General features: G+C 38.7%; 1 protein-coding gene and 1 long non-coding RNA gene across 4 annotated transcripts; both read left to right on the top strand.

Moving 5' to 3' along the window:
* Window positions 1-35,676: 35,676 nt before the first annotated feature.
* LOC142040916 (uncharacterized) lies at window positions 35,677-45,035 on the top strand. The gene is made up of 4 exons (XR_012653324.1): window positions 35,677-35,725; window positions 37,330-37,417; window positions 40,457-40,592; window positions 42,112-45,035. It is a non-coding gene; the product is annotated as an uncharacterized LOC142040916 (long non-coding RNA).
* Window positions 45,036-49,725: 4,690 nt separating this feature from the next.
* BMP5 (bone morphogenetic protein 5) lies at window positions 49,726-112,898 on the top strand. Of its 3 annotated transcripts, XM_075049322.1 has the most exons (8): window positions 49,726-49,962; window positions 50,562-50,929; window positions 77,611-77,803; window positions 83,593-83,741; window positions 94,115-94,312; window positions 104,438-104,514; window positions 106,355-106,465; window positions 110,083-112,898. In XM_075049322.1, the coding sequence occupies exons 2-8, from the start codon at window positions 50,680-50,682 to the stop codon at window positions 110,230-110,232; spliced, it is 1,128 nt and encodes a 375-aa protein (XP_074905423.1). In that variant the 5' UTR covers window positions 49,726-49,962; window positions 50,562-50,679; the 3' UTR covers window positions 110,233-112,898. The 3 variants fall into 3 exon arrangements, 2 of the variants coding, with proteins under 2 accessions (XP_074905423.1, XP_074905422.1); XM_075049321.1 differs by having other exon boundaries at window positions 49,765-50,929; XR_012653323.1 differs by lacking the exon at window positions 104,438-104,514 and having other exon boundaries at window positions 49,765-50,929; window positions 110,083-110,221.
* Window positions 112,899-114,509: the final 1,611 nt, after the last annotated feature.

The raw sequence follows: 114,509 nt of genomic DNA, 5'->3' as shown, positions 1-114,509 counted from the left end.
AGGATGCTGAATATACACTGAGCTTGTTACATTTTTCTGTAGCTGCATTTTGATTTTTGACATATTAATTACTCAGGAAATTCTATAGTTACTTTTTATGGATTTTCTGCCTAGATTTTTGCAGTCACATAGTCAGATCTTGTTTTGCTTGAAATTTCATATTTTTTCTATTTCATCCAAAAAACATGCTTTAAGTTATATAAACTTGTTGAAAGCATGAAAATAGTAAACCAGGTTTTCTCCATGGAGTACTTTGAGACTTCTGTGTTACACAGTCCACATGTATTATAAAGTATTAATGTTATCATCCAAGTCAAATGCATTGTGAGTGTCTCAGAGAACATCTTTAAACAATAAACCCTTCATATTTCTTCTGTATTTCAATGTGCAGCATAAAATACCTTAAATGATGTATGTAAGACATGTCAGTTTTATCTCTAAATATAAGAAGTTTTCTCTGTGCTTTGAAGGTATGCCTAATTATATTGTGATGCAGAGGAAAACAGGAAATATAGTAAAATACAAGAAATATAAAGCATTATTCAATGAGTGGAAAATTTAAGAAATTCCACTGAAAGCAGGAGTAGGCATATTTCTATGCTCTAAAAAAGGGCATAAGTGTGAGGCATAAGTGTGCAGTTGTAAAATCAGAAAGGTGAAGATTCAAATAGACTTAAAATTATCTCAAGAGACAAAAAAGAAAACTCAGGTTAATAGAAAGTTTGGCTAAAGCTATATGTTTTATTACAATTCTTATTACCATTAATGTTAATATGACACACAAAAGGAGAAAGGTCACTTAGTGAATATTTATATAAATTAATATAGCATGATATGAGACTATAGAGTTTACTTAGGGGAGAAGATGAAGCAATTTCTGAATCATTGTCCTCTTCTTGGGGAACTCATGGAGGGCTAGGAAATCCTTGAGAACTGGCAAAAGGCAAAGAAATTACATTTAACATAGAAGGAAAAGTAAGTTTGAGTGGGGCCTATTTCCTGAGAAAATAGTAAATAGATAAAACTGTAATCATTGCTTCTCAATAAAACACCTCCTCAAACAAATTTAATATCCTTCCTTGATAGAGCAAGTAGTCTAATGGACAAAGAGAAAAGGCATTTATGATACAACTTATGCAGACTTTTGGTTTGCCCCATATGGGACTGTCATGAACAAATTAGGAAGTATGGTTGACTGTGAGGTGGATACAAAACTGTACAGAGACCTATAGTCAAAAAAGTGTTTCTGGTAGCTGGGTCTTAAGGTGGCATATCAGTGAGGTGAAACCAGCCTCCTCTGGGGCTAGTGCCCTTCTAAATTTTCATGTGTGACCTGTACTTGGCACTGGAGGAGAACAAGATGTTTGCAGAAGACAGCTAACTGGCAGGGGTTACAGAAAACATGACTGCAATTCATGGTGGCTTTGCTAATTTGCAGGAATAGTCTGAAATCAACACAATGAGTGACGACCTGGTAACTTCATGGTCACCCTAACAAGAATTGCTTTCTAGCTTCTCATCCTTAACTCACTTCTGCCTGTTTTAGGAATCCAATATAAGAGAACAGTTATTTTCTTTTGTATCCAGGAATTGCTCATTACACTTTGATTGTTTCTCCTCTGTGTGAAATTCATCTGCCCATATGTAGACATAAACATTGCAGACATTGTATCTGAACTTGTATTCCATAGCCAGGAAAGAGAAATAGGCTGTGATTAATTTTTTTTTTTTTTTTTTTCATTTTAAAGTACATGTCCAAGTTAGACTAGATTAAATCCTTTCTAAAAGTGCCTGGGTTTATTTACTGAATGCTAAGGATTACTATGTTGGGAGTAGCATCTACATTGGAGGTATATTAAAAACAGACAAGATGAATCCTTCTCTCTGGCTGAATCTGTACTAGAAAGTGAAGCACTGCCAGTGAACGTTTCTGTGTCAGTGAATTGCTGGAAGACTCCTTGGCATGGTTAATGATGTTCTTCCAAACAATTGCCAGGTACAGTTCAGAAGTGAAAACTTTCCAGAGACCTTCTCACTAAGCTGTGCGTGTGTGGGCACAAAGAGAGTTCATCAGATTAGACATAGCCAGCTCCATTAGCGATTGACCTTGCTGTCTGGGGAAGTCAGTAACTCATTTGCCTGGGAAAGTTAATAAATCATTAGTTTACTAGTATGGAAGTGTTAATTTCACCTTTCTGTTTTAGAGCTCCCATTAGTACCAGCTCTTGTGCTTTGGATATTTACACTGGTTGCCCCCACAAAAGCATTTGTCCACTTCTCACTGTTTTAGGTATCTATGGACAACCAGTTGTCCTTATGAGGAGTGTGGGCACTATTGCTCTCTACCCTAAATTGTACATGAATATGTATAGCCATGATTTCCAGGTAACAGCTAAATCATCTTCCTACTGTATTTTCATTCTGAACAAGTGAAATCTTTGTGAAAGCTATATCCAATAAATTTCTGTTATTCTAATCAGGTCATAATTTTGATGATATGAAGGCTTCCAGATTTTGTTTGCACTCTTTGCTTTAGGATGAAGCCAAGTAAGGTATTCAGCAACTTGACAAGTGACCTTTTTTATTTCTGATTCTCATGCCACCTTTATCAATAATTCTCAATGACTGAAATTTCTTCAAGAGTTTCGGATGACTGTATCCAAAAAGTTTCTTTCCTTTCTTTTTGGCTGTCACACCATCTCTACACAGCAGTCTCTTTGCAGCATAGAGAAGGAAGCAAAAGTACTACCAGAATAGGTATGCACATAAACAGGGTATATTTTCTCTTCCCCCTGCTAAATGCTTGTATTTTGTCCTTCTATCCCTGAAAGCATGTGTATACATCATATTAACCAAAAGAGGTCAGTAATCGTCTAGCTTTTTCATGCATATGACGGAGTTGAGGAGACTATAATCTGAGCCTCTGGCCCTAGTAATTTCTGATCTGCTCACTTTTAGTCCCAGAGGAAGCATCAGTGCATATGTGGATTAGTAATGTGGTAGAGTTGTCTGTGATTCAGATGAGTCCTGGCAGCTTTTCTGTAGTGGATTTGGGGCTCTTCGCTGTGGCACTTTCTGATACTTCACAACTCAGGTCCATTCCTCCAGCTTCCTCAGGGCCGAGTCCCAGAAGCACTGCTCTTTGAAATGTATAAGCACCACTACAAAGAAGAAACAGAGTCCTTAGGGCATTTTTTTTTTTTTTTTTAATCAGTAGGGTAGATTCCTTGTTGATCACCAAGATAGCAATCAGTTACTGGCCTGGGCTGCTGAGCCTAGGCACGGAGCTTTTCCTGCCCCAGGAGAAGCCACATTCCTTCTCTCGTGGTGGAGTTGCTTCAGATTCCCTAGATAACCTAGAGCCTTCGCAGTTCCAGATCTTATTCTGCTTCATCCAAATACATATTTCTCATGTTTCGGTCTGCCCACTTCCTTCTCAATCTTTCCTGCTGTTCTTGAGAGGGTCTATTAACAACAGCTCTTGTAATGGACTTTTTTATTTTCTTTTCCTTCCTGACTTTCAGTGGATGTAAGATCCAGTCTTCAAAAAAAATCCTTATCAGTACATGCTTATATTTATTGGAATTTGTGATTGCACACAGCTTTCACAGAAACAGTAGAAGATCTGGCAAGGAGATGCCTGCAATGAAACATTGAGGCTGCAGCAGTTTTGTCCTTGCATATTATTGTAATCTTCATTTTCCTGTTCTGTAACTCTGACAGGAAACTCCTCTGCAGCTAACTCTTCACTTTCCTTTTTTCCATGGTTTTCTTTAGGTGGTTACAGAGAAGGAAATGCTCCTTGGAGTAATGATTATGGAAATGCATACAAATAAGTGGTTATTATAAATGGATCTCTCATTTGGGAGTTTTAGTGAATGTTAGTAGCCAGGATCTCTTTGCAGGACAAAGAAACATAGAATAATGTAGATTAAAAAGGACCTCTGGAAGTCATCTGGTCTCTCTGCTCAAAGAAGGGCCAACTTTGAAGTTAAATCCAACTTTGAAGTTAGATCAAGTTGCTGATCCATAAGATCAGCAGTTTTATTAGGGCCCTTTAGTTATGGACGATCTTCCTATTTCATGTGATGGCAGAAACTATTATTTTCTATTAATCTTCTGTACCCAAAAAATATATTTTTATAGATGTTTTATAGATTCCTGTCATCTGATGAAGAGGCTGCAACATTGGATAGGTTAAAGGCATGATGTAGAAGGGACCAGAAGCCAAAGCAGAAAAGAGGCCCAGGAGCAAAAGACAAGGGTCAGAACAGAAAACCTGAGTTATTGTTATAAAACCATTCATCACCAGTGCACCAATCAAGGCAGAAGTAACAGAGATGATTGACTGGGAAAGCTTCCCTTTATTGACCTTTTGCATTGTTGGAGGGCACAGTTCCCTCACACAAATCTAATTTTCTAGCTGTGGTATTCTTGAGGGAGAGGAGAGAAGAGGAAAATAGAAAGGGCTAGGCTGAGCCTAGCCCTGGGCAAGTAATAAATAAACTAGAAGGGTTCCATACGCACCACGCATTCCTGTACAAAATGTGCATCAAAACAGCCTTGAGGTATGTGATCTGCTACAAACATCTGTATTTTCTGAGCTTGTACAAACTCATTTGAAGCATGCTCGTGTTTGAAGCTGGTTAAACCAGTTATGCTTTTGGTTGCATTGAAACGTATACAGTTAGTTCCCTTTTACTTTAGCTTTGCTGTTGTCAGATCAGGTCATCAAATGAAAATATAGTGGATACTCAGATCTACTTCTGAAGCTAATAGCTACCGTTGTCCAAAGCAATAGCTAGTATCCTAATAGTAAAACTATTTGCTGGTGACATGGCAGCAAAAAGCTTTGGTTTTCTTTTGATTAATTATTAACCAAAGTGAATCCTACCTAATTTGCAGGAATTTACAGCATAGTGTAGTTCCATCATAGAATATTCCAAATTAACCATGAAGTCACAAGACAATGTTGTAAGTCTATCAAAATCAAAATGTGATCTCAGAACACCATTATAGTGATCCAAGTACTCAGAACTTGTAAATAACCTTACTCATCTGGATTGGTTATTAGCTATTACACTGAAGATTATTTTATTGTAATGTATTCTAATCTTTGCTACTTTTCCTCCCCCCCCTTTTTTTTTTTTTTTAATTCTTTGATTGTTCAAATACATTGAGGGCAAAACAAACTACAAAGTTACTTAGCATATGTTCTTCCAAGCACTTAAAATTGCCAGGAACCATCTAATTTCTAGCCAAATTATTTGCACAGTTTGCTGAGTTGGAAAAAAGTACATGCAGTTGACACAAAATTAAGCAGCTCCTGTGTGCAGCTGATCTTTGGGGATTCTTACTTGAAGACCCCGAGCTAATAGAACTACCACATGTGTTGGCTAACAAAATGCATCTTGTTACTTATTGCTATGGTCATTGCCTATGGAAACTTACTTTTCTGCCTAACATTAAAACATCACACTTCTTTCTGTAAACATGGTAAGGAGAACTGGAAATTTCCTTACAAAGTCACATTATTATAGCCTTGGGCTGTATTCTAACATGATGTGCTCTAAGTTCATGTCTTTTTTAAACATGTAATTATAAATATACTGCTTTGCAGTTGAAACACTCCCTGCAATAATGGCAATATGCAGCAAAGTCTGTTTCTTCGATTTTTTAGCACTCTCCAACATGGGTCAGTATTTCATGAATGTCATCATGATCTTTAAGGAAAACTTGCTTTTAAAGAAAATTATTTGGATGATGCAATCCATAGTGATACAGATAATTCATTAAATCCTTACTACTAGAGTGAAAAATACATACAATACTTTTGGAAGCTGATTATGTGGAATTAGGCAGAGAAATATATAGGTGACTCAAAATGTGCTGCTTTTGAGGAGCATAAAAGGAACATAGCATTTTCTTCTTGAATTCTTAACGAACAGGAAAACTATAACCAAGAGGAAAACTGGAACTCTTCACTCTTCTAGTCATGGTGCTCCAAGGAGCATCTGATCATTACTGCGCACCTTGTATTGCCTTTTATCCAATTGATTTATTTTTAAGATTCTACCAAGTCAAAATGGCAATCACTCGGTATTTATTTTTCATTCATATAAATAACAAGCAGAAAAGAACATAAATAATGCCATATTAAATCAGATCATCTGTCCATCATGCCTTGGTTTTTGTGCCTTGCAGTGACCAGTAAAAGACACTTCATATAAATTTGATAGAAATAGAGTATGCTTAACCTGCTCACTTCCCCAGAATGAGTTCTTCGTTTATGACAATCAGCAGTTGTAAGCATTTCCTGAATTGTGGGTCTCGTCGGGACTCTCATGCTGTGTACTCTTTGATGGATCTATTCTCCATGAGAATTTTTCAATGCCTTTTGGAACCTTTTGGACTTTTGACCTCCACAACATCCTGTAATAATGAGTTCCACGATTTAATTTTGCATGAGATTTAATTATGTGTGAAAAATGACTTCCTTTGTTTGTTTTAAACTTTCTGCCTGATAAATAAATTGGGTACCCCGTGATTATTATACTAAGAAAAACTGAATAGTGCGTCTCTATTCAATTTCTCCACATATTTCATGTTTTTTTAGATCTCTAGCACATCTCCCTTTTGTTATCTCTGTCCAAACTGAAGAGACTATGTCATCTCTTCTTGCATTAAAATGACCTCATATCTTTGTTCAAAGATGTGCAAGGATACATAATGATGGAATGGTGAAGGTGATGATGCTTTTTATGATAACAACTCACACTAAAATGACTGTGACTCCAATCCTTTTCCAAATTAGTGGGACTTCTGGCCAGCCAATCCTTCTGACTACTGGGCTATTTTAAAGTGAGTCTCTGCATATATGAATACTCTGCTTATATGCATGACTTTAACTTCAGAGATTCTGCCTAAATTTCCACTCTGGAATTGCTCTGTCACCTTTACTTTCCTCTCTTCATCTAAAATTGGTGTACTTATCTATGATTTTTTTCAAATCTAAGAATTAAAAGGTGCCATTTAATTGATAGATACTCTAGAGGTTGTCTGACCCAGTCACCACTAAAGCTACATGATATCTTCGTGACCTGCTTAGATATTAATAGGTCAGTAATGCAAGTACCTGATTAACAGAATTCACACCTACAGAAAATTAGATTTCTACATCCAGCTGCTTTGTGTCACACAGCAAAGATGTCCGAGTCACCTGATTTGCATCAGGCAGCTGCTCTGGGCATCGCTGTCAGTCAGAGGCATGTGCAGAAGGAGTTGTGGGAACCGATGGAACAAGAACTTCTATTAAAAGTGCTGCCACAGAGAAGTAACTCAGATCCCAGATGTGCTGTGTTTTCTTGTATTTCCAAACATGGCACTGTCATTTGTAACCAAAATAATGATAACTGCAACAAACCCTATTTTTATCATATGAATGCTTTTACCCTGTTTTGATTAAACATTATATTTTATGATAACATTCAGCAATCCTTTTCCATTAACGTTTTTCAGGTGTATACAAGTTACAGTCTGTTAAAGAAAGGAGGTATGTGGGAGGGCAGTCACTGTCTCAGTGACATTAAAATGCACTGATACCTTGTCAGTGTGAACCTCTCTGGGCTTTGGCTTTTGTTATATTCTCAGGCCAGGTTCCCTAGGTTTTTCCAACCTTTTGGTGATTCTTGGTCATGTTCCATCAAGTTGGGGCCAAGTTTTAAGTACTCTGGAAACTGGACTTCATTCAAACCTTAGAATAATTTATAGTTTGGGACAATATTTATATAAAACTTACTTTGATTCAGCCAGAATTTGGTGGATTTATGTAAGTTTTATTTCTAGTTTTATATCCTATTTGGATGGATCTATGTAACTGGAATCTGAAGCTGATGAATGCATGTACTTATGGAAAAAAAAAAGAAAAAATGTTTAGCTTAACTAAAAGTACTAGTTGGTTTTGCCTATTTCCCTGAAGCAAAGAGTGAGATGAGTAATTTTCTTCCATTCTATGTTGTAAAATTAACAAGGTTCAGGGATCCATTGCAATATAATAGTTTTCTGGCAAACAGAGATAATGTTCTAGTAAGATCACACTGTCACCTTAAATAGATCTGTGCCTATAGGGGCAAACATACGTATTGTACACCTACCCTGTAGGTATGAATCCCTCCATGATCCTCCTTCATTATCTAGAAATAATGTAGCACACATGCTAGAAAACATCTGAGATCTATTTTGGAGTGGAACATGTAGTTCACGCACATTTGGAATGGTTTACCTCTTGCATGTTAAAATGTTTCTTGCTCAGAGGGAGGTCACATCATAGACCAGTAAAAGACAATTTGACTGAGGGAAAATTGCAGTGTGGTGCAAATTGCAGGAGGGTGTGCAATTGCAGAATTCTACAATATTGTCACCTATGTGCAAGTTGCTGGGTGACTTCTCACTGGAGGTTTTCAGTTCAGCCTGAAAACAGATCCTGAAATAACAAATAGACCCCAGAAGTCGAAAATGTCATCTGTGTAAAAGTCCATGATGTGCCTAGTGTAAGTGAGCTGGAGAGGCTTGGATGTGAGTGGGCACAAGGACCTGTGGAGCTGGGGCCAGAACACACTCGAGGTGCTGCTAGTGTAGAAGGAAGACATCAGCTGGTCCAAAGGATGCATAAAGGATTATGAAGGTAGTATAGACGTAAGTGATAATTTAATTCTTGTCTGCCAGTTTAAGTCAGTTTGCAAGATCAGGCTGCTTTGACTTAGCACAGTTTAATTCAGGAACAGACTTAAGACAATACAAGTTTCTCAATATTTTTTTTTAACGCAAATTTTATCTCTCAGTTTGCTTTGTAAGTTGCCTGTGAAAAATTGTTTTCTCACATGTAGATGCAATATTTATTTAGCAATTTTGTAAAATTCATGTTGATCAGTAGCTTTTGTAAGAATGATTACAGTGTGTGATATTAACAGCTGCTTCAGTTGAAATGAGAGGGTGACAGGTCTGTTTCTTTGAAACTATCCTATATAACTGGATTTTTAGGCTTTGGGATTCTAATTAATAAATGCTTTCAATCAATATTCTATAATATTTATTTAAAGTCAATTTTGGGGATGCAAAATGAAAAAAAAATGAATGCAAGCACAGTTGAAATTAACTATTACAATATTTTAAAATAACCTTTTCTTTATAAAAGGGACACAAACTTTTAAAAGCCTAAAATTCAATGGCATTTAATCTTCTTAGGACACATTTTGAAAGAGGTTTGCAGACGCATACAGGGATACATATAGGCTTGAATATTCGTATGTAGTTCTGTCAGGCTGAAAAATTTCATAATTTACATTTTCTCCATTAGTAGAGATGACTTTACCTTGTTATTCACATATTCACATCCAAACTGTATATTAGATGACTTTGTCTCAACTGGGCCCTCAGTAATTAACTGAAGATTTCTTGAGGGTGCAATTAAAACGTATTATAATTATTGAAGGCGTTATCTAATCTGCTGTTTTATGCAAACACAGAGATTACTTGGGTAAAATTTCATACTTGGCCAGGTAAGCCCAGCAATGAGAGAAATCTTCTATTCTCTAGAACATAGTTTATGAAATCACCTCTGATGAAATTCTCTTTCAGGTTCAGCACTAATTATCTTTCAGGTTCAGCTAGAAAGTACAGGTGGCCAGTACTTTAGTTTTTCTCACCATATGTCTCAGGAATGTCAGTATTAAATTAATGGTACTTAGGATGAGATGACCTACTTATGATAACGTTACTTAAACTTTACTCTGACCTTTGTTCTTTGTAATTCAGAATTTGATTATCTTAAATGCATTATTAATTCCAAAAGACCACACAATGACTTCTTGTCGTGGTTTAAGCCCAGCCAGCAACAAAGAACCACGAAGCTGCTCACTCACTCCTCCCCCCTGGCCCCGGTGGGATGAGGAGAAAATATGAAGAAAGGCTCGTGAGTTAAGACAAGAACAGGGAGGGATCACTCACTACTTATGGTCACGGGCAAAAGACAGGCTCAACTTGGGGAAGAAACAAAATCAATTTAATTTACTACCAATCAAATCAAAACAGGGATACTGAGAAGTAAAACCCAGCCTTAGAACACCTTCCCCCCACTCCTCCCTCCTTCCCGGGCTCAACCCCACTCCCGGTTTTCTCTCCCTCCTCCCCCCAGCGGCGCAGGGGGACGGGGAATGGGGGTTGGGGTCAGTTCCTCACCCCTTGTCTCTGCCGCTCCTTCCTCCTCAGGGAAAGGACTCCTCACTTGTCTCCTGCTCCACAGGGGGGTCCCTCCCACGGGAGACAGTCCTCCACAAACTTCTCCACCGTGGGTCCCTTCCACGGGCTGCAGTCCTTCAGGCACAGACTGTTGCAGCTGCAGGGGCATCCCCTCCTCCCCCGCTCCTCCTCCCCTCCTTCCTCACTCCCCTCGGGATCTGCACAGGGGTTCCTCTCCCATTCCCATCCCCTCACTCCCGGCAGGTTTTTTCCCCTCCTGAACTCTGTTCTCCCAGAGGCGCTACCGCCGTCACTGACGGGCTCGGCCTGGGCCAGCGGCGGGTCCGACTCGGAGCCGGGGAAGCTTCTGGCAGCTTCTCACAGGAGCCGGCCCTGCAGCCCCTGCCCCGCTACCAAAACCCCGCCACACAAACCCAAAACACTTCTGCATATCCCAAATGGCACTAGATGCCTATGTGAGGACAAGTGAGTTGAACCATCTGTATTATTGAAATGAATGAAAATGTTTTCCTTTACTTTAGAGAGGTGCCTTATTTGAGAAGCAGAATCATCTAAAACATGTTTACTTTTTGACTTACATATTTTATTCCCATGTCTTCGTCTATACTCATAACATAATCTCCTGGAAAATAATTAAGCTGCTACCTTCAAACACTTACCAAAAGAAAGCCTTCAGCTCACAGCGTACACACAGTAGTCACAGCCTTATTGCCTTACCCAAAGTCAGTGGAGTATAGCTGTTGCTATTTCCTAATCAGAGAGCCGTCTGGGGAGAAGAGCTGTGGGAAACTGATGGGAAGCTCATCTTCCTAGGCAATCTGCCCTAGCTTTACTACCTAGTCACTTCAGTTTATATATTTCATCCCCGAACATATTAAAGCAGTTGGAAAGACTCCAGTAGACTCCAATGGGCTTACATCAGGCAATTATATGATTGCTGGAGAACTGGAAATTGATGGGATTTTACTTTAAGTAGGAATTCTTTTGAAATCAATGTAAAATGATACAGGACTATGTTAGCAGATATTCATCTTAGTGACATATGTGTGGTTTCCCCTATGTACTGCCATTGCTGAATACTAAGGAGTGAATGGACTCGAGGTTTAATAAAATATTTCCTTCTAATCGAGTTCAGCGGGGATGTGAACTGTGCAGTGTAGAAGTGTGAGGGAGCTGGTACTGGCACGAGACCGCAGTCGTCTGCCTTGTGCACACACAGTGATACACTCACTGAGCCCTCCAGGCACTGGAATGGTTATTTTCGTAAAATAGTTTCAGTATTGCATTTCTGTTAAAAGAGTTTCCTTTGTATTGACAAATTGATTATCTGACATAGACAATTGTAGATGTAATTTTCATTAATTTGTAAAAATAGTAAAAATTTACTATCATCTCAAGCAAGTCTTGGCATTGTGTATGCCCTGAACGTCAGGTTAGTATCCAGACTCCTCACCGCTCTGTGTCTGAAGCCATGAATTAGTGCAGACTTCCCTGTGGCCAGTTGGGAATAGCTCACAACATGCAAATGATATATTAGAAACAATTATCCACTTTTCATTTTCCCCAGGCTGTTCTGAGCATTTGCACTTAAACATATGAACTGTCTTATTGAACTCAGTGAGACTACAAGCAAAAGCTTTAGGATTGAGCCATTTGTAATAAGTTTGGTCTTCAGGGGCTTTCTCATTGATTTATTTCTGTTTATAAGGTACTATAAGTTGGGCGATATATAAAACACTTCTGATGCAACATTAAAAGATGAAATTGTGGTTTTGGACTATTACTGGCTAGAAATCTTCAGATTCAGAAATGAATGTGCTGAAGTCAGAGTCAATCCAAAAAACAATCCCATAGGCATGCTTGTTTCCCCACCAAGCATTGTAGTCTTTCCATACTGATGCTTTGTGTTCAGGTTTAGAGTTTCCCCAATGGGCAATAACTTCTAACAAGACAGATTTTTATTTCTATCTTTTATAGACTCTCTAGCTCTCTCAGGAATGCCGTGAAGATGTTTTACTGGATAAAAGGTTAAGTCATGAACCAACATTGACTTTTTCAAATGGTTTTGTCTGTAGTGGTCTGCCATACATATTGTACAACACACAAAGAGTTAATACAATTTCATATCATGTGTGCTGACTATAAGGAATCAGTGTTGACATTCATGCATGCTTATTTCTAAAAGGAAGTACTTCAGATATTGCCTTTGTCTCTTATTAGTTTCCTTTTTGCCAAGAAGCATGTTTTTTTCAAATGAATCACTAATTTTTTTTCCAACACTATTATTTTGTTTAGCTAAATTTTGAGGCCCTCATAATAATCTGGAAGGAAATCTTGGCAAGAAACGAAACAGATCTTGAATTAGTTGTCTGAGTCCATTTTTACACTCCTTTAAAAAGACCACGGAAACATTTCAAAGGAGTTCAAAGAGAGGGAGTAGAACATTTGGTGCAGATGTGAGTTTATAGCATGTGACTGGAAATGAATGGTAATGCAAAATGTACATTTTGACTATCAAATATAAACAACTTTGTTTCTTATTGTTTTTAAGGGTATTTTTCTCCTTGCTTTATTTCATGGCATGTATTGACTGTGGGTTTGGATTATTTTGGTTTTTTTATGTGACCTTAAATCTGTGTTGAGTGTTAAGCATTCATTATATGCTCCACCACAGCTTTCATTCAGTTGCAATTATTTTAACAGGTTATGCAGTATTTATAAATTGTAATAGCACATAGTTCTGTGAACAGAGTTTCAGTGCAGTTGGATCTCCTACATATTTGTGACTTGGGTAGATATTTAATAAAAGCTGAGCTGATGTTGCAGCTTTGAGGCATTAAAAAATCTGTCTTCTGTTGATCTGCCTATTTCCACAAACTTCATGAGGACTTTGCCAAATTTGGTTACCTTGAGATCAAAAGCTTGTGGGTAGGACTGACAGTATACCACATAACACTGATTTTTTTTTTCCATAGGTATCCAGAGGAAAGAGTTACACACTAGTACTGATCCTTATCTTGCTGTTATATGTCAGTTCCTCTCTCCTCGGCTTTTGGCAATCGATGGCTTAGGGATTTCCTGAGCTAGAGGCACCATCTGGACCATCATATTTTAATAGCCACTGGTGGACGCTTTCTCCATGAATTTGTCTAGTCTCTTCTTTAATTCCATTTATGCTTTTGGCCTTAACAACATCCTGTGGCAATGAGTTCCAAAATGTAATTATGTGTTGCGTGAAAAAGTACTTCCTTTCGTTGGTTCTTAAATACTTGTTATGGGCAAAATGCGTTCTCTGCTGAGTGATAACACTGGTTTCTGTACTGCACTGGGAAGCAATCGCACCCTGGACAATAGGTGTTCCCAGCAGTAGGCCAATGTGGTTATATGTGGACATCAGCAAGAAGAGTGACAGCAGACAAGAGAAGTGTGTAGTGGCCCCACATTTATTTGACTTTGTTCTGCCATGAGACTATATGTAAGAACATTATACCCTTAAATAGGAACTGCCTGCTGGGTCATTTATTGATGATGTTTAACAAAGTGGACAAGTGTTTATTGTAGGCTCTTCCTCTTCCCTCACTTTGGAAATGAACAGAAATATAAACTCTAATTTACCATACATGGTTAGGTGCAAGTTTCCATTGCTATGTGTTTAACAATGTACAGTTAATAGATTACGCACTAAAGAGTTGTGTTTGCAATATAGAAATGTTGTTGTCTGACCCACAAAATGTACTTAATGTGTCACAGACTCTAGGGTCATTTTTTTCTGGCCAAGAGCTCAAAACTAGCAGCTGCGTCACAGGATGTCATTATCAAACCATGCCCCTGAGTATCAGGATCAATACTTTTGTTACTAAAGATGTTTTATTTGGCAATAAAATCTTTACCAGATATGCTGATTAAATTGGAATTGCTAATTTCTTAGTACTTAGGCTTTTTACTTATGCAGCAACATAAGGATATAGGGAACTGTAAAGCAATGTTAATAAAGAAATCAGTGCCTGAAAGGTAGGAAAAATTTTGACCAGCTAGATCATCTTATTCATGTCAGCAATGTCCCAAAAGAATATTAGGAGAAATAGAGGGGTTTGGGGTGTTTTTCTGTACCACAGTGAGTAAATTTTTAATTATATCAAGTTGTTTGTTGTTTGAGCTTACATTTGGAGAGCAATCCTACACATTTTTAAGAGGAAGATTCAAGAACGAATGTTATAGCAGAAGTAGATGAAGGTCTCTCTTTTCACCTGGGTTTTGAAGACTAGAATGAAATTGTTATAGGGACATATCTGACAACAGTGTAATGTGATCTCCTTTTTCACTTTTCATTAAATTAAACATGTATTTAACAATTAATAAAGACAAAAGTTGACCAAAGGAATGCTTTATTTTACTTGTAAAGGAAAATGAGATATTGCTTTACATGGTGGTGATAAAGAATGTCATAACATTGCTAACCAGTGACTGTGTCTTGAGATGAAGCCATGAAAATGCAACAGAAAGTCTACATTATTAGAATATCTTTTGTGGAGGGACATAGGCTTAACCCATGTTGTCAAAATGCAGACATCTAACTCAAATGCCTGAATAAGAGGGCAGTATCCCTGTATTCCCATGTATAGGAAACAATAAGAGAAAGGAAGGAATTCAAAGAGAAGCTTAAATTAAATTTGATTCCTATGCCAAAGAGAGACACTACTGTAGGAGGCAATCCAGTGCTCCTGTTCAGAATTACCTTTTGGAGGGGCCTGTTTCTCTCTATTAGCTGTATACAGATGTTAGCAAAACAAAGCTATTTGTTTGAAGTTTGGTGATGTGAATTTCCTCCCTGCAGGTCTCACTTCAGGGAAGCATCGTGAATTCTTCTGCATGTGCTACGGGAATTCAGAATAGTGTAGAAATGAAAGGGAGGGAACTTACAGCATTCACATCGACTGTGGGATTCAGTTAATGAGGAATTTCACTTCATTCTAGATTTTTTCCAAGCGCTTGAACCTACTGCCATGATTTATGCAAACTTAAGAGGTCAGAGTGCAGTAACTTCAGTCTGTACCATTCAACTTAAATTTCACATGCAGAATAATTTCCAACAAAATGTTTTCTTATTTTGCTTCAAAGGAGACTAGCAATTTTCTTGTTGATAAAACATTCAGCAATGAAGTCAAGTTGTTTACAGCCTGGCTTGCACCAGGGGCTCTAGAACTGTGCTTATAAACCTTCTCCTTTAAAACACAGTGGTCAGAGGAATCAGGATAGAGGAACTACAAGTCACAGTGTGGTACAGTATGGTCCTCAAATATAATTTCCTAAAATATGCTGGGAAAGTAACAGGCTTTTTTAGTGTTAAATATATCACATCATCTTTCTTTAATATCTGATTTCTGAAATAAATAAAACCTTGTTACTTAGTTAGGAAATGTTACATTGTTTGATCTAAATGGAAATTGCTGAGTATCATTTTCCAGAATTGGCTCTGCACACATAGGTCTATTCATTTACCTCATGGTAAACAATTTTACTCTAGTATTAAAAGAATGTATTTTAATAATACAATGTTTACTCTTTTTGAAGACTGTATCTGATCACCATAAGCTCAGGTAAATTGCAGATGATGGTAATTTCTTTGGTACAAAATAATTACCTAATTACTATCTGCTATAAAATGAAGATATGGGCAGGGTCTAAAGGGGCAGGTTCCACCTCTTCTGCAGAGTCTCTGTTTGGGAGGATGTGGTACAAAAAGCCCATATTCTCAAGAGTGACTAATAACCTTCCATAACCAATTTCAGATTCTTAAGAGGATTGACTTGCAGTGGCAGGAGTGGGTAACTGCACAAAATTTCTGAAAATCAGGTTACTTTATGATACTTTGCATTGGTTATTCACAAATGGAGGTTACCTGAGCTATGACCCACTTTAAAAATGAGAGCCCACAAGTTTATTTGCCAGAGTATTTTGCTATTTTTGGCAAAGCCTAATGACTGAGAAGACCTAAATGGAGGAGGCCTGAGAATAAAGAGTAGAATTCAAAAAGGAGAAATGCTATAGCAAGTATAAACCTGTGTCCTCCTTTCAGCTGGGATAGAGTTAATTGTCTTCCTAGTAGCTGGTACAGTGCTGTGTTTTGAGTTCAGTATGAGAAGAATGTTGATAACACTGATGTTTTCAGTTGTTGCTAAGTAGTGTTTAGTCTAAAGTCAACTTCTTTTCCCGATTTTGTCCCCCATCCCACTGCGGGGGGGGGGGGGGGGTGAGTGAGCAGCTTCGTGGTGCTTAGTTGCTGGCTGGGGTTAAACCACGACAACCTGTCAGCCTTAGCTTTCTCAATTTCATTCACCAATTTCTTCAGTTATTCCCCAGTACTTTTAAAATATATGGTCAAACTACTAAAAATCCTCATGCAATTAAAATATGACCCTATCTGTGCAAGCATGGCTTAGCTTATTTAGACTAATTGGTTTGGGTACCGGTAACAGCCTTAGCCACAGCAGCAATGGCAGTATGAATCACCTGCCAACATTTTTATAGCAGGTTCCCAGCCAGGTTTTGCCATCTAAGTTAATCTCCCTGTCTTTATGGATGGACTGTAATGAGTACTGAGTGGGTTAGGTTAAGGCTCAGGAATGCCCTACCTGTAGCTGCAAAGGTAGGCATAATAAAAATATACTGTGTGTTATACAATATTTTCATCTAAATGTACAAATACACCTGTAGCACCGGCTATGCTTGTTAGGGCTAGATGAAAAAAGTTATCAGGTCAGAAATATTGGAAAATGGGAGGAAAATATCATTGGTTTGGACTCTGGCTCTTTTATGTAAGTGGTCAAATTTTATTTTGGATTACTGCAAGTATATAGAATCATAGAATAATAGAATTGTTTAGGTTGGAAAACACCTTTAAGATCATTGACTCCAACTGTCAATACAACACCACCATGCCCACTAAACCATGTCCTGAAGTGCCTCGTCTACATGTTTTTTGAACACCTCCAGGGATGGTGACTCAACCACTTCCCTGGGTAGCCTGTTCCAATGCCTGATAACCCTTTCAGTAAAGAAGTTTTTTCGAATATCCAAGCTAAACGTCCCCTGGTGCAACTTGAGGCCATTTCCTCTTGTCCTATCACTAGTTACCTGATAGAAGAGACCAGCACCCACCTCACTAAACCCTCCTTTCAGGTAGTTGTAGAGAGCGATAAGGTCTCCCCTCAGCCTCCTTTTCTCCAGTATAAACAGCCCCAGTTGTCTCAGCTGCTCCTCACAGGACTTGTGCTCCAGGCCCCTCACCAGCTTTGGTTGCCCTTCTCTGGACACGCTCCAGCAACTCAATGTCTTTCCTGTAGTGAGGGGCCCAAAACTGAACACAGGACTCGAGGTGCGGCCTCACCAGTGCTTAGTACAGGGGGCAATCACTTCCCTGCTCCTGCTGGCCACACCATTTCTGATACAAGCCAGGATGCCATTGGCCACCTGGGCACACTGCTGGCTCATATTCCGCTGGCTGTCAACCAACACCCCCAGGCCTTTTTCTTCTGGGCACCTTTCCAGCCACTCTTCCCCAAGCCTGTAGCACTGCATGGGGTTGTTGGACAAAGGAGTTAGAGCTGGGTTAAAATTAGTCACTGCTTTTATTTCTTTGACTTAGACTCTTTGTATGTCCTTCACAATCAGTGGAATTGCATTGAATTTGCACATAATGCTCACTGCATTTACTTTGGTTTTTTTTCAATTTGTGTTAATAGGTGTTTATTTCCCTGTTTGGAAAATAATCTAGATGATAAATAAATATTACAATGCATATTGTCCCATTAAAATCAAATCTATGAACAATTGAACTTGTTATTCTGTGAAAACAGAAGCTGGACTCCCCTTGAGGATTGGTAGAGTTCTGATTGCACATCTAAAGAAAAAAATGTATCCAAAGTCCCTTAAAAATATTGCAGCATAGAGGGAATGAATGGTATGTATAATTAAAACTTTAAAAATATTTACCTTTTAAATAAAAATCAAGAAATCCCTGTATTAGGAAGAGTAGGGAGGGTGAATTTATTGGATTTATTGGAAAATATTTGTAAGTGTTTAGGACAGGCTTAAAACTTCTAGCCATATGGACAACATATGTATACATTAGCTGAAAACAATATGTAGTTTCTATTGTCCAGGCACATAGAATTTATTTCCTAAATGCATTTGTAGGCCAATAATTGTAAGACATAATTCCTCATATCAATGAAACCCTAAGTTATTTGTTTATTGACTGAAGTAAGCAGGAAGAATCAGCAGTTACATTAGCAAAACTGAGATGGCATCCCATATGACTCACTTTCTAAGCCCAATCTTTTAATAATTGAGAGTGATATTTTGAGGGAGAAACAGTAAGAAAAAAATATCACGTTTGTTAATATATGCTAAAAGTGGAGGAAAATGAACATGCTTTTGAAGATAAAAAGGTTTGCTTGGGGGTGTGGCATTTTTTTTTGTTTCATTTTTAAATAGTGGATATCTTTGTGCATAGCTTTCTTACTCCTGACTGGACTACTTATGAAAGGAAGAGGAGTTTAAAGACATAATCAAACTTGACTTTTAGATTAGTCTCAAAATTATTACATTTGAATGGTACCTGATATATTTTGGAAGGTATCTTGTCATTCTCAGCAGATTTATTGACTATTATTTTATTTGTTGAAGGGTAATTTCACATGACCCAGAACTATTTCACGCAGAGATAGAAAGAACTGCTGGGGTCCCACCCATGCAATCTGTTGCAGCGTCCTTAGACTGGCTGGTACTCTACCAGTACATAAAGTCATGTCAGGAGCAACATAGTTTGTAAACAGTGTGGGCAACCTGGAGAACAGCGCCCAAATATAGCTATGACTGTCTACTTTTGGGTTATACGTATTTCTCAGGGGGGTTGGAAAAGAGATAATTATACACTCTTGCATCTAAGAACAAGCTGCAAATCTGTGGCAAGCAGGGCTATGGTCTAGCTGGGTGGAGCTGATAAAAGGTGGTTAAAGACAGGAACCTGAAGTTGCACTGAAACAGAGCTGTTGTGATAAGCAGAGTTAATCCTGGCTTCCAGCTGGGTGGCTAAAATGGGAGCTTTGGAAGAGAGGATCAGGAAGTTTCCCAGCCATCACTGCAGAAAGCTGAGATCTGACCAAGACCCTGGAAGAGAACTTGGATCCACACTGAATATCTGGTGACACATAAGTCCCTGCTACTGGGATACAAAGATCACATCAACGGTAAGGGAGTGTTTCTGTCTGGGATGGTGAAAATTCAGTTGCTGGAACAACCATTTGTTTGGATTTCTCTCCAGGGGAAGGATGTAGTTCTTATTACTATATTTGAAGACTTACTTCAGTTTTCTTCCCCACTGGAAGAACAAGGCTAAAAACAATTCACAGCATGGAGATGAAGAAGGGAATTTCTGTGAGAAACAGTATTAATTATTATGGTGGTATGCTAAATATTTATATGATTTTTAGGCTTAAGGCTCTATTTCTAGGATTTAAAACACACAATCATCATGCAAAGCTCGTGCCAGTGTGGCTTAGCTGTTAGCTATGTTACTTCTGAGAAGAAAAAACCTAAGAAATACATTCAAGATTTTTTTTCTTTTTTTACACAGAAGGAGATTTTTAGGGTTTCACATATGCCTTGATCTCTTCTTCTGTTGAACATTGCTAGACACCTTTCTTTGACAACTTTTTGGAGATGAGAAGGTTTAGTACAAGGTTGAATGTTGTCAGATGAATCCCTGTAGACTTGCTGACTTGCACCTGAACACTAATGCTGTTTTACTACAGCTTTTTGTTTTGAGCATCCTTTTTCATTAGACTATTTCAGAAATTCTCAAATAAAAAAGTGCCACCAGTACAACTACTCATATAAATCTGAAATCTCAAGCAATTGGAGTATATAATACTAAAAATTGCCCTTTAAAAAAGGAACATGAAATTCTACGCTGTTTAAAAGCAGGTCTCTGCTGAGAGTTTCAGGTGGCGAGTCAGATCTGCTCATCGGATCTGCAATTGGATCAATGTCTTCTGGGTTGGTCTCACTTCCAGTGACGAGTAAATCAATACAGTCCTATAGATAAATGCCTCGGAAATAAGCAGCAATGATCTAATCATCTCCATGAAACAGTTCATTCAGCCATTTTTAAGAATACATTGCCATCTGGTGTACAAAATTTTGAATTTCTTTGTCTACTATTTAAAATCTAGTGTCCTTGATCAGAAAATCTTCCGTCATTTGAAACAAACTTCCTGGAATCAATCTATAATACATTTAAATTGCTACAGAGACCAGTTACTTTTAGTCCCTGTGTGACTGAAATATCTCTTTTGTTTTATCTCTAAGCTAAGAGAGGAAAGTGAACATAATTCTACAAAAATAAATTGTGCTTATATTAATAAGATAGGCACTGCACTGAGGTGCAGTATCCTTACTGGTTGTACCTTATGCAAAGGGAAGTTTAAAAATAGAGGGGCAGATTTTCATCCCAGATTTTATAGCTTTTAGGGGATATTTTGCTGGTTTAAATTAAGTAAAGTTTGATTCCTAATTTCTGGTTTGATTAAATTGCATCCATGTCCAAAAAAAAGTGTGCTTAACAGCAGATTTTCAATATTTACTTTCATTTGGTCTCATAATAAGCAACTCTGAGTTTGTATTAGCTCTTTAGAATATGTCTTCAGCTCTTCTGTAAGGGTTGATCAAGGGTGATCATGGTATTATGAAAGCTAATAAAACTGGCTCCTCAAATATTAAATTCGTCACATGGTAGGCACCATACAATGATTTTCATGCTAAAAATACAGGCAATCTGGAAAAAAAAAGATGGCATGCTTAAATGCATACTTTTTCTGAAGTGTAAATAGAAATCTTAAGTGTCTTAAAAGCAAAAAAAACCCCCACACCACCCACTGCAACCCAGTCTACTCCCACACGCAATTACATTCAGTCTGATGAGAAATGGAGCAGTTCGTACTTCAAACTTAATCGTGGGATTGGTTCTGAATTTCCGTGTAAGAAAATTTTTTAATTATTCTAATGAAGTTTTAAAAACTTGCCTTTTTTTTAACAGAAGATTTCTAGTTTGAGTAAATTTTAGGTAGACTAGTAGAGTTACTTTCTGACAATGGTGGTATACTCACTGCTCTGCCCCTGCAGCGCCTAATACAATGGGGTCCTACTCTCCTTGGTCATGAAAGACTGCCATGCTAATAAACATGTTTAATACTAATCTTTCTTATCTTGGGTTTCTGAGGACCTCTTTTTCTCTTCTCATGGAATCTGAGGAACAAACACACGAGGTTACTGGGTCAGGCTCTAGTCCTTCTAACAATGAACTTTGATTTGTTTAATTCCTCTGTCAGGATTGTTTGGCTTTACATAATTACTTCCAGGCTTATCTGTGATAACTTAATGGCTTACTTTTGTTGTGACCTTTTTGGTAAGGTTGTGTATAAAAAAAAATGCACTGATTGCTTAAGAGGATGTGGGCAGTATTATAAAAGACATTTGTTTGATTAAATGGTAATTAAAAAGAGAAGGTAATTAAAAATACAGTTATGCCCAGCTCTTTTTCAGTATGACTCTTGTGGAGCTTAAAGGTCAGTCTACACTATTGCTGAGAATGGTTATTACTGTTTATTACATGTATGCTAAAGTAAGCACTGCACAAATAAAAAACCTACAAAATAGTTCTTGCAGTCTTACAAAAAATCATTGCCTGAAGTAAACTTCCAGTGAATTGCATTTTAAAACTCTTCCCATTTTTCACCCTGAAGTTGCTTGCTGCAGTCAGGTTGAAACTCGCAGTAGAAAGCTGACCCTTAAAAAGACAGTAATTTTCAACCCAGAGAAATGTTTTGGCACATGCTGCAGAAAGCTAGAGTTGCTTTGATATTTCTACATTCTGTTTTGGGATAATTAATACTTCAAGGGAAGCTCGTCCCTCCTGTGTATAAGGATATAAAGATATGGTTGCACAAGTGTGGGAAGACTGAGAATGTTTGCACCTCCTAATGAAAGAAGGAAGACTCCCTAGATCCCCATCTCACTATGACAGCTTTATCTTATCCCTGTTAAACTATGCTTTGCACCTGATTGCTGGTGAGTCAGGAAAATAAGGAAAAACCCCATGCTATAAATTAGAGAGTTGTTTAATTATAAATGTAAGAAAAAGCTAAAGCTGTCTGATTAGGCAAAAGAATAAAAAAAAAAGTCAGTTTTAAGATCAAGTATAGCCCTTTATTTCTGCTTCCTCATCAGAATGATTTGCAACATTATCTTTAATTCTATGATCAGATTATAATTTTTAAATAAGGCAGCAATCTGTGTTTTTCCAATATACCCGTGCAATCATAGCAAGTTAATAGAGGGATAAACTGATGCATTTTGTTTTCTCACTGAACTACCTTTTCATCTGGGACACAGGCTAAGGCTAGAAGCCATGAAGTCTTGATTTCTGTTTCCACCCTTATCCAGTCGGTCAATTTTAATAAATTTTAAAAGTCTTGTGTTATGAAGCTTTGCAACATGTCAGACATGGTTGCAGCACGTACATTTAACAATGGTCTCAGAGGCATAGAAAAATGGAAATGACATATATGCCATCCAGAGTCTTGTTGCATAAATTGAAAAAACTTCCAGATCTTGGAATAAACTAGTTGTTTTTATTCTTTTTAGTCTTTTGTTGTTGTTGTTATTTTGTTCCGACATAGTTTTCAGGAAAATGTTTTTTCAGGAAAAATGTTTTTAATCTACTTGCTTCATTATGTTATCTGTGAATAGTGGCTATTTGTGCTTCTCTGTCAAAGATTTGTAATCAGCCTTGAATGGCAAGGTAGTTTAGTTTGTATTTGGATTTTCAACCACATAAGTCTTAATGAGTCTGATAATATTAAAGAGAAAAGAATAGTAATTTTTCTGCAGGCTTAATGCTAAACTTGGATTCCCTTTTGTGTTTTGCTAGTAGACTTAGCTGTAAATTCATCTTGTTAATATGGCAGTGCTGTTCCTAATCTGCTGTGCTAGTGCCAGATCTAGATCTCTCCCCATCTATATTTCTTCTTCTGGAGTTAAAATCCTAATTCAGGCCAGCTGCTTAGGTAGCTAATGTCTAGGTTTTTTTCAGCCAGTGAAAAATAGCAAATAGTAGTAAACACTCACTGTGGATGTGGAAGATCAGCAGTTGAGTCTCTGCTCTAAATCAAGCGTGAGCTGTACCAGCTGTAGCAGGTATTCACACGCCAGATGAATCTCCCAAATATTTCTGTGCTGACCTTTGGCCGTAAGTATGCTCTGAACAAGTCTGTAGGTTTAAGCTCCACTAACAAATTGGGTGTTTTCTATAATGTTACATCTGAAAATGACAGTAACTCTGAATTGCTTGAGAAGCTCCTAAGTGGAAAGCGCCTTTCTATGTGACTTGAGAGGACGGCAGCTTTGAGACCTAAGCTAATGCAACTTTGGCTGTCCCTTCCTTTCTCTCATTCTCATTTTCTGTTAGGAGAAATAGATGATGTGGAGTTCAGATGTGAATACAGAACAGTTTGTTTCATGTCTTCTTTCCATTTGGCATGCACAGCAGTTGGCTAATCCTCATCCGAACATTAACTGCTAGCTTTCGATGCTAACCAAAGCCATCTTCCAGTGTGCCTCCAGTGAATCCCCTTGCCCCTCAGCCCTGCCTGGCCACGTGAAACAAGATTGCTCCTAGAAGGAAGAGCTGTGGTGTATCCAGGAATGGAAGTTTCAGGTGTTTTTCTTGTCTCTGTTTCAGGATTAGAGTTCACAAGATGGCCACAGAGGCGAGGGCTGGATACTGATTTCAGACGCAAGGCAGAGATATTTTATCACCCAGTAGAAATCAGTTCAGCGAGAGTGTTTGATTTTGTTGTTGTTTTTACATTTTTTTGCTAGGTTTAATGTAAATGCTTAGACCACAGTGTCACTTGAAAAAAGGTGGGTTTGAGCCAGAGAGGAACAGTAAATAAGTATTTCCCTGATGCTTTTAGTTACTAGGCACCCTGTGGAGGGAAAACAATGCAACAAACATGTGTGGTTAACCTTACTCTAGTATTAATTTTATTTTTACTCTAATAAATAATCTTCCAATGTAGGATTTCCTTTAGTGCTACTTCCAGTATTATAAAAAATAACTAATCGATATCTAGATTAATATTAATCAGCTCCTCTAGACCTCAAACTATACTGGGTGCAGGTGCCCAGGCGCTGGCAGCGGGGGGCTGCAGGGCGGCCTCTGTGAGGAGAGGCCGGGGCTGCCCCGAGCCGGACACAGCCGGTTCCAGCCGGTTCCAGCCGGTTCCAGCCCACCCACTGCAAGGCATGGCTCAGCCCTGCAGACAAGGCCGGGGTGCCTCGGTGTAAACATATTTAAGAATATTTAAGTGCTTTGATGTTTGCCTTTTTTGTTTCCCAATACCTGGATCAATAATTAAATGTTTATTTTAATAAATTAAGTTCTCCCTGTTGAGTCTGTTTTGCCCATGACAGTGCTTGGTAATTGATCTCCCTGTCTTCATCTCAGCCCAGGAGATTTCTCACTCCTGTTTGTCCTGTTTTCTCCCTGGTCCCACTGGTGGGGGGGGAGTGAGCGAGCAGGTGTGGGAGCTTTGCTGACGGCTTGGGGCCAACTCGCCACACAAACCCTTTCCTAATGGCCGTGACACAGGGATCTCTTACACCTTTATCCAGAATTTGGCCCAGTTCTGAGGTCAGTGAGGGATTTCAGAGGAATAACGCCTACCTAGTCAGTGGCATAATGAAGATTAAATGTCTGATTTGGATAGGTCTGAACTGTGACTTTTCATATTTGGATGTGGATCAGAACGACATCTTCTCTTGAATTCAGGGCTCCTGGATCTAGCGCTGGCCCTTCTCTGTGCACAGCCTTTGTGGATATAAGCCATAATTTCCTTTATTGATTGACTGTGGGAATGTGGAGGAACATCACAGGAGCTCTCTTGGATTCCTGTGACTTTCCTCCGACAAAAGTGCCCAGTACAGCTTTCCAAGGTATACTTCAAGGTCAGGATTGTGACTGTGTCTGTACATACAATAATATATTGCATCTTAGGACTGAGAGTTCTGATTTGTTTCTGTAAGGTATTAAATTCCTTTGAAGTCCAGCTAAGAAGAAAACTAATGATCAGCTATGGTACTCTTATGATGTATTCTGGTTTTATTTGGACTAAAAGTTGTAAGATTCTCATCTTATTATATACTGGAATAAATATTTTTTTAAGTTGGGCATCCTGAATGTAATAATCTACAAGTAACTGAAAGGATTTTTGAAAGCACTGTGCTATTATTTGGAAGAGGTTCTAACCAGTATATAGGTACACTGTCTTCTAGTCCTTTGCCTTTTGACAGCAAACCATCTCAGGTTTTTCCTTGAAACTGAAACTATTACTTTGGATTCCTCCTTCAAATTGCCTGATATTATGGCACTTTGGTCTTTGGTATGTACCTGATATGCTTAACTTTAAGTATACTCTGAAGAATTTCAAGAGATAAAGTTATGGTATTAAACACATCCAACGTTTAAAGTCTTCACTCATAAAATCCAATATTAATGAAAAAGTTTCTGGACAAATACTTTTATTAAAGAAGATTTCAGAAGTGAACCTGTTTTGTTGCTAGTTGCATAACAATTACAATTGCATTTCCAATGAGTGCAAATATTTTTTATCTTCTGCTTCTCAGGGCAGCGTGGACGAACCTTGCCCGAAGACAGCCTAGGAGGTATTTTGCCCACTAGATGGCAGGAGATGCTTTGGACCAGAATATTCAGCAATTTATACAAAAATTACAATCACTGACTTTAAATACTGGCTTTTGCCCACAACTGCAGAGATTTTATTTATTAAAAGTATATCTAGTCATACATTATCCACATTCCTTTGAGTATTTAGGCCCACTCTCTCTGCAAATAAATGTTTAAATCACAAAGGTTTGATTACAAAATTCTCTTGTACTTATGTGGTATTGTAATCACACATGGCTTATAGAAATTTCTACATGACATAAATACATAGAAAAATCTACTAATCCAAAAGAAGCTGCAAAGGTGTAATGAAACTGATGCAAATACTATCATTATAATGTTTCTGTTATAATATGTATCATGTTTTGAGACTGTATATATAATATACTATATGTATTTTAAGTGTTTTATATTAGGAAGCATATTGAGTTGCTTATGGCAAGATTTTTACCCAGTAAAAGTTTTCACTAACGTTTTCATGGATGTTCAATTTAATTTAGTTTTGGTACAACACTGTGACAAAGTAGTAATCTTTGTTTTGTGAGCACTTCCTAGACCATTTGCAGTTCCAGCAGCTGGAATCTTTACTGAATAACGCAGCAAGTATGCACTGCACATATACATAGAAATCCCCCTCTCTCTGGCATACACATATGTATGTAAATATGTATCTATACTTTGATTTATTTTTCCCTAAGTGCTTCTCTGACCATCAGGCAAATGCTGCAGTTGCTAATGCCATTGTTTACTGTGAATGTTTTCCATACGAGTTCGGCTTCAATAACATCTGCTGGCTGGAAACACTGAAAAACCCAGCTACGTCTCAGGTTGAGGGTGATAACAATGTATTCTGAAAAATGCAGTGGAAAGCAAAAAGGTGTCAACGACCTTAACTCCAGCAAAACTTGCCCTATTTTTTTTATATCCACAGAACAGATGAACTGCTGAGTATAAGTAAAAGAGTTCCAAAAAAAAAAAAAAAAAAAGCCCAAACACTTGGGAGTTCAGTTAGTTTGCCTTAATTAGCTTGTACTTAGTTAACTTGTCCTTGTGACTTGAAATGTTTCCTAGAGATTATGTAAATTGTATGTTATTGGGACTAATAGAATCACCCCTCCTTTTAATGTTGCCAGTTCTAACCCCCAGTTTTCAGCCCCTTATGATTTTCTGAACTGTAACACTTCTTCAGGGTAGTATTTCGTATCCTGGCTGTGCCTCAGGCTGCACTTTTTGGAAATTTTTGGCTGAGAAGATTCAGCCATTTCCAAGAAAGCCTGAAGAAAATGACTTAGTTATTCCATGTTAAAAAATAAAAATCTGGGATCTTTTCTTTGAATGACTCTTGCAGTCTGGTGCTCTGAAGTTAGCATTTGAAATTACGCTGGCAAGGAATGGATAAGAAAAGGCAATTTAGAGTCAGAATATGACCTTTGCTACTCATGGGAAAATCTGTTACAGGCCTTTGTAAAATCAGCCCTTGCACATAAGCGGTATAATCTCCTTTGGTTTTTGTAGCAAATGTGTCCAAAGAGCATACTTATGCCAGAGACGGCACGCAGTACCCCCGCAGCATGAATGAGAGCGCTGCCCTCCGTCACTGCTCCTGCATGTGTCAGGTTGGTCCGTGTAACGTTTCACAGGCAACTGAGCATACACCAGTCCATGGGACTGCAGCCAGAGATGGGAAAGGAGCAGGCTGGTTTCATCACTCCTCATTTCAGACATCTGCATCTATGTCAGCCACTGCATGCTGCTCCCTGTATAGGCTTTCTTAGGCACAATACGTATAATTTCTTTTAAACTCTTAAGATGATCTGCTGCCAGTGGGTGGGGTAACCTAGCTAAGGTATATAGATTTCTAATCTAGATGAATCTTATCTGATGACTCCAGTGAGAGAATAGGATATGCAGATCTGGAGAAGGAAACTGGGTCTGGCTGAGCATAAAGAGGGTGCATATTCTCTGCATAAATTGGTTTCACGTACCTTGTTTTGCTTGACAGAGGAGACTTTCTAACAGTACCCAAAGGCATCTCTGTACTTCTGGCATCAGGCACAGTCCCCAGAGTAGCTCCTGCAAGCTTAGTGACAATCCTGTCCCCCAGTTCCTGAAAAAAGCAATTTCCTTGGCATGCTTGGAGTATGCTGGTCCACCCTGAATAAGAATTCACTGTTCCTTAAGAACTTTTAAACTACCACAAATGTTTAAGAATGGAGGAAGTCTCTCTTACTCTGTTAAGATAAAGGTTTAAGGATTCCTTTGGATGCAAGCAAACAGTTACCAAAAGACAGGACAGTGATACGCTGCTAGAATTTAATTAAGCTGTTTTCTCTCCAGCTTGTTGTGAGCCTTAATGAGAATGTGTTCTTGCAAGAATTGTATCATGCAGAATGAAGCCTGAGAAAACTACCCTAATGCTACCCCAAAACTTCCAAATTCTCACCTTGTATAAGGAAGAACAGAACACAAATATTTTTTCAAAGGACACCCTTCCCTCTGCTGCATAGTTTGAGGAAGTCCATTGTATTACTTCAAACTACTGAAACCATGTGCTGATTCAAGAAAATTATGTTTTAATTTATTAGAGCTTGCTCTTTATTTTGGATGTTTGGGGGTTTTTATGCTCTCCTTTCTTCATCCTTTTATTAGGCAGAAAATATAAACATTGTGAAATTTGTTTCCCTTGTTTTAACTGATGTCTCTTTTCTTTTGTCGATCCAATATGCTGTCTGTTAACTCTGTTTCTTAAGTGAGCTCAACCTTGCCTTCTCAGCTAGCATTTGCAGACCTACTATTTCACAAATCATATATCTCAAGAAACAACTATTATATCTATATCTTGATAGCACTGTAGAAATCAAATTGTCCTCAAGAGTTCATAGAGACCAATTAGTCTAAATAAACATATTTTATTCCAAAACTGGAAGAAGATTCTCTGGACAGTATAATACTTCTCTCTACACTGCTTTAGGGAACTGTTCCAGTGGGTTCTGTCACACAGAATGGTGTCATGGTCTAGAACTATCCTTTCTTGTATATGAAAAGTTGTTTTTAAATATATATGTATATAAAGAATTTCATCAAAATAATTGCCTAGATGATTTTTTTTCTACTTTTCCATTGCTAAGCATAAAACAGAGGAAAAGTGTTAAACAAAAGGAAGTGTTAATAGTTCCTTCTGTGAAATAGCTTCTGATTACATTTCCAACTGATCTGAGACCTGCTAGAGTTCTGGGCAGGTTAGGGTGGCTGGTAATGCTGCTTTGTGGTTGTGGTTCTAAGCAGGTTTTACTGCTCTTGCTGATACCATATAAATATTCCAAGAAGACTTACACTTGAAACCAGTTAAAAATCAACCATGTCATTTGGGATATATTTGGGTCTATATTCCCTTTGTTGTTGCTGTAAAAGATAACACAGCACTCCTTTAAATATACGTTTCCTGTCTCCCATAAAAATCTTGGCTCTTAGTTTGCTTTCATGTTAGCAGAAGAGATTAGTTCCAAATGACATTAAGAATCAAAGAAGCTCAGCAAATTAAGGTGCCTTGAAAAATCTGTCAAATAAATCCAATATAATGGATTGTTTGGTCTTGATAGCGAAACAAAACAAACAAAAACAACATCTCATGTCTGCTAAAATTTCACTATGGTGCTGGAATGGAGGTCAGAGCTTCCTCGATATGAAAAGGAATCCTGTTACAGGGATAAGTAATCAACCACCTGGGAGAATATAAAACTAAAATGAGAGGTGTCCACGGAGACGCAGCAGTGCTGCCAAGTTAAAGATTTAAATCCAAATAAAATATTACAGTAGTCTCAGGTGATAGCATCCATAGAAGTTTGGACCTCATTAGGGGAATTGAAAAGCTTAGAGCTGTTTCCAGTAATAACACTCAATTTAGTTGGTTAAATTAAAGCCAAACTAATCTCCTTTCCATGAAGTGTTTGAGCAAGTTGTAGAAAACTCCCCCATCAGTTTTCTTGTAGGAGAGAGGGAAGCCTCATATAAATAGTGCTGCAAGAGTGAACTCAAATTCTTCACACCGACCTGGCAATTCCCATTTACACTTTGGTGTGGTCATATCTCTTCACCTATTAAACAAATCTAAGACCTCACTGTTTCATCCTTCATCAGATCTTATAAAATCAAACTTTTGCAGAGTGTTTGGGTTCATGAGTGTCAGCTTTACTCTCGTAAAGAAAGTGGTGAGTTCATGATTTCAACAGAAGCTGATGGAATTTGGTTTGAAAGAACTGGAGTAGAGTTTTCCTTTTCATGTGGTGTCCGCGGTGTTTTTTCATGTAGTCCTCAACCGCTTATAAAGATTCTTAGGAAACATTTAACTAGCCAGAATTAAAATCAAGAGATGACTTTAAAGGAACTATTGAAGTAAGAAACAAAACATGTTCCATACATTAGAAATCAGTATTAAACTGAAAATGAACCAAACTAAGCGAAAGGTATGCTTCTTCATAATTCAAGGAATACCGAATACAGAAAATTACTCTGTAGTGTGTATGTGAATATTCTTCGGCAAAGCCTTTTCTATGAACCATACTCACAACATGTCAGTCAAATTATAAATTCCAGTGTTTATTGGCGATTAAACTTAATCAGTGTCCATCTCAGTCTTGGTCTAGCCAGCCTTAAACAGTACTATTTCCTCTCACCCTTTGTAGGTTTCCACGACACTTCTGAAACAAGTGTCAGTGGTACAGCAAATTTGTTTTTCCAATTTTCCTTGGCATTTTTGAATATATATATACAGCCAGACTGAATAAATTGTGTGAAGAACTGTCTCTGAAGAATAGCCACAAACAGGTTGAAAACTTATCGATAAGAATCAGGGACCAAGGCAACAAGGGGAACCTTGTTGTTGGTGTCTACTACAGGCTACCCGATCAAGGGGAGCCTATTGACGAAGCCTTCTTACTCCAGCTACAGGAGGCATCGCATTCACAGGCTCTTGTCCCGCTGAGGGACTTCAGCCACCCCAACATTTGCTGGAAAAGTGTCACAGTGAGCTATAGGCAATCCAGGAGACTCCTGGAATGCATTGAGGATAACTTCTTAAGCCAGGTAATAGACAGCCCTACCAGAGGGGATGTGATACTGGACCTGATGGTCACTAGTGCACATGAGCTAATCAGTGATGTCAAGATTGGAGGCAGTCTGGGCTGGAGTGATCATGCACTGGTGGAGTTTGCAGTCCTGAGCGATATGGGTCAGGCAAAGAGTACATTCAGGACCCTGAATTTTAGGAAAGCAAAATTCCAGCTCTTCAAGGAGTTAGTCAATAGGACCCCCTGGGAAACTGCCCTCAGGGACAAGGGAGCAAAACAGAGCTGGGAGATCTTTAAGGACGCTTTCCATCGAGTACAAGAGCTCTCAATCCTCAGGTGTAAGAAATCAGGCAAGGAAGGCAAGAGACCAGCATGGATGAGTCAAGACCTGCTGGTCAAACTAAAGGGCAAGAAGGAAATGCACAGGCAGTGGAAGCAGGGACAGGTATCCTGGGAAGATTATAGGGACGCTACCCAGTTGTGTAGCGATGGGGTCAGGAGGGCCAAGGCGCAGCCGGAGCTGAGTTTGGCAAGGGATGCAGAGAATAATAAGAAGGGCTTCTACAGGAAAAGGAAGCGTGTCCCCCCCAGTGAGCAAGACTAGCAAACTGATAATGACAAACAAGGAAAAGGCTGAGGTACTCAACAAATTTTTTTGCCTCAGTCTTCACTGGCAGTCTCTCTTCCCACACCTCCTGAGTGGATGAACTGCAAGATGGGGACTGGAGGAGCAAGGTCCCTCCCACTGTAAGAGAAGATGAGGTTCGTAACCACCTGAGGAACTTGAACATACATAAGTCTATGGGACCTGAGGATATGCATCCCAGAGTGCTGAGGGAATTGTCTGATGTATTTGCCAAGCTACTCTCCATGATATTTGAAAATCACGACAATCAGGTGAAGTCCCTGGTGACTGGAAGAAGGGAAACATTGTACCCATTTTTAAAAAGGGTAGAAAGGAACATGCTGGGAACTACTGACCTGTCAGCCTCACCTCTGTGCCTGGGAAGATCATGGACCAGATCCTCCTAGAAGCTATCCTAAGGCACATGGAGGACAGGGAGGTGATTTGAGACAGCCTTCATGGCTTCACCAAGAGCAAGTCCTGCCTGACCAACCTAGTGGCCTTCTATGATGGAGTGACTGTATCAGTGGACAAGGGAAGAGCTACGGATGTCATCTATCTGGAATTCTGCAAGGCCTTTGACATGGTCCCCCACAACATCCTTCTCTCTAAATTGGTGAGACATGGATTTGACGGGTACACTGTTCAGTGGATGAGGAATTGGTTGGATGGTAAACAGCTTGATGTCCAGATGGAGATCAGTGACAAGTGGTGTCCCTCAGGGGTCTGTACTGGGACCAGTACTGTTTAATATCTTCAGCAATGGCAATGTTTAATATATTCATCAATGACATAGACAGTGGGATCAAGTGCACCCTCAACAAATTTGCAGATGACACAAAGCTGAGTGGTGTGGTTGACACACCTGAGGGAAAGGATGCCATCCAGAGGGACCTAGACAAGCTTGAGAAGTGGGCCCCTGTGAACTTCATGAGGTTCAACAAGGCCAAGTGCCAGATCCTGCAACTGGGTTGGGGCAACCCCTGATATCAATACAGGCTGGGGAATGAAGGGATTGACAGCAGTCTGGCAGAGAAGGACTTGGGGGTACTGGTGGATGAAAAGCTGGACATGAGCCGACAATGTGTGCTTGCAGCCCAGAAGGCCAACTATATCCTGGGCTGCATCAAAAGAAGCATAGCCAGCAGGTTGAGGGAGGGGATTCTGTGCCTCTACTCTGCTCTGGTGAGACCCCACCTGGAGTGCTGCATCCAGCTCTGGGGTCCTCAGCACAGGAAAGACATGGACCTGCTGGACCAGGTCCAGAGAAGGCCACAAAAATTATCAGAGGGCTGGAACACCTCTGGGGAGACCTTATTGCAGCCTTTCAATATACAAAGGCGGCTTATAAGAAAGATGGGGACAGACTTTTTAGCAGGGTCTCTTGTGATAGGCCAAGGGTTAATGGTTTTAATCTAAAAGAGGGCAGATTTAGACTCAATGTAAGGAAGAAATTGTTTACGATGAGAGTGGTGAAACACTGGAACAGTTTGCCCAGAGAGGTGGTAGATACCCCATCTCTGGAAACATTCAAGGTCAGGTTGGATGGTACTCTAAGGAACCTGATCTAGTTGAAGATGTCCTGCAGGTGGGTTGGACTAGGTGACCTTTAAAGGTCCGTTCCGACCTAAATTATTCTATGATTCTGTGATTCTATGTCTATGTTTAGATTTACCAAGAATTTTATTCTAAGTAAAATTAGAGCGCTAGAGCAAATGTGAGCTTGATATCATAATAAATTGAAAGTTGTGGACACCATAAAGGCAGAATTACCTTGTTTTGTACACAGAATTTTAGTAAATGCGTAGAAATAAATCTTGAAAAATATGACATGTCTGTTGGCCTTTTTTGTTACTTACTGTATTCTACAACTTATCCTGGATACAATAAAGTACTTAAGAGGAATTGGCCTCAGTGAATTCCAGCATGTATTTAAAGGTTAGCATGTGTTGGAGAGCTTTGCTGAACTGGTCATCTTGCTTGTGTCTCGTGATTTATCATGCTTTTATTATGCTTTCTAAATTTCTCATGCTTGTCACCTTTGCTTTCACAGCTTAGATAATTTCTTACTTTAAAAATTCTCTTTGCTCTTGATAAGTTGTGTAAAATTTCACTTTTCAAAGCAAAAAGTGTCCCGTGGAAGATGTGTACAGCAAGGATGAGAAAAAAATGATGAGAAGATCAGTCAGAACTGTTGAGTCAACAGGACCAACATCAAGAAACTGCTTTCTTATCTTCCGAGGTAAGGAGGCATTTTACTGTCTTGATCCTTCAGTGTGCTGCCACCATCATGTCAAAAACTCTCTGCTGTGGTTCATTTGAAGCTTATTGGATGGCTTTGGAAATGTGCTAAATGCACTCAGGGATGAGGATAGAGTTCCATAAACATGCAGAATTGAAGGCATTGCACCATTAGGGATCCAGACCCCCCCCAGGACTCTTCTTGGGTAAGTTATGGCTGCTTTTCATGGGAGAAGTAGAAGATTACATGCACAGAGCATGGGTACTTCAAAAGGATCTGTCCAAGTCTGCTACTCTGCATTTGTCTACATCATCCACAGGTTGTGAAGTTTAGCTAGACTATGTTGTTAATGAGGGCAAAGCTGTTGATTTCAGGTTGCAAAACTTCAGCTTGACATGTCAATCTTGCAGGTATGGTCATGTAGTCACTGAACAGATTACAGTGATTTCTGAAAAAACAGTTTCTGCCTCAGTCATAGATGGGCAGCTGAACTGTGGGGTTGTGCTGTACAGGTTGGATTTAGCAGCCTGGGGTGTTACAGGAGCAGAAAGGCTCATTCCCATGCCACATACGTTTCCTTGCTGACCTTCCCAAACAGACCATGACCAAGACATTGCTAATAATACCCAAAGTCTTGAGTAACCTACTCATGTGTCTAAATATATGATTATAAATGCCTTAATATGTTAATATGTTGATATGTTGTAGAGAAGAAATAAATGAATAGCCTCATTTAAAAATAAAATAGCAAAAAACAGCACTAAAAAGTTCAAAGGTTAAGGTGATATTCTGTGAGATATACCCTGCTTTTTGCAATAGTTTAGGCTGTTTACACTCTTCAAAGTTCCTTCTGTTAAAGTAATCTGTGTTACATGACACATCTTTAAAGACATAACGATGCTCACCTCACACCGTGCTGTTGATTTAGTGGGGTGTTGTTTAGGCAGTACTCCCTTCCTTTCTGTGCCTTTGTCCTTCTCCTTATTAAAGTCTTTTTTTGCCCTTTACTAAGTCCACTGATACATAAATCAAAGTACAATAAGGTAATTAAATAAATTTCTTTTTCTAAAAAGCAGTTGATTCAAAGTCTTCTTCAACACTCATTCTAGGTAATAAATACTACAATTAAGCTGTACTTATTTAAAAACTACCCTACAAAGAGCCCAAGCTAGCACTTCTGCACACCCAAATAATCACAATACTATGGTGTGATTTCACTTTATTCAGTGCTCCTGAAATTGCTAATCATAGAAATTAGATTATAGGCATGAATCATGTGCTTACTGAATACAGCGCATTTGTGAATTTCTTATTTATGTTTTATTCATATTGTATAGAGAGTCTAGAGATTTGGGGGATTTTTTTTAATAATCATGTATAGCTGTCTTAAACTGTGAGAGTCTCTTTGGAATATAAGCCTGTTTATTTTATTGTGCTCTGTTTAGTTACTCTAAAAAAAAGTTACAGACACATAATTGTAGCCATCTGTTGTGTTTTAAGTCCAATCTAGCCCAAAAGTCAAAAAAGTCATGGCAACAACTTATAAAAACAATGGCAATAATATGAACTCACTATGGTTACTGGTGAAATGAAGTAAGTTTCCTCAGAGAATTATTTTAATGTCTGATTTATTTCTTTATTAAATTTGCCCACAGTATGACCAGCTTCCCTATCAAGATTTTCATACAGCTGTCCTCCTGATAGTAGATCTGTGTTTCTCCAAAAAGGTGAGTTCTGTAATTATACAAAACCAAGTTCTAAGGGAAACCCTAGTGCTTGCCATATATTACTCTAGCATAAACCAGCAAGGAGGATTAAGATTGTTTAAGAAAATTTATTAGTGGGGCTGAATAATATTTATCATATAATATATTTAACCCATACTCTGACAGATTTAAAATTCATTATGTATATATTTTAGATATTTGATGTATTTGGTTTAATAATTCACTCCGCTATTTAGTAAATAATTTCTTCTATTAATTTAATCAAAATGTCAGTGATTTCCATGACAGATTGTTGATTTTCAGTATTATCCTGTCTTCTAGACATATCCAGTTTGTAAGTGTACCACAGTTATATTAACTAAGAGCAATGTGTTTATACTTGTACTGTGAGCAATAAATGGCACACGTATGTTGAAAATGACCTCTAGATGTATTGGATAAAGTCAGATAGGTAGATGCTTTCTGCTACTGCAGATTGTTGACATGGCATATTTCATTAGTTCCCTTTTCTCCGTATTTATGGAAGAATCACATGACAGAAATCTGTGCACAACTGTTTTTACGTAATCATTCACACACCCACCTCCTGTTAAACAGAAGAGACGAAGAGTGAGGAGCAGTGCTGTCCTTTTAGGAGAATTACAGAGCACAGAATGCTAGTGGCTTGTAATTTCTTGAGAAAGGTGAGGATGCCCGAGGCATGAAATGTATCCTGGCTAGAGCCATTTCTCTCTTTTGACTATGAAGAGCCTATCCTTACGACGATCATAATTTGGAGCTTCGGGCAGTGCTTGCCATTAGGCAGGATGGATATGGTCCCAGGCTACCTCCAAGAGAGATGGTGGTCCTATGACAAGAATCACATTTCCCCCAGGTATCAAGCAGTGGGCAAAGTTCCTTAATGGTCACCAACAGGGAACTGGGTTGTTTCTGTCAAACCAAATTGGGCACTGTAACAGTGAAGTTAAGACAAAAAATAACAGAGATCAGTTTGCAGTTCTTTAAGCCACCTGCCTGGGAAGTAAGGGGAGATGTAAGTAATGGGCAGTGTTTGTAGATTGTTTTCTTTAGTTAGTAATAATTTAAATAAAATGGCAGGTATTTCACATTGCTGTAAATGGGAGATGAAATAAGAAATGTAAATGATGGTGTCTGTGCAAACTTCATTCACAAGTATAAATGTCATGTAAAAGTCAACTGCTATTTTTACTTCTCATTTACTGGGTTAATTAAGATTGTGTATAGATGTCCTTGCTTTTACTCTTTGTTCTTTTGATAAATATGTGCAGTGAGCATGGGAGTGAACATACTGTCATTAGCATCTGCCTCATACTACCATTAAAAGTGATGGTGTGGACTTGCTTTTACAGGTTATTGCTACCTTTTTTTTTCCAAGGGTGTACCAAAAACATTGGTTTGTAACCTGAAGATGACATATTTACAGAGTGATAGTAACCACAAAGCTTTGTGCCAAAACATCAGCTGTGATTTGTTTTTTTTCCTGAGAAACTTACACTGAACAATTATATATATAGTCAGACTTTCGCTGTATATTCTTGAGTTACAGTGCAAAACATTCTATACAATATCATCTTCTCCTTTAGGTGTCCTTGGAGATCCTCCCCTTTTTTGCTCTCCTACTTTTGCTTTTATCAGACTTCTGATTGTCAACCATTTGAAGTAATTTTCCAGGTATTTATCATTATTTCATGTTTGGGTATGCATTTGTGCAACTGGAACTGTCTGTAGCCACTGTCTTTTGAGTCTTAATGCCTGAAGTTATCTGGTTTGATACATTCCTTTTATTACCTTTTATCAAACAACACAGTAACTAAAAGTCAACTTATTTTATATCACCCATACAAAGCACTCATTTCTTTACTACTTTATTGTACAAATCTTTCTCAGGCTTCTTTAGAAGCAGGTCAATGTGTAAAAGTAGGTCATGCTCATGGTTCAGAAGGCAAAAGGTGTGTGTGGCTGCAAAAAAGAAGCTGTGCCAGAATGGAGTCTGATCAGTAGCACCATCAGTAACCTCACTTGGTCATCACCCACAGGCAGCTGGGACTGAGTTATACAACTGCGAGAGTTTCTTATTTTTTGGATCATCCACAGCAAGTAAGAGAAATAGTTTTAGAAAAAGGAAAGACCTTAGGACGCTCTCAGTATGCAGCTCAGGAAGGTGAAATACCGATGACACCAATTTAAATGCAAGTGGGCTGGTTTGGGATGACTTAAAAACAAGGTTATTTTTTAAAAAGTTAGTACTCCTGGAGATCAGAGACTTCAGTTTCTAATCAGAGATCTCATCTGTTAAGCAGGTGATTGTACAAACCATTTGAAAAGTATTAGCAGAATCAAAATATCACAGTTGTGTGTTGCAGTGGTTGGTATGTCAGTTCGCTCTAACCTCACTCTCCCATTATGTCTCTTTTCAATCTCTGGTTAATATTAATCCAGGCTAATGGTGCAAACATTCTGGGTGTGATGCAACAAGGCATAAGAGCATGTTCATAATTTGAAGTATTTGAGTCATCCTTTTAACTTATAAGCATATGATTAAGTGCTTTGCTGGAATGGGGCCAGAGTACATTTTACTGCTCGCTAGAATAAGTTTGCTTGCATGCTTAACACATACCTTTAAATCTGACTCCATCCCTACACAGGATGGAGCTGGTACATCATGGACTAGATTGTTATCGCATTAAACAGCCAGAGAGTGTTCAAACCATCCCCCAGTGCTGCACCAGAAAAAAAAAAAAGAAGGTAGGAATCATGATCTGTGAGTGAATAAGGATTCCAGGCCCATCTCTGCAGTTTGCATGAAGGAAAAATCTCCCACTGACTTAATTCGGTGCACTGACTAAAGCCTGCATGATTTGGCCAACATTTCCTGTCATTCCAGTGTTATGACAGAAGTCACCACAACAATTCCAGCTGAGTAGTCATGCTCCTCACTTCATTTGGAGAACAAATAGAGGATGACTGCAGAACCTGCAGACGGATTGACAATAGTTAATGATACCACATAATCCTTTTGCTCAGCTCCTGTTGGGCTCTCAGATTTAATAACCCTTCTATTTACACAATCACATGAGACAGAGGAGGTTTCCTGTCAGGTAATAAAGCTTTGGCTCTTAGCTCTTGCACATGTTGTATAGGAAGTTCTGTTTTGACAAATCCTGTAAAAATAGCATTTTATTTCCAATAGAAACCCTTAATCTTTTCTTCTACTTATTATATTTTTTCTGTTATTGATATCTGGTGGCAGAGATTTAGTTACATTAGTTTCCTATTTGTATATCATTCTTGGGAGACTGATACCTAATTCTGGTTTCTAGCAATCACTCCCCACTGTATTTTTGGTTATGTCTCTTTTCTTCCTGAATAGCCTAAAACTTGACAATAACTCAAGTTCACATTATAAGACACTTCAAGAGGAAAAGCGCTTGATTTTCAAGGACTTCTGTGTCTGTAGCTGTCCTCCTCTTGACTGTAGAAGACAGACAGAATTATCCTCTTTTATTTGTTTTTTCTGCCACATCTTCTTTTTTGTAAATTTTATTTCTGAAATACATCTTCCTTTTCACATTTTTTGCTGTTTTTAAAAGGCCTTATTAATTTCCCTTCTATAGCACAAAATAACAAAGTGCTGCAGCCAAATAGATACTCCTAGGAGATGGACTCTACTGGTTTCTGCTTTCACCTTTGTAGGCATCCTTTTCTGGGAATTAGAAAAAGGACCCAAACCACCCAGAACATGTGGAATTGATAAACATGATGTCAAGGCAATCAGCCTAGTCAGTTTGGGTAAAGGAGTCAGATCATGGGGCTGGGATTTTCCTTCTTTTTCATTGTCACACACAGTCTCTTTGTTGGTCCCTCTCATTTCCTGCATGATGAAATATTGCTTGAGCTGTATTTGGAGGATCAGATAAAGAGGTGTTTTAGCATATAGCCAAGCAGAGAAAAAATTGTGGAACTGAACCTACAGTAGCACTTACTGCAATCATTCTTCATCATCAGTGCTCAAATCTCCTGGCTTTTCTAAATCCCCACGGTCACATCCCACCCTGCTCTCACCTCCACAACCTGCTTGGGCAGCGGAGGGTGCTCCTTCCCTTGCATGGCATCAGCTGATTGGAACTTGCTTGAAATCTCACCTTAAAAGTTTCCCTCTTTCTCATGATTAAAAGCAGAGTGCAAGTCAGCATCCAGAAAATGATCCACCACTGCATCAATTGGATTTTGCTGTTCCAAGGAACCTCACTGCACATAGGCATCCTAGGCTCAGATTCCAGCCTTTCCAGTCATCCCATCGATTATTGCTTGTTCACCAGTTTTTCTGCCTGAGCATTGTCACTGAAGCATATTTTCCAGCCTTTTTTCCTCACACAGCTGAAATCAATGCCACCTAATAAATAAATGGTGAAGAGTGATATGTGAGATATTTGAAACCTCAAATATAGATATTTGAGAAAGGCTTGTGATATAATTTCTGTGCATTTTCTATTTTCTTGCTGGATATTTCTCCCTTAAATTTCTCTTCACTTTGCATTTGTTCTCCAAGGACACAAAACAAAAACAAATACTGTATTTCCATTTTCATTCAGCTGTTTGGCCATAATTACAATTCTTTGGTAATGCAATACCAATAGCTGTTTCAGGACCCAAAACAAAAGCACAAGACAATGCCATTATTTTTTTGCCTTTTTTTTTTTTTTCCCCAAGCCATGTAGTGTTAGAATATGTCCTATGCTCTTTTCCCTGTGATCCATCTGGAAGATCCAAAGGCAGTGAAGACTTGTTGAAGGTCCTCGTGGCAGGAGGCAGACTTCTGTAGGAGGAAGCAGGGAGAGATCTGCTGGTAAGGCTGACTCCTTTATCTCTTTTCTTAGCCTGGGAATGTGTTGGAGAAAAGAAAGAAAGTGACATAATTAACTTTGATAATCTCTCTGGTTGGTAGACAGTCCTGGAGGAAAATGACTGAATGCTGTTTGTTAGAACAGCATCTTTCCAAGGCCAAACAGAGAGAAAGGGGCTGCGAGCAATGCTTTTAGCTGAGTCTTTGCTGTACCCAGTGCCAGTCAGGCATAGAAAAAAAAAAATCATTTGAGAAATATATTCTTTTAGTCCTGGACTGCTTCAATTAATATTTTGTTTTTCAATTAAAAATGTTAAACGCTTCTATTGATATCATTTCTGTATGTGCCTGTGTGATACTACTATTACAGCACACTAAATTACACGTGCTGGTGTGACCTACTTAATTTTGTACATATCAATGTCCTTCTCTGAATACCTAATTAACAGCAGAGTTTTCCTGTCAAAATTAGATACCCAACGCTTGTAGACCATACAAGTAAAGAGCTGATGCCCTTTGTCACTGTTGGCTATGGGAGGACACACACTCCAGTAACATGAAGAATAACTGGGAAAAAAAATCAAGAAACAAAAGCAAAGCCCCAAAACTGCCAGAGGATGTTTGTAGCAGCTTGGGCAGGAAGGGGTGAGGGGGAGTACAGCCCTCACCCTTGCTGCCAGCAAACAGTCAATGTTTCTTGGGCTCCTGCGTGCCATGGTTTTTATTTCAGCAACAGATAACGAAAGGAGCTTAGATGCAAGTAGTAAATATGGCTCGGTGTCCAGGAACAGAAATTCTCTGTAGTGTCTCAGCAGATCTGTGGCGATGCCCTTGTCAGGGCAGCGTAGAGAAGGTCGAAGTGTTTCTGGGTCACTGGGCGGCAACGGTCGGTAGTACCTGCCTAGGGCGTTAGGCAAGCATAGCCAAAGAATGTGCTTTCTTATGGAAGGCCTGCACGGTACAGGTAAAGGCAGGTAATGCAGATGCTATAGTATTATAAACTGTAAACCTTTTCTGGTCACAGATGAGAGGAACAAAAATCTCCATTAAAAACTATAGAACAACTGAAGTCACCAAAAGACAGTTAATAATGACCTATAAAATGCATGCAATCTTCCAGTCAACAATATAAAATGTACTTAAAATATTTAACAAAGAAAGACTACTAGAGGCAAGAGTCTCTTTTACAAGAGTGTCCTGGCAAGAGGGGCGGCATAACAGTCAATTATTACAAACAAAATCCAGGTTTCTTAATTAAAATACAAAATACTGGCTCTGCTGCATAGCCTGTAATAAGTTATGTCTTGAGAAGACTGTAATTACGCTGGCGCCTGCCAGTGCCGCCATAGTTAAGTCTGTCACCATTTCCATTATAAACCCCATTTTTAAGCAATTTATAATGTAGCCATAAAAAATAATTTTAGATTGAAAGTTGGCAAAGAAATTCTTAGACCAAAAAGTTTTGTTTCTTTTTTTTTTTTTTAATACAAATAATCTGTTTGGTCATCTTTGTGTTTTTTAGGAGAGCACTAAACAAGCCAGAATTTTTATGGTTTTGAAGCTTTCTGGCCATCCTGTAGTATAAACATATTTTCTTTTTTCATCTGCATCAAGAGGATCCTTCATTGCTTGGAAGCCGAGCATTTTAGTTCTTCAAAGGTCCATAAATACAGGAAAACAAACTTCATGATTCTTTACAGAAAGAGTGAAGACTGATTAACTTTGAATTACAATGAAGAAATGAGAACAAATAGAAATTAGTTAACCTTGGGCCTCAGAATAAATCATTGCAAAATGTTTCTGCCATGAGACTAACAGCTTTCCAGCCCCCTTCTCATGCCAGAGGAAGATGAGGCCAGAGCTAGAGGCAATAGCGTCTCAAAGGTGGATAACAAAGCTGAGGCTGAAGCTTTCCTGGCAGCCCATGTGTCTGCTTCTTCTATCAGTGCTCACTGCAGCATACGGAAAATATCTGCCCAAAAGTCATAGAAAATTCTCATTGATTTGTCCCAGTGCACATTTTATCACCAGAGGGTGATAAAGAGGAGAAAATGAGCACAGAAAATATTGGGCATCTGCTCTGAGAAATTGCCGTGAGAAGGTACACCTGTGTGCTTGGGCTATGTGGAAGCAAGCTATAACTCTTGACCACTTGATATTCAACTGAGTAAACTAAAAATCTTCCCCATGTATCATCCTAATCTAAGCTATGAATGAAAAAAAAATCCAGTTCATTTTTATGATTCAGTACCGAGTTTCTACGGAAGCAGGTACATTTTTTGATGAGTAGCACTGAACAACAAATAGTAAACCCTATGAAAATATCATTGTGAATCCACTTCCCAAAGGAAAAGACTGTTCTGCAGTCACAGTCTGCATCTGTAGCGGTCTTATAATTTACATGGCTTAATTAGAATTCCTCCAGGAAGTACCATTTGTTCCAAATTAAAGGTCTGAGTGCTAAGGAAGGAGCACTGAAGGTAGAGCTAAAGAAGCAGAAATTAAGGAATGCTCGTCTCTACCATGTTTAGATTACAGTGCAGTTTCGGATGCAAAGGCTGCGATGTAAATCATGCTCCTCTTGCCTAAGCCTGGTTCACAAGGGACATGGATTACACTATTTAACATCATGCAGACTGTGTTTTCAAACCTCTGGTTACATAAAGGGAAGTTTAGCAGCTAAAGTGATCTTTCAACTTCAGTGTACAGATTTTAGTGCAAAGTAGGTATATACCTTCTCCAATATTTCAGTTTTTCTCAACCACTGTAACAAAACTCTGAGGGAAACAAATGAGTTTTCTAGGCCAGCAGCATAAACTGGCTTTTCACTTTATTCCTTTGCTTTGCCAGCTTAAATTCTGGCTTGAACAGACTGTTGTAGTAAATTTTGGCAATGATTACCCATTGTTGATTAAATAAATTTCATCAGCTGTGGCCAATTGTAATCATTTTGCAAGATAAAGGCATTACATGCTAGAAGGGAGTATGGTCTAATGGGAGAAATTCAGGAAACCAGTATTTTATTTTAAAGACTTTTCTTGACTTGTATTATGGCCATTGCCACCACACTGCTACTGCATGTTGGCTAATTGAATAGACCCAACCCTGGAGAGTTTAAATGGTTGCTGTGATGTGTTCACACGCTTGCCTGTCTCAATGCAGCTTGATTGCTACGGTCTTTAGGGTTCTTATGATGATAATTTAGTACAAATACACAGGACACAAATAATGTCCTTTCTGACTGAGCTAGCATGGAAGCAGTGCCAGCGGAACAGCACTTGCTGCTAATATTACTGGACGATTCACAAAATCCCTGGTATCTTACTGCTGATTCTTAGCTGACTCTGATGTTGTCTATTTTCCTGAAAATGTCGTCATGGTGAAAACCTTACAGCATTTTGTAGCTGGGTTGTTGCCAGTTCCTCAGCTGGGTCTGGCCTGCCTCCCTGGTGGATCCCCACACCTGAAAAAGTCCACGTAGAGAGATCAGTCAGCACACACTGAAGATTTTAGTGTGTGCATAGTCTAGCAATGGTCCTATGCACATCTTTTTCTTTCGCAATCTTCCAACAGCAAGAGATGACTGGTCTCTCAAGGACTGCGTGATTCATGGTAGTGCTCACTTAATTGAAAGTACTGGAGCAGCAGCTCCTCTTTTACTGCCTGAGAGGCCAGCTGATCTTTTACAAAAGGGGAAACGTTAGTAAACAAAGGAAGTCATTTTAAAAGAAGAAAATAACATCTGTCTACAGATACGTGGGGAGGGAAGGAAGAAATGTAAAAATGGAGATGGTGGGGGAAAAAGGTTTAAAGTTTTAAAAGCTGAAAAGAAAGTCCACGTAGGATCAGAGACAGCACATCCAAGTGGTAGACTACATATAGAGAGACATAATGGGAGAAAGTATAGGAAAGAGAGGGAGAGTGTGTATAAAACAAAGCACAGAAAAAGGTATAAAACCCCCCAAACTAGTTTACAGAGACTGAGAGACTGCTGCATCATCCCATTGCCAGTAGAGGTGCTAAAGCCACGGCTATAGAACTTAGTAGCAAAATGCTCAGGGGAAGAAATAATTCCTATATTTAGATAGGTAGAGTATTTCACGACATGAACAATAGTGCAGCGCAGCTACCTAGAAGGCATCCATTTAGGAATGTATTTCTATACGTATCTGTAGTTGAAAACAAAAAGACCGCCAGCAAGAGGCAGAAGAGGTTTCCTGAAAAAGCGCTGAGGCCAGTCGGCAACACCACAAAATGCTTATGGCCGTGCTGCAGCCACAGAACAAGGAGACCAGCAGGTACCAGTCTGCAGCTGGGGTACAATAAAACCATTCTACAAGCTGAGCCAAGAATAATCTTCTTAAGAAGTGCTATGCTTTGCTACTTACAAATGTTGCTCTCATCCAAGTGTTTTGTATTTGCCTCAGTGCAGGTCCTTTTTTCTTTCTTTCTTTTTTTTTTTTAATAACTAATTAGAGCCTTATTGTAAACCAAAGGGGATTTCTGGGAGCTCTGTGGGTTTGTAAATTATGCAGATGTGCAAATGACAGCACTCTGATGTTGGATCATATTATTAATTGTATATTTTGCAGTTAACGTATTCTGAAGAATATGTGTGAAACAAGTTTTTCTTTTTTTTCCAGTCCTTGAACACAACAAGTTTAAAAAAGAGTCTTCAGGCAGATTACAAAATGATTTTTCTTCATTTTCTTGATGTTAAAAAAGAGTATATTTTTAATGCTACAAACTGTTCTGCGCTGATAGCTTTACAACATTGTGTATGTACTATGAATAGAACAAACTTCACAGATGATTATACTTAAAGCTGGAGGTCTTTCTGTAAATTTTAAACAAAGTTTTCTATTAAATGCCATCTATAAAATGCTTGATGACTTACCTCCTAGGCTGATTTGTGATTTTGCCTGAGCTTTTGAAATCCTGGATGAAAAACTCTTTTGCTACAGGAAACCAGTTAGTAACTGAATAAATAGCACTATAATCTAAGTATTGAACACTTCTACGTAGCAAGTATTATTTTGCAATGCATTGCTCTGCCTGCAGCATAAAATGGAAGTACTGTATCTATATAATGTTTAACAATCCCCAGGAATACTTGTAAACCATATAGATGTCAGGTAAAAATCCCAGTGTTTATCCTAAAATTTCCCCATGGTTGAGGAGCACAGCTATCTTTGTGGTTCAGGACAGCTGTCTTTCCATCCTGACGTGAAGTTAAATAAAGCAATAACACTGAACAAATTTTCTGTTAAAAAAATGGTAGTGTTTCTGCATCTGAAATGATTCCTGTCTATCAATTAGGAAACGCTGTGAGATTATTTGGGATAAAAGGGGTTTATATCAGTATGCAACATTTACAAATATCATACTCAATTTATGTCTCAGCTGCCTATTTCTGCAGCTAATTCTACCAGTTTTCACACTGTGCCCATTACAAGTGAAATTCCCTTTGCATTAGGAGACATATCTTTCATTGATAGAGAAAAATACGTTTGTGTTTCTTTCTTACTTTTGCAAGGTGAGAATACAATTGTCATACAACATCCAACTTGATAAAATACAATAAAAAAACCCCTGAGTGAAAGATGTCATATGTGTTTTGTTGATTGTACATTTGGAACATATGAACATAAACATACTGATGTCCAAAGGATTGAACGTACACCTCGTGCAGTCCATACCATTGTAAATCCAGGTTGAATAAATGTAGTACAACAGATTTGCCTAACTATGGTGTCTGTGTAACGTTTCTGTCCCAGGAAGAGTTAAGATGACTTGCTTGCTTTTAGCTGGGGAATCTGTAGTTTTAACCTCTAATGATTTTCCTGCTTTCATGAAACCTTTTCATAAAAGTCTTTCTCCCTGTACCTTTTGCAGCAATAGCCTTGCAGGGAGACAACAAGGACAGACTTACACATTTTTAATGCTGGATCATCTGTTTATGCATAATATTGATCTGAATGCCAAATATAGCTGGTCATTAGGATGGAAAGAGCCAGCAGAATCATTCAGCGTGTGTGTGTAGGTTTCAGATTTAGTCTGCAAATATCTTGGGAAGGGTCTGCATTTTAGTCTTATTTTGTCAGACAGTTACAGAGAACCGTTGCTGTGGGAAATGACTCTCAGCTGATATGATATTGAGGACCCAGGGGGGTTCTGCATTCAGTAGCCATCCACTGATTTTGTATATTTTTGAGTAGTGGGCATTGCCCATAAAAACAATTGTACTCTCAGTGATGACAGCGATCTGCTGGGTAGTTATAATTTTTCTCACTGTTGCAGCGTTATGATCCATTGGAATCTGAAACTGGCGATATCTGGATTCACGGGTTTCACTACCACCCTTATTTGCTCTAACATTGTTTAGGTTAGTACAAACGTACTGAGCTCTGAATTCACTCGTGACGTACATATATGCCACATTGTTTAAGAAATTCATGCAACTGCTTCCTATCCTGCGCTGCTAGGGGTACCTGCACGGTGCTCGGCTGGTTACATGCTCCTCTGTCAGATTATCTATCCCTAACGGGAGCTCACTTCTGGAGTCATTTTAGTTTTTCTTTTATTTTTAAAGGACTGGATAAGGGCTGGTCAGGTGATTTCTTATGTTGCTTCTAGGTTGAGAATCTGGGCAAGAAAGAAGGTCTATCTCTGCATAGGTTTTATATTTCAAAATTTTAGTTTTAGATGCAGGGTAGAACTGGAATCTCTGGGTCAACTTGTTCAAACCCCTGGTTTTGATTTTTGGTCAATACTTTATACTGACCTCAACTGTTATTTAGATTTGAGTGCATCTAAAAATGGTGTGAACATGGCATTTCTTTTAAGTTTCAATATTATGCAAACAGCTTGGAATAATTTTTTGTTGTAAAACTTGAAACCTAGATCTAAGGTGACTTTGAAACTGAACCTGAACCTAAACTACATCCAGATATCTGTGCCAATGTATTTTTATATATTATTAAATAAAATACCCTGACATGCTGAAACTGTATGTGGTATTTTTTCTTTATGAGTAAACTGATTCATATTGAAAATATGAAATGGGTCCTATCAGCTATTACAGATCCCTTTCATTTCTATAGCAAAGGCTTTCATTTTTAGAGCTGTTTATCTCTCCCATGTATGAGATATCCTTGTTAACAATGATTGTTTATGGAACTCAGGTTTATTACAAAAGGACATTGCGTTTATATTAATAAAAAATATTTTTATTTTTGTGTTCTAGGCAAGGATGCTTGGTGCCTCAGTGTAGGGTAGGTTAAATGTAAAATAAATCCTTTGTATTTAGGTTACGTGTTTGGTTATGGCTCTGTCTGAAAATAACAGGAACTGTTTTTGTCAAACATATGATTACTATTTTATATGTTTTCTTACTCAGTTTCTGTCCGGAAAAATGTTTACTACATAAAAGCATCCTCAAACTTGAGGGCATTTTTGGCTTTTTAAATGGGAAAAGATTAACTAATGTGGAACTCCAGACACTCTAGTGGGATAATGTAGGAAGTTTCTATTGCTGGACATACTGATGGGCTGAGGACTTAAATCCTCTGAGCAATCAATCCACTGGCTTTTATGAATGCTTAGGGAAAAAAGGGAAATATATTGCTGGAAAAGAGGAATAAACCTTGTTGCAGGATACGTGATGGCCAAATTAAAAAAAGACATATGTCTGGTAAAATCTCATGTATAATTGCAACTGCCTGAGCAGGACAAGTGAAAGCAAAACAAAAACAGGAAATAATACTTGTCTTATAACAAATGCATTTTGAGGGAAAACCTCAATGAGGAGAGAAAACTTATTCTGATTCTGACTGGTCTTCTGCTGAGAAGAACAGGACTTTTGCTAAATAGCTTCATAATTAATTTTAGTGTTAATTCAGCAGGTCTAGTATGAAATAAATCCTTCCTTGGGAGAAGCGTTGTGCATTATGTGCGCTGATTTATAAGAAAGAATCAGCTATATTTTAATGATAGCTGGACTAGACTGTAAATATAGACTAGGACTCAAAATATATCAGAAAAGTTCATTTGTGCTTAATATGCTAGATAAATTGTTCCTGGCTTCTTAAGGTGTGACTATACTTGCTGTCACACTCCCAAGTTTACTCAAGAACTGTGTGATTTGCTCAGTAGGTGCTAGTCATGTAAGGGAAAACCCAATGGGATGCATTTTTATACCTGTTTTTTTCCTCAACGTCATGTATTAACCATTTTTTTCCTTTTTTTCTCCACTGCATCAAAGCAAAGTCTCCTTAAGACCAAAGGCCAATTATAGGAGTGGGGAAAATGACCACCGATAATCTGAGCAATATGAAATTTAACACTGTAATTTTGTTTTAGTGAGAGGAAAACACCAGTTGCTGGCTGTCAAAAAATTCTAAGCTGAACCTTAACTTCATGGGCAACAGCTTTAAATTCTATTTAATACTTCTTATTTCTTCAGTTAAGCTGTTTCTTTATCCAGTTAATAATAGGCTGTGGGATTAAATCTTAGCTTTTGATATTTACCAGGAAATGTAGTATAACGATTTATGAATCAAAATGTACTTTGAATAAATTATCATTGCAAATTACAGTTTATGAAAGTTGTGACTATAACCATAATTATACCATTGGCTGTGCACAACCTGAAATCTCGCTTGCTGAATAAATTTGTTTTCATTCGGATTGCATTCCCAAGATTTTTAGAAAAGAGTGAATCAAGCCTCACCGACAAAATTTCCTGCAGAGTTTATTAAAAAGGTCACCTTTGTTTGCTAAACTTACCTAAAATATAAACATTCCCTGAATTAATGAGATGCTATTTTAGTCTGTTATGAGAGTTTCCTATTCAAGTTTACTAAACCATAGACTCATAAGGAGACTCACAAGGGCTTCCACGTTACGCCATGCCTTTAGCAATCTATATATATTAAAATTGTTAAAGTTAAAATTGATTCTGCAAGCTGTGAGGAAAAAAGCAGCTGATAGCCAAAATTAGATATATTACTGTAAATTGGGAGGGGGGGAGGTTTAAACTCTGTCTGGTAAGAGAAGGGTTAAGGACTTTTTTGCTATACCCGTTTCAAATTACAATGAGAAGCCTCTTCTTTCCCAGCAGGGTTGTGCTTACATTAGTCTTTAGATCTCTCTTGAAAAGAGCTGTTATATTTGTGCCTGCTAGAGTTGGAAATAACATTTCAGAAGCTGAAAAGGGTTGAATGGATTTACAGAAGGGTTTTTTTTGCGAGTAATTCATGGCAACACATTAATTTGATTAGTACGTGCTTTAGAATTACTTTACACTCAAGCAATTCAAAAGATGTCAAAGTTATCACCAGGCTGCTGGACAAATATGTGTTACACCACCAAGGTACAGATCAAGACAAATCTGTGACTCAGGATTTTATCTTGGGAAGAGCGCAAGGTGTACGAAGAACTCAGAATAACAAGGGAAGATAACTCTGGGAACTACAATGTGTCAGAAGAACAGCTCTTTCTAATACAGCTCCCACCAAAGACCTGGTTATCTAAGGTTTATATAGGAATGCCTAGGTCAGCTGACAAAATACTGGTCTTCTGCTCCATAAATGCAGAAAAAACGATAACAACAGTGGAAAATTGGAAGTCTGAATTTCAGCTTTCTTAGAAATAACTGCAACCTGACACATTCCATAATATTTAAACAGGGTGGGGGGAGAGAAATCACCAAAGATGTTACGTTTAGAGATGACATTGACATGAAGAATAGGTAAATTTTGTTTTTCAGCCACTGGGAAAGCAGACCTCATAGGAACTCAGAACAAGTAGGAGAAAAGATTTTTTTTTTTTTTCCTTGTTCTTTTTCTTTTCAAAGATGAACCTAACTGCACTCAAAGCTTTCGTGGGCTTGCTCTGGAATTGCTGGGTTCTGGTGGGTCACGCACAGGGAGGTTTAGGAGACAATCATGTCCATTCGAGTTTTATTTACAGGAGGCTGCGGAACCATGAGAGAAGGGAGATTCAGAGAGAGATTCTCTCTATCCTGGGTTTACCTCACAGACCCAGACCATTTTCACCAGGAAAGCAGGCTTCTTCTGCACCCCTCTTCATGCTGGACCTGTATAATGCCATGACAAATGAAGAGGATACTGAGGAGCTGGAGTATTCACTAAAGGGATCAATGGCAGGGGAGAGCAGAGGGATACGAAAAGGATACCCTGCCTCTCCAAATGGATATTCACGGAGAATACAATTATCTCGCATGACCCCACTGACCACACAGAATCCTCCCTTAGCCAGCCTGCACGACACCAACTTTCTGAATGATGCTGACATGGTAATGAGCTTTGTCAATTTAGGTACGTGGAAAATTTTTTTTTTGTTTCTGCTCTCTTTGACAAACTGTTAGCCTGATCTTGCGAGGGGCTAACCTCTCGGCCAGACCGTAACCTGTTCTAAAATGGCAGGATTGGGCCCGGGCTGCTGTGCCACTTGTAAAAGAAAAGTTGTACTGATGGTAAAGTAGCTACGTTGTAGGTGGCCACGGAAAAAGATTTTTCTCACTGTTTATATAAAGTCAGTTTCTATAACTCCCCTCTGCTGGCTTCTGTTTTCTTTCTTTCATTGATGTAATGAAAATTCTAGCCTTAGGCCAACTAACTCCTTTTTTTTTTTAAATCTCAAAAAATCAAACACTTATGCCTATTGCTCAGTTATTTCCCTCACTGTTTTGCTTAAAGCTCAGACATGAACAAACATCAGATGTTAATATTTTAAAGCCTAGAATGTTATGAAAAGGGAAAAGTTAAGCCATTTCCGGAAAAAAAAAAAAAAAAGAAAAAAAAAAGATTTCTTAGGTTATTTAGGTTTTTTTTTCTGTTGGTAAGAGCCACAGTTTTATTATCTTTTCAGCTGGATGGCTGGATTTTAAATAATCTGTTGCTGTTTCTTTGTTATTTCTGTTTAATAACCACAGACTGTGTTTTATTATACCTGCATGGTGCTCAGAGTCTGCAATGGTTCTTATTTTCTCTGTCATAAATAAATTAAATAACGAGTATTAAACACCAGAAACATGCAAGCAAAGAATGCTTTTGAAAATGATATCAATTCAGACACAAAAACTGATAAAACTAAATTATATTGGCTTCTGAGTATAATAAACCTGCTTACCGGTTTCGTTGTGGTTAAACGAGGAGTTACAGATTTCTTTAATAGAGGGCAAATTAAATCTCATTAAGAAAGCTGCAAATAATTCATGAAATGTATTTACTGGTTTTATAAGCATTTTAAATGCTACAGGACTCATAAAGTTAGGTAAAAAACCCCTCCTTGTTTGATCTGAATAGCAAGAGATTTAATTGAAAATGAAGTTTATCAATAAGCTGGTGCAAAATCTGATGAACTCTTGATTTTCAGGATAATACTTTCTGCAGAAACTTTTTAAACATTTCCAAATATACCTTCAGATTATCACGCACATTCTGTACCTTTTATATCTACCAGGTCTTTAATCCTTGCTGCAGGATTAAAAATGTTTCCAAATACTAAAATCCTCAACAACTTGAATTTCTAGGAAAATGACACCCTAGAGTTTAGTTGTAGTGATAATAAAGTTACTTTTCATTAATTATTTGGCAGATAAGGAGATGTTCAATTCTGAGATCTTTTTTCCTGAAGAGTAACATACGTCCACAACTCTAAATACATTTGCTCTACATAAACTCTAAATAAATTGGCTTGTTGCTCTTGCTCCTGAAATAGCAGACTAGAAAAATATTAAATCTCTGTTTTTTGAAAATGTGTTCCTCATCCTTAAGAAAGGGTTACATATCATCTGTGTATTACTTTTAAGTTATCGTTGTATGCCTCGATTTACCCAGAGTGTCTGGAGTCAGCTGAATTTAAAATGGCAATGTTATAAAGGAAAATAGGAAATGCTCTGATCTCCTAGGCATTAGTCAAGGCCCTGATCCTTCAAAAATTTTCCTCATGTGTCCTGAGAAATACCCTCAGTAAATCTGTCGCAGTCCATTTCATCAGTGGCCCTGAGGACTATTTGCACAGGACCTAGCCTTTGATTTCACAAAACGCCTTTGATTTCAAGAGGACTTCTTGCAGTGCATGAGTAGAAGGCTTTGAAGGCTCAGTGTCAGATATGTCCTAGCCTGATCCTGCTGTGCTTCTGCAGACAAAATCCCTCTCTGGAAGAACGCAAGTTTCCACTGAGTGTCTTACCTTGACTGGGAAGTTTCTAATATTTGTCTCATTTTTATGGGAAGCCAGTGTTGCCTTTAGAAAGTAATTTTGAGAAGCTAAAGTGTATCTTATGTTTCTAAAATGTGCAAACTGGGTGTGAGATGCTTTATTTTTCTAGTGATTATGATTAATAGACACTATTAACTTATAAAAAAAATACTGTGTAAACACCAGATTCTGTTTGTCCTCTGTAAAATTAAAGTGTGTCTCAGGTCCCAGCGAGTCTAAATCCTAATTCACTTTAACTGTCCTTCCATACACGTTGGAAGTTGTGGTTTATCACACATTCCACTATGTAACATGCGTAAGAAATATTGATGACCAATATAGATTAGCTTCAACATTTTTATTAAACAATCCTGTGTTTCAGTATAATTAACATAAAAATGGAATAAATCATGGAAACAAGTAACCATTTTATATGATTTATGCAGTATAAGATCATGACAGATGAGGGCAAGCTCTTTTAATGTACAATGGGGAAAAATATGCAGTGATAAGTGAATGCTAACACTGTACCTTAAAATCAATAAATGCTGATGCAGCACAGTAATAACTCAACTGGTTTTAGATTTGAAGCCTCAGTCAACTTGCATCAAATTAATCTGCTCTGTTCATACTTGCACACCATTAATTACGCAAGTTGTAATTATAAGGCTTTATTAATCATCATGATATTTTAAATTGAAACTTTTGTATATAGTTGTAGCCAGTTATAATAATTTAAGACATATATATTAAACCAAGAAATATGTAGCTGAGATGTTGGATAGCAATTATTAAGCATAAGATTGAAAAGGCTGAGTAAGATTAAAAAGTAAAGTAAAAAATAGACAAGGACAAATCATTTTATATTAAAGAAGAAAAATTGAAACTTAAATGTAATTTTGATAAAAATCAACCTTCCAGAGTTGCAAATACCTCACTTTCAAGAACAAATTTTAAAAACAATCATCAAGGGAACCGCAATTATAATTCTGTAAAGCAACCAGGGAGAAAAAGAAGACTGCATTTACTTCTCCTGTACTTAAAATTGCAACCACCTGCTCTTTATACTGGAATTTATACCAGAATTTCCATCTCTTTCTTTCTTGAAAGATATGACAAGACAGAGACTATGTCTTGTCCTGTATTTTGTATGAGACTGTGTGTTGGCAGCTCTCCATAAATATTGATGAGTGTAACAGAAGAGTTAACTGGGGTTGGTCCAGCAGTCAAAGAATAAATCCTCCACTAAATACACTGGGGTTTTCAAAGATCTGATTATATCACCTACGAGTTCAGGACTTTGTTTTCCTCACTGGGTGTTTTTTTATCCTGTTGTTATATTTTATTATGTTGTTGCAAAGCCCTGACTGTTTTGAGTTCTGGCGTCTTCTTTTTGGCCAGTCTCCCAAAATGACATATATAGGATACCCTGTTCCTCAGAGAACAGACAAATAATACTAATGTAGTTCTACTCACTTTTCCGCTCACTCAGAATTTAGTTAGGGAAGAACTTTGTTAAGATAAATGTTAGTGTTCCCACTCTTCACCTCCCACCAAAAGAGGGGGATTGAATAAAAAAATATGTACGTGAGGCTTGGAGAAACAGCACCACTTTTATAAACTACATTTAAACATTTCAAGGACTGAATTTTCCATTAGCATCAAAGTGATCATTAAATCCACTGTACTTAAGTGTTCCTTCTCTTGCAGTTCAAATGGTCTGTATTTTCACTTGTTTACAGCATGTCTGTAAATTTTTCTCTAAACAGATTTCTGCATTTGCTAAACAACTCTCTTTTCTTTCTCCATATTTTCCTATGAATTGATATGAACTTTCTATGATAGGGGGTAAATATATAAAAGGGTTGTGGTTTTCTGTTGTTTTCTTTCTTAGTATGTAAAATTAATTTCAAAAACTCAAATGTGAAGATCATTATAAAATTTGTGACCCTGACCTACACATGCTAATTTAAAGAAGGATACAATATTATGGAGATTTTTAAGGTAACTGATACACCCCAGAAAGACAACTTTTCTTCTTCATATACAATATAATTCTGCAAACTTAATTATAATAATCCTCAAACCACACATGCTGTGATCATTTCTTAAATCAGATGTTGAAATCAAAGGAAATTTTGCCTGTTTGAGGCACAGAGGACTGTTCATATTTCTCCAGTTTCTCTACCCCAAGTTTGTACACTGTCTTGAAGATTATGTTCTTCTTTAAAACCTGAATCACTAAGCAAATACATAAATTCACAAGATTTACAGCCCATTGTGTTCATTGGAGAATGCTAACATGGCAGAGAACAACTTTTATACAACTACTCTGAGAAACCTACAGTACATCAATCCACACCAAATACCTGTACTAATATATTTTTGTTACACACAAAAAAGAAAGTATTCCTAACTGCAATCAGACCTGGAGCGTATATATTAGCTAGTTTCTTAAATTAAACTAATTCAGTTTCTACAACCTTCCGCTCACAGCTAACATATCATCAGTGAGGGATATGGAGTGCTAAGCTATAAAATGCCAGGAGCTGTGGAAGGGGAGCTGGGTTTGAAGGATACACGCAAAAAGGCCTCTGGATCATTAACTTCTCTCTTCAAAGCTTAGGAACGAGCACACTTTCTTTCTTTCTTTTCCACTGGATTTCAGATGTTGCTGTCTTACTTTTAACCTTACATGAATTTCCTTCGCTGTGGTACAATTTTAGTCCATAAAATGCAGGCTGCTAATGAAAATATTGACACAGCCTTAACTGAAGTGATGGAAATAGTGCTATTATCTTGCCTTGGACAGAGGGATGCTATTACAGAGATAAAACTTGTTAAATGACAGATAGACCCCATGTCTTTATTTGGGGAGGTGGATCAATACTGAGAAAAAATGAGAAAATATTTGTGAAGTTTTTTTGAATGGCAACCCAAAGTCAATAAGATGCTGTTTTTCGCTCTTTTACATAAAATTTAAAACAAATTAGATCAAGCAGGTCTCATTTAATCTTCACCCAAAGTACACCTCACTGGCATCTTGAAATCCTAAGGTTTTTTTCCCTTAATAAAATTTCAGTCACATAATCAGTGAGCTGAACTAATTTGTAGTGACCTAGGTATGCAATCAAGCATTAGAAATAACTATTAATGATGAAATAATTTTATATGGCCAAATTAAATATTAAGACAGCTTTTTGCAAAATAGATTTATTTATTTCTAGAACAAAAGGACTTTACTCATGGATGACATACCCTAAAAATCCTCACCCAATCCTTACAATTCATTAGGCAGTTTTAACCAGTTTTTGTGTGATAACAGAGCAGGTTGTTAGGGATTGTTTTTGATTTTGAGCAAGAAATATTCTCCACATTCCTTTTTGGAATTACACTACATTTGTTGTTTTATATTGAAACATTTTATATTTCCTTTGAAATCTCTCATGTTACATGAACTTTATGAACTATGTAGCTCTACCTCAAAATAGGTTTGTGTGTGATCCATAAATATCATCTAACAAAATAATGTTTTTATAACTGTCAATTAATTTTTTTGCCAAAGTTAACACTTTAAATCCAAGTAAATTATTGTATCTACCCAGCCAAAAAAATGTCAAGCTCTCCATTAACTGGGGTATAAAACTGTCTGATTTTCCTTGCCGACAGATTTGGAAGAAATTGCAGATAACTGAAGAGAAACTGATTTAGAAGATGGTTAGTTGTGCACGGTGAAAAGCTATATATATGTACGGATATATATAAAAATATATATATTATTATTAATATCTTTCCCATTGGGAAGAACAGCTGACCCAGTTCTGCTTCTTCTTTAGAAAGTGCTCCTTTCCAGACTAAACACAGACTCTGGGTGGGGTTGTGGGGATTGTATGTATTGTACAGTACATATTTTCCCAGGAAAACACAATCTCGGAGTGTTTCTGGCTAGCCATGAAAGAGAAAGAGGAAGGCTTGTGGAGACGCCTCTGTGCGGAGGATATTAGGGGAGGAATCCGCCTGCCATGGAGTGGATGGAGAGCCTCTTGGTTCTCTTCCTAAACCCCGGGTTATTTGCTTAAATAACAGGACCACTTTGGCACATACTTGATCTCCCACACTTATTGCTCCTGTTATTATTTTCTCTGAATGTCAAATTATGCAAAGAATTTTACCATGGCTACCTGCCTACTTACTGCCTGAGTTATGGAGGTAATTACGACATGGGCAGTTCCTTTTTCTTCTCTTTTTAGCCACAGTGGTTCCTTTCAGCTTGCTTTCATAGGCCGACAAACTAATAGAGTTTTGGAGAAAATTGATTGATTACAGTCTGATCATTCTAGGTGTCATCTGGTGTTTCCACATAGCTGAGAATGAACAGTTTATGAAGTGCCAATTGCAGCCTCCAGCTAAAGAAAGGCTCCCCAGGGCTTCAGGAGAGCTCTGGCTGCTACCAGACTTTATAATTATTTCCCACACTTTTCCCCATCCTCTCCTACTTGTCCTTTCCCTTGTGTCTAACCCCCGCCGTCTAGGCAGGGTCACTGAACTTTAATTTTCTGTCGGTGGCATTTCGCTGCAGAAAGGATTAAAGGCCGAGAAAGCAGCGAGACTAGGCGACAGCGCGGGAGTTGGAGAGGGAAGGAATGAGAACGGGCAGGAGAGAAAAATGGCAAAGCACGGACCAAGCCTTACAGGGAGGACAGCCCTCTTCTTCTTGGTAGGCAATGGCCAATGTGTAGGGCTGGACACAGACCTGCTGGGCATGGGAAAGGTTCATGATAGAGAAAAAGCCTCTGCAGGAGCTGGTATTACTGAAAAAGTTAGTCCTGCTCCTCTGTGCCTCACATGGAGCGTGGTGATATAGCGCTAAGAGAATTTCCCATGCCAGTAGAGTTACAAAAGTGGAGGAAAGTTCATCATGGTAGGGAGAAGAAGGTGCATGCGGACAGAGGAAGGGGAAAGAACATGATAAAGACAGATAATGTGAAAATTAAAGAGCAAATGAGTCCAGGTATGGGTTTCTTCTCCTAGTAAGCCTTGCAGGTGAAGGGAGCAGTTTTCTTCTCAGTCCCTTGTGGCAGAGCAACTACCTCAACCTCCCCAGGCACTTGGCTCCCCAGGCAAAAGTTTTTGTCCTTGCAAAATAAAACGCAGCTCCCCCCCACCCTTCAGTACATCTGTGCAGGGAGTACACAGACGGGCTACTAACGTTTGCAGCCATAAATAACGTAGAAGCTAGCTTTTAAAAACCGCAGGTTAAAGGATGAGGGCTGCCATGACGCACACAGAGAGGTTGAGATCAGAGGAGCAGCTAAAAGGGGTCGGGAGAAACAATGAATCCCCTTGTTCTGAGTCATATTTATGAGTGCTCCATTGCACCTAAAGTTCATATTTTATTGGCTAGGCCATGGGGTTTCCCCATTTGCTCATCTCTTAAAATAACACCCCTGGTTAAAATTTCCTATAAAACACAGAAATGCTACAGCAGGCAGAACTTGTCAACCCTGACAACTACATTATTTAAGTTTGTGGGTGGGGTACACCAAGCAGGAGCTGATTTGTGTTTTGTACTGAATTATGAATTTGTTTCTATAGAAAAAATGACCATAAAACAAGTAGAAAAGGACAGGTTTTACAGCTCAGCTCTCCACTCCGAAACTTCCCACTGTTATTGAGGCATGCTCCAAAAGGTGAATCTAAGTGTTTAGCTCCCAACTGGTTTTGAGCAACTGCTTTGGTGCAATAGATCAAGAACTTGGCTTTATTGATCACTGTTATACAACTCAATGGCATGTGTGGTACCTTGCCAGAATGTGGCTTTACTTTTTTTCCCACTGTAATTCAGGGCAAACTGAGACAACAGCTATTAATGAGTCAGAGCCTAGAAAACTAATCAGGACCGCTAGTGCTGGTACATGATACATATCCATAGCTGACAACCAGTGACTCTGCAGAAGCAAAATTCCACTTAACTCTCTTTTTGGACGAGAATCAGGAGGAGGTAGGAATTCATATAGCTGAAATTTCTGTTAAGTTTTTCTTTATCTGACTTAGCAATATTACCCATTCAGACCCCATGAGAACCAAAGGGTCTTTTCCAGCCTCAACAATTCTGTGATTCTGTCCCTTTGTAGGCTGTGTCCATCAAATGAAATTACTGTTGTTCTAAGTCTCGTGTATTTGACTGTAGTCAAATTAAGGAAGCTATATTCATATTATCTGGAAAAGCTGTACCCATAACCCAGAGTAATTATTATAAATTAATAACAATTTGTCTAGGCATTTCCATTTAAAACATCCCTTTTTTAAAAGTGAGGGGGAAATACAGATATGGTATTCAACTATAAGGTACTGCAAAATAATTTCTAAAAGATACTGTGTTGGACTTTCATGATATGGATAGCATCAGTTTTGAGGGTAGAGGTGTTAAATTCTGTCCTGACAAACCTAGACTACAGAAGAGAAAAGAGCAGGGACACTGGATGATTTGTGAGTCTGATTTTGGGGCAGCGGGCAGATGGCACCTGATGGCACCTGATGCCTGGAGCCACGGGATTCTAGTGGCATGGTTTGCAAAAATGTTAGCTGAGAAATCAAGAGTGGGCAAACAGTAGCATGGATGATAAAGCCATGGGACCAAAGGCAAGCCCAGCGTACCACTGCATGACAGCAGTAGTCTCTGTGGTGATTTATGATGGCTGAGATCCAGCAGGAACATAGCTTTGGGAAAGTTGTTCGCAAGGTTCCCTCAGCTGGGGTATATGTCAATAACTACAAGTCGTAACACGTTAGTGATCCCAAAGGTTAATGTGCTGCTCCTGACCAGGTTAACTTGCTGCCTTGCACACGAAATGTGTGCAAATGTTTTGCAGTGGGTCTGTACCAGCCCCAACCTGAAAGTTGGAGAGTGAAATGTCTGAGCAGCCAAATAAGAAAAACCTGAAGAGCTTCAGATAGAGAATGAAAACAGCGTGCCTCTGTTTTCCAATCCATAAAATTAGGATGGGCAAATACTTCTGTGTTCATTTTCACTTCTGTGCACTCTCATTCTTTGACCTTGCAGAGTACTGGAATATCTTTCTTCTTGTGAAGCCTCTTTTTATTCTGTCTGTGTGCTCTGTGAAATACCTCCCTCTAAGAGCCTCGCAACACCTTGCATTTTCTCATTGGTGATCTCAAGTGTTATTTTAGAAAGAGCTAAAAAAAGCCCTCCTATAAGGGCAACAAACCTACTGTTCTTAAACCAGACAGTTTTACAAAACAGTGAAAAAGAAAAAGAAACACTGGCATTAAAGCAACAAAAATGAGATTTGAGATCTGGTACAGTGGAGAGAGGACGTGTGGCTAGTTTAGCTCTTGTTCTCAGAATATAGATTTGTGCCGCTCTGAGGCATGTGTGCATGCCTATCAGTTCGTGAGCACGGCTTTGTGTATGTAATATAGAAAGCATGTAAATCTTCAGTTTTAGTCATTGGGATTTTTTCCCCCTTAAATCATAATATTCTTTCCCATCAATACTATGTAGCTTTAGCAGCCCTGACCTTTCAAGCTGCCTGTTTGGGCCAGTGTTTATCAGATGACCGTTTGACCTCCTTGTTAATTGTACTTAATTACATCCTGTTGTAACATTTTGAAATAAGGAGGAGAGTTTATGGATCTGCTCCAAAAAGCTGAAGACTAAAACAGCAGCAGAATTCAGTGGTATGAGGTGCTGAGTAATCTCGTAGTTAGGTCAACAAGAGCCGTGCCTTGTCCAGTTGATTGCAAAATTGGATCCTTAAAGGGTTCCTTTTCCATTTAGGATCCTTGGTACTTCTGAGAATAAGATCAGACAATATCCTCTGTTCTGAGAAGGACTTCTCCTCTCTTATCTCAGCTTGGAGCTTTCTCTAAAGAGATCAAGGAATGAGTGAGAGGCCTATCAACAGCAGTGCAAGGGCCGAAGTTCACATAGGATGATATAAAAAAGACAAGCCTCTGTTGCCACAAGTGATCTCTCTGTGGTTTTCTAAAACTCCAGAGTTCCTTGTGCTTCCCTAGAATTGCCAGTTCCCATGAGCTTTTTGAGACTTGTATAATATCTGCTATGAGATTTTCTGTGCATTTATGATTTACGTGAACATCTAAGGTTTCATTAAAAAGCAGCAATCATCACTTGCAGTTGCAGAAAAACAAAAATAAAGGCAAATCAACATCCAGAAACAGATGCAGGTTTTGAAAGTGGGCACTCTAAAGTCTCGGAAAGCAACTTCAAACTTTTCTTATTTTATAATGCTTTTCATATAGCTGATGGCTTCTGAAACACATAAGGTTGACCATACTGCTTCTCTTCTCACTAGAGATATTTCCTCTACTGCTGTTGTTCCATAGCTCACTTTCCACAACCTTGATTTATAAGATTATAGTAAACTTGATTTCCTAAAATGAATGAAGACAAAAAGAAACAGAAGCTATAAAAAAATTAATACCAAGTGAAAATCTAGTCCCAAGAATTTAAGGATCACAAAGCAAAAGTATACACCTTCAATTTTACTTTATTAGAACACTGATAATTGGACTTATTGGACAATGAAGTGCCATGAAGAATTAATTGTCTGTAGTAGTAAACTACTCATAATTATGGCATTATTGTAAATAGTTTATTATCCAGCATGAGTCATATTCTGGATAAAAAAGACAAGTTATTTAGTACTGTGCTGTAAGACTCTAGGCTGACACAGCACTGCCCATGATTATCACCATGAACTGAACAGTATTGTTGTGAAAGCTAAAAGTCTGTACTGTCTCTCAGGTAACAAAGATTAAACATACAGTTCAGCTACACACAGTTGCATTTACATAGTTAAATGTTTTTTACATGTTGATTTAAGTTACAAGCTGATATGATTAAAAATAAAAACCAGAATTTGCTGAATATCATAGTAAGGTATTCAAAGACAGTAATGTTTAATTTGTCTTTGGTGTTAAGCAATAGTAAGTATAACTGAAATCATACAGTTAGATATGATGACTTCAGGGAGGGCTGATTTACTTTTCAGAAATTTGAGAAATACATGTAATGTGGCACAATATAGTATTGTTTATCAAAGTAGTTCAAAATTAGGTATTATTTCAGAATAAAGTTCTTACTTTTCTTTGATTCCTTGGTGTGCTCCTTTATTAATGTCATCTTACAGTTGTTGACTATGGGTCTTCAAAAAGTAATATTTTTTTCATCACTTCTTAAACTGTTGAATTAATAATCATGTTTACTGAGGCTGTATATCATAATGAGATCACATTTACAAGGAGATAAATTTTTATATATATATTTAAGTAAATATATTTTAATTAATATTTTATAAAATGTATGCACATATATATTTTTCACATATATATATGGTAATGGAAAATCCAGACACAGTTTATGCTATAGAGTGAATACCAAGTAGATCAAGTTCATGTTGCCATTCACTGGGTCAGAATGGAGGGAGTAATGTCATTAAGATTAACAACATAGTACCCCCATTTTGGTTTCCCAGCAGCTATGTTTTGCTTTCTCCGTATTTGTACGTATTTCTTAGAAATGGAAAAATACAAAGGATGTGCTTACTAGCATGTGTGTGTGTTCAGAGGAGACCTAAGGTAAAAGGGGTTTATCACAGGACTTGAATCAATGAAACAGGCACATGCATGAACTGAAAACTTGGCGACATGGGCACAGCTCCCGAATAAGTTATGACCTGTTCATCCTGTGTTTACATTACCATCTGCTGCTGTACAGGAAAAGAACCTTTTCTATTAACATTATATCACCTTGGGTCAATGAGATTTACCGTGGACTCCATTAAAACAGGCTGCTTCAAGCTTGTCCGCAGGTGGGGAGTGGGCTCTCATCAAAATGGGAATGAAAGCAAGCCTCCAAAAGAAGAGACTGTGATGCTTCCAGTTTTAGGGATGGGCAACAGCTGGTTCTAAATTACTTAAAAAAGAAAACCAGGCCTATCACCAAAGATTAGGGCAGTAGTCCCTTCTAGCCCTAGTAGAAACCATGGTTTAGCGCAAACACCTGCAAAGGCAAAGGCTGATCAGATGCTATAAAATGCACACCAGATATTCTTAATGGTGTTGTACCAAAAAGATTGCATTTGGAATAAAAGCACAATGTTAGTGGTCACATTCCCACTCCCTGCTCACTCTTACCCTCTGCTCAGAAAGACACCGAAATTTTGTCTGAGACCCATCAGCTCAACTATAAGGAGCGGAGAGAAGCCAGTATTATAACATACCATATGAGCTTCAGGAGATCATCTTTGCTGTTCCAGAGATGTGTTACACCTACAGATACCTCTACAATCAGCCTGGGTATTGTGTTTGTAAGTAACTTGGCGAGGAATATGAGAAATGCAGTCCCAGGTGGAATAACAGTGAAAATGCAGGAATGATACAGGGATGTCCCCGGTACTGGGCAGCCAGCTCTAGGTGGCCGTGCTGAGCAGGGGATTGGAGCAGTTGACCTCCTGAGGTCCCTTCCAACCTCAGCTGTTCTGTGACTCTGTGACAGAGCGGTAACAGAGAAGGGGGATCTTACTCTTGTCTTATACATTGACATCAATCATTCCTACTTTTTTTTTTTTTTTTTTTTTTTTTGAGTGGAGTGATGATCTTGCTCAGACAATTGTTGGATGAACAGTTCTGTATGCTCAAAGTGTCATGCTTTTAATTTCTACTTTGGAAATAACTTTCTTGCTTTTTATGTCACTTTGAGACTCCTGTGTCTGTCTCCCCAAGTCTATCCAAAGTAACCTACTGTGAGAAATCACCACCTATTGTCATGTTACCTGGAGCCAAGCTAAGCTCTTTCATGGCACAAATATTTTTTGTGAAGACTAATTTTCCTTTCCTCTGGCAGTGCAGGTTTATTGCTGGATGGCCAACCCAATGATCTTTTAAGTCACTAACAGTCAGTGAGTTTCTGCTCTGGAAGAGGGTCAAAATACAATGTTCATTAACTTTGGTAAGATTTAAGTTTCTTTCAGGAAAAACAAACTCCAGCTGTTTTTTCCTTCTTGTTGAGGGGACTTATTCTCTATGGGGGATTATATGTGGGTGAAATAATATCTCTTTGCAAGACTAAATCATGATCAGATTAGACTACCAGAGCTGCAGAGGAAAGGGTGCAGTTTGAATCAGTATAACAAGCCGTTAAAATCACAGCCAGCTCCCAAACAGGCTGTTAAAACCTGCAGTCTGAAAGTGCCACTCCTCACCACCACTGCCCAGTCTCCTGGCTGCTCTTCCTCCTCATCTTCCTCCTGTTTGTCACCAGGTGTAATGTCCCTGTTTCTCAGCACCAATGCTTAGGCTCTCCTAGGTGTGCCCTTGGTGTTGGCCAACAGCGAGCATGCACAGGGCAACCCTTCAAAATGAGGGCTAGCAATTTGCATAAGATGAAATTCCAATCTCTTTACATTTTTAATTTTTAAGGTGATGACTCAGTTAGTATAGCAATTAGCCCAGTATATACTTGGGCACACAAAGTATAAATCTGAGGAACTCTGAATTCACTTGAGCCATACTGACATACTAGCTGAGCACATGGCCAGTGATCAGCTATTTTTTGCAAATGTATTTAATATCCTATCTATATTATAGCATATAAAATAATTTTTAATTTGTTATATGTAATAAAGCATTTTTATACTCTCTAAATGAGATGTTCTTGAGGGTTTCCCTTTCTCATCGTTGTTACAGCTGGACTGTTTTTTGTGGAATGTTTGGTCAGTGTCAAGGGGTATGGGTAATATTGAAATACTCAGAAGTGAGCACAGGGTAAGCAGAAAATAGTGCCTTTAGAGTCGTTTCCAGTTTGGCACAACTTCCATGGAATCTTTTCGGACAAATTCCACAGCGGGAAGTGCATGGAGTTTATTAGACGACATGTTTGAATGGTCAACAGTGGAGTGACTTGCCAGTTCTGAATGGAAGTGAGCAGAGGGTTAACATGAGCAGGAACTAAGGAGATGTGGGAAGATAGAATGGGCTTTAATGTTTAACTTTTACTCCCCTGCCAGTTGCCCTATGATGATGTATGCCCTTTCACCCTCCTCAGAAGTTATGTTCCATCTGTATACTTTTACAGTGTCAAAACAGTTATAACTTACACCTATTTTCTGACCATTGGATCCCAGAGGTATAACTTTTGTTCTTATTCAGTTGCAGCTGAATCCAAGAGGGATCTTTTTTTCTGTCATTTGTTAACCTTGGGGTTGTGTTGATCTGACATCCTGACTTTCACACACAGTCAGAAACCTGGGAATAATTGTTAGTTTTCTTTGTGATGATCTGTGATTAGAGAAAAACAAGATTAAATATGAAAAAAATTGCAAGTCTATTGACAGATGGTATCAAAATGTACTGGCTTTGCCAAAGCCCAGGCAAAATAGACATCATTGAAAATGCAGACAAAATTACAACGTCAGGCAAGGTGGTGTAAAGATTAGCTAATTTATTTGTGCATTAGCTCAGAACTACATAATACAGTGATCTTTTCTCTATCTATTCTATTCTTTCAAGTAACAATTTATTTATCACTGATGAAAATGAACACAACCAAAAATCTAGTAGATATGTATTTTTAACATAGGTATTTGTGACTGGAGTGTCTTTGTAATACAGTGCGACTTAAACCAATTAAGAAATCACAGGATCCTTACTTATTACATTCAGAATAGCAAACTGCATGTGATTTTTTTCTTCATTGCCTCCTCCCAGACCCTTGGTTGCGATGCTTCCCTCTTATGGCACACGTTACTACTGACAGCACAAAATGGGTCCAAATACGACCTGTTACTCTTAATCCTAGAAGCTGTGATGAGCTGGACCTTGAACTTTAAAATTTATGGAAGAAGATTCAGCTGTGATTCATTCTACCACTGTTAGTAGAATTAAAAACCACATATATGCAGTGTATCTTTTATTGTGTGTTGTGCTACAGCTGAACAACTGGAGTGAAAAACTTGCATTTCGGAGGTTGAAGGATACAGTGCATTATACTGTCGAAACCAGAAGAAAAATTAGATTTTGAGGAATTACTTTGCCAACTATCTTTTATATTAGGATCACAATAATACCGAGACATAGACTCTCATAATTCTGTTCACTTCCAAAATTGTATCTCTTTATTCTGTTTACTTACTCCTACTCTTGCATTGGCCAGGATCAAACCAGCATACGAAAAGCAGGGTGTTCCTTTTCGACTTATTCTGTATCAACAACTGAAAGCCTTCCAGCATTTAATTATTATTGGAGCAGCTGCAGCGTAGCACTTGTTTTGACTTGTTGAGCAAGTGCATTTGACTTGGAAGAAGAGTAAATTGAATGAATAACACATGTTTACCGATGAAATTTTCAACAAAACATTTGCTATGGAATGAAGACCAGCAATTTCACTAAACATCTATTTTATCCCCTATTTGAGTGTGAAGTAACAAGAAGGCATCATAGGTAATCTCATGGTGTACAGAACACCTGGGAGATGATGCGTGAGAAAGCCAAGCACAGTTATGCCTCTTTGGTTGAGGCATTTCTTTAGGTCTGTGCTTATAAAAGTTGCTGGCAGGCACTGTTATACGGTTCCTGGGAACTCCTTCCTGCTCAGGGTGAATGCTGAAAGCTTTTAATTACTAACCAAGCTCTAATTCTTACAATAATTTATGAAAAAAAAAAATTTATCCTTTTACATATTCACTTATATTCTACCATGTTTTTGTAACTTCCATTATTTGCCTAGTTGCTGTTTACCACTTACTAAGGTTGAACACATTGCATGTACATTTTGAGGGGATTAGAAAGCAGAAATCACATAATCTCAAAGTCCACCTTAATAATAATCTAGTGTTTCAAATTATTTTGACTTTTTCAAATGTGTGTTTTGGTAATTGCTAAGAATCTATCAGATCTTATTGACTACAACAACAGAATTAAGAACTTAAAATTTTAGTAATAGAACAATGCTTTCCTAGTCATTCTCAAAAGATGTAATACTAAATGCTCAGGTAGGATACATTAATATTCTAACCTATTTTTTAATAAAGTATGGGATAGTGAAATACATTTTTTCTATGAGGGATAAAGAAAGAAAACCAATATGTGCTTGAAAAAAGTCCAGGGAATGTATTATTCTTTTCTTTTTTTTTTTTAAATTACGGTTTTGCTTTTCATGCTTGCTCTAGATTCTGTTGCAGTCACTGAAGGTTTTTTTCATTGACTTTATCTTGACCTGAATTACTTTGCAATTCATACAGTTCAGTAATTCTGTGCAATTACAGAAGGGATGTTCTAACATTAAAAGTCTGGATTCAATAAATACTAGATGGTTTTTCATTTATTGAAACTGCCACTAACTGCACAGTATTTCATCAAATAATTTTCAAACTGTCCCTAATTTAGTTAAGCAAAATAGCCAAATGTTGCTTGTTGATATTAGTAGCTGACCTGAAAATAAAGAATTTAGTGAAATAACTCTAAGTTTACAGCAGTGTAACTTGCTTCAGAATATGACCTAACAAGCTTTCTCCTTTGTGTTTTAATAAGAAAGTATATTTCATGTAAAAGCAATTTACATCATTCTTTCAAAACCACATCTGTAAATCTATAATTTCTTTAAATACAAACAGTCTAATAATAATAAATACAGAGAAACTCAAATATACAGTACTTCAATAAAGCAGTTCTTAAGAAACAGAACTGTTGTAATAAAAAAAAAAGTTTTTGCAGACTTACCCTCCCTAATTAAGCAAAACTCTCACTGATTATGGAAATAGTTTTGCCTCAGTTGGAAGGGGATCAGAATTTGGATTAAGCTTCTGACACTGAGTTTCGTGTTTAAGATAGGATATGTGTGGAATGTAATTTTGCGGACACCTAATTTCCACGCCTGCCTATATTTTTGACTTAAAGGATCATAGAATCGTAGAATCGTTTAGATTGGAAAACACCTTTGATCATTGAGTCCAACTGTAAACCTGATAGTGCCAAGTCCACCACTAAACTATGTCCTTAAGTGCCACATCTACACATCTTTTAAATACCTCCAGGGATGGTGACTCAACCACTTCCCTGGGCAGCCTGTTCCAATGCTTGATAACCTTTTTGGTGAAGAATTTTTTCCTAATATCCAATCTAAATGTCCCCTGGTGCAACTTGAGGCCATTTCCTCTTGTCCTATCGCTTGTTACTTGGGAGAAGAGACCAACCCCCACCTCACTACAACCCCCCTTCTGGTAGTTGTAGAAAGCGATAAGGTCTCCCCTCAGCCTCCTTTTCTTCATGCTAAACAACCCCAGTTCCCTCAGCTGCTCCTCATAAGACTTGTGCTCTAGACCCTTCACCAGCTTCGTTGCCCTTCTCTGGACACACTCCAGCACCTCCATGTCTTTCCTGTAGTGAGGGGCCCAAAACTGAACACAGGACTCGAGGTGCGGCCTCACCAGTGCTGAGTACAGGGGGACGATCACCTCCCTGCTCCTGCTGGCCACACTATTTCTGATACAAGCCAGGATGCCTTTGGCCTTCTTGGCCACCTGGGCACACTGCTGGCTCATATTCAGCTGGCTGTTGACCAGCACCCCCAAGTCCTTTTCCACTGGACAGCTTTCCAGCCATTCTCCCCCAAGCCTGTAGTGCTGCATGGGGTTGATGTGACCCAAGTGCAGGACCCGGCACTTGTCCTTGTTGAACCTCATACAATTCGCCTTGGCCCATCGATCCAGCCTGTCCAGATCTCTTTGTAGAGCCTTCCTTCCCACAAGTAGATCAACACTCCTGCCCAACTTGGTGTTGTCTGCAAACTTGCTGAGGGTGCACTCGATCCCCTCGTCTAGATCATTGATAAAGATATTAAACAGAACTGGCCCCGATACTGAGCCCTGTGGAACACCGCTTGTGACTGGCTGCCAACTGGATTTAACTGTTCACCACAACTCTTTGGGCATGCCCATCCAGCCAGTTTTTCACCCAGCAAAGAGTACTCTTGTCCAAGCCATGAGCAGCCAGTTTCTCCAGGAGAATGCTGTGGGAAACAGTGTCAAAGGCTTTACTAAAGTCTAGGTAAACAACATCCACAGCCTTTCCCTCATCCACTAAGCGGATCACCTTGTCATAGAAGGAGATCAGGTTAGTCAGGTTAGTCAAGCAGGACCTGCCTTTCATAAACCCATGCTGACTGGGCCTGATCAGCTGGTTGTCCTGTACGTGCTGTGTGATGGCACTCAAGATGATCTGCTCCATAACCTTCCCCGGCACCAAGGTCAGACTGACAGGCCTGTAGTTCCCCAGGTCCTCCTTTCAACCCTTCTTGTATATGGATGTCACGTTTGCTAACTTCCAGTCAACTGGTACCTCTCCGGTTATCCAGGAGTGCTGATAAGTTACTGAAAGTGGCTTGGTGAGCACTTGTGCCAATTGTCTCAGTACCCTTGGGTGGATCACATCTGGTCTCATAGACTTGTGTGTGTCTAAGTGGTGTAGCAGGTCACTAAGCATTTTCTCTTGGATTATGTGGACTTCATTCTGGTCCCTATCCCTGTCTTTCAGCTCAGGAGGCTGGGTACCTGGAGAACAACTGGTCTTACTATTGAAGACTGAGGCAAAGAAGGCATTAAGTAGCTCAGCCTTTTCCTCATCCTTTCTCACTGTGTTTCCCCCTGCATCCGATAAAGGATGGAGATTCTCCTTAGCCCTCCTTTTGTTGCTAAGGTATTTGTAGAAACACTTTTCATTGTCTCTTATGGCCGTGGCCAGATTAAGCTCTAGTTGGGCTTCAGCCCTTCTAATTTACTCCCTGTATAACCTCATGACATCCTTGTAGTCCTCCTGAGTTGCCTGCCCATTCCTTCAAAGGTCATAAACTCTCTTTTTTTTTCTGGAGTTCCAGCCAAAACTCTTTGTTCAGTCAGGCCGGCCTTATTCCCCACCAGCTCATCTTTCAGCACATGGGGATGGTCTGCTCCTGCCCCTTAAGATTTCCTTCTTCAAGAATGTCCAGCCTTCCTGGACTCCTTTGCGCTTCAGAACTGCCTTCCAAGGACCTCTGTCAACCAGTCTCCCAAATGGGCCAAAGTCTGTCCTCCAGAAGTCCAAGGTAGAAGTTCTGCTTACCCCTCTCCTTACTTCTCCAAGAATTGAAAACTCTATCATTTTGTGATCACTATGCCCAAGACAGCCTCCAGCCATCACATCACCCACAGGTCCTTCTCTGTTCACAAACAACAGGTCCAGCCGGGCACCCTCCCTCATTGGCTCCCTCCCCAGCTGTGTCAGGAAGGTCTCTTCCACACACTCCAGGAACCTCCTAGACTGTTTCCTCTTTGCTGTATTTTATTTCCAGCAGACATCTGGTAAGTTGAAGTCCCCCAAGAAGACAAGGGCTAGCGATTGTGAGACTTCTCCCAGCTGCTTATAGAATATTTTGTCTGCTTCTTCATCCTGCTTGCATGGTCTATAACAGACTCTTACCATGATATCTGCCTTGTTGCCTTTCCCCTGATTCTTACCCATCAACACTCAACCCTATCATCACCATCATTAAGCTCTAGACAAGCAAAATACTCCCTAACATACAGGGCTATCCCACCGCCTCTCCTTCATTGCCTATCCCTTCTGAAGAGTTTATAGCTATCCACCGCAGCACTCCAGTTGTGCAAGTCATCCCACCGTGTTTCCATGATGGCAACTATGGCATAGCTTTCCTGCTGCACGATGGCTTCCAGCTCCTTCTGTTGCTTGCCCATGCTGTGTGCATTGGTATATATACACTTCAGTTGGGCTATTGATCCTGCTACCTTTCTTGGAGGGATAAACCCTAATTCCTATGTGACCATTCTCAGGTGCTTCTGTGGTTTCTAATACATCAATAACCCTTGTGTCTTTCCTGCTGCATGTATGTCCATCCCCTACCTCCACTGAGATGGCAGACCAAAGCACCTCACTAGCACACTGTCCCTCAAACATTGGTGTGCTGCCTCCAGGCTCATCTCTAGTGAGCCTGGTTTTATCCCTTTTCCCCTTCTAGCTTAAAGCTCTTTCAATGAGCCCTGCTAACTCCTGACCAAAGGTCCTTGTCCCCCTTTGAGACAAGTGTACCCTGTCTGTTGCCAGCAGGCCTGGTGTTGTGTAAACTGACCCATGATCAAAAAACCCAAAATTCTGCTGGTGACATCAGTCTCAGAGCCAGGTATTGATCTGCTGGGTCTTCCTCTTTCTTTCCTCATCATTCCCTGCAACTGGAAGGACAGAGGAAAACGCTACTTGTGCTCCTGATCCCTTAATCTTTCCTGATTGCCCTTGGATTTCTTATTGCAACTTCATCACTGCCTACAGGAAAAATCAATAATGGATCACAATCTGAGGGTCGTACCAGGGTAGGAAGCTTCCTCTTCACATCAGGCCCCAGGGAGGCAGCAGACTTCCCCGTATTGAGCCTTCTGTTCCCATCAGAAGGGAGTCTCCTATGCCAATGACCCATCTGTTTTTCTTTATGGTAGCAGTTTTGATGCAGGGTGTAGGCAAACTTAACCTCGGCAACACCTCCGAGCTAGATGAACCATTGCCCTCGTCATTGTTCGGTTCTGCTTGCAGAGCCTATTACGCAAGGGCACCTGGGAAGGCTGGGGAGTCATGGAGGAGACCATGTGCTGGGCAGGAACTTATTGCCATTGCCGCCTATCCCTTACGTTGCTGTGTTCAGCCAGGTGGAGAGAAGGTAGGGAACCCTCTGAACATCCCTAAGACGCAAGGAGAGACGTGACTGAAGCCTGTGCAATGTATTTTCCCACCTCAGCCTGGGGAGGGAGATGGAGAGGGAAATGAAGGGTTATTAAGCATAAATCACACACTCTCCCTTACTACTGGCTACGGAATATGCTTGGGAGCACCAGTGCTCCCTCACTCAGCTGATGAAAAAAGGTAAAAAGAAATTAAGAAGACTTGGTACTAAAAGGAGAACAAGTAAGTGGGCATATGAGTCTGAAGCTTTGTAGTTAAAACACTCAGCTGAATGATTATCTCGTAAATGCCTAATGTTGAATTAATAAAAAAATCAGATTTGGGAACAACAACTTAATTCATTCTCATTTTGACTCTCAGCCTCTGCATTTCTTCTGTGCAGTGGCCCAGGATGTCCCATTGCTGGGCTACTCAGCATGCTGGCAGTTAGGATGTGGTCACTGAAAGCAGCTGATAGGGATTGAAATGTCATTTGACTGAGCAAGGGTTATTGCTTAGTCCTATTCTCTGGAGCTGCAGATGCCTGAAGGGGAAATGTAGATAAACTCCTCTGGTCTTCTTACTGGCTGGTGCAAGACAGTTGGCCCTTAACAAACAGACGTGTCTTTCCACTGACTGTATCAGGCAGCCATCTCTGGTGTCCGAAACAATCCAGATCAGGATTCTTACCATTCTATAAAACAGATTAAACCCATTAATAAAGCAGTAGTGCTTAGACAAGTATTTACATTGTCTGGGATTTTTTTTTTAATAATCACTTTGGGAAAGTATTTTTCATCACACTTGAACTTTAAAAATCCACTTGATTTAAAACCTTTTTTAGAAGACTGTAGTCATCATTCAAAGGCCAACAGGCAGAATGAAAAGGCTGCCATTTACTTCAACAAACTTTGAATTAGATTTTGCATTTTTAGGACTTCCAGAGTAAAAAGATGAAAGATATACTTGCTGAGATAAACTTAATCTAAGTTTCTAAAGTTAATGTTAATTTTCTACAGTGTAAAAGCCTAAACAAAGTTACGAAGCTTTAGCATACATTTTTTTAAATCCATTATCTGGTTTCCTCAACTGAGAATGATGTTCTGATGAATGTGTTCTTAACATTTCTCCAATGCACTTCATTAAAATACACCTAGCATAGCTGTTGTCTGTTTATTTTTTTAAATCTTCATTCTGCTCTAGGATCACATCTTTTCTCCTATACACATGCCCTACAAAACTTTGTTGCCTTATTTTGTTAAAAGCGAGTCACTTTAAATAGTCTAATCATGGAAGAAAGAACATGTTTCTAGAATGCTGGAGAGAAGAACAAGAATGAAGTAAATAGCTATTTGATGTCTTTCTTTTCACAGTAGCACAATAGCTAATTCCTAGGGCCTCTGACCTTTTAGTGTCCTGTAACAGAGTACTTGCATTAATCTGTTGCTTATCTGTCACCTACTGCATTTGATATATCCAGCCTCTGCTTTCAATTATCAGTCATTAGAGGCAGCACTGAGTAATTTCAGGAGAAAACGCCTGGAACCTTTGACCTGTTTTTGTCAGATAACCACAAGTGTTCACTGTAGATAAACTATCATTTCATTATATTCAAGATGTAAATGAGTGTTGTTTGTAGTGTATCAGCTTACTGTACCCTTTATCACCTTGAAGTGATTAAAACTGACTGGTTTACTTAGCACTTATACAAAGAATTCAGAGTAAAACAGTGAAATTCAGTGAGATTAGCGTAAATGGCCCCTTATAATTAGACACGGTCTGTAAGACCCTCCATTTTGCCTTGGCATGTATATTTAGTAGTTAAACAGTGACATTAAGTTGATTAGTGAGGGTTCACTATTTGTGAATCCAGTTGGGATCCTGGAATTTTACATTGTAAAATCAGATTATTACAACATATCTTTGGTTTGTTCCCTGGTTTGCCAAAGAAGCTTTCACTTTCCCTATGTGTCACCACATACCAACCTCTTCAGGAAAAGCAAAGCACATGTCAGTGGAAGCTAATCACTAATGAAGGAGCATGTCTAATAGCCCCTCATGCACTATGACCTAAACTCATTGCTAGCACTTTTCACATTTTTTAAGCTCAGTCAACAGTTACTCAGACATTTATAGCTGAATTGGTAAAATATCAATTACTTATTATACTGTCCATCCATATATGTGCTTTGTATTTTTTTCCAGAAGACAAATACTTTTGTTAATGAAAATCAGTGCATGACATCTTCTCTTAGCGTAAGAGATGACCCCTTCTCCAAAATATCATTTTTGGTGTAAATTTGTCTTCATTCTTAGAGTTGGGCTTAGTGTTAATACAGTACAAATAGTTCATCAGTTTGCCACATGGGTGGAAAATATCATTCTTTCCCACCATGCACACAGGTGTTTGTGATATTCCCCTGAGCCATGATTTGTCTGATGTAACCATAGTGCTGAATGTATTAATTTCAGGTGGTATAAAAATAACGTTTTAAAAAGTTGATGCTAAGAATCCTAATTGATGAAAGCAAATGAAGAATTTTGTTGCAATCAGCATTGACCCTAATATTCTAGTTACTTTTTCTTAGAAAAATTATATTCCTCCAATGGTTAAAAAAGGACTTCCCAATTTTCTGGTCAATCAGTTTTTAGATGCTGTGATTGGTCCCACAGAGATGCATTTTGGCAGATGAACTGAGCAGAGCTGGAGTGACATAAGAGCGCTCTGGAAGAACTGAATACTTTAAAATGTTAACCTGTATTTTTGGGGCTGCCAGTGTTGAAAAGCTCTTGCATGTGAAATAACAATATTTGAGATATGATGCCCCCCTGCACTTCATGCCATTTCAGCAGGTGAAAGGACCTCAGAGATACCTTGCTGAGCATTCACAGTCTTCCCCAATAAGGTATTTATTGGATGTAGAAGGGATCAAGGCTTGTGTATTATTTTCAGTATTACAATAGTAAGAAATCATTAAATAACATTTCACTTTTATAACTTGGCTGTCATTCTAGCCATTAGTCATTATTGCAACTTCACCATCACTGCTTTTTTTTTTACAGTCTACTGTATAATGCAAGATATTCTCTAAATTTGTGAAAATTGTTTTTATGTTTCGTACATTCACCAACAGAAATTTGAAGTTTGAGATTCTGGCTTTGTTGCGGAGAGTAGGACCTCCCTGAACTCACGTTTTTTTGTGGTGTTCAGTGCCTGTTTCCTACAACCCTTCATTTCTGCAGGCTGTTGTTACTCCCAGGTCCTGGCCTGCCTGCAAATGCTGTCTTGACCAAGGAAATTTTGAACTTGTGTCCCTTTCAGATGGAAGTGATGTTTTTTCCTTGGGTAGACATGGAAACACAGATAAGTACTGTCTGTGTGAGCTGTAATAATTAATTTTGGGCCCATCAGGAAGTGGCTATCAGTATTCTTTCAGCAGTTGTGAGTGGTTCTGAGAGAACCCCACCAATGCTATTGCAGGGTATTGTAGAGGTTTCTGTTCAAACTGTAACATATAGGGAGGGAACTGCTGTTTCCAAACTAATGTTACTAATTAGAAGGTACTTGTAAGAAACTAGACAAAAGGAAACCTCAAACCCAAATAAAAATGAAACAGGCCAGGAGTACTGACATTTAAAACTTTTATTGAGCATCTAATTCTCCAATGCTTACTCATAGTGAGTAGTGATTAGTTACCTGTGCATGCTGGTAAATACTTGTTGAATAAATACTAACCAGAGATATCAGAAAGGGTTGCTACATTAAGTCTGCCTTTAATATATTTTTCATTTGAAGGTTATTGGCATATCTGTTCCACGTCAGCTTCGAAATGCCCAGTTATAACCTTAGAATCTTGCAGCAGACTCTGCTCTAGAAAAAATCCTCCCCAGGTCAGTGCATTTGCATATGCTAATCTCTGCCAATTTGTCTCCAAAATGAAAGGCTTTACATGGGCATTAAAAAAAAAAAAAAAGGCAAACAACCCCCATACCTCAAGTCAGATCTCTGTATAGATCTCACAGTTTAGAACCGGGCAGTGGAGCTGCTAAATAGACTGTATCCTGTTTCTCTTCAGTAGCAGCCCATTCATCTTCAGGTACAGAGCAGTCAGTTTACATGCTTCTACCTCTTTTCTGCCTTACTTTTTCTACTTGGTGTATGATGGCAAACCCATGTAAGCTAAATACACACTTGAGCCAAGTAAACCTTACAGTTAGCAGACAATTTTCCTTTTGTCGGCCAGGAGAAAGTTCATTTTCACTGAAGATAAAGTGGTCTTATAGCCTATATATTTTATTTTCGTGGTTCTTAAGGCAACATAGATTTGCACATTTTAAAAAAATATATGCTAATGAAAACAGGGATAGTTTACATTTTTGAAAGGGTGAAAGGGAAGTACACTGTAAGGGACTAGCTACATGGCCACAGGTGACTTAACTAGTAACTACTGCTCTGAAAATAATGTAAATACTTTTCTTTCAATATCTCTCACTTTAATATGTCCCTGTACCCTTACATGGCAAGCCCAAAACATATTTTTTCTTGTTTTAGTGCATTTCTGTGCATATACATTCTAATAATACACATATGCAGGCTTATATATAAATATATATGTATAGTTATGCACACATACAAACACACACATTGCACACAAAACACATACAGAATTGCTTGGGTGTACATGTATAAATGAGGATATAAGTATAAATATACATATGTATTGTAATAACATACACATTTTATTATTTATACATGCACCAGTTAGTAATCGAAATATGCGCTTTTTCAGAACTGACGTGGCTCCACCCTCGGATCTGAGGACTGTTAATACTAAAACGCAATAAAAGAGCAGGGGTTATAGGAGGGAACATTTAGCGGAGCTGGGTACAGTCATAAATGTTTAGCTGGTTATCCAAACCGAATCCCAGCTCTGAGTGTTTTAGGCTTTGTCTGCCATCAGTAAAACCATGCACCCATCTCATGAGGCAGGTAGAACTTCTCCAGAAGTGAGAAGTTCTCTCTTCTCACAGAGCACAGGTTCTTCACAGGTCAATGATACGTTGCACTGTGTGGCAGTGGAAAACATGGATCATTTTCCATTGCACGTCCGTAAAATCTGAAGTATTAATCCCATAAAATGGTAATCAGCCAGTACGGTGGTCTGTAGGTTCCCTTGCCACATCAAAACATGTATTCCATTGCAAAAGTCACTCCTAACTCCAGGTCAGAACTGCAGCAGACAGTGGAATTAGCCCCAAATCAGTTGTAAACTCAAATAAACTGAAATCCTCGGTTTACTCCCCCTTAAAATTTTATGCAATCCTGAATTAAGCAATGATGAGGTTAACTTTTTTCTTTAAATTGTGGCAGTGTCAGAAGCAGTGGGAGCTGCATCTGCCCACCCACAGCAGGTTTGAGGGGACTTCTTAAGCCACGAGTGTCTCCCTTTGCTGCTGGGGCCCAGAACCACTCAGCTCCTTCTTCTGACCACTGGCAAGATGACGTTTATGCCATTAGAGTACGACACGTGTTTATTTATATGATGTAACTGCTTCTTAAATATATAGTTGTTGCAGTACACTTCAGTACCACTTCAGAATTTATTACGTTAAGTGGAAATGAGCAGCACTCCTCTCATCTGCCTGGTTATGAGTGGCAATTAGTGTTTTCCAGTCATCTATGGCTCTGACATTACTACTGCTGTGCTTATGACTACACTGAAGTCCTAAATCCTTTTGCAGATTTCAGTTTGTCCATATTTCTAGTTACTTCACAACATGCTCCCTTTCAGCTTTTTTTGATATTCTTTCCACTCCAACTTCTGGAATTTGTATAAAAGCCACCGAGGTTTTTTTCATTTTAACTGAAGACACTGGGCTGGTGGAATTTCCTTTAACTGGAAGTGTGTCTGGGCTTGTGGTTTTATTATTTGCACAGTTTTATATTGCCCTGTTTGTTTACTCCCAAGCACAGGGAATGCTCCATTAATCATGGGAAATGAGCATTCATGTCACCTCTTTAATTTACATTCAACTCTTTTTCTCACAGTTGAAAGGGACAAGGACTTCTCCCACCAGCGAAGGCACTACAAAGAGTTTCGCTTTGACCTTACTCAGATCCCGCACGGAGAGGCAGTGACAGCAGCCGAATTCCGGATATACAAAGATCGAAGCAACAGCCGCTTTGAGAATGAAACCATTCAGATTAGCATATATCAGATCATCAAGGAGTATCCAAACAGGTACCCTGTTGGCATGAACGTATCACGCGTTGAATAATGTCTCATGTTTCTGTCTTAAGTAGGGAGACAATAACTGATCATAAGCGTACCCTCGGCAAGGCATCGTTGCTATCACTGTGGCTTATGCAATATTAATTCCTAGGCAAAGACAACAAATACTGAGCAAGAATAAAACTTCTCTTCAATGTAATTTATTCCAGGTTTATGCAGAGTTACGTGTCCAATCTCACCAAATAATCTGCCCGTGCACAGAGAGGGTGAGGGTTCATGTTCTCAGTGAGCAAATGGTGGAGTTGTAGGCACAGTCTAAGTGTCTGGATTTGGGAAACGCGCTATTTGCTGACACTGAGGTACTACAAGCCAAGATTCACTTAGCTCCTTAAAGGCAGAGAGATTGTTCCTTTGCTTTGAAGGGGCTTGGCTTTTTTGCATGTACTTTAATATTTTGCAGAATTTAATTAAAAGATAGAGTCATGCACTAACTTTAAGATGACAAATGCACACTTAACAAATGCTGCTCACCAAAACCGAAAATTAAAACAAATCATAGAACCAATTTAGGTTGGAAAAGACCTTTAAGATCATTGAGTCCAGCTGTAAACCTAACACTGCCAATTCCACCACTAAATCCTGTCCCTAAGTGCCACATATGACGTTACACATGAGCAAATCTCTGAACCCGAGTTTGCAGAGCTTTGTGTGTGACATACTTCCAAGACTCTACAAGACCTGAGTAAATGACCAGATTTCACCAAGCAAAGTAGTCAAATACCTGAAAATTCCCATTGAAAACTAGTAGCAATTCCAAGGTGCTTCTGCAAAAAGCTACATACATGCAAAAATTGGGTTTTGAAATTAAATTAGCTTATGTCTTTTCTCAGAAAAGTCGGGGGGGGGGGAAGTTTTTTTTTGAGATAAACAAAAACTCTCCCTCGTCTTGGAACAGATAAAACATTTCTATCCCGGGCATGTTTAGCAAAAGCAAAGAAAATGGCAGCCTAAACTTGCAGAGTATTCTGGTGGAAAAAAATGCCCCATCACCAGTTAGCTCGAAGGTTGGGCCAGAGTTCAAATTTCTTTTTTGCCCACAGAAGCTTGAGCTTGTACCTTCCAGGTGAGATCTCTGAATGTCAAGTTATAAAATATTTATGGCTATAACCAGGGAGTCATGTAAATGGAGCAGAATTAACAGGAGGGAAAGAACTCATCCTTCCAGAATACCTTCTGCTTTCTTAGTAAATTTGGGGATGAGCAAAACAGTGTGGGATTTTTTTTTACCTCTGTCTTCAGCTTGCAAAAATTCTTTTGACGTAGGTTCTAAAAGAAACTTCTTGGACAAAGAAATGAAACAGGAAGGAACAAAACATATCTTTTTAAAGAGCACAGGCAAGCCAAGGCTAGGGTAATGAAAACTCTTCACCTGAAAACTCAAGAGATTTTTTTTGAAGAACTAATGGGAAAAGTTAGTTTTTCTAATCCATTTGATGTTTTCTTTTTGTGTTTTTTGTTTGTTTGTTTAGTTGGGTTTTTTTAATGTTTTCTCAGTAGGTGGTTTCTATTCCATTTTAGAGAAAGCAAAACTGCTTACTATTCTGAAGCAAGATCACAATTTAATATTATTTGACTTCTTAAAATGACAACTGTCTCTGTGAAGCCATTAAAGAATGCTCTTGATTTCTTTCAATACATAAACATAAATTTATAAACATTTTAGATTTGCATTTATAAACATAAAACCCCAATGTCCTCTAATGGAAGCATGATGCTGGAAAGGGGGACATGCAATGATATGCCACCTATTTGATTTCACCAGTATAGCTACAGAAACTTCAGGTGTAGGCTAAATGTTTCCCTCCTATTGGTGATTTTGCCACACTCTGCTCATATATGGAGTATATAGAGGAGTATATATGGAGTATATATCTTGATACCTCCAGACAGAAGAACTACCAAGAATAATTTATCGTCTTCTTTTTTTTTTTTTTTTTTTTCCAATAAAGCCACAGGTTTTGCTTTGGGGCCCAGAATTCATTAGTGTTATCCTTGACTTTGTCACCTCAGGTTTGTCCTACATACGTACGTAAGATTTTAGATGCAAAATTTTCAGAAGCTGCAACTGCAGAATGTGAGGGTGAGAGAACTGTGAGGGTGGTGAGACACTGGAACAGGTCGCCCAGAGAGGTTGTGGATGCCCCATCCCTGAAGCATTCAAGGCCAGGTTGGATGGGGTTTGGAGCAACCTGGTCTGGTAGAAGGTGTCCCTGCCCGTGGAGATGGTCTTTAAGGTCCCTTCCAACCCAACCAATTCTAGGATTCTATAATGTCCCACACTTCTTACTAGTGCCATACCACAGAAAACCTGCTGGGTTTGACCCTGCTTCTCCACCCTTCTTTGCTTTGAACAGGAACCATGGGTGTCTGACAGGGCTCTGCAATGCAATCCCAAATGCAGTCCTGCTGTGCTTTCAGGCGAGGAGGGGTCAGGGTTTAGGGTTCCTGAGTTGCAGACTAAGGTTTATGTTGTAGTCTCAGACATTTTTCTGTCTCTGTGGCAACATGGCCGCTGAAGCGTGTGTGTATTATAGGCGCTCAGAGTTTGCTGAAATTACAGTCTTTGGGATTGAAGTTTTCTATTTGTTCTAAGGAAACGTGTAAAGCACAGCCCGTGGCAAGGCAAACTTTCCTACACAGCCCTGCCAATGTACTCCTACCCGGAGCTTTTCTCATGACAAAAGTTATGTAGTCCAACAGGCCAAATCCTCGTTCATGATCTGGTGGCGGCTAGCCACTAATTTAACTAAACCCCAAGGATTTTTCCCGCATTAGGGAATCCTCAAGTGACATTAAGATACTAAAGCAGCTTTCTGGAATGAGGCAAGAGGTGAAGCAGCATTATGGGGATGGCCTATTACATAGTAATCATGATTTGATCCGGTTGAAAACTTTCCTGGGTTTCAAGGAACGTATAGATTCCACCTTTACTTCCTTAAGTGACCCAGGAGATGCAGAGCTTCTTAGACGTTCTGCCCGCAGCTTCTTTGCTGAAATTCTTGACTGTGGTAGCATTTCTGCTGTAGACAACTGGCTGTTTGTGACAAGACTGAGATCACTAAACTTAAACAGCCTCCATAAAGGTAAAGCCAATCAGCTGTATTCTGCCTGAATGTGTTCACTGTTGCATTTCAGGCTACTTACGACATAATGCCTTACTTTTTTATTATGTGTTGTGGGCTATTTTTTAAATAGAAATATTTTTAAAAATCAGAGCCAAAATTTGCAGCTGTTTTTCATTTTAAGTGTGATCGTTTTTTTCTTTCCACAGAATAAGGGAGAATTTTAAAATTAAAAATGTCACAAAATGTGATGAGAAGTTTGAGTGAATGACACCAGCTAATGGGGGAATCCTGATCCCAGAGCTCTCACTGCCTTCTCAGGGGTCAGGTTTTCACCCTATGTTTCTATCAATTGTGAAAAAAGTTGGGTTTTTTCCTGACAAATACTTTGAATTTCTGTAGTAAATTGCTGTTATGTCGGCTAAATCATTAACATTGGTCTGGAGGTATTTTCTCTATTCTACCACATGTTCTCAAGAATCAGTTCTGGTTTTCTCTAGGTACCCACAACTAATTTTTGGTTCATTTGCTGAGTGAAGGGATAAGAACAATCGGCCTTTTTGAGTCTATTACATTAGCCAGATCACTATACTTGTAGGAAGGTAGACAAGAAGATTGACATACCAATGCCAAAGACACTTTGGTGTGAGTTTCTGCTGCAGTACAAAATAATAAAGTCACTCTGAGGAGAGATCCACCAGGGAAATTTGTCCTTTATGGGGATTTCTGGACTGTATCATTAGTAGGGCCCTACTCTGATTTGGCATATGAGACATTGTGCATCCTGACTTTTGAGAACATTTCGTATCAGTCCCAGCAAAATCTGGAGCTGAAAGAATCTATATGGGAAAACAATTACAGATTCTATGAGGAGACAAGACAAATGTGAAATTATAGCACTGTGATACTGTAATATTTTAACAATTTTCTGTTAATTCTACTGAATGATACAAGAAATATTTAAAAATAAACATCTTAAAGACTGTTGCATTCAGAATTAAACCTTTCAGTAAGTTCCAATAAAACTGATTATTAGAGAAAAAAATTGGCATTTAAGATGCCAGAGAGTACTATTTATGAGCTTGTGGTACGTTGTCAATTTGTTTAGTGCTAGCATAGCAGGTCAGGCTCTTTTGAATTGTAAGTCTGTTTTCATGTTCGCTCCAGAGGAAGAATGTATGTTTTCTCCTTGTGTGGTCATTAGCACAGTTCTACTAGAATGGAAGTGATAAGACGGGAACAAAAGATTATCCTTTTACAGAAGGAAAAAAAGGTGACGTGAAAGAAATCCCTTTCAATTTTCTTCTTTTTTAAAAACAAAACTCCTTTATCATTTCTGAGCTCTTTAACCTGATTCTGCAGATATTTCTTACATGTAAGTAAACATATGCTTGTCATAGCTCATTTGGTCTTATTTTCCTGAGTGTTGAACAACCACAGTTTCAAGAGCTACACAAGATGGTTTTTTCAGTATCAGACCTAGATGCATTTACAGTGTTTAGGCTAGATAAGACAGTAACTTCCTACGATGTTGTTGTGATTAAGCAACATAAAATACAGTGACAGGACCATCGTAATTTTAAATCCTCTTTTTATACACAAGGCCTATTATTTCTGTCTGTCTTACCTCTTTAAGCATATATTCATGCTATAGTGAGGTAACAATATGATTCCAAGGTCTGTGTAAGCCAAGTCTGTCTTTAGTTGACTTGGACAGTCACAGTTTAGAATAAAATATTTTTTCTTGGATATTATTGTTTTGATTACTAGTTATGGCAGAAAAGAAACAGGTTTCTATGACTATAGATTTAAAAAGCTAAATGGTGAAAACAGTTTTTAATACTGCATGCTGCTTTGTAGAAGAATGTAAAACAAAGCTGATGAGAGTTAAATTTCTTGGGTTTAGTGTGGTCATTGTAGTAATTTATTTGTAATGCAGATGTGGTTCTGGAACCAATTGTGTCAGGAGATATGTGAAAACAGAATAAATAAACGATCCATGCTAAACATTTAGTAACACGATTATACTAACTCCCCTGAGCAGCCCTTCTGAATTACTGGAAGATTTCATGGGAACAAATTTGAGAATATACCAGGGAACTGAGGGTTAAAATGTAACAATTACTTTATTGAATAGATACTTTGATATAAAGACTTATTTTCATATTAATATGAAACTGTCTGAACCGTCATCTATTCATGTTTTGTCATATGATATAGCTGCTGTCATATGTTATTAATAACAGATTTTTTTAGCAACGCTATGCCTTTGAATTTTAGTTGAAATTGGAATGTGATTTTGACATTTTTTGTCTTTTACACTGAGTGGTTTATAAAAGTTAATTTTCCTGAGACATTCTAGTGCTGAAAGATGAATCCTTTATACACAGCCTCAATTATATATTTTGTGTATTTATATCAGGAAGCTGGATTTTTCAGATTTTCCAGAGCTGTAGTTTTTACATGCTGAGACTCATTTCAGAAAGGCCTCTCAGGGGAAATACCTGTATTATACTTAACAATTACGTTAGCTACAGCACATGCTGTACTGTGTCGCGATGAGGATATGTCAAAGGATTATTCATTTGGACTCCAGGAAGTTATTGTCAGCAAGGAAATTAAGGACGAAAAATAATAATATTTGAATGCCTTAACTCTCTATTTTCTTTAACTTAGAGATGCAGACTTGTTCCTGTTAGACACAAGAAAGGCTCAAGCTTCTGATGTGGGCTGGTTTGTGTTTGACATTACTGTGACCAGCAATCACTGGGTGATTAATCCACAGAACAATCTGGGCTTGCAACTCTGCGCTGAAACCGGGGACGGTAAGATCACAACTGTAGATTGTTAATGCCGTATATGCTCTTGTCGTCTCTTGCTAGGAATGTTTTTTGGACGGGTGTTTTTTAACTTGACTGGGTGACAATTCATTGAGAGTTTATAAGCAAAGAACACAAGTCTTGTCCTGCCATAGCTGTAGTCTGCAAACTTTCTATTATTCTTAATTCTGTAGAATATGGCAATTATAAAGCTAACTGAATTAAGTTAAATTAAATGAACTTTGGGATAAAAGCTCCCGTATACAAAATGAAGTTCTATTTTAATATTCTTCCACTGATGATTACATTCAGGAAACTCAAGTAGATTTGTGGAATTTTTGTTTTAGAAAGTTTCTGAAGAACTTTCTGGGCTGGAGCCTGGAGAAAGGTATAAAAACACCTCAGGACAGTTCGGAAGGTATCTTATAGCTGCTGATACTGATGCTGGAGAAGGGTTAACAATAGGGTAATGTGGGAATTTACTTTCTATCCTTTGAAAAAAAATTAATTTCAAAACTTTTAATCTTGAAATGGGTTAAAAGTTTGAAATCTTGAAAATTTTAATTAGGTGAAAATTAGAAAGAACCCTATAAAAACTGAAGTCAGAGCTGTGGGGTTTTTAGTACAAATTTACTGGGCTACTACATTATTCACAGTTATGCTCTTCATTAAAAAGTGAAAATGCATCTCAATGCAAAATAATATTTTTAGAAGAAATGTTCTTTACTTAGACTTCTTTAGAAACTAATAAAAAGAGACTTATATACTGTTTTTTCTGCGATGGTTCACTTAATCCATTCTACTTTACAAGCAAACTTTCAGATTTAGCGCTTTCTTGTCAAAAAGCTTTTTATGTCAGAGGTCAAGGGATCTATGATGCCAGTTAATCTAAACCTTAGCTGACATAATGTTAATGAGTAGCAGAAGAAATCCTGGTGTAAGGATTAATATTTTTTTTCTTCTTTCTTTGTTCTGGCTACATTTTCTCATCGTTTTTGATCTGAATTCTCCCTCAGGCTCAGCTGGGCTGTGAACAAAGCCTCTCATACTTTTTCAGCAAGTGCTCTGGCTGCTGGAGAGTTATGCAAAAACCGTCCTCCTTTAGGCATGATGCTTAAAAAACAGATTTGGCAGGCTTGAACCAGAGCAGGCGACCATTTCGCCTAATATTGCCTATACGGTCGGACTACAGTCAGTGGAAAAGGGAGGCAGCGATGCAAAGTAGAACACGTCGTTGCTGTGTTCAACCAGCCTTCAAAGGCACCACACCTGAGCTCGGGCTGTATGGGGAGCGGCTCTCAGGCAGCCTGGTTTTGTGAGGCCATTTTTAAGCCTGTAAAATTCTGGAGAGGTGACACCTCCGTCAGGCATCCAAATTAGGTGGGCTGGCTTCCAGCCAGCTTTTCTGCTCCAGAATAAACTCCATCCTTGACTTTTTTTTTTTTTTTTTTTTTCCCCAGGACATTCAAATACAGAAATTCTTGAAAATTAAATATCCATGAAAGGGATTCATTAAGAAACCCTGGAACCAGCAATTTGTCGGTTCTAGCCTCAAAATTATATCCATTCAGTAAACAGCAGGAAAGTTTGTATGGGTAAAAGGAAACCTTCAGGTTAATATAATGAAGAAATTGTAAAAGAATAGTTTATGTAAATATTTTCCCTGTCCTAATCCCAAGATCAGGAAGGTGATAGATAATTTTCTATTTTAAATTCCAAAGCCACAAGAAGCTTTACCTTCTGCACCTCACTTATTTGAATTTCTTAACACAGCTGCTTGAGCGAGGAGGGAATTCCCCTCTTCCCTCATTTTCTGTTCCCTTTTCAGTTTATTCATGTAAAAAGAGTGTCATTCTAGGGACTAAAGTTTTCAAAACTGTAGGGAAGACCTGTGCTATACCACTTCAGCTTACCATAAGGAAAATCATCCTTTCGTGCTCTTACAATTTTGCTCTTAAGGCTTTGATTATTTTTATTCGGTTGCTGTTACTTCTGGAAGCTATTAGAAACACCAGCAGTTGAATGACACGTTTGTGTACAGATGGAACATGAATTTTTATACATGACTCAGTATGTAGTGGACTCAGTTCGTAACCCAGAGAACCCCACCCACCTTCCTTCCAACCAGTTTTCTAGAAAAGCTCAGACACTGGTTCAAATCAACCGAAAAACCTTCCCTTGGCTCAAGTGAACTTAGGCCATCCAGGTCTGAAGCATGTTTCTTCATGCCTCCAGCTGTCCATTGAGTTTTTGGGAGGTAAAGGAGTTCTGCTCCTGTAACTGGAGAGACATTTATCATAAGACCTGATCCATTAACCTTTCTATTGCAACAGACCAGTAAACTAAATGGGATTCTGTTAAGTCAGAGGATCCCTGTTTGAGGTATCCATGTGCTGCACTGGGGCCATGGATAATCAAGTCTGTAAATACATACTAATTTTTAGATTTATTCATACAGCACCTTTAAAATGGGGTGCCAATAATTACTGAGACTCTGGGGTGCTACTATATTGTTATTACCATTAACAGTAATCTTTCTTACAGCTAACTCTCAGTGACTTTTTAGGCAATAACTTGTGTAGGTATATTCCTTTGGTGATCGCTGAAGATGGTGCATAAATAATAATAATGTATACATAAGGAATAAAAAAATTTGTAACTATTTAATATAACAGTGTGATAAAAACAACTTTGGAAGAATGTCTGGTTGTTGTAATTCAGATTTTTCCCCCTTTGAAAATGCTGAAAAAGTACAAAAAGCCACATGACATTGGAATGTGTTTTCTTTTTTTCTTTAAGACAGTATTTGGTATCATACGTCTCATTTTAGCATGAAATGTAGACTTTTTCTCTTAATGGGACATTTTATTTTGAACAGTAAGAATAAGGGTTTGCATGACACATATGGAAGCTGTCAACATATAATGCACTGTTTCCCTGGGGCTGTGATAAATTAAGGATCAGGTTTTTTTGATTCTCTTTTTTAATGTCTCCTCAACATTCTGCAGCATCCCCTTTTGGCCGATTCCCTCCTTTTGACACCAAAACTCTCCATGGTGTTTAGAATGAGAGGTGATCATTTTCACACTGATGGAAGTGCGGGTGCTAGATGAATTGCAGCATAAAATCAATGCAGATGCAGAAACAATTCAAAAAGCTCCATGTGACACTTTTCCTGTATATATATCATATGTCTCCTAAGACTTAAAACAGGTTCCAGTGAATCAGCACCTTTGTATTACATTTAATATTTTTATAATTGGAAATCAGCAACAGTTTGAACATCATTTTGCTGGAGGAGTGTAAATGGCTGCAAGATTACTCCTTTTGCTGTTTATAGCATTGCTGAAGAGAACCTAGTGGTGTCTACAGAAAATGAGAGAGGGAGATAATGTGTAACCATGACTGTTTGTGATCCACAGAATAAACCAAGTTCCAAATACACAGCTCTCAATGCAACAGCCTGGGTAGCCCCCACAGCTGTGTTGTCCTGTGCCTTAGATTACTGCAGCTCTCAGTTATTTTCCATCCACCTGCACATCAGAGGGGAAGAAACTGGTGGTAACTCTGAAAAGCCTAAGCTGATTAAGGTGATTGCTGTTACCACGTTGTCCTATGGAAGGTTTCTTCTGGCTTTCCTGCTGTTTGAGGTGGGCAGCAGGACTTCTCAGCTCCCCAACTCTGACTCTTACTTCAGGGTTTTTTGTCTCAGAGCAAAGGGAAACTTGAAAGAAATAGGTTCCTTGATCGAAGTGAAGCATGGGGAAGGCCAGTTCTCTCTCCAGCACATATTTGGGTACGCTCTGACGTGTGTCCCCTGAAGGGGGTTTGGCTCCTAATCCTATGTGCTGCAGGAAGGATTGCTGAGGTCCCTCTCCAGCGATGATGGGGGAGACATTAAGAGACACACACTTTCTCTTATTTAGCCTCTTCTCCTTTCAGCCTGGGCCTTCCAAGGTCCCTTTCTCCTACAAAGCCTTCAGAGAGGCAGCATGGACACATTCTCTATGTTGCAGAGGGTGGCTGGCTTGCTTTCAACCCGTAGCAACCTGTGGCAGCACTCTTCAGGTAGTTGGCTACATACTTTATGTTGGCCTTGCCCTTACCTTTACAACACTAAATGTTATCGAATCTCATCCTGAGGTTTCCCCCAGTCAACCTTGGCACCTAACTTACGTGATCCCGGTAGCCATCAGGTGCTCTGGAGGATGCTGCTGGGTTGTTACATTTAAGTCTCTCGGTGGATCTAGTACAAGGCAAAGTATCAGGAGTGAGTTCACCTTCATTAGTGTCCTTACAGTGGGGGAATTTAGGATATATATATTTATATTGATATATATATGGACTTTGGCAGGCAATAGCTCTGCCTAAATTCTGAGCCATCTGGAAGCCATATAGCCATGTTAGCACAGCACTGAACCCAAGCTAATATATCCTGCCCCTCAGCAGGTTTTATTAGCTTGGGCTCAAGCACTGCCTAAGTACAGCTACATGAGTTCTGGTTCAGAGCTGACTTTGGCCAAAGTTACACTAGTAAATTAAACATGCTCAGGAATACTGTGGTGTGAAAAGAGCCGGAGGGATGACTCTCGCAGTCTCCCAAACAGGGTAACCCCATGGCAGCTGCCCCCCCTGGGAGAGGTCCCTCCAGCACCACCTTGGGATGCTGGGGAATGCGTGGTGGTGCTGGCGTAGGACGTAAAGGTACCAGGAGCACCCTCTCAGCCTGAGGAGAGCGGGTGATCCAGCTCCAGTGCCTGGGAGCACTCCTAGGCACTCTTTAATTTACTCAGATAGGTGTAACCCCTGTTTCCAGCTGGGTCAGAAATACAGTCAGCATTTTCTTGTGTCTGCTTGTAGGAAGCAATGTGAATACACCCTTTGTTAGTAAGAGCACGCTTACTTTAAGCAGGAGGGTCAGGGAAGTGAGATGGGCTCCTGCCCCTTCTCCTGCCACCACTGCGTACTGGTGCATACTGGTCCTGGCTGTACATCCGTGCAACTCCCCCTATTCTTTGTTGGATGACCAATTAAGCTAATCTCACCTTGTTTTATTGTCTTCCTGAACATATTTTTAACTGTGCAGAAAAGCCCGAGGACTCCCACAAACCATTCACAGTTTAAGCACATTAAATTGAAAGGATAAATCAAGTACTTCACAAGCGTATTTGTGTATGATTACATCTGATTTTTTGTGTAAGCATACATGGTACTGCCACATTATACAGCATACCATGGTTCCTAACATGTTCCCAAGTGCTTTCTTCAAGAGCTTGATGAATACCAAAATCAACACAAAAAGATGTGCAAAATTCCTTCAACTGAACTGAATAAAACCAGCAAAATTTAAGATTTTAAAACCAAAAGCTGAATCTTTAGTTTTGACTAAAGCTGTAAAGCCTAGGAAATGCAGAGCAGACCATCCAAGACCACCCATTTTTAAGAATTCCTTAAAGCCCCCAGGGAGCAGAATAGTTAATAAAACACATGAAGCTTGTTTCAAAAGCATATTTTATGTTGAGAGATATATATAAATTTTTCCACCAAAGGGAAAGTTTGCATAACAGTTTATATAGATGATACAGTAGAGACAGTATAAAATCCTTTGAGTTGTAGTGTTGAGGGTGCATATATGGACCATCGCATTTGTGATGTTAGGTTTTCTCTGCTCCTTTTTTAAAATAAGCCTTCCATTAAGCTTTGGTAGTTAAACTCTACCTCAATTCTTTTGTTTCTATGAAGTACTGTTGCTCTCAAGAGCAGTGTTCAGGCATGAGAAACCACACAAGTTTCTGTCTAATTTTGAAAACTACTTTGTGAGCTTTCAGACTCAGAGCCTGAGGACAGTTTTTGCTCAAATATTAGATGTTATTGGACCTTGTATAGTCAGGGTCTTTCTCCAAAAGGAGAATCCTCATTTCAGATATCACTCCCCATGAGGAGGAAATCATAGGTGTGGCACTGGAAATGTTTTTTTCAGCAAACCAGAAATGAATTCTTAGCATCACTAAAGTTTTCATTTCTATCTACAAATATATAAAATTATTACCAAAATAACTACTGTGACCTAGCAGTAGTGGTTAATCTGTAAAATGTGTTTTGTGGTTTGTTGAACATTTTTGAAAGTAAGTAAGTGCTTGTTTTTCATAACAAAATGAGTGGTTTGCTGCAGTTCGATGACTCAGGACAAAATAATGGATCTTGGAATCACTCATTGTCCTGTGTTGCCAGTGTAAATCTGGCCCAGATGCATAATGGCTGAAAGCTCTTGCAAAATTAGTGTCTGCTCAATGCCTTACATAAAATATATACTGCCTGAGGAGAGACAGCCAAGTCACAAATCTTACCACTGTCATTGGCATCCACACTGGCGATCTCAGAAAAAGTCAGCTTTCCGAATGTCATGAAAAATGAGACGATGTCTCCAGGTCAGGACTGTGAGACAGATTGTTAATGAAAGCTTGAAGGGCTCTTGCATTTCCATTTGGAGCAGCTGGGGGGAAAATGAACTTTTAAGATGGAACTTGATCAGTTCATGAAAAGAATTGTATGATATGACTGCATGTGACAGCAGAAAAGCAGATATAGTGACACAGCAAATAGCTCCACAGTTATCATCCTGAGTGCTATTCCTATTTTGTGGGTAAAAAAAAAAAAAAGAACAAAAGCATCTGGATTGTCGAGGTAGGACCTTTTTATAAGCTGAACTTCACAGTTATTTTTGCAGCAGTGATTCCTTTATTATAAGGGGACAGAATGTGAAAAGGCAAATAATATTCATTCAGTTCAGTCAGTCAAATCGGCACTTCCATACAAGCTTTATACAAACTGCTAAGGGCACTTTACTATCAAATAGAATAAAAGCCAAAAATCAGTTTAAATGCCAAGTCAAACAGACACATCATGCCAAAGACTCAAAATCATATGAGTAAGGACTAAGGAGTTCAGCAGATTTGGAACATAATACTTTAAATAAGTCTTTGTCTCCAAATATACCTGTCAATATGGAGAAGAGATAATAAATTATCGTAGCAGGCTTGAGAAGCACATGCCAGAACGTGAGGAATACAAAGGCTCTGGACTGTCCCTGCATGGAGTAAGTCCATCTGTTAGGCTTATTTGTTTTTTCTAGGTGTAGGGGCAATTGCAGCGGCTCGGTTCAGTGGAGCAGGCACTAGCTGACTGCTGGTTTCTTGCAGTTTCTTCTTTTCTTCTGAAGTGTGAAGAAAAGTCTTTGAAATCCTCAGAATTAAAGATATGCTGGAAGGATAAAACCAAACCCATTTTTCAGAATGCTCGACCATGTTCAGTTCTTGTTCAGAGATGCTCAAGAGAAGCGGAGACACAGCTTGCTGCTTTGGTTTTACCAGTTTCATGTGGGTGAAGCTCTGAGGGAAGGTGTAGTTAAGCAGGTCAGCCTGAGTCATTCAGCTGATTTTAGAAAATATTGCTCTAATACCACAATATGGAACAACTGCGTGCTGGAGAGACCTGGATTTTCAGTTTTCATCGAAGCCAAGAGTTTTCTAAATGCTTAGAAGAAATGATAGATTAAAACCACTTACTAAAAATGAAGCCCATGAATGCTGCTTCCTACAAAGGCCAGTTCAGTTTAGGGGAAGATTTTTCTTACTGCATTCTGAAATCCACGCTACGGACAAAGGTGAGGACTACCTAACAAGACCATGGCACACAGATAGAGCTATTTCTGTGGCAGAAAGCTAGATGCATTTCAGCGGCAGGCTACTTTGAAATACCTCCTGTTCAGGAAGGGACAAAGCTTTGTGTTCTTAGACTGAAGGAAATCTCCTATATGCACACTTTTTTTTTTTTCTTTTAATAAAGGATAATAGAAGTTCTGTAAATGCAAACTTTCTTTTGCACAGAAGCAACTTAAAATGGAGACAACATATGTAGTTTGAATTTCCAAACCAAATAGTTCAGAGATCCTCCTTGGAAGAAATATAGAGTCTCAAGGGCAGCATATATTTCGATTGCTTCGTCTTCTGAAAGTTGCAGTTAAGCTAAGGTATACGATAAGCCAAGAGAGAAAAGGTTAATGATGAACCCACAGAAGTCAATAAAAGTTTTCCTGTTGACTGCACTAGAAGCAGATCCAGTGCATATTCCATTCATGAATTGAACAAATGGGTCCTAAAACCTCAGGTTGGCTGCTTAAAAGATCAAGCAAATAAAGGAATAAAGTCATATAAGCTGTTTCTGTGTGTAAAAAGGCTGTGGGTTACAGGATTAATTTTTTATAGTATATCTCTATACCCTGAATAACTGAGTAAGCCTTAACTTGTGGAATCTTAATAGCCATCTCATTGCTGAAGTCTAAAGGAAACCCAGAGGAAACTTAATAATATTAAAAGTTATTTTAAAGGGAGTTCACATTGGTTTGAAGGATATTTTGCTTCGCACACAATATCCACCATTGTAAATTCAGAGAACCTAGATTTAAATTCAGAAAACCTCCACACATCTTTACAGCCCTCAGTATATAAATCTAATAGTATTCTTAAAATGTCCACCAGTAAGGTATTAATCTTTTACAGATAAAATTAAAATTCTGAAAGTCATTGGAACAAAAAATAAAGAAAAATAGTAAAGATATTCCCTCTAGAAATGAGGGGAAACTTGGAACTTTGTGGTAAGAGGCTAGCTTGTCCATGTTGCAATGAATAGAGAATAGTCTGTACAGTTTTTCATATCTGACTTGCAACAGGAGATTGGAACATATAGAAATTAATGTTACTGAATTGTTTAATAGTAACTCAAATACATGAAAAGAAGAATTAAAGAAATACAAGACTAAAAAGCCATTTAAAATGAAATCAGAAGCTTCAACAAATATAGTTTTCCCTTGCAGTCAAAAAAGTAATTATCAAAATTGTTCAGAATATGTTGCCAATTACTCTGCTCCATAACTGCTAACTTTCTCAGTTCTTCTTTTGCCTTTGCTGGGCTCTCTGTCACTGGAAACATCTTAAACCAATTTAAAGTGCTACACCTGAATAAACATGTTGTAAAAGTGTTTATGTATTGAAGTGGGTCAGTTCAAGGTATGGTATTTGGCTGGAACTTCTAATTTCTCTTTTTACTGCAAAAGGGCTGCCAGAAGGAGGAAGTCTGAGCTGAATTAATACATTTGTTACAGTGGAAGTAGAATGGAAACTACTTTAACCACAAATCAAACTGCCTCTTTCATTTACGCCAGTGATAGAGTTTTTCTAAGAAATATAGACTCTGGCGTACAGCCACTGTAAGTTTGTGTTTGAAAAGGAAACCTACATGTTTATTTCTATAAGGTTTACTCCTGTGCTTATTTGCAAGTTCTTTTTTTCGGGATGATCGAGTTAAAGGTATTATACATTTGTGAGGCAGATGCTCCTTCGTCGCTTGCACAGCAAACTTTTCCAGTCGGTTTAGAAGAATCCCCAGGCGCCCTGATGACGCGCAGCGCGCGCGGTGCCTGTGCCTGTACCTTCGTGTTTAAAGGACCTCTGTGTCCCCCACCCAGCACAGCTGCACAGCTTCACATGACACTGTCTCATTTTCTGACGGGTGAAGGGCTCTGCATAATACACGTATGCACAAAAGTGTTTATGCTGCCAAAATAAATTCTGTTAAGAGCAAGGGTTTATTTGCTAAAATGTCACTGATGCAGTTTCAGTGACTTGTTTTGCTTTCTTTTCTTTTAGTGAGGTTTAGATCCTATAATATAGTGAGGTTACCACACAGTCCTGACTGAACAAATATTTTAAAGAAATATGCACATCCCCTGGGAACAGAACCAGAGTCAATAACGTACATATTTCAAACTCTGTTCTCTTGAAGAACTCAAATGCCTTCCTACCTTTACTAGTGAATGAACATCAGTTTGAGTAACACGGCACAATATTTATTTTTAAAGCAGAAGTATATTTATTATCTACACTTCTATTTGTTACCGATTTGCTTTGAGGATATAAGGTTCCACGTCTCACACACAAGTGATGCAAAAATTAGATGATGGCATTACATTATCCTTTCTGTAGCCTATAGAGGTTAATGGGGCTCATTTATTTTTCAGTTCTATAGATGTGTACATAAGACTGAATTAAAATATCTGTGTAATGAACAAGATACATAGCGCACAGAGACCGCAATTGTATGCAATAGCAAACTACCTGTAAAGCTGTTGAAACCTTTGTAAATTGTTGATTTTTTTTTTGTCTTTTAAGTTCCATTCAACAAAATGCAGCTAGGATTCTTAATCACATAAATTCAGGATTATGGGCAAAATCCTTGCCATGCTTCAGTCAGCAGTTGAACTCCCACAATGGCTTCAGAAGCAGAAGTTCACCTTTTAACTTACAATTTCCATTACTTTATAGGTCGAAGTATCAATGTTAAATCTGCTGGCCTGATTGGAAGACATGGGCCTCAGTCAAAGCAACCATTCATGGTTGCATTCTTCAAGGCAAGTGAAGTGCTTTTCCGTTCTGTCCGAGCAGCCAACAATAAAAGGAAAAATCAGAACCGCAACAAATCCAGTAGTCATCAGGAGTCTTCTAGGATGCCAAGTGTTGGGGGTAAGCTGAAGCTATGATTTACTAGCCTGTTTATAGGGGGTTTAGGCACCTGCTCAAATGCAGCGTAGTCACAGCAGCTCCAGATGATACTGCTCATTGGCTGAACTGTCAGAAACCACGTTCCCACTCCACTTCTACCTGCCCGTCTAGCTTTGCTTAAACCTCTTTTGTTATGTTGGCCCTGAGCATGATCTACCTTCTATTGAGTCAGGTCACTTATATGTATCGTGGGCTCCTGGAGGGTGAAATGACCAAGTGGTTTGGAAAAGGCTGTATCTGAGCTTGAAACTAGTCTTATGGAGTAGGCAACTGGATGAGGTCTTCGCTACACGTAACAAAAAAGTAGAGACAGTAGAGAGAAGGGTTGCATCCCAACTACTCATCTAGGAAGTCTCAGCAAAAGACAGTGTTTGAACTCTTGTTTAACTGCCTCTCAGCTGAAGAAGCCAAGATGTAAATCTGAATATTGGAAATGAGGAAGCTTAACCAATCTGTTAAAGTGTAAAATGTTTATGAGTTCAGACCAGCTGACATGTACTGATGTAAATACACAGCGTATCCCTGAAAGGCATGAATTCAATCCCTTATTTACCTGAAAGGTACTGACAAAATGCATGTGAAAATGTTGTTAGTCCCATTAAAGCCTGGAATAAGTTTTGCTCCAGTTCTTTCCTGAAATGCTCCTTTCAGCTGGACGCACAAGGTCACTTTCTAAATATTCTCATTTTTGAACAAACGTTTCTACTTTTTGGAGACAGGGTATGAAAATGTGTCTTTCTAAAGGCATGGCAGATCTCGTAACAGCATATCAAAACCTCAATATAGATGCTATTCTTAAGCCCTGTGGATGTCTACAAGTAAGCAAATCAGTATTCAGTGGAAAGAATTCAGCCCTGGATTAGAGCTTATCTATTTGAGGAGACCTGTTACAAGCATTATGCATTACTTATATCCATCTCAGAACCTCGACAGTGGCAGATTAGAGACCCCTCTAATGTAAAGCATAAGCCTTTCCCTGATCTTCTGCACAAGGATGAATTTTGCCTTAACAACCACAAAATGCTATTGAGTTGCTAAAGAAATGATAGAAATTGTTTTAATAACTTATCTTTTTAAACTTATTTAAAGTTTACCTGGTGATCTACTAGAATAAAATTCCACTCTAAGGTTAAAAATGAGTATTAAAACATACCTGAAAAAAAGAGTTTAATCCACAGCAATAATTATTACTGCTTTAGTAGTGGGGTCAATTTTATTTGTATATGATGTATAGGTAGAAAAAATACTATGCTATTTTTCTAGTTCCCATTGAGGACCTGGAGCATAGTTCTTTCTCAGGTAGATGACTTAGAGATGCATGTGTTCCCTCTGAGGACACTAGCTTTCAAAAAGCCCCTGACATTTGTAAAGGCACCAGGGATCTCTCTTTACAACTGGTTTTTGTTTTTGTTTTTGTTTTTGTTTTAAGTATTGTAAAATTTTCTGATATTCTGTATGAATATACAACAAAAACTTATCTGCACAAATAACTTCTAACCCCTTATTAGTCAATATTACAGAGGAGCAGTTATAAATAAATAATGAAATAACTCCCAAATTGGACAATTTTAGCTTTTTATTAGTAAAAAAAGAAATTACATATCTATAATCTATAGCAGAACAGCATTTTTTAAATTATTCATGATTTATAAAGTTATATTAACTAAACATTCTCTCTTCATTAACTGCTTAAAGTTCTTCAGGTTTTTTTGAAACAATGAAAGTTAAAAATTGACTTGGCATCTTGTAATTCAGATGTGGTTTAATCATGCACATCAGTTAAGCTTGCTAGCTGGTGCTCTCTCTAAATTAATCTACTTTAGTAGCTGAATTGAATCTGCATTTTGTGTAATTCTAGTACGGTCAGCTTTTTTTCTGCAGAAACTCTTCCTTCTATTTTACTGGTACTGCATGATGTACTCCCCTATTTTCATAAAAAGGCTTTGGAATGAATGACACAACATGAATGTTTTCTTGTGGTTTTTTTTTGTTGTTTGGTTGTTTGGTTTCTAAATACAGTCAAACATGATCTGTGCAACTGCATTAACTCCACAATACAATCTCTTACCTCAAGGGTAAGTAATATTCTCTCTGTACAAAATATATTAAGAAACATTTTTCATATTTCCTGGAAAATGTCTATTAATTTGGAGAATCACATTATTTTGGGTGAAGGGAGAATCATCTAAGTACATGGCACACACAAGATACCTAAATATAAAAATCATACTTTCACATGGAATCCTGTGTTTCTAGTCCACGAGGAAATGAGAGTTGAACAGATTAGTTAAGCCTCCTTGATTATAGCAGGAAAGCTGAGCACAAGCTCCCTGCTCATTTAACCTAGAAAAAAACCTCAACCTTAACACACAATGGCAAGTTGCATCGGCTTGAGAATGACCTCAGGAAGAACTGTCTATATGTCTCAAAACACTGGTCAGCCTCATCTGTGCATCCAGTCATGCTGCAGAGCTGTTGTAAAACAAGAAGAATCAGAACATCTTTAGTGAAATATGCATTATGAAACAAATTGTCTCCTAACCTCTTTAAGCCCCCAGTCTGCACAAGCATAGAAGTACATCACTATATATGTCGATCCATGCCAGATCTCTGTCAAAAAAAGATTGCAGTTCAGGAAAACTATACTGTTAAAATAAAATTAGATTAAGAAGCAATTGCACATGCAGTTGCATCAAAGGCAGGGGCTTTGCCCTCTGACTGGAGATGGAGGCAGCAAGATACGGGCAGTCTGGAATAGGTGGCAAAGCCGAAGGCAACGTCCTGACACAGCAACGTCCTCTGCAGCAAAACTGCTGAGAGGAGTAGCTCCTGCACCATGACAAATCAGCTTCCATGCTCTTGCCTTGCAGTTTGCCTCAGCAGTCCCCGTATCACAAATAAACACACTCCTTTTATTTGGGTGCCATTAATGATCATTGATGGGACTTTTTGCACTGTAAGTAATTCAAAATACTTTTTCTTTTAATAACTGTTGCAACAATACTCATTAAAATCTGCAGATGAGCATACTGATGGCTACAAAGGCAATGTGCAGATTCTATCCAGATGCTCCAGTGTGCAAAAAAGACGTGGAAGAGAGAACACATTCTTATTTCCCAGATCTTTGCATCTTTGCAGAACACAGTCCTTCCATGGGGAGAGCCTGTTATGACGGAAAAGCTATGCCCTTTTCCTCCTATTCACCAGCCCCAGGCACGGGGGGATATGCTGCATCCCTGCAGGCTTGTGGCAGATGACCAATTCTCCTAGTTCTCTACAGCTTCCTGTAAGGAGCAGCACTTTAAAAGTATAATTCGTCTCTTCATAATTAAACCACAGAAAAAAGTAAAGGACTCTGCCCATCCTGTTCCTCATGGAGGACGGTCAATAGATGATATTCAACTCTCATTCACCCCCTCATGTGAGACACTGTTGACCTAAATGACACAGTGATGGGCAAATGGCATTGTGTGATGTAGGTCCTCGTTTCTAAGCTTGTTCCATAATCTTGTATCTACAGCATCTAAGTCAGATATTGACAATGAAAAATGCTCATCTACCTACTCAGAGGTTATGTAGCCAGACCCAGATAGGTATGCTGCCATTTATATGTCATAGGCTTCAGTTATACTTCTCTCTGCACATTAATCCCAACTTTACTACAGTTATGCCTTCCTTTCCTCCTTGCTTTTTTCTTCTTCTTTTCTGTTTCTCCCTGCCCCTTTTTTCCTTTTTCTTTTCTTTCTCTTTCTCCTTCCCTTTGCCCTTGCCTTTTGTTATCTTCCTTTTGCCCCTTGCCTTTTATCTTTTACCTTCTTCTTTCCTAAGTTCTTGGACCTCAGCGATTAGCTTTACTGTATTCTCAGCACATCAAAAAAGCAAGCCCCACTGGGCAACGCGATTCTTCCCTTCCAATAGACAACACATTTTTTTAATCATCATGAAGATATACACAAACATATCATGAAGAAAATACAATCTATATGTGTCAGTTATTATAACAGCTGGGCAATTGTTGACACATTTGAGGTCAGGATCCCTGTGTTGCTAAGAACTTCAAGAGAAGATGACCTCAATGCAGTGTAAAGACAGACAGAATTAAACTTAGCATTCAGACTCCACCTGCCTTCTATGCACAGATGATTGAACTGTTTATTACTTACCCAGTTGTATTTTTGTCAAACCGCTGATAAAAGGAAAAATAATTAAAGCAAATCAAAACAAGACAACTTGTTCCCAAAGTATATCACATAACTCTTCCTCTTCCTTAAAACAAAGGCTGGCTTAGTTTTTATTTTTTTTAACATCATGTAAAAAGAGTTACAGTGTAATTGGGCACTAGAGGATATCCACATTTAAATACTGAATAGTGACTTACACCAGGAAACTCAAAACCAAAGCTTCGTAATTTTTGTTCGTAATGCAGTGAGATAAAGCCAGAAAACAATACTGCATTTCCTGTATTTTATTGATTGGTGTCACACTAATTAATTAAAAACACAGCACTTTGTGATAGTATATATGTCTTTATTTCCCTTGGAAAAAAAAAATCCTCATTAAATTTCTTATAAATATATTTTCTTGCCCTCCTTCTACAGCTCTTTCTGCTATGTAGGGGTTTGGACTCCAACTGCAGTCCCTGAATAGCTGAGGAACAATGTTTTCTTAGTCACATTAGCCTACAGTTTTGATTCTTGACAGAATATGCATGTGGGCCTTGAAGCTACAGTATGTGAAATTGAATCCTTGGCACCAGATCTTATTATAAATGTCACATTTGATACTTATATGAAATGTTACGTTACACACAACATTCGTCTTATATGAAAGATAGAATTCAAGGAAGGAACACAGACTTGCCCGAGTCTCACTTTCTTCATAGGTGTATAGGTTAGATGGCTTGCAGATATATGTCTGCATATGAAATGCAGACCATCTTCTCAGGTGTTCTGGTGTGACTGCTTATCCACCTGAATATAGGTTAACCTATATTCAAACAATTCAGAGTATCGAGACAATGAAGACAGCTATGCGATGACTTATTGTTCAGCCTTTCTCCTTTAACTGTAGGGACTTCTGCTACATGCTGTTGCTAAAACTTCCGTACATATTCTTAAATATGAAAATGTGACTGAAAGAAAACTGGCAAAAGCACAGTCTCCAGCTTTCATTTGTTTGCCTGCCTGCTTGGGTGCTATCTAAAACCAGATTGTGACTTTCCTGACGTTCTCATATGCATATTTTCCCCATATTTTTCAGTCACAGTTTTTTTGCAAAGTGACTTGCATTCTATATGGCTGAATTTTAAATTCCCACTAATAGCTGAAACAGAAAAGCTCAATATTTACCTCCTACGAGCACTGATACTAGTCAAAATCAGTATATAGATCCTTATGAAGAGTGATCAGTGAAACACAGTTAAATCTTTTTTTAAGTTAAAGTTCCTTTACTTTCCACTACCTTCACCTTACTTCTAAGGTGTACCAAAAATACTAGATTACTACAGACAACTCAGCACAAAGTGTGACTAAGGAGTTTTGGTTGTATTAAAGGCATAATGATTTTTGAAAAATTGTGATGTCTTAGAGTATCCCGCCTTGTTGCTAGTGGCTACTCCAGAAAGACACAGGACTCCCATAGGATGTGGGTATGTATTTTAACCCTATGTGCCCTGGGACAACTGAGAGTATCTGAGATGGCAGCAGGTGACCAACTACCTGTGAAGAAGCTTTAATGACTGTCATTGAGAACCAACCCATGAAGGGCTAGGAAAATACCATAGGAAAGAAGGTAGTATTCATCTTTAAAAAGGAATGAGGATTTGAGCTATTACAGTTTAGAAAGCCTAACAACATCCCCGGTGGTACTAGAACAAGTTATTTAGTACCACAAACAGATATATCTTGACTTGTGCACAGCTTTTGACACAGTTTCAGAGACATATTTGGAGTCAGGTATATTAAACAGAAAGTAGGTACATAGCCTGTTAAAAAAAAAGAAAAAGCATATTCAAAGAGCACGTTACCCATAAGAGTAAAATTTGGGTGGTTAATTTGAATGACATCTCATTGAGACTCTTCTGGATCTCATTCAGTCCAACATTTTATTGGTTATTTGGATGATTGATCACTCCTCCCAGATCTGGTATCCCCTGTGAACTTGCAGAGAACACACTTTGTTCTATTGTCCAGGTTACTAACAAAGACATTAATCAGCATTGGCACCGGTACTGATCCTTTAGGGACATCCCTAGTAACCAGCTGCCAGCTGGACTTTGTACCACTGATCACAATCCTTTGAGCCCAGCAGCCCCGCCAAGTTTCCACCCATTATATTCTTTACCTAACCAAAACCCAAAACGTATCATCTGTCCAATTTGGCTCTAAGAATACTATGGGAGACCATATCAAAAAACTTCCTAAAAGCAAAGCAAGCAACACCCAGTGCTCCTCAAAATCCCACAAAGCTAGTCAGCTCATCACAAAAAACAGTCAGGTTGGTTAGGCAGAGTTTGAACAAGTAAATCCATGCTGACTATTCCCAAACACCTTGGTCTTCATGTGCCTGGACATAGCTTCCAGGAGAATTTTCTCCACAGACTTCCCAGAAACTGAGGTTAAGCTGATTGCCCTTCTTGAAGATGGATGTGACATTTTCCATTTCTGAATCATCAGAAATGTCCTCCAGTCACTACAAACACTCAAAAATGGCAGGAAGTGACTTTGCAATGCTGTTGGTCAGCTCATTCCCCACCCTGAAATTCATCCTTTCTGTTCACATGGACTTGTGTATCTTCGATTTCCTTAAGTGGTTCCTAACTCTATTTCTTGGCTTGGACAAGTGTACTCTTTGCTGGGTGAAAAACTGGCTGGAATGGACGAGCCCAGAGGGTTGTGGTGAATGGGGTTAAATCCAGTTGGCAGCGGGTCACTAGTGGTGTTCCCCAGGGCTCGGTGTTGGGCCCGGTTCTGTTTAATATCTTTATCAATGATTTGGACGAGGGGATTGAGTGCACCCTCAGCAAGTTTGCAGATGACACCAAGTTGTGAGGCAGGGTCGATCTGCTTGAGGGTAGGGACGCTTTACAGAGGGATCTGGACAGGCTGGATCGATGGGCCAAGGCGAATTGTATGAGGTTCAACAAGGCCAAGAGCTGGGTCCTGCAGTTGGGTCACAGCAACCCCATGGAGCGCTACAGGCTTGGGGGAGAGTGGCTGGAAAGCTGCCCGGCAGAAAAAGACGTGGGGGTGTTGGTAGACAGCCAGCTGAATATGAGCCAGCAGTGTGCCCAGGAGGCCAAGAAGGCCAACGGCATCCTGGCCTGTATCAGAAATAGAGTGGCCAGCAGGGGCAGGGAGGTGATCGTCCCCCTGTACTCAGCACTGGTGAGGCTGCACGTCGAGTCCTGTGTTCAGTTTTGGGCCCCTCACTACAGGAAAGACATGGAGGTGCTGGAGCGTGTCCAGAGAAGGGCAACCAAAGCTGGTGAGGGGCCTGGAGCACAAGTCTTATGAGGAGAGGCTGAGGGAGCTGGGGCTGTTTATACTGGAGGAAAGGAGGCTGAGGGGAGACCTTATCGCTCTCTACAACTATCAGAAGGGGGGTCGTAGTGAGGTGGGTGCTGGTCTCTTCTGCCAGGTGGCTGGAGATAGGATGAGAGGAAATGGCCTCAAGTTGCTGCAAGGGAGGTTTAGGTTGGGTATTAGGAAAAATTTCTTTACTGAGAGGGTTGTCAGACATTGGAACAGGCTGCCCAGAGAAGTGGTCGAGTCACCAACCCTGCAGGTATTCAAAAAGCGTGTAAACAAGCTACTCCAGAACATGGTTTAGTGGGCGTGGATGATGGTTGGACTCAATGATCGTGAAGGTCTTTTCCAACCTAAATGATTCTATGATTCTTTTACTGTGGGTAGAGCTTCAGTCACTAGGCTCAGGGACTTGGGAGTCCTGAGGGTAAATCTTGCCAGTAAAAAACAAAAGACAAAGTCATTGAGTACCTTAACCTGTTCTGAGTCCTTTTCGCTAGGTCCTCTGCCCTACTGAACAATGAATCTGTATTTTTCTTCATTTTTCTTTTTGCTATGAATGTACCTATAGAAGTCCTTCTTGTTGACCTTCACAACCCTTACAAGTTTCAACTCCAGCTAAGCTTTGGCTTTCCTAACATCCATCCCTGAGTACTCAGGCAATGTGTTCATATTATTTCTGTGTAGCTTATCCCAATTCCATATTATTTTTACTTCCTATTCGAATTTGAGCTGTTAGGAGTTTCCTATTCAGCCACAGTGGTTTTGTGCCGTATTTGCTTGACCTGCACACAACAGTGGACTTACCTTGTGCTTCTCTCAGAGGTTGTCCTGGGAGATCAGCCAGCTCTCCTGGCCTCCTTCGCCTCCAGGCCAGTGTGCTATGAGACCATGTGAAGAAGATCTCTGAACAAGCTGAAATCTGTTCTCCTGAAGTCCAGGGTTGCAATGCTGTTATTGATCTTGGTCATCTCTCCACCATATCATGGTTGCTGCAGCCCCATCATGCTGCAGTGCTCATCAACATCCTCACCCCAACCTCTGTTTATTCATTGATTTGCATAAATACAACATAATCCTAAGGCAACTAGGCAGGAAAATATAAAAAAAGGATATGAAGCTGATCATTTGACACTGTGGTTTTGCTGCAAAACTCTTGTTCTGGGATATACTTCTAGAAAATAATCTGAAAATCATAGGAAATAATTATTTTACTTTATTTGGTACTGTGTTCAGTTTTGGCCATCATGTCTTCAGAAAGACACAGAGAAACTGAAGAGAACTCAGAGAGGCAACGATAGCACAGATCAGGAGAGCTGACAAGAAGCAGTTGGTAAATTTGCAGAAAAACTCCTTTAGGCCAGCTGTTTGGAAGGATTTTCTGCAAGGACAGTGAAGCACTACAACGGGTTATCTCACAGACTGTAGAACTCCCTTCCTTTCATTTTATGTGAAAAAGGCGTCTCTCTTAATTTTCCAGGAATTTTTCAACAGAGACCCTCCCATCCTAGCCTCAAGTCTTTTAATGTTAAAAAACTGTTTCTAAAAAAAAATTCTATTCCTGAAAATGAATATTTTGTTTCTTTTTTCAGTGTCTTCCTTGTTTGTTTGGGGTTTTGTTATTGTTGTTGTGAATTTCAGCCAACTTTTTTTTCTGCCAGTATGGTTATTTTGGTCCAAAAAAGCCACTTTAAGCATTCTTGAAATGGAACCAGAGGAGACAGCCTGGCCTCCCTGTTCCATCGCATGCCTCACCGATGGCATCACTTGAATCACGCTATAAACCAACACTGGGGTGCTGATGTGGTGAAGGCATAACCCTATTCCCTTCCTTTCCTGTTACTCAGGGGCGGTAAAGAAAAAGTACTAGATTTTCTCCAGGATTAAGATTGTCCTGGAGAAGCATGCATGGAGGGTTCTCTGTGTCGTTGTATCCTGACATATCTCTGAGAATGCAGAAATATTCAGGCCTTTAAAAAGCATCTCGTAGTCTACTTGTTTACATTAGTATTACCAACTAAAGATCATCAGGTGGGGAATATTTCCAGAAAATATGGTAAAAAATGAAGGAGTACAAAATGTGCTAATGTTTAAGTCACAGACTTTTCAAAATTCTGTTGTTTCAGAACAATTTTTATCATCATTAATTTTTCCTTTGAATTAAGCTACTTTCTTTAGCTGGCAGTTAAACTTGTGCCACCATACAGACGACTTCCTCATATCTTGGATCAGGCTCTCACTTGACCTCCTTTGATTACCTGTGTGCATATTATCAAAGTTGCTACCTAGCTAGCCACAAACAGACATCTTGTAAACCTGTTTCCCCTAATGCTGTATGCTGTGTTTTGTCTCTGTACACAAATGGTATCAGGCTGACACTGTTGATTCTGCATTTCCAAGTTTACACTGCCTTTACAACCAACCCTAGGAACATAAATGACAGTATGCTTTTTTCCTTTCTTTTGTACGGCTTGGTCAGGAACTCAACAATAGCTAACTTGTCGGTTCTACCAATGCTTCTAAACAATTTATTATTATTATTATTATTTTCTTCCTGTAGATTATAATACAAGCGAGCAAAAGCAAGCATGTAAGAAACATGAACTTTACGTGAGTTTCCGAGACTTAGGATGGCAGGTATGATTATAAATGCTGTTGCCTATCAGTTCAAATTGGGACAATATATTTTACAGTCCCCCGTTATTTATAGTCTGTTTTCTTCATGGTAATTGGTATTGCACTGATGAGAGACAAATTCTTTAAAGGCATTTTGTAATGAAGCCCTATCACTATCGCTTTACCTTTTTTGGCTGCTGTTCTTGCAAAGATTTTGCATACATTAATGGCTTTACAATCCGGATTGATTCACATAAAGATAAATCTGGACACTTACTCAAGATATGAATAGATCTGTGGTAAAAGAAACCAAAATACCCACACTGAGCAATGGAACTTTTGAAATTTAGCCTTGAATTCTCCCTGGTTCAGTGCTGTCTACTGCAGGTCAGAGAGATTTCACGGGGGTAGAGTCTGTAGAGAACTAGACCTTGGATCACTGCTCAGTGGTCTTTATAACACCATAGCTAAGTTTATATAATTTCTGGGAAAAACTCATCCTGCCGTACAGTAACAAAAGAAGAAGGTACTTGTAGTAAAAGGACATAAAGACAGAGGCAGGACATTATGAGAAAAGAAAATAGAGATCAATCTAGGTTTTTTTTCCAGAAAGCAAGGAGCTCTCTATAAAGAAAGAACAAGAAGGCCATCAGCAACCTATAACCTAGACCTATTGCATATGTAGGTAAGAACTCAGAGATGGCTGGCTGTGCATTTCACATTTCTCTGAATTATTGTAAAACAATTCTCCATGAGCAGAACAAGTCTATGAGAAGAAAAAGTGTGCTCTTTAGTGACAGCTCATCCTTTACATATCTAGCTCAGATTCTCATATGGCTCATTACTCTGCCTGATATTTTGTAGTATATTTATCCTCACAGCAGCCTGAAGAAGTAGGCAGAGACTGTTTTCCCAAGTCTGCAGAGCATAATCACCTTGTCCATGGGCACAGAGCAGTCTTATGGTATTGACTTGAACTCAGGCTACTGAACAAGTGAGCCGTTGTCTGTCTGTAGATCACAGATTTTTCCATATACCAACATTTTTTTTTCATTTTTGAAACAGTAAATTCTAGTATGCCCCAAGATGTGCAAGGCTCTCAGATCAGTCATTCAAGGTGGCTAGAGAGAAAAGAAAATCTATGTTTTTCACAAAAAATACCTGAAGAATTCAAACTTTCAGTTGGAAAGCCAAAGCTACACTGTACATTATTCGATCAGTGAAACTCAGGGTGAAATGAGATAAAAAGAAACAAAACCCAAGAAGCAGGTACTTGATCCTCCCTGCCCTTCCCACAGCACCTCCATTACCTTTGCCTGGCAAAGGAGGAATTCAGCAAACTAAACATATAGCTTTCATTAACCTTTTAAAATATTTTCCCTCTCGTGGTCTTCTCCCCATGCTGTGTTGCTAGAAATACTCAAAATGCATGATTCAGTGATATTCCAGGGGGTAATCTCTAGCAACCGTCAGTCTCACGCAATAATACAATTAATGGTATTGAGTATGCTGAAGAAAGAGCATGCATTTTAATTACTTTTGTTGCACCAAGAAATGCTCAAGATTTTCAGTCTGGGAAGAAAAGTATTTTGACAAACATATTTGGACCTTTAATTCCCCTTATAGCCTCATTAGTTGATATTCAGTATAGATTTCTAAGTTTAGTTTAATTTTCATCTGAGTTTTGCATGAGCAAAGCAAATACTTCTTTTTTCTTTTTTTGGCAAAAAAAGTAATTTAACATGCCACATTGTGAAGTTCATTTTGTCCTTGGACAAGTCTTAGTTAGTTTGATAGAGTTTTAAATTCTCTGAGTAAGGAAAAAAAAAAAATTCAGTGGGTTTATTTGTTCTTGTTTTAGGATTGGATTATTGCACCGGAGGGCTACGCTGCATTTTACTGTGATGGAGAATGTTCTTTCCCCCTCAATGCCCACATGAATGCAACAAACCACGCCATTGTTCAGACTCTGGTATGCCTCTGCCTATGTTGTAGTTGCCTATTTTGCAGTTGTAAGTGTCTTGGCACAGGGGCTGTCTCCTCCTCTCTGCTTACTCCTATTGGATTTCGATTATTTCTGGGTAAATGATAACCCATTTCAAAGATGTTCTTTGATGATGACACTGGAGAGAGGATGAACTGTCCAGAGCAGCCTGTGTGGTAGGTTTCTTTTCCATTTCAAATGCAATAACACACAAGAAGACTGTGTCATATTACTGGAGAACTGTGTAGACAGGAACAAAAGGGGCCCCCGGTCCCACTTCCAAGAGTTTTTTGCAGCTTATTGAAGCTCCATGTTAACATCTACGTGCTATACCTTCCAGAAATGTTGATGCTTGGCCACTCTGTGGACCTCTGTTGTCAACTGTTGGCAGAGATACTTAAACTGTAATTTAGTGTGAAGCTTTGCAAGCAGATGCATTTGCATTTAAGAAGTTGTGTTCAGTCATGCCTGGCTAACAAATGCAATTTATAAATAAGTGTGTTTGGATCTGTTGCTCTGCCTGGTACATGTAAAAGGGGATTTGCAGCCAGCTTTCTGCCTCTGCTATTTCTTACGTTAGTCCTGTGCATCAGCTGGAGCAGCCAAAAAGATGATCTTAGTTGAAGAAGCTGGCTAGGCCTCCTCTACCCCAGCAGCATTCAGCTACAGAAATCAAGACCTTGAGACTCTGCCTAAATGTAATGCTGTGAGTCTGATGTCTGGTCATGATTTTTCACCTGTGCCAGCTGAAGAACTGGCTCTGAACAGCATCAGTATTAGTAGAATGATTAAGAAGCAGAGGAACGAGAGAGAATACAGAAGGAGGGAGTGGGAGTACAGAATCAGAACAGGGAAGGGTTGCCATCCCTAATTAGTTGCTGGAAAGGTCAAGGCACTCAACTGCAATTAGAGAGACATGGGTTTAAGGTTCCCTCTAATTTAAGCTGGTGATAGGAAAGTATCCTGACCATCAGACTATGCTGATGAGTCTCCATAGATGATGATCTTTTTCTTTGATTTTGACGTGAAAAATCTGGGCCTGAAAAACCTTTCCCCCTTCAGAAATGAGTGCAACTACTACTTTCTGGGACCCCCTGCAAACCAAAACCCCACACCAAAAAAACCCCAGAAACAAACAAAGTTTGATTCCTTTCTGATAGAAAACAAATTCTGCTTGTGAAAATTGCCAAGTATTTCCACAAAAGGGACATTTTTAAAACCTCATCATGTTCTGAGACCTTTTCCTTTCCATTCAACATTTCATTTATGCACCTACTCCAAGTCCAGCCACCAATGCAACATTATGCCTCTATAACAGAACTGAAATCAGCAAGATTTAGAAAAAGAAGGGAAAATGTCAGAGCTGGAAATAAATAAAAGTGTGGTAAGGGGTACAGGTGAAAGGAACAGCAAATGCTAGTTGGCAAGGAATGTAGTAATGTGCCTAGGAGACGAGGAACACCATATATATGCAGTCCTGAGCTGAAAAGAAATAGGTCAGCAAAGCAATAATTTAGCATTTTGCAAACATTGTCCAAAAAAGTTGCCAATATCAGTGAGATCCCCAGGTTAGAGTTTCCTTCTGCCATTATGGACTGTTAAATAAGTGGCCCAGTTCTACTTTCTCTTGTGTGTCTATCCTTTCCAAAAATGGTTAATTTCCCATTGTTAAGAAATTTGTGTAGCTTGTCCTATATTTTAAATTGGATACTTAAATTTTCCCTCCTTTTTATGGCCTTTTTGGTATTGTGTGTTTCCCTCTACATGTACTGTACATGCATTCAGTTGTGCAGCCAAAAAACCATGAGGCTAATTAAATTTTAACTGCACATAAATTAGATGAGATAACAGTAGTTGAACGCTTTCTGGTTCAAATTATACAAAATTCAGATTTACACAAGGTGTGCACATGGGGATGGCTTGGGAAACAATTATTCATACACCCCACCCTAATCCATATGTAATCATCTCCCAGCCATACTGATTACACCATTCTAAAAAAGCCCAGTCTTTGGGTTGGGAAGTGATTGTTCCTTGGTACCCCTCCAAACTTTACTGACTCTTTTTTTTTTTCTTTTGTAACAAGAATAGGAGAAATGCTGGGCCAGTACCTCTCTCCCTTTTCTTTTTCTGAGACTGAACTTAGGTGGACAGATGATAGAGATGGATACAAATACAAGACCAACTGCATTTAATGATTTATATAAGCTTTCTCCTCTCTCGCTTCCCATCACCCTTAGACCAGGCGTTGGAGTAGAGTTGACCTCCCGGTTGTGTGAGTCGGTGATGAGCGGGTTGACTCGCACTGAATTCCAGGCTCACGCTTGAGAAGGCTGTGAGCATCACTGTCGTGCAGGGCTAACGGGGCCATGGAGCTTCCAGCTGGGGTGGCAGGGGCTTGGTGGGACCAGGAGTTATGGCGGGGCAAACATCTGCCTAGGCAAGGCACAATCATTCTTCGCTCCAGCGCTTTGCTATTCATTTGTTAAACTGTTTTTAAATGTGTGTCTAAACCCTTACTAAACTGCTACTTCAGGATTTATTATTGCTCATTTCAAAAGTACTTCTCATGGTAACAGTTATGTAAAAATCGTTTCCTGATAGACTGTTCTCTGCTGTCTGGCAAAGGCTCTGGGCTTATATCACTGCAAGACAGATGGCTCTAACAGATTTACAAAGACTTAACATACAAATGAAACCTATTACTGCTGAAGTCTTCATCCATGCCTTAATAATCTCTCGCCCTCTCTATTACAACTCCCTCTTTTCTGGCCTCCCCAGTTTCCAAGTCTTCAGCATGTGTAGAATATTACATCCAACCTTCTTTCAAGTACAAAGAACTTGTATTTCCCCCATTTTCAGATATTTCCACTAGATCTTGTTCGTTCTGGGATGCTGTTCAAAACTCCTTTCCTTCTCTTTAACCTTTCATTGATATATTTCAGCCTGGTGAACACAAAGCCTTCTCTGCCTCAGCCCTTTCCCCAAACCTCCTGTCCAGCTGGCACCCAGCTTATGAATTGATTTTGACTTCAGTGGAAGTAGAATTGGATCCAGGGATACCCAGATAAGACCTTAAAATGCACTCACGCTGTCTGAGAGCCCACGTCTTACCGTTTCATAGGCTGAAAACAGCTTCAGTAGGAGCCTTTGCCTGCACAGCCTTTGCTGTCTGCCACAGACTTTCCTCCACACTGAGACCCTGACGCAGAAAAGCGTTTTAGCACATGCTGGGGTGAGACCTGGGACTTGAGCCTGGGCTTCGTGTTAAGCACTGTCCTCAGCAGAGATGGTACTGACAATGTGTTTAAGTGTTTTCCTGAGCAGCCGCCTAACTCCAACTCTTTTCTCAATCTCATCTGAATACTGACTTTCTGTCTTGGCTGCTCCTCCTCATTTATCTCTCCATCTGCTATTATTGTATAACCCTGCCCGTGCAATTGAAATCAAAGCAATGTTCTGGAGGTAAGCTGTGCTTTAAAGTTGCTAACCGAGGAAAATCTGCGACCGCAGCACTCTCTGAATTGCAAAGACATGTTTTGCACTGATGTTGTCCTTGTACCTCTCTGTTTGATGTATGAGCTATGTATTTATCTGTCTTTCAGGTTCACTTGATGTTCCCTGATCATGTACCAAAGCCATGCTGTGCACCAACAAAACTGAATGCAATCTCCGTGCTCTACTTTGATGACAGTTCCAATGTTATTTTAAAAAAATACAGGAATATGGTGGTGCGTTCATGTGGCTGCCACTAGAATAAAAAAAATAATCTAAAGCAGAGGGGTTTATTCAGAATTGTAATAAAGTCAAGATATGAACCTTGCTGATGAAAAGGCAGTCCTAAATTTGTTCCATTTCATGTCATCTCTCATTTAAATGTACAGTGTAATGTATATAGTAGTTTTTATTTATTTAAAAGTATATAGTTCCTTTTGTATAGGCAAAATTTCAGAACCATTTATTTTATGGGTCACCTTGCTATGCAGCAGAACTTCACAAACTAATTTTTCAATTGACCATACTGGAATCTATTTCATTCAATTTTGATAGTTTAAAGTAAAGCCTTTTTATAGATTTTTTTAAAGCTAGAAACTCCAGAACTTCTGTAACTGCTTCTTATTGTTAAAAGAACTAAAATACATTTGGTCATATCGTGCCAATGAAAACTGTGGCAGGATATTTATTTAGAAAAAGGCACAGAAAAAAAAAAAACTAAACAAAACTGCTTGGCTAAACATATTTTTTCTTTTAGAAGTTCTGCTCCATTAGAAAAAATGAAATGTTGAACAGTGCTTAAGTAAATAAATAGTAGATAGAAAATAGAAGTGAAAAGATTGCACATAATTGTTATAACTATTTTCTTTAACAAGATGAGTGTAACTGGAAGTGTATGTTACTTCTTGGCTTGTGGGCTGCAGAGTTTGCAAAAGGCTCAAAGCTTCGGGAATTCTGTGGAGACAGACTCTCGCCTCTCTCTATGACTTTCCAAGTTAACACTAAAAATTGAACTACAACATTCTTACCTCAAATCATATCAGTCTATCATCTATTACACTGCTCCGGTAAATAGTTTTATAATTACAGCACAAAGCAAAATCAAACAAAAAAAACCACACAAGCCTTCCCATTACATACACGTGTTACTATATACACAAAATATACAGAAGATAGGGTATGGAAGGGCTTTGCTTTATATAGCTCCTACTTTTGGATGTGTTTTCTGAGTGTGCGAGCAAAGGCACAGGGGATACAGCAGTCACCTGTTTAATCGAAAATCTTGTCCCTGATGCTGGCTGTTTTCAGGCAAAGATGAAAAACACCTTTCATAATGAGCTGTTGGGTAATTTCCAGCCTAGTTTTGGTCCCATCTGCTTTTCTATCAGGTGGAGATTGGTTTAAATGGTGAGACTTAAGATGGGATATATTTCTTTTTTTTTAGTATTAACTATCATAATTTTTGGAAATTCTTAAATCGATATAAAAAAATTTTAATCTCCCTATTTTTGGCCTCAAATGAAATCCTGTGGTTGTGAACTGCACAACTAATTACAGATTATCATTCCAACCACTCATATGCTTCTTTTGAATTAACCACACTTAATGTCTTTGGACACCCCTTTGTATTAGTGTTATGAAAATGGGAAAACAGAAACTCTGTTTTCTCTTTATTACATGGCTAATTATAATATATGCTTTTATCATTAATTGCCTTGGTTAAAAATGCTTCATTTAAACAGTTCTCAGAGAGTTGTTAAAAAATGAATTAGACAGTCTATTCATGTAAACTCTGACTTCTCTGGTTATTTAAAGCACATTTCAGAAAACTCAGATTATTACAGACTGATAAAATCAGTGTGTGTGTGTGACTGTGTGTATTCATGTGAATGTGCAACTGTCTTTTTTTGCAGAAACTAATTTATTTTATCCTGCTATTGGAGTAATACATAAATCCTTTTTATACATACACTCAGTTTTTTTGAAAAATCAACAGTTTTCATTTCAGTCTTGCTAACTCTTTCCCCTTAATACAACAGTTCCATTTTACACTTCCATCTCTATTTTATACTGACATTACCTACATATCTACATTTAGTTGCAGTTCATGCACAAGGGTGTATAGCAAAATACAATGTCTCCAACTGAATTACCATTTTGGAACAGTTAAATTCCTGGGTTGTCTTCAAAAAAGTTACTGGTTTCTGTATAAATTGGGTAGGTGGACATGCTTTTTTGAACTCAATTTATTCTAAATGGAATTTGATGGAAACTAAATTTGGGGTACATTAAGTAATATATTTTTAAATAATGGTGTACCATTTTGAGAATAAGAAACTGAAGATTATTGTTATATTATTCTTTGAAATATGCTGTTGGAATATATTTCTATATTTTGAGACATAATAAACCTGTAATACTATTTTCTTCTGCTGTGATTTTGCTTGAGACACATGACAAAACAACACTGGTTTCATACATTCTTTTAATGGTAAAAGCAAAAGATCACCAATAATTATGGATAGATTTTGTTGCATTTCATTTTTTAGTACAGACATTTTGCAAAAATACTTTTATTTTGTTACTTCTTAAATTGCAGCTGGTGAACCAGCTACACTACTAATAAAAAGCATGCCTGCAAATCATACTTCCAAATGCTAATACTCTACTCAAAATATACTAGAAAGGAGAAATAGGGTTTTTTATTCTCCATAAATCCCTAACTGGTCATTCCTCTGTTTGGAAGGAAGTATAGTGGCATCACACCTTCTGCATGCTCTGGATAAGTGTATATGTGTGTTTTCATGTAAACTTGTTCGGGTAAGCCCTTCTCCAGTGGTACCTAATACAGGGCTTTTTGTTCTTTTACTTGGTCCTGTCAAATACTTGTTATTTTATATATATTTATACATAATATATACACACAGATTATATAATATAATGTGTATGTAATTATATTAAATTATATTAAATATATACCTATTCCTATAGCTATATCTATTTCTATAAAGACCATTCCATTACCATTTAGGACACAAGAGCTTTGTTCTTTAGAAAGTTGTTTAAACTTTCTACATCCTTAACAACTGGAAAGAGTCTAAGGGACTGAAAACTAGAAAAACAGAAGAAGCTCTGTACAGAATTAATGTTACATTATGGGTCAGAGCTTCTTAGTCTTTAACTTACTCATAATGTTAATACTATTGCTACACATTCTGGGCCAAAATCAAATGTGTACAGGGTGTTAGTAGTGACGACTTCTATGGCTTAGGAGTTTTCATCCAGTGGAAGTCAGAGTGGAGAGCTGAACAGTATTGCAGCAGTGATTTCATTTCCCTTTCGAAGCGCGTTGTTCTCCGAGTGTGATTTTGATGTCCAAGACAAGGTGAGCTCTGACTGACTGAAGTGTGGAGCATTTATAAGTTCTCTGATGTGCTAAGCTGTGAACCCACATAACAGTCTTCCTTCAGTTAAGACCACTGGACAAGCATCTCGCCTTTATCTGGATGCCCATTTCCACAAAGTATTCATTGGGTCAAGTTTTTCTGGTTTTAGCCAAAGGTTTCAAATTCATTAATGCTTGCTGATAGTCAAAACCATACTTGTTTGGATTGCATTAGTGCTTTTTTGTGATACAAGATCAAGCGAAAAATCTATTCATATAAAGCTGTCTGGTAGCTGACAGCACAGCAATACATTCGATCAATACAAAACTCAGCTGGAGATATCTCGGACAGACATCGGCAAAAATGCCTTCAAACAAAAAGGACGATTGTTCCTTGTTCGGTTGAGTATCTGCCTGAAGGGCTGTTCTGACTGACGTCCTTTGCAACCCCACGACTCTTCCTTCTGCAGTGGCCTGTTTAGGCTTTTAGGTAAATATGCATTTGGGTTGAGTGATTAGGTAGGTAATATAAATGGAGCCGAATGAAGAGCTCGGGTATCTTCAGGAATAAGAAACCAGTCCTTTACAGCTGCACAGGAGAGCACAGCTGTTTATTTTGCATACGGGCACCTACAGGACTATAGAACAGTACTTAGTCTTATATTATGATAGGAGTCAATTGTCAGACAATTTGGGGCCTCTTTTTATTATATATATAATATACATGAGTGCTGTGAGTTACATCTATACTGTAGACACCCAAACTGAGACTTTCTTTAGGGACAACACTGAGAAATTGCTCTTTTGGATTGCAATTCACCTATTTCTCTCCAAAGACTACAAAGTGGGTTTAGGACAATGGCTCTGCTATAGACCTTGTCTGAGCAACTGTAGTCAGTGACAATCCCTGCCACCTTTAAAATAATGTTACATTGTGGAAAAAGTTTTACTGGGATGTTTAATTGGGATGTGAAGCTTTGAGAAACCTTTTGTTATCATAAAGGGATGTCAGACACTTCCATTTTGGAATACAATTTTATCTACCATTTACTTGGAAAAGGTTGGGTTGCTGACTGTGTATTTCTTCTGTTTTCTTTGCCAGCTCCTCTTTTGAAACAGTTCCATGGTAAATTGACTTTGACTCAAAGATGG

This window comes from Buteo buteo, chromosome 17 (assembly GCF_964188355.1).
Source record: "Buteo buteo chromosome 17, bButBut1.hap1.1, whole genome shotgun sequence".
In the NCBI taxonomy this organism is placed as follows: domain Eukaryota; kingdom Metazoa; phylum Chordata; class Aves; order Accipitriformes; family Accipitridae; genus Buteo; species Buteo buteo.
The sequence above is the reverse complement of the archived record's forward strand: the minus strand, read 5'-3'. Positions and strand labels throughout refer to the sequence as shown.

Bases quoted from the DNA above. Each gene is read 5' to 3' on its own strand.
- BMP5 (XM_075049321.1), top strand. From the start codon at position 50,446: ATGAACCTAACTGCACTCAAAGCTTTCGTGGGCTTGCTCTGGAATTGC. The intron at 77,804-83,592 runs GTACCCTGTTGG...TCTTTAACTTAG, and splicing joins ATCAAGGAGTATCCAAACAG to AGATGCAGACTTGTTCCTGT. The intron at 83,742-94,114 runs GTAAGATCACAA...ATTACTTTATAG, and splicing joins CTGCGCTGAAACCGGGGACG to GTCGAAGTATCAATGTTAAA.